General features: G+C 39.6%; 1 protein-coding gene across 5 annotated transcripts; it reads right to left on the reverse strand.

The window, feature by feature from the left end:
• Window positions 1-34078: 34078 nt before the first annotated feature.
• Window positions 34079-112150, reverse strand: ACSL3 (acyl-CoA synthetase long chain family member 3). Of its 5 annotated transcripts, XM_064372947.1 has the most exons (17): window positions 112070-112150; window positions 87664-87721; window positions 77949-78067; window positions 68959-69371; window positions 61925-62102; window positions 60295-60404; window positions 59293-59431; window positions 57068-57218; window positions 55613-55736; window positions 55316-55387; window positions 53845-53984; window positions 51540-51712; window positions 49776-49850; window positions 48044-48235; window positions 46056-46170; window positions 44660-44817; window positions 34079-37253 (listed from the first exon to the last, which is right to left on the reverse strand). In XM_064372947.1, the coding sequence occupies exons 4-17, from the start codon at window positions 69334-69336 to the stop codon at window positions 37096-37098; spliced, it is 2163 nt and encodes a 720-aa protein (XP_064229017.1). In that variant the 5' UTR covers window positions 69337-69371; window positions 77949-78067; window positions 87664-87721; window positions 112070-112150; the 3' UTR covers window positions 34079-37095. The 5 variants fall into 5 exon arrangements, with proteins under 5 accessions (XP_064229017.1, XP_012301651.1, XP_012301652.1 ...); XM_012446228.3 differs by lacking the exon at window positions 77949-78067; XM_012446231.3 differs by lacking the exon at window positions 77949-78067 and having other exon boundaries at window positions 37140-37249.
• Window positions 112151-144179: the final 32029 nt, after the last annotated feature.

The raw sequence follows: 144179 nt of genomic DNA on the forward strand, positions 1-144179 counted from the left end.
GAAGGAATGAAATCAATAGCTCAAAGATATAGCTACACTTCATTATTCATTGTAGCACTGTTCACAATAACCAAGATATAACCACCATAAGTGGTTATATCTTGTCATGAATAAAGAAATTGTGAGATACATAGATGTGTGTGTGTGTGTGTGTGGGTGGGTGTGTGTGTGTATAATTGGATATTATTTAGCCATAAAGAAATAAATCTTGGCATTTGCCACAACTTGGATTAACCTGGAAGACATCGTGCTAAGTGAAATAAGTCAGATGGAGAAAGACAAATACAGTATGATATCCTTTCTATGTGGAATCTACAAAAGTCAAACTCATAGAAACAGAGTAGAAGAGTAGCTTTCAGAGGCTGGGGATGGGGAAAATGGGAAGAGGTTGGTCAAAGGCTGCTCCTTCTAAAGAGTGAACTGAATGTAGACAAGATGGCTGAGCAGTTACTGGTTAAGCTGCCCGGGCACAAATAACTCTGCAAACTTCTCAAATCAAATCACTAAAAAGCAATCACACTATTTTATTACTAACTTGTGCACTGTGACAAATGATATCATCTTGCTTTCAATTTAAGGCCTATAAAATCTTTAGTGATTTGTGGGAGAATTTGGTACACAAGGGAGAAAGCCTAATTCCAAAGACTCAGAGACATAAGAAGGGTAGGAGATGGCTCCCAGGAGCCATTATCCATGCAATACCTTAGGAGTAAAATCTAGATCTTCTTGATGCCACAAGGCCTGCCTTTCTGTGCAGTTTTTCCATTAGCTGCAGTGAGACTTTTGTCTAGTCACTTCCTCTCCCAGGAGCTCCATCTCCTCATTTGTTCAACGTCCAACAAGACATTTTGAGCCCTAAACACTTTCTGGGATCAATAAACTGAGATGGTTTCTAAACTTTCTAAGTATAAAAGAACATATCTTCCTTAACACGAGAAAATTTCCAAAATCCTTCTACATAAATGTCATATTTTTCCTATTGCTTCATTTTTCAAAAATCTATCTAAATGGCAGAAGACAATAGAATCAATAATACATCTAGTATTTCTATATTTACTAATCAGAAGAGCATCTATACAGACCACAAAAGTGGCAATAAATACATCTGCAAGACATGTATTCATGTCATCTAAATGCCTGGTTCACAGACATAGCCACTGGCTCCTCACAAAAATTTAAAGGTCCCAGGAGCACAAGGTCTATTTTTCCTCAAAATAGATAGTACTAGTCTAAGTGTCCAGCTGTTCAACATTAGGGCACTGGACACTGAGATGTGGACATTGTCCCTCCCAGGAAAACAACTTCCCCTAACTTTAAAATACCAATGGACTCAAACGGTCATCCAGCTGGAAACAGTTCTGGCTTTACTTAACCACCAAAGACTCATTGCCTGAGATGGTCTTAAAATTCTCAATTTCCCTTGGAATCCTCAAACCATTATAGTCAGCGGATTTGGTGTTACTTATATTTTTATCTGTAATTTTCCTCTTCCCCCTACTGCAGTTCTCATGCTCATGAGATAATGCTGTCAGTAGGGAGTATCTGAAATCACTTCAAGTAAGAACAAGTTACTGATACACGTGTGAATCTCACAGACATAATGTTCAATGAAAGAAATTAAAGACAAAAGAGTAAATACTGATGGTTCCTTCATATGAAGTCCAAAAGTAAGCAAAACTAACCTATGATAATGGTCAGATTCAAGGCTTCCTTGTGGGGTACTGGCTGAGATGGTCTTGCAGGAGTGTTTCTGGAGGCTGAAAATTCTCTAACCTTGGGTTAGCCGGCAACTACATAGGTGTACATATAAGTAAAAATTCATCACATATATTAAGAATTGTGCACTTTAAGGTAAGTAAGTCATACTTCAATTTTTACATACAAGGGGAAGAACAATGGAAATTAAACTAGGGAAATGGTTAAAAGAAACAGGTGGGTTCAGAGATAGAAGCACAGAATCTGGAAGCAAATCCTGGATGACTTCAGCACGTTAAGATGAGTTGGGGTGGTGAGGTACCCAGCAAAGGAGACTGGGAAAAAGAACTCAGAGAAGGGGGAGGAAATGGTATATGGATGGACAAGGAGACATGAGTAGTTCTCAATGACTGGCAGATGTGAAAATAAGTAATTCAAAATCTAGGCTGTGGGGGCTCCAAATTATTTTGAGTTTTAAAGGAGTATGACTATGGTGCCTGAGTCCTGTGAGAGGCATCTGTAACTGTTGTTTCTCTCATTAGAGATTAGACTTCTTCCTTACCTACATTGTTTTGTGAAATGCTGTAAATGACTAAAGGGAGCCAGGGAAGACCTCTTCTCTCTTCACTGTTGATCTTCATTATAGATTAACTTCCCTCTTACCGTTCTCACACAAAGACTTGATGGTTATCACATTTTCTAAAGACAAATGTTAAATACATTCTTTTAAATTGGAAAGGAAATGAAAACAAGCCCTATGGAAAAGAAAACAAACTATAATGAATTAAATTGTTGTAACTCACCAAGTCCTGTATAGGAAATGTTAATATAATCCTATTAAGCTTCTTTGTTTTCTGCCAATATAAGCAGGAAGGTAACTTTTAATTTTGGAGGACTGGCCCCATTTTTCTGGAGTTTGCGTCTTCTAGATGGTTATTCCCAGCTTTACACTTGAATAAACTCTTAAAAACTGGATTCTGATCCTTTTGATTATTTCATGTTGACACAGAAAAAAAAAGGATGGATACAGGGTGATAGAAAGGAAAGACTTTCCGGTCTCATTAGTGAAAATAACATACACGAAAAAGCCGTATCTTTTCACAAGTTTCAGAAGTATCTGGGTGACTTTAAAACTTGCTAGAGAAGGCCGGGCGCGGTGGCTCAGGCCTGTAATCCTAGCACTTTGGGAGGCTGAGGCAGGTGGATCACGAGGTCAGGAGATCGAGATCATCCTGGCCAACATGGTGAAACACTGTCTCTACTAAAAATACAAAAAAAATTAGCTGGGCGTGGTGGTGCACACCTGTAGTCCCAGCCAAGATCACACCACTGCACTACAGCGTGGGTGACAGTGTGACTCTGTCTCAAAAAAAAAAAAAACTTGCTAGCGAAGCATCAAGTCTCCGTTCAAGAAAACTTTAGTATTATGTCCAGCGACCACTGTCACAATTCAGAGCAAGCTGCAGACCGACCGGAAGGATGTTCTGGACCCTTCAGAAATACCCACCCAATGGCCTGTTTCTGCCTGGAGGGGGAACGTTCACCATCTTTAGCTGGACAGCAGAGTGATCTTCAGGCACCAAGCCAAATGCAGAGAAGAAAGGAACCGAACAAAGCAGAGGCAATACTGCACAACACCTGCAGTTAAGTGGAACAACTTGGGCTTTTTAGCAAACGTTCACTTGTCAGGAAGAATTAGAATCAGGTTGGTTTAGGTTTAATAGTGTATTTACGCCGTGTTGGAGAAGAGTTTTGAAAGCAGGGGCCTTCTGCAATGCACCTGATATGGCTTGTATGAAAATACCATTTTCTTCTCTTAATTTCTATAACACTTTGGTGAAGATCTTTCTTAAGAAATCTCTTGCCGGGCGCGGTGGCTCAAGCCTGTAATCCTAGCACTTTGGGAGGCCGAGGTGGGTGGATCACAAGGTCAAGAGATCGAGACCATCCTGGTCAACATGGTGAAACCCCGTCTCTACTAAAAATACAAAAAATTAGCTGGGCATGGTGGCGCGTGCCTGTAATCCCAGCTACTCAGGAGGCTGAGGCAGGAGATTTGCCTGAACCCAGGAGGCGGAGGTTGCGGTGAGCCGAGATCGCGCCACTGCACTCCAGCCTGGGTAACAAGAGCGAAACTCCCTCTCAAAAAAAAAAAAAAGAAATCTCTTATATTTTTCCTTGTACTGTGCTTATTTTATACACTTTTATTTTCCTCCACATTAGACTGTAAACACTCTGAAGACAGAAAACAGGTCTTTTGGCTAGTCATGGTGGGTGACTCACTCCTGTAATCCCAGCACTTTGGGAGACTAAGGTGAGTGGATTACCAGAGATCAGGAGTTTAAGACCAGCCTGGATACGATTGCAAAACCCTGTTTCTACAAAAATTAGCTGGGCATGGTGGCACATGCCTGTGTTCCCAGTTTTTTGGGTAGCTGAGGTTGGAGGATCATTTGAGCCCAGGAGGTCCAGGCTGTAGTGAGCCATGATTGCGCCACCGCACTCCAGCCTGAGTGACAGAGTAAGACCTTGTCTCAAAAAAAAAAAAAAAAGATGGTATTTTCATCTTGTGTACCCCTACTCCCCTGTGGCTACTCACAGTCGGAGCAGTGCAGCAGGTGTGCCCGGGGCCTGGGCCCCAAGTGCCTAAGCCACTCCTCTGCTGTAAAGAGGGACCCTGAAGGGTGAGGTTCACCCTGCAGGCAGCCAGTTGTACCCAAATGCATTGTCTTTGAGCCAGAGGCATTGCTGCTTCTCTGAAAGAGGTAAAAATAAAGTGTTTAAAATTCAAGAGACATTTCAGAGAAAGAGGGACCAGGTAAAGACACCCCTGTGGCAGTAAACAGCAGACAGTGAAGGATGAAGACAAAGTTTCTGAAGAAAGAGAACAAGGTCACCTTGCCCTCTGGTCTTATTAGTGGAAATAACACTCACAGGAAGGTAACATCTTTGAAGATATTTGGAAGTTTCCTGGGTGATCATGAAATTGCAGGTGGCAGTATGAGGTTTTCAAAATACACAGAGCATGCCCTCTGAGAGAAACTAAATTGGCAATTAGGACATTGCAGGATCATAGAACTTTTCTTCCCTTCTTTAGCTACGAGTCACAAGCTGCCAATTAAGAAAACAGTGACATGTCAGGAGCTTGATATTAACTAATGGGCTAAAGCCCTCAATGGTGATGACTAATAATATTGGTGTGTTCAGGATTTAATCTTTAACTTGATTTCCTGGGGTGATTAGATGATGAACAACAAGACGGGTTATTTTATTCTTCAATACATCCTTATATGGGGATCTGGGTAATGCAGTAAAGTAGAAGGAATACAGAATTGTATCCTCTTGCGTTCTTCCTCCTCCCCCTTCCCAGCAGCACACAGGTAAAGGTCAGCAGTCTTGATGTACGGACAGGTGTTCTTGGTAAGGTATGCAGGAATCCACAGCGGTCAGAATGCATGTGGATCCTATTGTTCTTACCGAGCAACAAATGTGTCAAAAGCTCACACAGGGCAGCATAGCAAAGACGTTTTGAGAACATGAACTCACAGTCAAGCAGACTTTTTTGACTCCTAGCTCTGCTGCCCCTTACAGCCTCAAGCAAGCTTCTTAACCCCTCGGAGCCTCCACTTTACTCATCTGTAAAATGGTGATAATAGTACCCTCCTCATATGATTGTTGAGAAAATTAAATGAGATATTGCATGCCAGGACTTCACATGGTGCCTAGTTCCCGATGAAGTGCTGACTGAAATCAGTTAATATTATCATTATTTTTATTAGCAGCCTGTGAAATGTCTTATAACTTAGCCATCTGTCTTTACAGAGTATAAACCACTTTGCAGTCATTACTTCATCCAAGGAGAGAAGAGATTCCTGTTGATGGAGGAAGATCCCAAATGAGCTGGTCATACATACACATTTCAATCTACATGCTTAGAAGACAACTCTGTGATTGAGGCTACTGAGAATCTGGCAGGGGGCCATTAAGATGGTACAAAGGACCCTCTTTTTAAATCTCATATGTCGTTGTATGATTATGGTTCCAAAGCAAGCCACGATCTTTGAAGAGGGTCTTCCCTTTGTCTTGTTCTTTCCATTGCTAGATTAGAAGGATCTCTTGGATTGGTGCTGGAATGTCACCAGAGTATCAGTGGCCATTCTTTGGGAAACTCTTGGCTTTTCCCATCCCTGCTGCATAGGGCTATCCAGCCCTACTTACCAGGAACATTTTGAAGAGGCCACTAGGAGAAGCGGGCATTTCTTCAAAAGACCTCAAAAGAGGGAAGGCATGATGTCACTAGCACTTCATATGAATGGCAAACACAGTATATATAAACTACTTGCACAAGCGGAGTCTTACTTACTGGTTCTGACCTACGTACCAGGGTCATTGGCCAGGACATCACGGACCAAAGCACAAATAGTGCTGGATGATAGGGTTCACTGCCAAGGCAAAGAGGACGGATGAAAACAGGAAAGGAAAAGTTTGCCACATGCTCAACTCAAGTCTCCTTAGAATAAAAAGTCAAAGATTCATTTTCTCAGCTACATTTTTGCTCAGATCTTACCATCTTCATTTAGCTACCAAATTGTTGACTTAAAAAAATGGGGGGCCAGGCATGGTGGCTGTTGCCTATAATCCCAGCACTTTGGGAGGTCAAGATGGGTGGATCACGAGGTCAGGAGGTCGAGACTATCCTTGGCAACATGATGAAACCCTGTCTCTACCAAAAATACAAAAATTAGCTGGGTGTGGTAGCATGCACTTGTAATCCCAGCTACTTGGAGAGCTGAGGCAGGAGAATCACTTGAATCTGGGAGGTGGAGGCTGCAGTGAGCCAAGATCTCACCATTGCACTCTAGCCTGGGCAACAGAGTGAGACTCTAATTAAAAAAATAATAATAATAATAATGAGGAAGTCAGATTCACAAAGTTACAGAATCTCTTTCTTGTCTAAGACCTGAAGCTCTTTCATTTCTGTTAAAAACTAGGCAAATAATTCCCAAATGGCAATGTGGAGTCCAGGGCTAGTATGTAGCATGTGGGAAACTTCTACAAATTACAGATGCCTTGAGCTTACCCCATGTGGATAGATCCAGAATCTTTAGGGGAGGGTTCCATCCTTTTGAGCATCCCTGATGATTGTGATGAGGGACCAGTCTTAGGAACCCCTGAAACAGGCCATTTTCATGCCCAGATTTACAGGGTCTGCATCTGAATGTCATGTTTATTAATTAATACATTTCCTTATAACTTGCCATCAGGAAGTTTGCCCAGCAAGTTTTAAGAAGATAACATAACGCTAACAGCCAGTTTCTCCTACCCACCCAGGAGTTTCCCTTCTCCTCTGCTGCAAAAGTCCTTCCTGTCTTCCAAAGTCCTAATACTTTCCACTTAAATTGGCCTTTACCTGAGTCATATCTAAACCTCCCCCCTTCAAAGTGAAACTCAGTTTACCCCTTCTAACCATGAATACTTTTTCTGTTGAGATTCTTATGTATGCAATATGAGTGCATCCTCTGGACATATTGGCTAAATGTCCAGAAAAAGAATCGCTTCAATAAGTGCTCAGTAAAACCTCCTAATGAGACCATAAAGTAGATGCTTAAAATAAATTTTTTAAAAACCAAAGTTGTATTTCAATTCTGTGTGTGTGTATGTGCACGCGTGTGTGTGTACGTGACTGTGTGTGTGTTGAAAGGAAGGGAGAGATTTTTAATCAAATTGAAACAAAGCAATAATTTATATTCCAATGATGGAAAAAAACAATCTGGTCTCGTATATGGAACCTGAGGGAAAGACAAGCTTCTCATTTGTAATTTGGAAAGATGCCAGGGGTAGGAGGTGGGAGAGCTGAGAAAGTCAGGGGAGCAGGGTTTTCTTTCTTTTTTAATAACAGTTTTTAAATGGTGTGACGTGTATGGTCATGCCTAAATCCCCCTAAATTATATTTTAGAAAAAAAAATTCATTTAAACTCCAGTCTTCCTTTCTTGGGAAGACAGATGTCATGGAAACCATGCCTGTGCCTAAAGCAAGAGATGGTAAAAGTGATACCGCGATTTCCGTGGATTCAAAAAGTGAAGCTGGTCTCTGTGCAGGGACACGGTCAAGCATCAGGAACTTTTCCCAGGCTGAGCTGCCTTCCCCACTCAGCCCCAGCTACTCTCTGTCAGTACACTACCCAACCTTCAAAGTTCAAGATGTGTCAGCCTCCCCGGGAGCTTCCTCTGCTCTTGGTTAGAATTGAGCTTCCTGTGCTAGAATTTAGCTCTTCACGCCTTGAGTTAGAACAGTAGCTCTCAATTAAAGAAGATGTTTTTCTTCGGAGACTTGTGGCAGTGTCTGGAGACATTTTTGGTTGATGCTATAGGGAGCGGCGTTGCTACTGGTTGTTGCTACTCACTTGGGGTGGCTGACAAAATATTAAAGATATTAACTATTAGGAAAAGACGTAGGTTATAAGTCCAAAAGGTTTTACTGAGGCAGGCTGAAGGCAGCCACCTTTTTAACATTAGCATAGGAAAGAGATAGAGACTGATCAAAGTCCTTACCACACACCCACTTTCTCCACTCTATTTACTCATGTTAATTTCGGGCCGGGTGGCCTCTCCCAGGAAGATCAAAGGGGAATTACGGAACCTAAAGCTTTGACTAGTGGTGAAACCATTCTCTTAACCATGTTAATTATCCACAAGTGTGTTAACTTAGAACCTCTGTTGTAAAAGCTCAAGGGAATAAATGTGTGGATAAACAGGGAGTCTGGGTCAATGGGTTGCACCTCGCCCTCTGAAAGCAGCCGACGGCCATCCCTAGCCCACTTGAAACACTGTAATGGTGTGAGAGTGCATTCACTCATCCCTCGTGGAGTCGGGGTCTGCAGGACAGACTTCCGCAGGTGGTGAGCGACATCTCAACTGGTATCTACAGGGAAGAAGACAAAGATGCTGCTAAGCATCCTATAATGCACAGCCTTCAACAACAAAGGATTATCCAGCCCCACACGTCGGCAGTGCTGACATGGAGACCTCTCCCTCCTCCTCTGTCTTTTACCTCCTTGGCTTCCAGGACACCACATTCTTCAGGTTTGGGTTTTCTTCAACCTCACTGGTCCACCCTCTTCAGTCACCTCTGCTGGCCCCTCCACATGTCCCCAACCTCTAAACATTGGAGCAGATCAATGTTGGGCTTTATCTCTTGTCTACCCATTCTCACTCCAGCCTATGCCTTTAAATATCATCTCCAGACCTGCCACTCCCAGATTTATATCTGACTGGACCCTGCCCCTGAATTCTAGGTTCATAGATCTGAATATCTCCACTTGGACACCTCAAAGGCAACCCACACTCAGCATATCCCAAACTGAGCTCCTGACCTTTCCCCAAAAAACCTGCTCCTCCAGCTTAGTTAATTGCCATTCCATCTGCCCAATGGCTCAGGGAAATAACCTCAAAGTCATCCCTGACCCCTCTCTGCCTCTCAAACATTCATTCAATCTACCATCAACTCTATTGGCTCCAAAGATATTCTAAATCTGACTGCTTCTCTTCACTTCCACTGTCACTCCCTTTGGCCCCAGTCACCACCGTCTGTCACCCAGTCATGGCAGCCATCTCCTAACTGGTCTTTCAGCTCCTGCCTGTAGGCCCTTCTCAATGCAGGAGGCAGAACGATCCCTACAAAATGCAAAGTGTATCATGCCACGCCTCTCTTCAGAACGCTCAGCGGCGTCCAGCAATTCCTAAAGTAAAGTCCAAAGTCCTTATACTATGCTGCAAGGTCTCATGTGATCACTCTGCTTCAAAATCCCCCACGTCTCCCCCATTAGAATCTCTCCAACTCATATCCTGCCCTGCCCCTTCACCTGCCCCAACAGCCGCATCAGCCTCCTGGGTCCTCCCTGCCTCCTCCAGGCACCTCCCAACCCCACGACCATTGCCTTTGCTGTGTCTACTGCCTAGAATGGTCTTCCCCTAAAACACCCGTGGCTCACACCATCAGTCCTTCAGGTCTTACTAAAATGTCAACGTCTCCGAGAGGTCGTTTGATGCCACGCTATTTAAAAGCGAAGCCTGCACCTCCAGCACTCAGCTGTCATATCTCTCCTGTGGTGCTGACCACCATCTGGCACCCTCTTTATTTTTCTGGTGTGAGTTTTTGTCAGATTCAAGCTCTCTAAAGACCAGGACTCTTCCGAATGACTGTCTCCAGAGCATGCAGACAAGCGCTTCCACGGTAAATGCCTGGCGTGATGCACGGCTGAACTCCCCACCCCCGCAGACTTCAAGATTCCCCAGGAACAGGAGGCACCTGTCACCCCACAGCAGCTCGCCCAGGTCTCCTTTCCCGCCTTTCTGGATGACCTCGAGCTCTCTTCCAGGCTAAGCGCTGCACAGGGAGGTTTTGTACACATTTGTCATTTCATTTTGTTTACTGGAACTCAATCGATTTCTAATTGAATTTTCAATCGGAATGCCGAAAATGGCAAAGGCAGCTTCACTGTGGTGAAAGCTGCTTGCTGCTCTCCAAACCTCAATTTACCAGGAGCCTGGCAAAGGCTGCAAATCCCTCTTCAGAGGCGGTGCCATTGGAAGACAGACTGTGAGCAGGGTTTCTGCACCATCTTGTGGACAGCTTGGGAACGACACCTACTGAAACACGTGTATTTCATGTCCGCGTGTGTGTGTGTGTGTGTGTGTAAGAGAGAAAGAGAAATGCTTACTGATGTCTCCTTCCCAGACAGCTGGAGAACACCTACTGAAACACGTCTTCCATGTCCCAGCACTCGCGCGTGTGTGTGTACGCACGCGTGCAAGAGAGAGAAATGCTTATTGGTTGTGTGTGTAAGAGAGAGAGAGAAATGCTTACTGGTTGTGTGTGTGTGTAAGAGAGAGAGAAATGCTTACTGGTTGTGTGTGTAAGAGAGAAAAATGCTTACTGGTTTTGTGTGTGTGTATGTGTGTGTGCAAGAGAGAGAGAGAAATACTTCCTGATGTCTCCTCCCCAGACAGCTTGGGAAACGACACCTACTGAAACACGTCTTCCATGTCCCAGCGCGCGCGTGTGTGTGTGTGTGTGTGTGTGTAAGAGATGTTTACTGATGTCTCCTCCACACACCAAAATGAATACCTCCTCTCCTATCCAATCCTCAATGCCAAAGGCTTCTTGGTTGTGTTTTAAGCTAGTGATTCTCTTTTTCAGAAAAAAACAAAATTCCTCCTCCTGGCCCAGCAAGGAGAGAACTGAAGGCTCCTTGAGGTTTGGCTTCTCCAGAGTGTCTCTCCTTTAGCAGCAGCATCTAGTCCACTCCCTGAATCAGGAAACCGTGCAGGTAAGACAAGTCTTCAGTATCTAAAGGGGCTTCCCTAGGAGGCATGATTTCAGCAGCACCATCCGAGGCTGGCGCACCACCCACTAGCCAAGTGGACCCTCTGTAACATGCCTTTTATTCTACTGTCAGAACTCGGGTTTTAAATGTAAACACTCCTGGGAGAGAAGCACTGACCCAAATGACTGACAGCCAACCTACAGGCAGGAGGTGGAGAATGAGGGCAGAGAAGGGCCGCTAGTTAGTTAGTGGGGAAGGCAGGCCTGGGACAAGAAAGGCCACCTAAGCCTCCAGGTTCCACTTCACAGCCTCCTTACTCCTGAGCTGGCTCCATCGTGAGCCAGCTATCTCTCCCAAGAGGCCCCAGCAGAGCAGGCTCTTCCTCTACAGTTTGATGAGAAAAGTCTCCATGATGGACTTTTTTTTTGGATTTACAGTATTGAAGAGTGACTTTTTCCCTCTAGCTTTAATTGAGATGGAACATTCCAAGGCCAAGAAAAATGTCATGCATTCACTGGTGAGTAAGCTGGACATGATGGGAATGACAGTTACAGGACACAGCCATTTGCCAAAAATGTGACCTCTGGGACTTAAGAACCATGTCACGCTGCTCTGCTTGATGGCTTTTATTTGGATGACCTGAAATCAGAAACTTGGTTTTCAAGAGAAAAATGTCCAGAGTATACTGGGGCATGCGTGGGAGTGAGAGACACGTGCAAGTGTGCACATCCACGTGTTCACAGCCATGGGGAAGGGAGGAAAATCACCCCTTAATGCAAAGAACTCTGGAAATTACAAGAGGAAACAACCTACTTTCCCTATTGAGCAGCAACAAAAAAGAAGCAAGCAATAAGGGATAATAAAATCCCCAAGCTATGTTTTTACATGCAAGGAAAGTAACTCAAGAGGACTGTAACTTTGAAGACGAGTTATGGAATAAGAACCTCTCCACATAGGGTACTTACTATATTTTCTCATCTCTTTCAAATCCTATAGAAGTGCATAGTCAAGACTGAAAATATAAAAGGCCATAAAATGGAGATACAAATGGCTCTCCAGATATTTGAGTTGGTTCTAAGAGAAATCACATTCGTGAGAACAGACAAAACCATGAAACAAACAAACAAAAAAATGGTAGAGCTTAAATGTTCAAGCAAACGCAATTGAAAGATATTAATTGAGGACCTACCAAATGAAAGATACTGGGCCAGCCTGCATAAAACAAAAAATAAAGCATTATTTCCTCCCCATTCTGGATTATAATCTAATTGTGTCTTTTTTAAAAGCCAGTCCCATCAACAGAAAACTATCTTGATTTGAATGGCTCATTAAATAAGTAAGATAGAATGTGGGACTTCCAAATCTAAATGAAAGGCTGTTTAACTCCACCTTTATCTGAGTTCTCCTTAAAATGATAGCAAGAAAATTTAAAAGGATTTAATGCATAACAATAAAGAAAGTAAAAGGTCTGTCACTGAATGAAAATTCAACAATTGACTAGAAGAGAGATGAAAACAGATGCAGTAGATCAGAGGAACCATGGCCTAGAGTCTTCATAGGAGGCAATACGCCCATCTACCCTGCCAGACTTTGATGAGGTCCAGCACTCAGAAACAGAAGGAATGATGAAGGCAGTGAAATGAAGGTGTGGACGTGGGCTGCCCTTTCCCACTGCACTCTCTCAGAACACTAGAAATCAGACGTCTCTCTGGCCTACCCCACCTCACTCCCCACAAAGGGTCCTCCTTGAAATAAATAAATAGCCCCACTGGAAACATCTCCCCATTCTGGCATTTAGGATGCCCCAATCTCCCAGATGCCAAAGCCATCTACCTGACAGAGCCTGTTCACATGTATGACTTTTCATTGCCTCACACTTCAACTTAAATGAACAAGGATGAAGTCTGTGTAGTTATTTCAGAATAGACACACGTTTTTTAAATGACTCCAACCAAAACAAAAATAAGATAGGTTATAGAACTCAAAATAAAATCCTCTAATTAGGAATTGTACCCATGAAGCAAAAATAAGATGCTGTATCAAGAGAAAGAATCAGATACCAAAACAAAGAACTACTGGAAATTTTTAAATGACTACAAACATAGGAAAATTCACTACAAGAGTTGGAGAATAAAATTCAGATGGCATCCAAAAAAAAAAACAGATCTAAAAAACAAGTGATAAAAAAGATAATAGAAAAGATGAGAGACCTAGAAGAACAATCTGTGGATCCTGTATCTGACTAATTGAACTACTACAAAAAGAGAAACAAAAAAAAAAAGAGAGAGAGAGAGAGAGAGGAAGAAATTATCAAAGACATAATACAAGACAGTGGGAAGTGAGAGGTGGGACTGATCACTGAGGATTTATATAGTCATAAAAGTCAGCACAGAGGAGGGAAGTTTTCAGCCCAGCCTTAAAGGATGTGCAGGATTCTGACCAGTGGGAAGAAAGTGAGATCTCCAGGTACAAAGCCCAGCAAGCAAAGAATTCAAACCAGAAAAAGCATAATTTAAGCCCACAGGAACTGCATAGATTCAGATTCAACCACCATTTCCCTAGCATTGGCATCTTCAGACATTGGTCTAAGCCCCTTTAATGCTGTTCCCAATGGAATCCTCACAACCACCTCACAGCTCTCATGTATAGCTCAAGACACTCAGCCTAGGAGAGAGAGGCAGTGTATTCATGGAGTTTCACACAGTGGTTGGTTCTAGAGTAGAATTCACACCTGTGATGACCCCAGGCTCTGAGTAGAATTCACACCTGTGATGACCCCAGGCTCTAAGTCCCTCACTCATAAATCTCACTAGGGATGAGAGTTTTCACAATTAAAAAGAGGATTCTATGACCAGAAAGGTAAGTTGAGGCTAGATTTTCAGGGGCCTAAAATATTAAGTGAAGGAGGGTTTTTTGTTTGTTTGTTTGTTTGTTTTAACACAGTCTTTCTCTGTTGCTCAGACTGGAATGCAGTGGCAAAATCATGGCTCACTGCAGCCTCAACCTCTGAGGCTCAGGCAATCCTTTCACCTTAGCCTCCCATGTGGCTGGGACTGCAAGCATGTGCCACCATGCCTAATTTTTTTTTTTTTTTTTTGTAGAGACAGGGGTCTCAATATGTTGTCAAGGGTCTTGAACTGCTGGGCTTGAGGAATCCTCCCGCCTCAGCCTCCCAAAGTGCTGAGATTACATGAATGAGTCACTACACCAGGCCAGGATTTCTAACTGTATCATTAAAGCAATGAAAAGCCATAGGAGGTTTCTGAAAAAGAAATGACACAGTGAACATGGCATTTGAGGAGGACAAAGCTGACAGCAGTTGGAGCAGTTGGGAAGGAAAATGACCTCTGAAGCTGTGACTATGGCTCCTACACACAGGAGCTGGGTCTGCTTTTGGGAGGTGGCAGTGAAATGAAAGAATAAGAATCCCAGTATGCTTCAGCAGGATGTGGGAAATGCATATGAAGTCTTTAGCTTTGAGCTTTAACTGCAATGCACACCCTGGCAGGGTAAGGGGATGTTGTCTGTGCTTCTCCCCTTGGGTCCCTTTTTACCCTTTTTGTGTCTCCCACCTTGTTTCCTGTGCTTTTTCCAGCACCTGCGGCTCTTCTTCAGAGGCTGGGACTCCTGGGGCAGGTTTGGCCCAGGTGCAGGGAGGAAATGGAAAAGCTCTGCGCTGCCCACCCACTCAGGCCCTTGACCCACAATGAACGGGGACAGGGATATAACAGCCCACTCCCAGACCTTGGCTAGGGCATCTCTTCCCCGCCACATCCCCCTGCAGGATTCAGTGGGAGCTTGGAGAGTGGAGAACAACTCCCAGGCTTGGCCTCCCAGTGCTCTGCTGCTCCTACCATGCTCTCCTGGGGACCTGGGAGCTCATCCTCCACCTGTCACCCACACATTTTCATCTTAAGGTCTGCTTCTGAGGACCCCAGACTGAGACAGGTAGGGCAAAGGTAAGAGCAAGCTTGGACCAAGGGAAGAAGAAGGAATGGGAAGAGATTAGCTGTAGAGGCTGCTATAGTTTGGCTGTGTCCCCACCCAAATCTCATCTTGAATTGTAGCTCCCATAATTCCTTCATGTTGTGGGAGGGACCCCGTGGGAGATAATTGAATCATGAGGATATGTTTCCCCCATACTGTCATCATGGTAGTGAATACGTCTCATGAGATCTGATGGTTTTATAAGGGGTTTCCCCTTTCGCTTGGCTCTCATTATCTCTTGCCTGCCACCATGTAAGATGCACCTTTCACCTTCCACCATGATTGTGAGGCCTTCCCAGCCATGTGGAACTGTGAGTCCATTAAACCTCTTTTTCTTTATAAATTACCCAGTCCCAGTATATCTTTATCAACAGCATGCAAAATGGACTAACTCAGAGGCCTACGTGTGACGTGATGGGGACCCTTCCTGCTTAGGAACCATGGTGCACAGGCACACTGGCCCCGCAGGATGTGCATCTGGCCTTGTAAGCAGCCCCGAGACAAGACTCAAGCTGTTCCCCAAGTCTAGAAATGTTCCTCTGGTCTGCAAGAGATCTTAAGGATGACCCGGGGGCTCCTTTGGGGGTTGGCATTATTGCTCCACAACCTATCTTGCAGAAAAATCCTGTCCTGGAGTTTAGAGAACTGCAAGAAGGAAGGCTCAGCATTCAGAAGGCAGCCACACCTTTGCTCTAAGTGCAGCTTTGTTTATCTCCTTATTCCCCAAAGCCCACTGGAGGAGGAAGGATGCTTCTTTTTTAAAATGTTCTTGTTTCATAGTTTAGAGGAAGAGTGGAGAAACTCACTTTATTTTCTGATCTAATTAAATTAGATACCTCTGAGGCAGATGCAGGGATTACACAGGAAGTCAGTGGAGGTGTCCTGTCACAAAACCAAGCTAGGAGCTCCTGACTCTAAGAAATACACATCATTTTACCCCAGAGTAATTTAGTTTGGTGGCAGATCCTGGAGTTTCTTGATCTGTGAGAAACAACATTCTCATCCCTGGTGAGTTCTTTTTCCAATAAGCCTCCTGAGCTCATCCACTGTTGAGAAGTTACCTCCCACCAGTGAAATTTTATTCAGCTGCTGGCATGGCCTTTGGATAGGCTGTGCCATTTCTTTGTTGATATCTATGTCATATTTTAGCTGGAACAATTTTAATGTCCAAAGAGAAATTTCCATACCTACAGTTTAGTGAAGACAGGGGATGAAAAAGAGCCCATTGTGGCCAAAGTCCTGGAGCATAAAAAGGAAGTAGAATCAGTCTGTATTGATTCGTTTTCGGGTTGCTGATAAAAACATACCGGTGAGCGGGTAGAAAAAGAGGTTTAATTGGACTTAGAGTTCCACGTGACTGGGGAGGCCTCAAAAATCATGGCAGGAGGCAAAAGGCACTTCTTACTTGGCAGGAGCAAGAGAAAAAATAGGAAGAAACAAAAGTAGAAACCCCTGATAAACCCACCAGATCTTGTGAGACTTATTCACAATCATGAGAATAGCATGGGAAAGACCAGCCCCCATGATTCAATTACCTCCCTCTGGGTCCTTCCTACAACACATGCAAATTCTAGGAGACACAATTCGAGTTGAGATTTGAGTGGGGACACAGCCAAACCATGTCATTACACCCCTGGCCCTTCCAAACTTTGTGTTCTCACATTTCAAAACCAATCATGCCTTCCCAACAGTCCCCCTAAGTCTTAACTCATTTTAGCATTAACCCAAAAGTCCACAGTCCAAAGTCTCATCTGATATAAGGCAAGTCCCTTCTGCTTGTAAAATCAAAAGTAAGCTAGCTACTTCCCAGATGCAATGAGCATACAGGTATTGGGTAAATACAGCCATTCCAAATGAAAGAAATTGGCCAAAACAAAGGGCTTACAGGGCATATGTAAGTCTGAAATCCAGCAGGGCAGTCAAATTTTAAAGCTCCAAAATGATCTCCTTTGACTCCAGGTCTCACATCCAGGTCACACTGATTCAAGAAGTGGATTCCCATGGTCTTTGGCAGCCCCACCCCTGTGGCTTTGAAGAATATAGTTTCCCACCTTGCTGCTTTCACAGGCTGGCATTCAGTGCCTGTGGCTTTTCCAGGTACACAGTGCAAGCTGTCGGTGGGTCTGCCATTCTGGGGTCGGGAGGATGGTGGCCCTCTTCTCACAGCTCCTCTAGGCAGTGCCCCAGTAGGGACTCTATGTGGGGCCTCTGACCCCACATTTACCTTCCACACTGTCCTAGCAGAGGCTGTCCATAAGAGCCCCACCCCACAGCAAAGTTTTGCCTGCACATCCAGGCATTTCCATGCCTCTTCTGAAATCTAAGTGGAGGTTCCCAAACCTCAGTTCTTGACTGCTGTGCACCCTCAGGCTTAATACCATGTGGAAGTTGCCAAGGTTTGGGGCTTCCACCCTCTAAAGCCACAGCCTGAGCTGTACATAGGCCCCTTATAGCCATAGCTGCAATGGCTGGAACACAGGGCACCAAGTCCCCAGGCTGCACACAGCACAGGAACCCCGGGCCTGGCCCACAAAACCACTTTTTCCTCCTAGGCCTCCAGGCCTGTGATGGGAGGGGCTGCCTCAAAGGTCTCTGACATGGCCTGGAGATATTTTCCCCATGGTCTTGGGGATTAACATTAGGCTCCTTGCTATTTATGCAAATTTCTATAGTCGGCTTGAGTTTCTCCCCAGAAAAATCTCATTTTCTTTTCTGTCTCATAGTCAGGCTGCAAATTTTCCAAACTTTTACACTCTGCTTCCCTAATAAAACTCAATGCCTTTAACAGTACCCAAGTGACCTCTTTAATGCTTTACTACTTAGCAGCAGATACCCTAAATCATCTTTCTCAAGTTCAAAGTTCCACAAATCTCTAAGTCAGGAGCAAAATGCCACTAGTCTCTGCTGAAATATAATAAGAGTCACCTTTGCTCCAGTTCCCAACAAGTTCCTTATCTCCATCTGAGATCACCCCAACCTGGACCTTATTGTCTATATAGCTATCAATATTTTGGGCAAAGCCATTCAACAAGTCTCTAGGAAGTTCCAAATTTTCCCACATTTTCTTCTTCTGAGCCCTCCAAATTGTTCCAACCTCTGCCTGCTACCCAATTCCAAAGTTGCTTCCACATTTTTAGGTATCTTTTCTGCAACACCCTACTCTGCTGGTACCCATTTACTGTATTAGTCCATTTTCAAGCTGCTAATAAAGACATACCCGAGACTAGGAAGAAAAAGAGGTTTAATTGGAATTACAGTTCCACATGGCTGGGGAGGCCTCGGAATCATGGCGGGAGGTGAAACACACTTCTGACATGCCAGTGGCAAGAGATAAATGAGGAAGAAACAAAAATGGAAACCCCCGATAAATCTATGAGATCTCTTGAGACTTACTCACTATCACAAGAATAGGATGAGAAAGACTGGCCCCTAAGATTCAATTACCTTTCCCTGGGTCCCTCCCACAACAAGTGGGAATTCTGGGAGATACAATTCAAGTTGAGATTTGGGTGGGTGGGGACAGAGACAAACCATGTCACAGTCCAGTGGTAAGATTTGACTAATCATGTAATATATGATAGATATGTCATACAAATAGAAATCAGTTCAATGGTTAAAATTGATTTAGACTAATAATTAAGATTGTTCTAGCCAAAATATGACATAGACATCAACAAAAAAAATAGCACAGCCTATCCAAAGACAACACCAGCAGCAAGGTAGGCAGAGGCTAGATCACATGGAAACTTGGGCACCAAGAAAAAAGGAGACTGAATTCATTTGTAAGAGCCATGAAATGCCACTGAAAAGCTTGTAAAAGAATATGATTAGCACGTGGTCAAGTAATTCCATTGCTAGGTGTATATCCGAGAGAAATGAAAACATATCTACCCTCAAAAATGCTTATATGTGAGGTCAGGCATGGTGGCTCATGCCTGTAATCTCAGCACTTTGGGAGGCTGAGGTGGGAAGATCACTTGATGTCAGGAGTTCGAGGCCATCCTGGCCAATATGGTGAAACCCCGTCTCTACTGAAAATACAAAAGTTAACCAGGCGTGGTAGCACATATCTGTAATCTCAGCTTTTAGGAGGCTGAGGCACGAGAATCGCTTGAACTCCAGAGGCAGAGGTTGCAGTGAGACAAGATTGTGCCATTCCATGCTATCCTAGGCAACAGAACGAGACTCTATCTCAGAAAAAAAAACAAAAACCTCTTATACATGAACCTCTCAGAAGCATTATTCATAACAGCTGAAAAGAAACAGCCCAAATACCCATCAAGTGATTAATGGATAAACAAAATGTGATATATCCATGGAATAAAATATTACTCAGCCAAAAAAAGTGCTAATATTTGTTACAAGATAGATGAACCTTGCAAACATACTAAGTGAAAGAAGCTAGTCACAAAAGACTACGTATTATATGATTATATTTATGTGAAATGTCCAGAATAGGCAAATCCATAGAGAAAGTAGATTTGTGGTTGCCCAGGGCTGGGGGTGTGGAGGAACAGGAGGTGAATGCTAATGAGTACAGGGTTTCTTTTTGGGATGATGGAAATAGTCTTAAAATTAGATTGTGGTGATGTTTGCACAACTCTGTGAATATATTAAAGAGCATAAATTTTATGCTTTAAATGGATGAATTGTGTGGTATGTGAATTATATCTCAGCAAGCTATTTTTTAAGACATGATTAAATTTATGTTTTGGAAAGATCTGCCTGGCAGTCATGTGGGAAAAAATTAGAGGGGAGTAGAAATGAAAGCAGAAAGACCAGTGAAGAGGCTATTTTCACCATTGACGTGGTTGTCGATGACAGAAGGGACTACGGTGGTAGCGGAGGTGGTGGTAGAGGAGAGGGAACCGCTCAAGAGAGACTCAGAAGGTACCAGATACAGGAGTCGGTGCTTGGTAGGTTACGTGCACAAGGGTGGGGGCGGAGTCCAGCATGACTCCCAGGTTCTAGCCAGATGGAGAAGTGCTGCGCTCACCACGTTACAGCAGAGTGTAAGAGGACCGAGCTTGCTTCAGTGGACAGGGTTATTATGAATTTAGCTTGGAGGTGCTTTCGAAACATCTCCAAGCAGAGATGTTTAGCAAACAGAGAAAGTGCTGCAACAGAGATGTGTGGGTACCCTGCATGCTGTAGCAATGAAGCTCTGGGCTTGGGTGAGACTACCTGGGAAGAGAGGACCGAGCCTGAAGAACTCTCTCTGTTTCAATGGCTGGATAGAAGAGGGCAAGCTGAAGAAAGGCCACGAAATGTAGGGGAAAACCAGGGAGGTCACCAGGGAAGACCTGTACTTCAAGAAGCATGGGTCTGTGGCATTGAATGGTGCTGTGAAGTCAAGAAAGACAGAACTAAACTGTGGTCACTGGATTTAGTGACATTGTGTTTTGAGGGCTCTCTGTATGAGCTGCTTCCCTGGAGTGATGGGCCTAGAAGCCAGACTCTCTTGGGCTGGAGAGTGAATAAGATGAGAGGAGGTGGAGATTAGGTGTCTTGGATTTGGTTTTCCAGATTCAGGCTGGGACAAACATTCAAGTGCAAGTGATTGACTCAAATGCCCCCGAGAAAATGCCAGTCAGGGGAGAGAAGGAAGCTAACCACGGTGCAGTCCCAGGAAAGGCCAGCAGAGAGTGGCTTCAGCCAGATTCCCAGATCTCACTGGGGAGTTCAGCTGTTCCAGCCTGAGGCAAGGGAGCATCACTTTCAAGCATTGCACCTTTGTCACCCTGAGTAAATTCTAGGAACTTCTGGAATCTACTGGAATTACCTAGAATATATTCCAGGCCCTTCTGGATCTGTGGAGGGTGGAGGTGGGAGCTGAGTTGTTCTCATAGCCCAAAGGCAGTCCTCATGAAGCCACAGTGCTGAGTGTTAGAAGCAAAACCAAGCTGAAGGGGGGCAGGCACACACACGAAGCAGGGACTCTGAGGTCTGGGTTGACAGCCGACACTGTCTGTTACATCACATAAGAAAACATTGTTTTTAGAACTTTGACTTTGAAGAATAGGAGAAAGACAAAATCGTAGCTGGAGGGGACAAGGGACAGTTTTGATTCAATGAGAACAGCTCACAAATGTTTAAAATCCACATGAAGAGTCAAGTTGAAAGAGAGAGGTAAACTATTCAAGAAATGAAAGGATAATTGATCACAGAAGAGTTGAGAAAGAAGAAAAGAGAACAGGTGCAAAGCACAGATGGAGATGTTGGCCTTCCATTGACAACTTGCAAAGGGCACTTAAATACGGAGCTCATCCAAACCTCACAAAATCATGGGAGACTTTTGTGCTTACTACATGTAGCCCTTTTTTTTTCTACATGAACTATTTCATTTAATTCTGATAACTCAGTGAGGTAAAATATTATCACTTTACAGATGAAGAAACTAAAACTCCGTTAGAATTTTGATTGGCTGCATGTGACTGGAAACTCTAAGAAACAGTAATATAAACAAAGTATGTTTTTTATCTCATGTAAAAATGTCCAGTGGCAGGCAGTCTTGGCTTGCTATGGGGCTCCTTGATAATGAAGGACACAGGCTTTCTGTCTTGCTAATACCTCCATCGTGATGCATGGCTCCCATTCACAAAGTCACCTTGTGGCCCAAAATGGCCTCTAGAGGTCCAGCCATTACATCCTAATTCCAGGTAGCAGCAAAGTGATAAAGAAAAAGGATCTAAAATATCATATAATGACTACACTTATTTCTCTTTTACTAAAATTTTGCCTGATTATCATACCCAGGTAAAGTAACATCTAGAATGCAGTCTTGTAGCTAACCCACTGCTGACTGAAAAAATTTAGGATTCTATTGCCAAGAAGGAGTGAGAAAGTGGGGTAGGAAATCAGCCCTCTGAAACACTGAGTAATTTGTTGAAAGTCATCTGTACTATCTCCACTACTCTTCGACATATTGAAATCTTAGGCAGTACAACTAGATAGGAGAAACAAAGAAGCAGCATACAAATTTGAAAGAAAATGAAACTATAGCTATTTGCACATGTCATGTGTGAATACCTGGAGCATCTTAGAGAATCGATTATAAAACGAGCTCAAAAGATTTAAATAAGACAGCAGGAAAATAAAGCTAATGTACAGAAATCAATAGTCTGCATATACATAAGCCATAATCAATTAGAAAGTTTTATGATAAAGAAAACCCCATTCACAATAGCAACAAAGAAGGTATAGCAATAAACTTAAGAAATGTGCAAAATCTACCTGAGAAAAACTTTAAAACAATTCTAAAAGATAGAAAAGTTGACTTGAACAAATGAGAAACATACTATATTTTTATTTTTTATTATAATTTTTTAAAATCTTTGTGGGTAGTCATTGTAAATATTTATGGGGTACATGAGATGTTTTGATACAGGCGTGCAATGTAAAATAAGCACATCATGGAGAATGGGGCATCCATCTGTCCCCTCAAACATTTATCCTCCGAGTTACAATTCAACTACATTCTTTAAGTTATTTTAAATATATAATTATTATTGACTATAGTCACCCTATTGTGCTACCAAATAGTAGGGCTTATTCATTCTTCCTATATTTTTTTTGGTATCCATTAACCATCCTCACCTCCCCCACCACCCCCACTACCCTTCCCAGCCTCTAATAAACATCCTTCTGCTCTCTATGTCCATTAGTTCAATAGATTTGATTTTTGGATCCTACAAATAAGTGAGAACACACCTTATTTTTAAATAGGAAGAATCACTATCATAATGATATCAGTTATCCTTATTTGATAAATGTAATGCCATTCCAACAAGCAGTTTTATGTAGCTAGAGATATAATACTGAAATTGGTATAGAAAAACAAACATGCAAGAAACATGCATTAAACACTGGAAAAGAAAACATTGAAAACAAAAGTCTACAAGGAAGAACTATCCCTGCCAGACATTGGAACATGCTATAAAGATTCCATAATTAAAACAGTGTGGTACTGGTGCATGAATGGATAAATTAATGAAGTGGAATAGGAAGTCCAGAAATAGACCCAAATACATATGGAAATTCAGCATATAACAAAGCAGCATCTCAAATCACTAGGGCAAAATCGATCTTTTAATAAACAGTACTGGCACATCCAATTAGCAATTTCGATAAAGAGAAAATTAAATCTATACTTTAGACCATATACTGAAATAAATTCAAAATGAATCAGGAATCTAAATCTATTAAAAGGTTCCCACCCCCAGGCTACGCCCATTCTTAGGCCTTCTGACTCTGAATACATTATTGGCTTTCCTGGTTCTCCAGGATGTAGGCGGCACAGTGTAGGATCTCTCAGCCTCCGTAAGTGTGAGCCGGTTCCCATAATCAATCATGTATATCTCCTGTTGGTTCTGTTTCTCTGGAGAACCCTGGTTGGTACCACGACTTTCAGGAGGTGAGTAGTAATGAGGGTTAAAGGGTGGGGTCAGAACAGGGTGAGGGGGTTGGGGAAGGATAATTTCCTGAGTATACCTTTTGGTATAATTATGTTATAGCATATATGTAGAATCATGTTAACATTTCACATATTCAAATAAAAAGGATGGATAGACAGATAGACAATTAAATGAGGAGTAGGAAAATACACAAAATTGAAAGTAAGTAGAAATAAATTAACCTATTTTCAAATAAATAATAGAAATACACTGAAGGAGGTTGAACACTTACTGGAGTAACTTTTGAACTCAGAATTTTGACAGTATATCCTCAAGCTAAAGACAAAAATGAACTGTAAACAAACTTGAATTCTAGTTCATATCTTCACTTTCCACAGTGATATGGTTAGCAATTCTGAACTGACTTTCTGGTGGGGCAAAGTGGCTCACACCTGTAATCCCAGCACTTTGGGAGGCTGAGGCAGGCCGATCGCTTGAGGTCAAGAGTTTGAGGCCCGCCTGGCCAACATAGTAAAACCTTGTCTCTACTGAAAATACAAAAATTAGCCAGGCCTGGTGGCAAGTGCCTGTAATCCCAGTTACCCAGGAGGCTGAGGCAGGAGAATTGCTTAAACTGGGGAGGTGGATGTTGCAAAGAGCCAAGATGGTGCCACTGCACTCCAGCCTGGGTGACAGAGGGAGACTCCATCTCAAAAAAATAAAAAATGAAACAACTTTCTGTGTGCTCTGGGATTGAGCATTTAAGAGACTGTATTCTGATAAGGGGAGCCAGGTTTATAACTGTTAACGAGTGTTACAGATGTGGAAAGAAAAAAGGTTAGCATGAACCTTGTGTTATTGGGTTAGTATCGGAGGTACCAGTTTTAGGATGGATGGATGGATGGACAGACAGAACAAAGCAAAGAAGAAAGGAAGATAGATACGGATAGCAATATAGGGTGTGTATATGTCTGTGTCTGTATGAATACATCGTCCTCTGAGACAGCCTAGAAACAATGACCTCCTCCCTCAATAGGAATGAGTTCATCTAGCACCTAAATCTTAATTGAGTCCTGGCACACAGGGGAAGGTGAACTTATTTATTTACTTATTTTCCTCTTGCCTTATGGGACATGAACAAGACAACTAGAAAAATTTAAATAAAATCTATAAATTAGTAAAGAGTACTATGTCATTGTTTACTAACTGATTTTGGTCATTGTGGTCACATGGCAGCGCATGCCTGTAATCCCAGCTACTCAGGAGGCTGAGGCAGGAGAATCGCTTGAACCTGGGAGGCGGAGGTTACAGTGAGCTGAGATCATGCCACTACACTCCAGCCTGGTGACAGAGCTAGGCTCCATCTCAAAAAAAAAAAAAAAATGGAGAGAATGATAAAGCAAGTATGGTAAAATGTTACCATTTGAAGAATTTGGATGAAGGGCACATGGAAATTCTTATACCATCTTTGCAACTTTCCTGTAAGTCTGAAATTATTTCAAAATATAAAATTATTTTAAAGAAGCCAATGAAAAATATTAGCCCAGGAATTCTGAACGTGGCACAGAATTGTGGCTGGTTATTAGAGCTCAATCTGCATTAAACATCTGTTCAGGGAGACTGGCATCCCTTACAAAAAAGGAACTTACAACGCATAATTACAGTTTCAGGGGGAAAGTTGCCGGACTAACACCCCTTTGCTCATTAAGTTTGATACTTTTCTATTTAAAAAACATGGAAGGAAATTCATTCCAGAAATACTGAAAGCTGTAAATCAGAAAATCATAGGCTAGTTTTCATTACATTTGTGTACACACTCAGATGTGCCTTTTCATAAAATTAGGATAGGATCAGACCACATTTTACACACTTTTATATGCTCTTAGTTTTGGAATATTATCATAAACATTGCTCTTGCTATCAGAAATTTTTAAAGTGGAGAGGGTTGAGTCAGTCATATTCTCCAGTGAATGATACATTTGTGTTTGTTATGTTTTTCTTATCACTCATCAACAGTACTTTTTAACCTTCGTTCCCTTCATCCCATTCTCCTCTTGTTTGTATGTGCTCCTGTAATGCACATGGCTCTGTGCAGTGCATGTATCTTAACACAACTCATGTTGGTCTTAACTTTTTACTCAGCATGTTTGTAAGTTCCCTTTAGTCCATGACTTCTAACTGCTACAGATACTCAAATATTTTTAAATAGGTGATTTTAATGACTGCATAAAACTTCATCATAGGACTACACCATCATTTCCATCTCTTTCCCTGGTGTTGGCAAATAGATTGTTGCTGGTTCTTCTTTGTTCCTTGCTCCTCTCAAGTCGGAAGAAAGACCCGTTTGTGTGTATCTCTGCTGTGTGGCCATGCTAAGTCTGCTTAACATCTCTGAGCCTCAATTTTCCTCGATTCTAGGGTTAAACATGGACTTGTAACACTGATACGTGAAGGACTCAAACAGAAGGTGGAGGGATTACTGTGGACAGAGCACTTGGGGGCAGCAGTCTATATTCTATAAGGCTCAGTTTCAGGAACCCAGTTCCTGGAGTGAGGTTCTCAGTTTATACTACAATCCATAGAAGGCAGATCTGCTTTGACATCTTTGGCAAATAAAAAAAAAAGTGGGCAGAAAGGAGGGATGTAGGGAGCTCAGCATGTTGACCCTGGACTCATCTCCTGGGTTAGGGTGGGAGGGTGCACTTACGCCTCACTAGCAATTTTATAGCAGCTGGACTGACCAGCGAGCCATTCCAGAGACACTGGAAAGATGACAGTGCAGCCTTTTGAGCCAGGAGCAGCACCACCGCGACCATTTCCCCAGTGCAGAGGTGGGCATGGGCATGGAGGTGGGGAGGTGTCTGGGCAAACATAGGCCCAGAGAAGGCAGCCAGAGATAGCTAAGAACATGGCCAGAGGTAGCTAAGGGCATACCCACATGCTTTTGCTCCCCAAGAACCCTCCCTTCAAGGTGAAAGGGACCCAAAGAAAGGCTGGGTGGAAATCCTGTTGGGACTGCGGTGGGTGTCATTCTCCCATAGATGCCCCACAGCAAAAGGCTCTGGGGGAAGTCGCTAGGTGACAGGCTGAAGGTGTCTGAGTTTACCTGAAAGAGCCAGCGTCAGACATTATGAGGAGCTGAGAGAACCAACATCCATTAAAGAAAATGTGCTACATATACACCATGGAATACTATGCAGCCATAAAAAGGAATGAGATCTTGTCCTTTGCAGGGACATGGATGAAGCTGGAAGCCATCATCCTCTGCAAACTGACACAGGAACAGAAAACCAAATACCACATGTTCTCACTCATAAGTGGAAGTTAAACAATGAGAACACATGGACACAGGGAAGGGAACATCAGATACCAGGGCCTGTCAGTGGGGCAAGGAGAGGGAGAGCATCAAAAAAAAGCTAATGCATGCGGGCTTCATACCTAGGTGACGGATAGGTGCAGCAAACCACCATGGCACATGTTTACCTATGCAACAAACCTGTACATCCTGCATTTGCATCCCAGAACTTAAAGTAAAATATATATTTTTTTTAAATGAACCAACATCCAGGCTATTAGCAATGATGTCTCACACCAGCCAGAAATGACACCATGGGAAGAGGGAACAAGGAAAAGCCAGAGGGTCCACAGTGCAAATCCTAACCCCTCCCTGTGAAGTTATTTATAAGTCCAGGGCCAGGGGCCAGGAGGGAGCAAAGGAAGTCCCCAGAATAACCATAAATAGGCATGAGGCATTCCTGTGAGGTGAGAAGCATGTTCTAAAACTGGACCATAATGATGATTGCCCAACTCTATAATTTACTAAAAATCATTGAATTATACACTTTTTAAATGGGTGAATTTTATGGGATGTAAATTATACCTCAATGAAGCCATTTTTAAAAAGAAAAAAATCCTTAGATGGAAAATTTAATCATGAAATGTGGCCTTAATTTTAACATGCAAACCAAACTAGAAATAGCCAGAATTTCTGAAGTCTCAAGAACAGGATAATTATGTTGCCTACTCTAAGCCAAAGTTAACAAAACTCCATTCTAAGAATACAGCAGTCTTTATGTTTGCACATATCCAGGGTGTTCATTTATACGTGGTCCTACACAAAGCAGCTGGCACAGTGCCAGCCAGGCAGGTGGCAAGCCAGCAGCCAAGTGTTGTTTTATTAACGGCTCAGGGCAGACGGTCAGCGCCATTCCTGGAACTAGAGACCGGGTGAGCAGAATACAGTGAGTCTCATGGGTCAACAAGGCACTGGGGTGGGAATGAGGAGTTCGGAGTCAAGAAGCCAAGACCAATAGGGTGGCTCAGGAAGGCCTGGCAGCATTAGTCAAAAGGCTGGAGTCTGGGGGACTGTGCAGTGAGCTTCAGACAGACAAGGTTCCAACCTAGCTGTCACTTACTCTTTTAACTGCTGTAAGCCCCAGCTTCCTCATCTGTAAAACAGCATGAATAAGGACACCCATGTTTTTGTCACTGCCATGTGGATTTATGGTGGTAACATGCATCTTTTACTTGGCAAATTCTGTGTTAACTGTTGTGTTGTTCTGTTTTGTTCTGTTTGGAGACCTGGGTCTTGCTCTGTTGCCTAGGCTGGAATGCAGTGGCATGATCACAGCTCAGTGCAGCCTCAATCTTCTGGGCTCAAGCAATCCTCTCACCTCAGCAGCCCTAGTAGGTGGGACCACAGGTGTGCACCACCACATCTGGCAAATTTTTTTTTTTTTTTTTTTGTGGAGATGGGGGTCTCCCTATGTTGCCCAGGCTGGTCTTGAACTCCTGGGCTGAAGCAATCCTCCTGTCATAGCCTTCCAAAGTACTGAGATGACAGGCATGAGCCCCCATGTCCAACCGTATAATTTTTATTCCAGTACTCACAAGCACAAGGATTGCTAATGCCTCGCAAGGATGGCTTCTCAACAGGTTTTTCCAACAAAAGTGATCATCTTTCTGTATTCTTGGAAACCAAAGAAAAAGCAGGAAGGACTTGGAGGCAGGAAAAAAGAGGATCTCAATTATAAAATTCAAAAAGCAATTCTTGTCCTTTTTTCACATATCTGTAATCAGATCTAATTGTCAGCCTCAACAGCACACACAGATGACTAGTGATCATGGACATCTTGCTATGGTAAGTCTGCGTTCTTCATCCTCTTTACCTGTGAAAACAGTATTGCCAAGGTTTGAGGTGGGGGGCGGGAAGAAAATTGTGTTTTCTACTACTCCAGATTCCCATCACAGTGTATGAGCAAGGCTCTGTGCCTGTGCCACTATCGGGAAGACGGGTAGCTGCAGAGCTGGTGAACGTCAGCTGCATGGTGGACAGCACCGTAGGCTGGTGATTCAAAGAAGGGGAACGGACAGCAGTCATGGACAGCAACATCCGTCACCCACACAGCCCTGCTGCTTCCTGTAAATGCCACAGAGGAGAGATGAGATACATAAACACAAAGCTGCCTTCAGATTTTACATCAACTTCCTGCCCATTTTTATTTTACTCATTATTAGCAATTCCTGGGAAAGGAAGAACAAAACCATTTCTCAAATGACTCAAAAGGCATATGAAATTATTGTTTATTAGCAGGAAGGGAAGGGAAGAAGGAAGGAGGCAAATAAAAAAAAGGAGACACAATAAAAAATAATAATAAAACCTAACACAGGGCTGGGCATGGTGGTTCACGCCTGCAATCCAAGCACTTTAGGAGGCAGGAAGATCACTCGAGGCTAGGAGTTTGAAATCAGCCTGGGCAACATAGTGAGACTCTTTCTCTACAAATAATTAATTAATTAATAAGCCAGACGTGGCGGTGCACGCAGGAGGATGGCTGGAGCCATGATCACGCCACAGCACTGCAGCCTGGGTGACAAAGCAAGACCCTACTTCAAAAAAAAAAGGGAACAAAGAAAACTAACACAGGGTCTACAAAGGCTCAGAGGGACGGGGTCTGCTGGGCCACACTCCACAACATGTTTCCCCTTCTTTCCTGCATTTTAGCTAAATTAGTGATTAACGGCTAATTGATGAAAAGGCTAACTTGGTCTAAAATTGGATTACTGGATTACATCGATGATTGCCCAACTCAACTCTTTTTATGGTATGTAAACTGTACCTCAATAAAGCTATTTTTAAAAAGAAAAAAAATCATCCTTAGATGGAAAATTTAAGCATGAAATGTGGCCTTCATTTTAATATGCAAACCAAACTAGAAATAGCCAGAATGACTGAAGTCTCAAGAACAGGATAATTATGCTGCTGTCCCAGGGACGGGACCTGCCTGTGTCACGTGATACACCATCTTTCCCCTTGTTTCCTGCCTTTTAGCTAATTGATGATCAAAGGCTAATTGATGAAAATGATACTATAGCCAACTTTACTCTGAATCTCTTAGAAGAAAGTCATATGACACTAGACTTGGAGGAGACAAAGAATCACTAAAACACCCATTTCTCGGAAATTTAAATTTACCTGAGACGTCAGGAGACATATGTGTACGCGCACACACACACACACACACACACGCCACACTCAAAACCAGATAACAATTGGATGTTTACAAAACTGCTAAGGTTTGATCTACCTAGCCATTCCTCTGTTAGAAGGCTGTCCTGTAGATGAGCTTCCACCTAAGCACAAAAATGTGAGTAAAGGCTTTGTGTTGTCACACTGATTCTAAAGGTAAAAATTGGAATAACATAAGTACCCAACAATGAGAGAATGGTTTACATTATGATACATCCATTCTGTGGAATACTGCATCACAATTAACAAAGTTATTTATGAATCAGGTCCCACGTACTGACACAGGAACATGTCCAACATATGCTCACAATAAAAAAGGCAAGTTATAGAATCTAGACCAGGATCTAATTGCAGTCTGTATTAGTGTGCTAGGGCTGCCTTAGCAAAATCACAGATTGGGTGGCTAGAAGGGTGAGATCAAGGTATCAGCAGGGCTGGTATCTTTTGAGACCTCTCTCTCTGACTTGGCATCCCACGTTCTTTGCTCTGTGGAGGTCTGTGTCCTAATCTCCTTTTGTAAGGACTCTAGTCATATTGGATGACGGGCCACACTAAGGATCTCATGTTAACTTAATCACCTTTTTCAAAGGCCCTATCTCCAAATTTACTCACATTCTTTGGTACTAGAGATCAGGACTTCAACACATAAATGTGGGAGGAGAGACAAAATTTAATTCATTATATGGTCTCTAAAAACCCTGTGTGTATAGGGAGGATTCCCATTTTCAGTCTGTATCTCTAAATTACTAGAAATTTTAAAATGAGCATAAATTCATGTTATGTTAAGTAAGCAAACCTTTCAAAAACTAGTAATGGAATTTTTTACACCTGTTTGTCTGACATTCCAAATAAGTTTTAAAGAGAAAAATATTACACTAGCAGGAAGCCTCGAGCCTGGTCTGTAAAGGACGTCTGGTGCAATCATCCATAGGTCTCAGCACTGGCCCTGATGAGGGATCACAGGGTCAACACTGACACCAGATCCAGAACCAGAATCAGCAAATGAAACAACCAAAAAGGCAAAGAACTGGGCAACTTTCACGGGAAAGATAGAAGAAAAGCATCTTTCTGAATTTTCCTTTTCTTATGGAAGCTGTTTTTAAAAATTAGAAAATTATCTCCTTCTCTTAAATGGATGATCTACAGAAAAATATACCATATGATATTGTATTAGTCCATTTTTATGCTGCTGAGAAAGACATATCCTAGACTGTGTAATTTATTAAAAAAAAAAAAAAAAAAAAAAAACAGGTTTAATGGACTCACAGTTCCACGTGGCTGGGGAGGCCTCACAATCACAGCATAAGGCAAATGGCACGTTTTACATGGTGGCAGGCAAGAGAGAATGAGAGCCAAGTAAAAGGGGAAACCCCTTATAAAATCCTCAGATCTTGTGAGACTTACTATCACAAGAACAATATGGAGGAAACAGCCCCCATGATTCAATTATCTCCCACCAGGCCCCTCCCACAACACATGGGAATTATGGAAGATACAATTCAAGGTGAAATTTGGGTGGGGACACAACCAAACCATATCGGATATTGATACGGATAAAGTTTTACATTTAACAGGAGGAGGGGAAGGGGCATAGCAAATCTAACGGACAAACAAGAAGAAAATCTTTTTGAAAAGAGCTATTTAGGGCCAAGATGCCACAGAATTCGGTTGTAAAAAATTTCAAATTGAGTCATGACGCAGTAAATAAGAGAAAAAAATCAGATTAAGAACATGAAAATAAAGATATGCAGAACACGGGCAGAATTACCACAAAATAATGCACATACAGAAAACAGGCACAGATATCCATATATCATGTTATAAAGATGGAACAAACAGAACAAGATTGACAAACAAGGGTATTGTTGAAGGGAGTTTTCAAAAAATATATAAATATGAATGGGATTAGAAAATAAAAGGGTTTACTGGAACACTTGAGAGAGTCTCAAATATTTTTCTTAACAATTGGTAATTTTGCTAAGATAAAAAAAGTTTTAAAATTTATGGTCCATATTTTAAGCTAGGCTTCTTTACACAAGCTTGACTTTTTTAGTAGTTCGTAAAGCCAATGTAAAAAATTTTGAAAGTATGAAGAGAAAAATGTCAATTACAATTTTTGGCCAATGTTAGCACATTTCCTTCTAGACTTTTCTCTATGAAATATACACACAACACACACACCTACACACAGTATGACGTAAAGTGCTTACCACATTTTGATTCCTACTTTCTTCCCCCCCCCATGTAATTCATAGTATGAAACTATCCTCACAAAATAAAAAGCTGTATAAACATTCTTCTTGCTTCTATGATCAAGTGGATGGTGTATAATATTTAACTGATATTTTAGTGCACTTAAATTGTTTCCAATTGATGGACTGCTATAAACAACTTCACAATGAAGGTCTTCCTGGAAGAAATCTCAATCTGCATCTATTGAGTATTTTCTAAGGACAGATTTCTAGATGTGGAATTAGTGGGCAAACTGTAGGAACTTTCTTCAGCCTCTGGCGCATCTCACTTTCCTACATGAGGTGAGCTGCTGACCTGCTGAACAGGGTTAAAACAGATCTCTGGTGGCTTTTACCACAGCTACCAAATGGCCATCTTTTCTTACATTTGTGCTAATGTCTAAAGGAATTCTCAGAGTTCTTGCCCCAGTGCTCTTAAGACATTCAAACCAAGAGAGGACTGGAGTGAGGATGGTGTTGGCGCGAAGGCTGAGCAGAGCTATTATGCAGGGCAGACGGAGCATCTAGCAGAGTAAGAGATGGTGCCCTGGCCATTCATGAAGTCCTTGAATGGGGCGAGTGACCCACAGTGGAGCTGGGAGTTTTGGGGGCAACAAACTGCTGGGTTGTTGGAGCTGGATGTTTTGTATGTGAGTGCCTTCCCACACAACCCCATTCCTTTCCCACCAGGCCTGATGCCCCATTTTTCCAGGTCTCCATTAAAAGAATTCGAACTTGTGAGTCTTCAACATCCTCCTCTTCCCAGATTCCAGACTAGGGCCTTCTGAGCGATGACAGCGCCCAGAATAGGGCCATGGGGTTGACAAAGTGTCAGGGATAGGCAGGGCATTGGAGCTGTAGGCTTTTATACATAAACATTTTTATGTATAAAAGGTTGGGGCATCAAATTAACTGGACAACATAGTGATAGGTTTTTCATTTCTATTTTGAGGAAAAATGTGGAATCTTGCCCTTATCACAGAACAAATCTTGGACAGCTATGTTCTTCTGACAGCTATGATCTTTTTTCTTGGGAGCTGGGGTGGGGAAGGCACACACACCCTTTCTTATGAACCCCCGTCTTTTGCCGCTTGCTTATACCTTTTGTATTCTTCATATGACTACAGTCATTAAGAAAAACTGAAGTGAATGATCTACTTCTACATGTTTCATGGTAAAGTACAAATTCTTTACAAAGAAATATTGATAGATAAATGCCACATAAACAAACACTCTGGAGTCCTCAATGATTTATTTCAGAACATAAAGGGGTCCTGAAACCAAAAAGATTGAGAACTACTGCCTAAATCAACATGTGAAAACTCATACAGGTAAGAAACCCTATGAACATTGATAAAGTTCTAAAGTATTGATAAAGTATCTAAAGTCTAAAGAATGCTCCTCCCTTATTTAACATGTGAGTTCATACAAGTTAAAAAAAAAAAAAAAAAAAAACCTATGAATATAAAGAAAGGGGGAAAATCTTTAGCAATACGGCATTGTTAGTAACCAGCAAAGAATAGCGGAGGAACTCCGCAAATAGAATTCTTCCCTTGTAGCTTGCCTTGATGAAACACGGAAGAACTCACTGAGAAGAACCCTACAAAGGCAGATGGTGTGGGAAAACCTGTAGCTATAGCTCTTCACCCTCTCTCTCAACATGAGAGGATTCATTCCAGAGACCAAAACTCTAAGTGAGCTAATATGGAAAAACTTCCAGCATCAAAACATTCGTATGAGAGAGAAACCTTGTTTCTATAAAATCCATGCATAAAAAGTCGCTCTTTTATAGAATAACAAAAAACCCACACAGAACCACCTTTCTTCACAAGTATTTCAGAAATATCAAAGTTTTCACTGTTATGGAAAGAGCTTTTCTTAAAAAAACAAAACCAAAAGAAAAAAACACCCAATATATTAAGAGCTTTAATATCAGAAACTTTAATTTTTATGTATCTTTATTCTTCAAACTTCATGTCAAATTACAAATAAATAGTCCATACCATGTAGCTCTCTTTATGATATACATGTCTTCAGGCAGAAAACAGCAACAACCAAGAATACATCGGAAATGAACTCACAGTAAATAACCAATTTTAAGTAGAGAAAGGATATATCACATTTCAGTGTGGTCCAATATGTACACTGTTTAAAAGTAGATTCCCCTGTAAAACACCACAGATGTACATAATTCTTAGGGAAAAAAAGGAGCCCACACATCGGAAATTTTTAAAAATTTTTTCAAATTTTTTAAAGTTGTATCACAGGGACTAGTTGTTTAAAAACGGTAACATCATGAGTATTTTAGCAGCAAACAGAAAAGTTATTCCAGGTTAACCTATTTTTAAACGTTGCTGAAAAACTTACAAGCTTTAGAGAACATTATAAATATCTAATCAATTCCACTACTGAAAAGCAGAGTAGTATTTAGAAAGTAGATACTACTTACTTTCAGGTTTGTTCTTTGTCAGCAAAAACTTTTTAATGAAGTTTCTGCTAAGAAGCATGTCAGTGGAGGAGGGGTGGAAGAAAAATGGACGTGGCCCCCAGTCTGTGCTGTAAGCTGCTAAACTCACTGGAACATGAAATGTTTACGAATTCTTCATACAGCTTAGTTTATTCCCAGTAAACAATAGTTCTTGAGAACCATTCTTTTAGATCCATATCCTACTGTCAGATATTTGTATTAGATTTAGCAATTTGAAATTCCTTATTTCCTTCTGAAAGATCTCCTGGTTAAACCAGCATTCCTTATATGAGTCATAATAATTAGGTGGTTTCTTCATTCAACACTTTTTTTTTTCTTGAAAGGGTAATTTTAGACTATTAATTTTTAAGTCACTAAAGATGGTTTTGCTTATAGAGCAATCTGTTTAAAAGGGGACTCTATTTAATTTCATGTTCTACTGTGGCATTTGACACCTGGCATCTGACATTTTAGGACTGAAAGGAATTATAAACTTCATTATGAGAAAACAAAAGGAGCTAGATAGAGTTTAAGCCTGCCTCATCAGACGGTTCCATTAGTGATCAGCTACATATTCATCTGACGCTATTTCAAGTCACAATCAGTATCTCTCCTTTGAAGCATTAACACTTTTTTCCTAAATATGATCTTTTTTTAAAATCATCTGCAAACGATTATTCTAAAGACAAGGCATCAGAAACAAATTCTCTCCACCCACCCAGATTTAATTTTCAGATCACAGCATCCTCATATAAAAGTTCCATTTACTTTAATATTTTTACTTCTTCTTGGCAGTTATCCCAAACATTATTAATATTTAACTATGAAAAAAGCATTCGAAACATAATACAAATATACAAGAATACAAGAAAAGTTGAAAACAAAACAAACACTGTACTGCAGTGTCTCCACATACGATGTTTGTGATGTGACTGCACACACACACACGGCCTGGCTGCTCCTGAGACTCCCCTTATTTTACACAGACCTATGCTCTTATCTTTTCTTTTTGCCTTTTGTTGCCTACAGTAACTGAAAATCAAGAAAATAACTAGTCTGACATAGCAAATGTGTTGCCTATGATTTAAGTCCTGATGTGAGCACATCCTAGTTGGTGCACTATTACTCTTGATAATCCAGAAATAACAATAGACAAGCAGTATATATGAAAAGACTTACTATGTAGCACACAAGCAATGTTTCTGAATCACAAATAACTCCAACACTGACATCAAAACCTATAAATTAATTTTAATTCAGGTGGTTATAAAGTTAATTAAATTCTCATGTATCTTAGTGAGAATGCTATTATCAAATGCATTCTAAATTATTTCATTTTCTAGTGTAGAAAGATTATAGTAGAAAGGATAAGATGCTTTTTAATTTTTAAATAAGCTACCACTGACTCTCTCACACACATATACACGCGCATCAGTGCAAACCATGAAAAAATACTAATTTTAAAATGAGATATATTATGAAATATCTAGACTAAAAGTAGGAGCGTTTGGGATAATTTTCCATGACTAATGTGTTTATAAATATAGACAACTCAATGTACATATAGTCAATGAAATATTCAAAGAATAACTTTATATACTCTTTGTTTTTTAAATTCTATCCTCTCTTTCAGAATTGCTTCCATTTAAGTTTGGATATGTTCCTAGATTCAACAGCTAAACAGAAGACACTGAACATTTTGATAGTAAGCTACTAAAGACTAATTACCAACTGGTGCTACACGTGCTGTGTTATCTCACTATTAAACCATAACCCTCTCTTGCTATTTTGTTTCATGCATCACCAACCAAACTTCATTTTTTCTAATAAAAAAATAAATATATAAAGAAGACACTGACAGGCATATATGACAGGCATATATTCACAAGATTTCAATTTCTTAAAACATAAGTACGGGTATATTTATTTCTCTCAGATGCATACAAGACAATAATTACACAGCAACAAATCTTTTGTTCAACAATGATTTGATTCATAAGCATTTGAAATTTACATAATTTCATAACAATACCCTTGTCTTTTTAAATAGAGTAAAAAAGTCCCCCAAATAACCAATTCTTATATTTCCTGTTTATCCCTCTATACATCCAAACTTTAAAAAGTTACAAACTGAACACTATACAGAACATATAAATCATGTTTAAAAACTTGAGGTTTTAAAATCACTGCTTCCCCAATATGATTCAGAAAAATTCTCATACTGACAAGTACAGTCATAGTTGGTAAAGTAAGTTGGTGGCGGGGAAAATGAAAGAAGAGACAGACACAAGTTTGCTGTCTTAATGTTTTACTAATCCTGTCAGTTAAAACTGGTGACGTCATGAGAAGTAACAGTTTAGGTTGAATATGAAGAATGGAGTTTGCCTCGCAGCTTGAGACATGCATTTCAAGTATTTTCCTATTTGATCTGAGCTCACTGTAGCAAACTGATGCCAGAAGAGAATAATTATTTTCTTCCATACATTCGCTCGATGTCCGCCTGGTAATGTGTTTTAAGCTCTTTGCGTTTCAGCTTGAAGGCATCTGTCACCAGACCGGTTTCAGGGGTCCACGGTTCAGGGCTCAAACGAATTTTTACTGGAATTTCAAACTTTTCCAGACTTGCTAAGATAATTTTTAAAAAAGAAAGAAAAGGTATTTAGGTTCTTAGCAAATAGTGTTAACTTCCTTACTTTCTGAGTACTCATCAAAATGGACAACCAAGTGGCTCATGAATGTCACTTCTAAATAATCTATTCCTCAAAATACTAACATAAGTAAAACAATAAACTATTTAACAAGTCCCCATCAACAGGAGAATAAGTTAAATAAAATATGATATAGCAACAAAATAGAATATAACTCTGTCACCAAAACAAGTTAGAGCCAGGCATGGTGGCTCATACCTGTAATTCCAGTAACTCTGAAGGCTCAGGCAGGAGGATGGCTTGAGGTCAGGAGTTCAAGGCCAGCCTGGGCAACATAGTGAGACCTTGTCTTGAAAATAAATAACTTAAAAAAATTTTTTAATAGAAATAAAAAAATATGAGCTTAGTGGCATAAGCTTATAGCACCACTTACTCAGGAGGCTGAGGTGGGAGGATCACTTGAGCCCAGGAGTTCTGAAGATGCAGTAAGCTATATCGTGCTATACACTCCATCCTGGGCAACAGAGAGAGACCCCATCTCATTAAAAAAAAAAAAAAAATTAGATTTATGCGGGTATCTAACAGGGTATCCAATATAGTCATGCATCTCTTAATGACAGGGATAAGTTCTGAGAAATGCATCACGTGGCAGTTTTGCCATGATGGGAGCATCACAGTGTATCTTACACAAATGTAGATACAGCCTACTATACATCTAGCCTGCATTATATAGCCTATTGCTCCTAGGCTACAAACCTGCACAGTATGTTACTGTACTGAATACCATGGGTAATTGTAACACAGTGGTAAGTGTGTATTTAAACATATCTAAACACAGAAAAGGAAGTAAAAATATGATAGTAATCTTATATGACTACTGTCATAAATGCAGTCCTTCACTGACTGAAACTCCATTATGCGCTGCATAAATGTAAACTGTCGGATTAAAAAAAAAAAAAAAAAAAAAGACAAGTTGCAGCACAGGCTGCATAAACTTATATGCAGCTAGACGTGTAGAAGGATACATACCAAGCTATAAACTGCACACGTCTAGAGCCTGGTATCCAGGAGAAAGGAAACAGGGAAATTCAGCATTTCCTTTATACCTATTTGTTTTCCTTGAATTTATTATACAGAGCACATTTACTTCAGAAATTAAAAAATAATAAAGTTTAAGACAATTATGTCACTGAACCAGGATATTCCCTACAAGCTGTGTGGAGACAGAATGTTTGCTCACTACTGTGTCCTAACATACTGCCTGACATTCAGGAGATTCACGAGAGTAGCAAATGGAGGGAGGGAGGAAGGAAAGAAAGGAAAGCATTTAAAGGAGATTAAAGGGCAGATGTAGTTTTGAAAAACCATATGTCGTCAGTAGGACTAAATTTTACTTTTCTAAGCATTCATTCAACAAATATTTAAAAAACCATTACTATGTATAAAGTGCTTTACTAAACATTCTTTTAGAAATATAAAAAACAAGTTTCTCAAGTGGCATGCAATCTAACAAAAGGAAATGGGTAAACAGCTAGCCATATGATACACAAAAGAAATGTGTTAAGGAATGATGTCAGCAAGATGACAAAATAGGAAAACGCAGTCTCTCCTTCCCCTATAGAAACATGGATTTAACAACAACATATGGGCCTACCTATTGCCTGTGTAAAAAACTCAGAAAGCAATTAAGAGGTTCCTGCCCTCTGGGACAGCAGGAAACCAACCGCATCAAAGGCTGGTAGAAAAATGCAAGGCATTTTGTCAGAGACCCTCCTCTCAGCACAGTAGAAAGTAATAGGGAAGAAACCCCAACTACTGACTTCTCCCTAGGAAAGTCAAGCAGCAGTACATACATCCAATATTCTGACTTCTGGGGTACAAGGAACTGGCTTCTGTCGTTCCTGAATCTAAATAACAGGAACAGGGAACCAGGTTGAGAGCTGTCAAAAACAAAGATTAACTTGCACCAGAGGCTGCAGTATCACAGACGGACACTAGGTAGAGCTCCAGTACCATGGCTCACTACAGCACCAGTGAAGCCACAGTATCATAGACACCACAGGGACCTCCTGAGTAGAAACCAGCAAACCTCTTCAATTAGATTGTACCCCACAAACCCAGAGAGGACATAGCCTCAGAAAAGGCTTAAGATGGCTGGTTCTAGAATCTTTAGTAGGCCTGACTGGACAAAGTCTTCTCAATACAAAAGCAGACTGCAAGACAGAGAAAGGTAGCTGATTTTTCTAATGCTGTCAACTCAACAAAAATAAAAATATACAAAGAAACAGAAAACATAGACTACCAAAACATCAAATTAAATCTCCAGAAATAAAGCCCTGATAGACATGGAGATATATGAACTACCAAAGAATTCAAAATAACTATCATAAGGATGCTCAATGAATTACAAGAGAGTACAGATAGACACCTGAACAAAACCAAGAAAGCAATCCATGAACAAATATAAGTGAAATAAAATATTTTTTTATGAAGAACCAAATAGAAATTCTGGAACTAAATACAATAAATAAATTGAAAAATTCACTAAAAGATCAACAGCGACTTGACAAGGTAGAAAAAAGAATCTATGAACTCAAAAGACAGGACTTCTGAAATTACTAAGACAGAGGAGCAAAAAGTAAAAGCGAAGAGAAATGAAGAGAACCTAAGGAACACATGGGACACCATCAAGTAGAAAAATGTTCATTACAGGAGTTCAGAAGGAAAAGAGAGAATGGAACAAAAAGCTTATCTGAAGAAATCACGGCCAAAACCTTCCTATATCTGAGAAGAGAAATGGAGTATAAATTCAAGCTCAAAACGCTCCACTAAGAAGAGAACTACACCAAAACACACTTGTCATCAAGCTGTCAAAAGTCACAAAAATTCTTGAAAGCATCAAGAAAAAAAAGACTCATCACATAGAAGGAACCTCTCATTGAACTATCATTTATCAGCAGAAAGCTGGCAGGTTAGAAAGGAGTACTATTCAAAATACTGAAAGAAAAAAAAAATTGTCAATCAAGAATACTGTAACCTAAACCTGTCCTTCAAAAATAAAGGAAAAATTAAGACTCCTTGATAAACAAAAGTAGAGGGAGTGTATCACCACTAGACCTGCCCCACAAAAAATAATGAAAGGAGTCCTTCAAGTTAAAGCAAAAGGAAAACAAATAGTAACGGTTAACACAAAACCATAAGAAATTACAAGACTCCTTGGTAAAGGTAAATACACAGACAAATATAGAATTCTAAAGTAATCTGATATAGATGCATAAGTCACATTTAAATCTGGTATAGAATTTATAAAACAAAGACAAAAAGTAATTATGAATCTGTATCAATGACTACACAATAAGAAAGAGGTCTTTTTTGAGGGAGGAGCGAAGACAAAAAGGAGTCAAGTTTTTAGATGAGATGGAAGATTAAGTTGTTATCAGACTAAAATAGATTGTTATAATTTTAAAATGTTTTATGTAACTGCATTGACAACCACAAAGAAAATATCTATAGAACATACACAAAGATAAAAGACAAGGGAATCAAAGAATGTAATTACCAAAAAAAAAAAATCAACAAAACAAAAGGTAGCAAGAGAGGAAAAGCTGTAAGATATACAGAAAATAGTTCACAAAATGGAAATAGGTATGAAAAGTCTTTCATATCAGTAATTACCTGAAATGTAAATGCTGATTAAATATCAAATTAAAAGATACAGTGACCAACTGAATATAAAACTAGACCCAAGTATATGCTGTCTACAAGAAACACATTTTAGATCTAAGGACATGAATAACCTAAAGTGAAGGATAGAAATGGATGTTCCATGCAAATAAGAACATAAAGGGATGGCCATACTTAAATAAAATAGACTTTAAGACAAAAGATAAAGAAGGACATCAATTATCACGATAAAAGAGTCAGTTCTCCAGGATGATATAACAATTATAAATACACACTCAACTTGAGAGTTTCTAAATATATGAAGCAAACACTGACATAACTAGGGGGAGAAATGGAAAGCAATACAATAATAGTAGGAGACTTCAATACCCCACTTTCACTTATGAGATCAGAAGATCAATAAGAAAATAGATTATATGTAGAAAACACTAAAGACACATGCCTTTATAACTAACAAAGATGCCAGCAAAGTTGCAGGATAAAAAAATCAACATGAAAAATCAGCTGCTTATCTATACACTAATAATGACTGTTCTGAAAAAGAAATTAAGAAAACAATACCATTTAATGTAGCATCAAAAACGGATCAAATACTTAGGAATAAACTAACCAAGGAGGTGAAAGACTTGTACACTACAAACTACAAAATGTTGCTAAAAGAAATTTTAAAAGACACAAATAAATGCAAACATGTCCTGTATTAGTGAATTGGAAGACTCAATATCATTAAAATATCCATACAATCCAAAGCAATACACAGATTCAATAAAATCCTTATCAAAATTCCCATAGCATTTTTGCAGAAAGAGAAAAAAAAAAATCCTAAAATTCACACAGAAACTCAAGGGACCCCAAATAGTCAAAAAAAAATTTAAAAAGTAGAACAAAGTAGGAGGCCTCATCTTTCTGATTTCAAAACATACTACACTAAATAATAGTGATCGAGACTGTGTGGTACTGCCATAAAGACAGACTGACTAATGGAACAGAACAGAGAGCTCCGAAACAAATCCTTGCATATATATATGACCAAATAATTTTTGACAAGGGTGTCAAGACTATATAATGGGGAAAAAACAGCCTCTTCAACCAATGGTGTTGGGAAAACTGGATACCTGCATGCAAAAGAATGAAACTGGACCCTTATATCATATACAAAAATTAACTCAAAATGGATTAAAGACCTAAAACTATAAATGACTACAAAGAAACATATAGAAGAACTCACAACATAACATTTTAGATATGACACTAAAAGCACAGACAACAAAAGCAGAAAATCCAAATGTGACTACACAAAACTTAAAAATTTCTGTGCAACAAAGGAAACAATCAAGAGTGAAGAGACAACCTACAGAATAGGAGACAATACCTTCAAATCATGTATTTCATAAGGAGTTAATGTCCTGACACGGTTTGGCTCTGGGTCCCCACGCAAATCTCATCTCAAATTATAATCCCCATAATCCCCACATGTCAAGGGCAGGACTTGATGGGAGGTGACTGGATCATGGGTGTGGTTTCCCCACGTTGTTCTCGTGATGGTAAGCGGGATCTCACAATATCTGATGGTTTTATAAGGGGCTCTTCCCCCTTCGCTTGTTTGCTCTCTCTCTTGCTGCCATATAAGATGAGTCTGTGCTTCTCTCTCTCCCCTTCTGCCAGAACTGCAAGTTTTCTGAGGCCTCCTTGACCCATGCAGAACTGTGTCAATTAAACCTCTTTCGTTTATAAATTAGTCTCAAGTATGTCTTTATAGCAGTGTGGGAACATGCTCAGAATTTATAAGAAACTTGTAAAACTTAACTATGGGTGTGGTGGTGGGGGGAATCCTGATTTAAAAATGGGCAAAGGACTTTGTGAACAGACAATTTTCTGAAGAAGATATATAAATGGCCAACAAATATATATAAGATGCCCAACATAAAGAGAAATGCAAATCAAAACCACAATGAGATATCACTTCACATCTGTTAGAATGGATATTAGGAAAAAAAAAAGTGTAACAAATGTTGGTGAGGATGTGGAGAAATGGAAACCCTTGGACACTGTTTGTGGGAATATAAATCAACAGTCATTATGGAACACAGTATGGAGTTTCCTCAGAAAATTAAATATAGTAGTAATAATTACCAAAGGATCTTAACAATTTCATTTCTGGGTATACATACAAAATAATTCAAAGCAGAATCTCACAGCCATATCTATGTTCATCACAGCATTATTCACAGTACCCAAGAGGCAGAAGCAACCCACATGTCCAAAGATAGATGAATGGGTAAAGAAAATGTGCAATATTCATACAATGGAATATTATGTACCCTAAAAAAGAAAAATCCTATCACACGGTACAATATGAATAAACCTTGAAGATATGCTATGCTAAATAAGCCAGTCACAAAACAATACTGTATGATTCCACATGTATGAAGTACCTCAAGTAGTCAAAATTTTAGAAACAGAAAGTAAAAAGGTGGCAGGAAAGGGGAGAGGAAGAAAGGGAATTAGTGTAATGGGTATAGTATTTTAGTTTTGCAACATGAAAAAGTTCTAAAGATCAGCTGCACAATAATGTAAATACAATTAACACTACTGAATTATACACCTAAAACGTTAAGACAGTAAATTGAATAAGATTTTTACTACAATAAAAGAAATAAATATGCAAAACTAAAGACATAAAGTGCCTTGGGAGTAAAAAAAGATGCATTAACTTTAACTTGTAAAAGTAAACACAGAAATAATACACAAGGTTTGAGTCTTCAAAGATTAAACGTATTTCAGGAGTGGTTTCCAAAGGAATATACACTATGAGCAAAATCACTAAGCAATGTACCACAGGGGTGACTTTAAAGAATCTGACATTACTGAAATGTGAAGAGACTAAAAAGTAAGTGGTGGTGCCTGGAATGGTAATACATGCCTGTTGTCCCACCCAGGTACTTAGGAGGCTAAGCTGGGAGGCTCACTGGAGCCCAGGAGTTCAAGACCAGCTTGTGAGACTGCATCTCAACAACAAAACAACACCAACAACTTCTTTTTTAAAATTAGTCCTAGCTATTTGGGGGGCTGAGGAAGAAGAATCGCTTGAGCCTGGGAGTTCAAGGCTGCAGTAAGCTATGATTGTGCTACTGCATTCCATTCTGGGCAACAGAAGAGACCCTGTCGCTTAAAAATAATAATAATAAAATAAAAATAAAATTAATGCTTATTTTGTGCTTGATACAACAACTCAAAAGACACAGATGTTTTTATTAAACCAACAATACTAAACTAGTCTTGGGCACCCCCTACCCCACAAAAATGGTTATGGGACTATTAGTACAACCAATTACCAGTACTCTAACATTGTATAAAGTTTCAAAAGAAGTTCTAGCCTGATCACTACAGGCTAGTGCAGCCAGGAAACTGAGCAAGGCCTTGAAGAGCAACAGCTGAGATAAGAGAAAGGATCAACCCAGAAAGCAAAGATTGCAGAGACAAGAACATTTAAGATACATGTAACTCAGTTTGGTGGGAGTGGATACTTTGTGAAGCAGGGCTTGAATGGGGAACTAATAAGTTTACTCTTCCATATACTAATGGTAAAAATGGTTTCTAAGCAGGAAGTGATGAACGCTAAACCTTATAACAGGTTGAATGCATATAGGTACTCTCTTCCCATCTCAGTTCTTAGTATCAGTTTAACAGAATACTCACCTGAAATAGCAGCTTCGGAAAGCACTTTAAGTACCTCATTTTCCATTTCACAACTGTTACACAGCTCCTCCCAAGTCCCTTTAAGTCCTTTCTTTCGAGCTAGTTCAGTTAGTTCCTTTTGATTTGGCACAACAAATCCAATGACATAAGAATGATAACTGAAATACAGAAAGGACAACTTAGATAAGGAACCAAATGGTATACTGTGTTAACTGTAGTTATTATTACAGTGACAGCTAGTAAATAACTTCACTATTTTTTAAAATGCATGTGCCATACTTGGCACTGGCATACCCATTTCACACAACTGCCAAGTTTTACTGTTTGATTCAAAGTATATTCCAATGCTTTGGCAGAGTTCATTGCTAAATAAACCTCAATCTGACATTTCATGATAAATTTCAACTACGAAAAACTGTTTATGAATAGTGCCATGTACACATTTTAAAAGAAAATTACAAATATTAAAAAATTCATCTTTAAACACTGACTATCAGTATTTCATGGCACAGGTTTTAAAAAACTAAATATAACATAAAAACTAAACAATTCAGCAATGAATCAAAATGATGTGAATGTATTCATTTTTTCTTTTGTTATCATGAGAATTTGTATTGATAGAGGAAATCTGACTATGCACAATGAAGGCAGATACTTTTTTGAAGACCACAAAACAGTAACATCAGGAAGGGGATACTTCTGGTTACTATCACATAAATAAATCCAGAACTGTAACACCACTAAAGAAAATACTAGTTAAAGATCAGAATCATTTATAAATAAATGTGATTCATTTCTAACTTGAGCTGTACTCCCAACATCTGTTTCTAACTTAGTTTTTCTGGTAACAGATTTTATTTTCCCATAATAATTATGCAACTGTTGTAGACAGGTTTCCAGCTGCCTCTTCGTCATCATAAGCTGGGGATGCTGTGTGTTAGGCTGTACAGCTTATAGTAGGAACCCCGAGACCTGTGTGGAGTGCTGAGCAGGCTCGGTGTAGAGCAGGGAGTAAGTACTAAGCAGCACACTGCTCACTGCCACTTCTTTACTCCCCATTTCTCTGGAGTAGTTCTGTGGAGCTTCCCATGCCGAGGGACAGGTAGGTAGGTGTACCAAGGCAGCAGGAAGGAAGATTTTATTTTCTTCACTTCCCTACATGGGACACTGCAGTGAGATGTAAAGCAGAAAAAAGGGACAGAGAGAGAGAGAGAGAGATCAGGGGAAGCCTTGCAAGGAAAGAGTCAGCTAATGGCTGTAATGAGGAGGCCATTCCCACAGGTAATAGATAAGAAGAGTTCCTGGAACAATTTTACAAAGAAGGTCCATACAGGTAGAAAATGTCTATAGACAGTAAATGTTTTAAGTAAAAGTAGCGTGAATTCCACTTTCTTACCTGTTTGCATACGCACAAATGTTATCTACTAGTGGAAGATTCTTCAAAGCTGCCTCTACTTTCCCAAGGGAAACATATTCTCCTGCTTGTAGTTTTACAAGGTCCTTTTTACGATCTGTGCAAAACAAAGAAAGGTAGAGAGGAGGAAACACTGAATAATATTAACATTTAATACATATATAAATACTGGCCATTCTCTAAGTAATTTGCTATCCAATTATTTAAAACTTTGCAAAATTAAGCAATAATGGTTACACTGAAATTAAAAGCACATGTTAAAATTAAGTCCTAATTTTTATACTGTTAAATACATGCTTTTAAAAGAAAAACAGGCTGGGTGGAGTGGCTCCCATCTGTAATCCCAGCACTTTGGGGGGTTGAGGAGGGCAGATAATGAGGTTAGGAATTCAAGACCAGCCTGGCCAACATGGTGAAAGACCATCTCTACTAATAATACAAAATTTGCTGGGCATGGTGGTGCACGCCTGTAATCCCAGCTACTCAGGAGGCTGAGGCAGAAGAATTGCTTGAAACCGGGAGGCAGAGGCTGCAGTAAGCTGAGATCATGCCACTGCATGCCAGCCTGAATAAGACTACATCGAAAGAAAAGAGAGAAGACAGAAGAGAAAAGAGAAGAGAAGAGGGACAATTAACTTCTACTTTATGAACCCCATTAGCAGGGCTTCAAGTATGTTCTTCCGAACAGGTTTATTCCTGGTATCCATTAGTACCAGGCAGGTGAAGAAGATATTCAATGCCAACTGCAAGCTCACAACCTAACTGGAGACAAGCATAATGCAAAAACCTATTACTTTAGTACACTGGTACTATAACGGTAGTGCTAAGTGAAGGTTCTCCAACCTGGGGATTGGAAAAAATTCTTGCAAGTGAGGCCTGAGCTGAGGGTGGGTTGGTTGGTTGGTTGGCTGGGTGGTTTTGAGACAAAGTCTCACTCTGTTGCCCATACTGGAGTGCTGTGGCACAATCACGGCCTCCTGGGCTTCTGTGATAGTCCTACCTCAGCCTCCCAAGTAGCTGGAATTACCAGCATGAGTCACTATGTTCAGCTGCTTGAGCTGAGTCCTAAGGGAAGAGTGAGAGGTAGTTGGGGAACAGTACTGGCAAAAGCCAGGAAAACATCAGCTCTAATTTCAGCTGCACCAAGGAGGAGGAGGGAAACAACTAACGATGAAGGCAAAGAACTGAACAATGTTAACAGAGGCACCCTCAACTGAGCTTCCAGGAGACATTAAATGGTTGTGGCCGGTTAAGATCCTTGTTTAGCAATTACAGGGTGGTAGTGAGAGGGTGTGTTTTAGGGGGGTAAGCATGGCAACAGAGAAGAAATTCTTGGGAGAGGATGGCAGAAGGTGCAGGCCTGACCAATGATCAGGCAAGAGACAACAAGAGAAGAGTATGATTCTGAGGCATAGCTCATAAAATAAACTAGTGGGATATAAAATAGGTATGAGAAGTTGACTGAAGAGAACAATCTTGAATCTCCTCCCAGGTTTCTAGTTAGCATGACAGGTAAAGAAATGCCATTGACTTTAAAAAAAAAAAAAGAACCTAAAAAGAGAAGCAGAATAAGGTATTTTTCACCCCATATGGGTCACAGTACTTAAGCTGCCTGGTTTTCTTTTGTTCTCCTGATTAAAGCAAGGGTGTAGTTCAGACTGTGACAGCTCTAAATGTCAAAGAATTTACAGAAATGAGTATTCCCTACACAGGAAGGAAAGAACGACTGAGGGTTGCCTAATAGTAATTAAAAATACCACTGCTACTGAACCATCTTCAAGAACTCATAACATGTCAGGCCTCATAAATTCCACAGTCCATAATATTCTATATTCCAGGAATGATGCTATAGCTCAAACTAACATTACATAAACATTTACATTATTAAACACTTCTCTAAATATATTGTACTTCTTGTATGAAACCATTTCAGAAACATTCATTTTCAAAAAAAAAATTAGATGACTTACCAATAATTTTTAAGCATCCATCAGGATCAAACTCTCCAATATCCCCAGTACAGAGCCACCTCTGTCCATTTTCATCTTCAAAGAAATCAGCTTTTGTTTTTGCTTCATTTTTGTAGTATCCCATTGTCACATTTTGGCCCCCAATAAGAATTTCACCTCTGGGGTGTGGTTTATCAGTATTAAAGTATCCACCTAATAAAATAATAATTGAGTTTATTTTGAGTTGAGTTAAACACAACACATGAAAATCTGAAATCATTAGTTCCTAAATAGGGACATTTTATTTTAATCCAATTAGAATCTCCCAAAGGAAAAAAGGCAGACACTATGAATGAACAAAGTTTATCAATTTAACACTAGGCACAAAATCTCAGTTGCTAAACCATAAGCATTTATGTTTTCAAACTTCTAAGTACAACAGAGACAAACTATCTGAAAGATTCTGCAAGGTCTTAAATATCATACTGATAAACTGATAGAAGTATTAAGTCATGCAACCCTAATAGAACAATCCCTATATAAGATTGAGTTACTGCCGGGCGTGGTGGCTCATGTCTGTAATCCCAGCACTTTGGGAGGCTGAGGAGTGTGGATCACCTGAGATCAGGAGTTCGAGACCAGCCTGGCCAGCATGGTGAAACCCAGTCTTCACTAAAATAAAAAATTATCTGGATGTGGTGGCAGGTGCCTGTAATCCTAGCTACTCAAGAGGCTAAGACAGGATAATCGCTAGAACCTGGGAGGCAGAGGCTGCATCGAGCTGACACCATAACACTCCACTCCAGCCTGGACAACAAGAGTGAAACTTCCTCTCAAAAAAAAAAAAAAAAAAAAAAAAAAAAAAGATTGAGTTACTACATATTAAGATTTATTCTTTTTTTTTGAGACGGAGTTTCGCTCTTGTTACCCAGGCTGGAGTGCAATGGCGCGATCTCGGCTCACTGCAACCTCCACCTCCTGGGTTCAGGCAATTCTCCTGCCTCAACCTCCCGAGTAGCTGCATGTGCCACCACACCCAGCTAATTTTTGTATTTTTAGTAGAGACGGAGTTTCACCATGTTGGCCAGACTGGTCTCGAACTCCTGACCTGGTGATCCACCCGCCTTGGCCTCCCAAAGTGCTAGGATTACAGGTGTGAGCCACCACGCCCAGCCAGAATTTTTATCTTTACTTGGTGTAGAGGAAAGGTGCATCCCAATAAAACACAGATAATTTGTATATTTTAACAGGATCAAATAAATTTTTTAAGTGACCATTTTATTCTAAATGACATAAGCTACAGATTTTTATGGAATTACAGTGAAAATTTCCTTCTGATAATACCAGGTTGAAGCCCTTAGAAAAAAGGAAAGAAAAAAAAAATAATATAAAAATCCCACAATTTCATAAAATACATTTTATAATTTTACTTCTGCAAGATAAAGTTAGGATCACTCCTAATTTATTATTCACTTACTAGTACATTTCTCAAATTTTTGCCACATTTCTACTTGCATCTATATAATAAGTAAAATAAAAACAATTATAGTTCTTCAGAAACATCTTTGACAAAACAAAATAAAGACATTCACATAGTTCGAGATAAAATACGTCTATTACAAAGGGTAACAATGAGCATTTATGGGTGTTTACATTCTAAAGGAAGAAAGTGAAGCACTAATTTTAAAGTGATTCTAATTTTAAAGTTTAATGCTTTAAAAATTAATGCTCAGTGGTTAAAATAGTTTATTACCTTCCTCCCAGTTTTTTAATTTGATTTCACAGCAAACTAATGGTGCTCCCACTCTGCCAGTATTGTAGTCCCATACTAGAAATTAAATGAAAAAAAAAAAAAAGTATTTGAAAACAGTAGTTAATAAATTGCTTCATTTTTCTAAATTACCAAAAACGATGATTTATCCCAAAGCTGAGATATTCCCAGAGAATCCTTAAAAGCAGAAATCACATATTGGTGAACCACAGGCTGTGAGGCCTGCATAGTTGTATTTTTTGGCCTACATGGGTTTTTTGTTTGTTTGTTTGTTTTTAAATTAGTTATTGCCATTCTTAAAAATCAGAAAATTTTACATGTACGTATAGAATCGCCAGCAACAATAGGCCCACATTTCAGGTATAGCAAGAACTGACGGACTCTGTTAGACAGGGCATGCCTACTCCTGTTGCCCCAGAATCAATCCTTACCCATTACACTGTCTTACATCAGAGCTCACTTGACTCATTTAAATAGGTACCTGCCGGGTTCATGAGTCTGTAGTCCCTGTCTTAAAGGATGATGAACGTAATGGTTTACATCTATTCACTTTCTTATTAGGACTCATAGATGTGCAGTACAAAACACCTCTCTAATCTTTTCCCATGTAATTATCACCATTTCAGAGTGAGACCTCTGCAGGCTTCCATCAGCTTATGCTATCACACCTTATTTAAAATTAATACAGTAATAGCTCAAGAGCCAGGCTGAAGAATAAAACTGGTAGCTTTCAAGGATGTAAGGAAAGAACCCTCCACTATTATGAATTACTATTGCATTATGTTTCCTCTTCGAAGATCAAATATCAGAAATGAAAGGCTGATATTTAACACTTAAAAGACTTTTATTTACAACATAATCTGTTACTGATTAATCATTCCATTTGAATCTTAAAAACAGAAGAAATTAAGGATCCTCAGAAGAAAGAAACCCTGCATGCATGTATTTAAGATTGCTTATTTCCTACAAAACATGACTGACTTAGAAGTAGCTTTCAAAAATATATAAAACACAAAGAATATTCAAAAACTGAAAAATGAAGTAATGCATGAAAATGCTACACAGAGGCACTCAAAATAAATAGGGAAAAATCAGTTATGAGGTTTCGTATCTATCAGTATATAGCAAATACAAAGTAGAAGCATAACTTTACCTCGTACTGGAAAGCAAAATAACTTTCTCCCATAAATGGGACACGTGAGGCCCTACACAGTTCATCTCAGAACTGCTAATTAGGTGGTAGATCCCATTCTCAACCACATCCCTGTGATAAACTCTGGTAATAGTAGTCCCCAGACCTGAACCTAATTCCTCTCTAACACTCACAGAAATCCTCCTAACATTTCTGAACCTGAGCCTTAATATACTTACCTACACAACTAAACAAAAACATCTTATTTTTTCTACATAAAAAGAAATTTAATAACTGATGTGAGAAAATAAATGTACACAAAACAGTCAATGTTTGTTACTAAAGTTTCTTTCCAGAATGCTAAGTGGTTTTTAATATTACATATCATAATTTGATATAAAAACTTCTCTAAGTGAATTATTGAGTCTAGATGCACCTAATGCATTCTAAAAATTGGTATCAGTATTATCAATTCCAAGTAGTACCTGGAATTTACCATTATTCTGCCTCACAAACACCTTTCTACTCTTCTCCTATATATTTGCAGAAAACATCCCAACACCCCAAAAACTGCCTGGCATCACACCCCAGTCTCTGACCATGGAGAACACTACCTTCTGTAATTGTTCCAGCCCCAGCAGATTCAGTGAGTCCATATCCCTGACCAACAGGACAGCAGAAACAGATGTTCATGAATCGCTGTGTGGTTGCAGAAAGTGGAGCGCCACCACACAACAGGAGACGAATATTTCCCCCTAGCAAGCTTCGAACTTTCCGGAAAACAAAGCTAAAGAAAAAAATTAGAGAACCACAGGATTTTAAAACTGAATGAGATTTTCCAAATCACTTAAACTAATTCCCCAGTTTTGATATGAGAGATTTTGCGATTAAGTTACTTATCCAAAGTCACAAAGCCAATTTGGAGATTCTCTTGAGCCTCAAATAATTTTGTGAAGTTTAACAAGGTCAAAAATTTATAATTTCCTCCTAAGAGCTTTTCAATAATATTTGAATTGTCAGGTTTAGTTTTGTATAGTGACAGGAAAACCTTTGCTTATGGCCAGTTTTATTCATTATTTACATAACATATGTATCATTATATACTATATTAATACTGAACAATCCTATCATCTTTATAAAATATATTAAAATCAAATTAATTTTTGCTTTAATTTGTTTTATTAGAAATGTGTATTATTTGCACATGACAATGTTTCAAAGTTTCACTAATTCAAGCTTTGAAATGTTTATTGTGAAAAATAATCTAGTAAATTATCTGTGAGGTATTAAAAAAAAGAAGCAAGCTAAACATCTAATTGATGTTTCTGAAAATACACTAATGAAAAGACTGCTTTGATCAAAAAGGAGAGGTAGTACTTAAAAAAACAAAACAAACAACCTTTAAAAAAAGGTAAAGACTACATGGCAACCATTTTTTTAAAAATGGTATTAACAGACTTTTCAAATCAGCTTTTACAGTTATCCCTTGGCATCCAGTCCTCTGGATACCAAACTCCTCAGATGCGTAAGTCCCTTACATAAAATTGGATAGTATGGCATAGTATTCGCATGAAGCTTACACACAGCCTCCAAAATATTTTAAATCTCTAGATTACTTATAATATCTAATATAATATAAATTCTATGTAAATAGTTGTTATACTGTATTGTCTTTTTCATTGTTGTTATACTTTATAACAACAATGTTATATTTTATTGTTTTTTCCCCAGAATATTTTTGATCTATGGTTGGTTGAATCTAAAGATGTGGAACCTGTGGAAACAGACAGTCAACTTTATAGCTCACTAAAGAAATAACTAACATAAGGCAGGATTACATTAGTTATCCAATTTACAAAGCTCTAAATTATGTGAAGCATCTGAAAACTACATATTAATATTCCCATAAAAATACTTCGAATGTCATATATTTCCATTTTCTAACTTCTAAACTATTTTATGATAAACTCATAAATCTATGTACTCTATTAATGCTATAAAAATACAAGTTGGAATAAAACCAATCATTTAACACTTTAAACACAAACATTTAATTATATTCATATTGAAATAAATATAAAAGCAAAAAAGAAACTACTTCTCAAAATAATTAAAACTACCTAAGTGTTCACAGAAAATATAAACACACAAATAGCAAAATCTTAAATGAAAACAAGCTTTTAATGACATTGAAGGCTTTTTAAAACTGCCCATATTGTTATACAGGCTGTTTTGTTTGTTTTTTAAAGAGACAGAATCTCACTCTCACTCAGGGTGGAGTGGTTACTGCTCACAGGCCCAAACGATCCTCCTCCCACTGGGAGCCCAAACGATCCTTCCACTTCAGTCGTAAAGTAGCTGAGATTACAGGTATGTAACACCATGCCCAACTAAGCAGAGAGGGAGTCTTGCTATGTTACCCAGGCTGGTCTTGAACTCCTGGCCTCAAGCAATCCTCCCATGTCAGGATGGATGTTTTCATTTTTATTTTTTGAGACAAAAGTCTTGCTCTGTCACCCAGGCTGGAGTGCAGTGGTGTGATCTCGTCTCACTGCAACTTCCGCCTCCTGGGTTCAAGTGATTCTCCTGCCTCAGCCTCCCTAACAGCTGAGACTATAGGTGCATGCCACCAAGCCCGGCTGCATTTTGTATTTTTAGTAGAGATGGGGTTTTGCCACGTTGGCCAGGCTGGTCTCTAATTCCTGACCTCAGGTGATCTCCTGCCTCAGCCTCCCAAATGCTGGGATTACAGGCGTGAGCCACTGCACCCAGCCAGGATGGAATTTTTTAAAAGAGTTCCCTTGACTCTATGAACTAAATGTATTTCTTATAACTATCTCAATTAATTGGGCTATTAATGTGAACTAAATGGTTAAATTATCAAGAAGAGAAAGAGGGAGGTAGAGAGTCTTTATTTACCTATTGCACAGTGGAGTACTACGTCCTTTTGAAATCTGTTCCATTTTGTAATTATAGGCCAGAATAAATAGATTGCGTTGAAAACTACTCATTTCATTCACTTTATTCATGACATTTTTGTATATCCGATCCATGATTTCCTAAATGTATAAAAATGAGTTTAACATAGTTAATGATGATAACAGCTGCCTTACATATTCAAATCTTAGCAACAGGTTAATATTTCTAGCAATATTAAGGAATTTTAAAAGATGTATTCTTCAACTGTGGATGTGCTTCAGTAAGAAGAAAAAAATTTTTTTGAATTTTTCAAAAAGATGTATCCTATCAAGATCAAATTTTGAAACAGAACCACAATTAGTTTAAAAATAAAGTTTCTACAAAAATAATTTTTAAATGCAGAAATAGACTGAGATACTCATACAAATTGTAAGAAAAAAGAAATAAAAGCCTTAGTGCTTTTATTAATAATTATTATTTATTATTAACTATTAATAATTCTTTATATTTCTTTGCTTATCTTACTGATTCTGAACTAAAACCTACTCACAAAATAAATGAACCACCTGAAATGATTTTAAAAATTTCCTAACTTTATCATATAAAAATATATAGTACCACATTCTTTGCTCACAAAAGGACCACAGGCTATTTGTCTCAATATTGCAGCAGGAAGTTTTCTTTGTCTGCACTGCATTTTGGTTGCTAGGTCCATTAATGTGAAGTATACTTTAATGACTTAAAATAATGTTTCCTCCATAATTTTAAATTATGTCATTTTTAAGTGAACTAAGGATTTAAGTAGGATACTAGTTAAGAAACTATAATTATAGAAACTACAAAACTACTGATTTATTTATATTTCACTTTGAAATAACTATGTAATTATTCTTGACATAAGCATTTAGGTATCCAACAATAATTCCATCATTTCCAAACAAACTCAGACTATGTAATGAAGAGCCAGAAAACCACTGCTGTCCCAGTTCCCTTGTCTTATTCCCAGGCCTCTGTATTATATCAGCCCCTCTTGAGTCATTCAAAGTTGCACCAGCTTCTCTGTCGCTTTGTTTGGTGTTCAGGCCAGACTTCCCTGAGGACTCAGGAGGTAACTATACAACTTGCTCAGGAGGAGGTAATCTCACACTTTCCCTCCTGTCGCTCAAGACCCTTCAAGTAACAGTGAATTCACAAACAGGTATCATGAAAATAATTTTTATTTTAACAAGAAGGTATTTAGGAAAAGGAGCTGATAATTTCATATAGAAGCTGAAACTGAGTGCTTAGTAAATAAGAAAAAAGCTAAAGCAAGACTGAAGAAATCCTGTAGTGCCTACGGCAAAACCCATAATCAATAAGGAATAAATCCTACATAAACTACCTTGTCAACAACATATTTTCACTAGCACTAATGCTTTGTGGTGGATGATACTTCTTTAATACAAAATATTAAATAAGAGTCACGGCTTACCGGAACTGCTGCCATTAGCGTTGGTTTCAACATGGATGTATCCCCTTTGCTTCCTTTTTTAATTTTTGAAGACTATAAAATAGAGAGGAAAAAGTGATCCATATAAAGTGATCCTTATTTTTAAAACTGAATGGTATTCTTAGATCAAAAAGCATATTAGAAGTTATTTTACTGCACTTAAGAGGCTAAAGCTCATTTTAAAATGAACCATCATTCTTATACTGTCATACTGACTAAAAAAAGTATTAAAGCTAATTATAATTTTTTAGTATTTCAAGTTGCAGACATTTAACTGACCTGATCTGCTAAAGTCTGTGGTGAAGAGTAGCCAATGCGGCATCCATGAGAAAGACAGACGAGCTCAGCACTTAATTCTAGAACATGGGCCAAAGGCAAATATCCAATGTAGACATCATCCTCTCTAAAAGAAAAAGGAGACAATAGAAACAAAGGTCAGGTTCTGTCTCTGCCAAAAGTGCCCTACAACAGGAGCAAGCTTGAAGGCACATGGAAGGGCCCCAGGGCATTCATTTGCTGGTCAAGTGTGTGTGTGTTTGTGAGAGAGAGAGAGAGAGAGAGAGAGAGAGACAGAGAGAGAGAGAGAGAGACAGAGACGAACAGACGCTGGGGTTGTCAGGGAAAAAGAATTACAGCTCAACCTAAAAGTGAGGAGGCGGAAGGAAGGAGTGCTGTTTCCAGTCCTACTTAAAAGCACACCATCAGGAAGGCGTGTCATTTCCAGTCCTACTTAAAAGCACTCAGGAATTATAAGCACTGCTGAAGCAAAGTACTGAGGCAGAATACACAGCGGCTTAAACAAATAATAATATAGGGTTCTTCTGAAGAACAGAAAAAATCATCCAAGGAGGAAATGGTCTTTACATCTAGTGGGTTGTCAAACAGAAGAGGAGAACGAACAACTGCCTGCCAGAAATTTTACAGATGAGATGCTTGTTCTGGGAATTGGATTATATAATGAATTAGATAGTAATATATAGAAAATGTGTGTGTATATATGTGTATATGCTTCAAGAGCTTCCCCCACACCCAAAATGTAGAAGGCAACTGAGGCAAACCTGTAAGAAAATTGCTGCATTTAATTTTTTCAGAAATGTATGCATACATAAGAGAAATTCCTCCATCCCCAAGTTCAATCCCATAGCAATCGCATGTGTGTGCATGCATGCTTGTAATTTCTGTGCCTAAAACCATTAAAAATATCCAATCACTGTACCCTACTGGTCACAAGAATACTGACTGCATCTCTGGCAATGTTTGCTTGACAGTCCCTCAAACTTCCATCTGGTTTTCTCCATCAGTCTCTTTCCTGCTCTACTCTAACTTTCGCTGCTACCACTAGAATTTGTATTAATAAGAAAAATCAGAGGCTGAATACTGAAGCTCAACAAATACTTACTGGAAAGATTAAGTTAGCTGTTCATCTGAATTGTATTTAGATATAAAAACAACTACAGAGGCAATAATACAGGCTGATTAACATAATTTAAAGGATTTACAACTATAAAAAGTTAACTTCTGTATTTTTAAAACATAAATATCTATATATTGTAAACCTCACTATAACTATTTTGCCATTAATTTTAATGCCCTTTTTTATTTTTTACAGAAATGCCTATTATAAACAGACTCTGAAGGACTAATTTAATGATATATTAATAAAATGACACAAATGCTAACATTATTAACAGTCCTAAATACTTAACTACTCGATGTTACTTTACAGTGACATACCCCAGTTCTGGAATCCTTTCTGCCATCCCAGTTATACCAGCAATGATGTTACTATGCGAGATCATGACTCCCTTTGGAAGTCCTGTGGATCCACTTGTGTACATGATTACTGCAATATCTGAAGGCAACGGTTTGCTATGAGGTTGGCTTTCTGCAGTGAAGAGAAAACACAAACACATACACTTTTATGAGTTCAGCTGTTTCAGCAATTTCTTTCCATAATCAATTCAATCAAATAAACAGCCCTATCAAATTAATTTAACTCAATTCAACAAATATTAATTACACTGAGATCAACAAAATAGATCAAGTCCCTGAATGAAAGGAAGATCTGTTCTATTGGGATATACAAACAGATTAACCTATGAAGAAAACTGAAGCAAGACAAGGTGAGAAGGATGACGAGATGCTATTTGGATGGAAAAGTCTGGGAAAACATCTCTGTAGAGTTGTTACTTTAGCAAAGGCCTGAATAAAGTAAGGAAGGGAGCCATGAAAACCCTGGAACTGGGAGAAGAGTGTTCTAATTAGAAGGAAAGAAGGAAATGCAAAGTCCCAAAGGTGGGAATGGGCTCAGTACATTCAAAAGACCAGCAAGGAGTGTACTGGAACAGAGTCAGCAAGAGGAAGAGTGGCAGGAAATGATGGTAAAGTGGCTACTGGAGACCACAGATAGGACTTCAAAGGCCATGGGAAGAACTCTGGACTTCGTTCTGGGTGTAAAACAATGTTGTTTTGAACAGGAGTGTGTTCTTATATCACTTTGGCTGCTGTGTGGCTAACTTTAGAAAGGGAAAAAAGGAATCAGGGAGACAAGATTATCCCAGTAATTCAACTAAGAAATAAGGGTAGCTTGGTCTACAGTATCTAGGGTTTGTTAAAAACCACTCACTCCTTCACAGTGGTGAAAACTTGGTTACACTCAGAGTCCTGCATTAAAAGACAATGTGAACCATTTGAAATCAGAAGACTCCAAGCCTAAGGACAACAGCCAACAAGCTATAGAGATGGCACAGCAGAAGAACAAAGAAAAATAGATCATGGTTGGCATCGTTGGTCTGTCCGAAATACTCCCAGAACTACTCTACATGTGGACTTCTAAATGAGTGTGAAAAAATTATTTAAACGTATTCCCAATAGAATACGCTGCCTCTCCTGTCAGTCAAGATATAATGTTTAAATAATGTTTACACTTGGAAGTTCTTTACTTCCAAATCAGCCCTTCACTCCCTTCAACCCACAGCATCCTAGCACCCTTCTCCAACACCTCTACTCCTTGGAAGCGACAATCCTGTGTCATCTGACCTCTGAATGCAGCCCTGATCCTGCTCACAACTCACCAAGATCCCCTTTCCCTCGGCTTCCAGGAAACACACACACTACTAGGTATGTTCTTCTTTCCTCTCTCACTAGTCCTTGGTAACCTTTGAAGCCACCACTCCCTGTGGGTGACCTCACCCCCTATTCCCACAGCTATAATTAAAACCTGAGTTTTGGAACCTTCTAGCTTCCAAATCTCTTAAGTCCAAACATAACTCGAATGCTAGACTTGTACACACCACTGTCCACAACATATCTGCATCTAAATGTGCCACCACCACTAAAATTCAGGGTGCCTAAAATTTGAGCTGAGTGAATGCTTATATCTAATTAATTACTATGTTTCCAACTACAGAAGAAACAAAGTCCCAGCATCCCAGCAGCTTTTCCAATATCTCTAAACACTAGTATACTAGCTAACATTTTCTGACACTATTTTGAGAGTAGGAACTTCTGGAGTCACCTTGCCTAGGTGTGCTAGTCAGAGGATAAGGCTGTCACCTCAGGAAAGGGACGAATTGGAGCAGGGAATAAAAGGAGGCCTCCAGATTTAGCCATTCTATTAATACCACTCACAGGTAATTCACATAGGATAAGTTTAATGGCATTATTTATAAACTTTAACCCATCCAAAACTATCATAAAAAGGAAATAAAAAATTGAATGTAAAATATTTTAAATTTCAAACTACTACTTTTAAAACATTTAATAATTAATGTTGATATTTTTCCTTAAAACTTTCTTTCAGGACTAGATAAAGTATATGTAGAGGGATCTGCTTTCCCAGCTGAGGGTAGAAAACTGATATGTGATTTGAGCTAACCTCAGGAGCAAACCTCTAGCATAATTCTGGAGAATGTGGCCGCCAGAAAGCACAGGTAAGGAATGAGAAAAGTGGAACATACCCATGCTGGCCTTGGCTCCCAGGGCCTGCACTGCAGCCATAGTATGCACAATGACGCCCTTGGGGAACTCGGACCAGGTTGGTGGCTTGCCATCAACAGTGATGATGTGCCGCAGGCGTGGGACCAAAGAAACTATGTCCTAGAAATACACCAACATTCATCATGTTCATTATTTTTCAAGCAATTTGGTGAATAATTCAGAACATAAGTAGTTTACCATATTCAGTGAATTGTTAAGTACTTTCTTGCCTCAAAAAAAGTAAGAAGAAAGGGTACACTGACATAATATCACTTTTTACAGATGGGTAAGTATTAGTCTGAATTTAAATTATTATTTTACAGCATTAGATTCACTGTGTATACCCCTGGTCTTTGGTAAAACCCTGATCAAGAAGGGTACTGCCTTACAAAATGGGCATGTAAACACAGGCTGCCTGAACTGTAGAGGAACCAGAAGCCCCTCATATTTTCAAGAGACTACATAAAAATATAGAGAGAGAAGGAGAAGAAAATTTACATGTAAACTTGTTCAAACAGAAAAGAATAGCCCAGATATTTCTGGGAGCTGTCTAGAGACCAAAGAAATCTCTTTTTACTGTAATTTTATTAAAAGTCTCCCTTTTTAACTTCCAAAAAATTCTGAAAACTTGTAATTACTTAGTGATTCCGAAGTAAATTAAAAATTACTAGTTTAAAATATAACCCTTCAAAATTACAAATTTACTAAAAGTAGACTAGAAAATAGATGAACACAATAAAAGAAGTAATAGTCGTAATTCCTTCAATTTAGACAGAGGCATATTAACAACTTATAAACCTGGATACTTATACATGAATATATACAAAATCTACTTTTTATTTTCTAAAGAAAAAATAAAGTATGATATTCATAAAAGTCCACAGAGATTAAAAAGTCATTAAAGAAATAAGTATCAATAATAGGGCTCATGACACTGAAAATTCTAAAGTGTCAGACAGTTAGAAAGTAACTAGAGTCCTCACCTTCAACTTTGTTTGTAAGAGTTCTTTACTAGTAATGATGTTGGTCACCTCCGTTTCATTTAATCCATGAACAATGGCTGGACCTCCTAGCGTAGCATATAATGTAACAACTAAAAGAAAAAGAAGCAGCGAGTCAAATATTCAAACATTTAATTACAAATGTAAAGTCTCTGAAAGTGGAGATGAATCTTAATAAAGCATTCAGAGCCCTGAACTGTTAAATTCATAGTCTATAAGTGTCATGTTTTTAAAAGTTATCTTACCATACTAATCAACATTATACCTACTCACCCTCCCCTAAATACCCCAAGATTTCCAATTTTTAAAGATGGAGATATTTTAATTTTTATTTTATTTCACCTTATAGATGTTACTCTGGGACTACCACATCATAAAGGAATTACAACTGACTTCTAAAACTTCAAAATCTTAATTGGTGACCACTTAGTTCTATAATGTGAAAAAGAACACATACAAATAAGGTGACACACTGAATGTCAGATTTTTTTTTTTTTTTTTTTTTTTTTGAGACGAAGTTTCGCTCTTGTTACCCAGGCTGGAGTGCAATGGCGCGATCTTAGCTCACCGCAACCTCCGCCTCCTGGGTTCAGGCAATTCTCCTGCCTCAGCCTCCCGAGTAGCTGGGATTACAGGCACGTGCCACCATGCCCAGCTAATTTTTTGTATTTTTAATAGAGACGGGGCTTCACCATGTTGACCAGGATGGTCTCGATCTCTTGACCTCGTGATCCACCCGCCTTGGCCTCCCAAAGTGCTGGGATTACAGGCGTGAGCCACCGCACCCGGCCCTGAATGTCAGATTTATGGTGAACGTCAAGAAAAGAGCACAAACAAGTGGCAGTACCGCTTATTCTCAAGCAAAATGTCTAAGCATTCTCAAAAATGCTGAAATCATATAACATGAATAATATAGATCTTTATTTCCTTTCTGCCTAACTAAAAAAAGATACACAAAATGACTTTGAAAATAATTCTTTTAAAGCTCCTCAAAAGAAACAATGTAAATCTAAACCTGTGGAAACAAAAATGGAATACTTGTTTAAAAGAAAAAGTGGGGAAATTTACAGCAAGAAATCTGGTGAAAGTGTATGGTTTCACCCGAAGGATGAGACTAAACATCCACAAATTACTGTTACATTTTGGCACCAAGACCTCTGAACTTATGCTTCCAGAACTATCTCACAGACTGAGCCACCACGCTTACCACTCAAATAACTACAATACAAAAACTCTCTATTGTCTACCCTAGCACCTTGAAATTCACCATGTTTCACTACGGAAGTGCCTCAGAGGTCAACTGTTGTTACTGATAGAGGTGATATAACAAAATGACAGTAACTTCTAAAGAGGATTCCTGAGAAATGGTAGTGGAACAATGGTCCCTAAGTGTAGGTCTAGTTCTCAAGACCCTGAAAGTCTCACTATTAAGAGGTTCAAGCCTCACTGCAACATTGATTGGTATAAACCACAAATTCCAAGTCATAGCAGAGTTCTCCACTAACTGGACACTCGGTGAAAATTAACATCAGAATTTTAACCTCTTCAGAGTAAAGTATTTCAATAAATATCTGTAAGTCCATTCTTCCAGAAGTTAAGAAAGTCTACATACGCTGAAAATTATACATAAAACACGCCTGTGCAGCAATCATCCACTCAGCCCTGGTCTCACAGAAGATGGCGATGTTGGTCTTTGGTTTCTGACCCAATTTCTGTAAGCCACTTCCAAAATTAAAGGCTCGAACGAAGACATCTTCATAGGATAGCCAATTATAATGTCCAAGAATAACCTGTTTAAAAAAAAAACAAAAACAAGTACATTTTAATGTAATCAAAATAATAATTTACAGAAAGAAACCAGAATACTGTCCAAATGTTATGATGAACCAGGAAGTTATCTTTGCATAAAACTGTTTTTTAATAAAAAGCTAGAAATTGAGTTTTAGTGAAAAATCTATTTTAAAAATTAGCTATTCTGTGACATCGTCTATAACAACTCAAATCTTATGCTAAACCTTTCGATGTAACTCAGGGAATTTTTGGCTTTATCTTTGATTTTCAGAAATATTGAGAGTTTGATGGGATCCTAAAGGTCAACCTTCCTGGCCAAATAGTCATATACTAATAATCTACTTATAAATTTCATCTATTTAAATGAATTAGGTGCTAACTTAATACTGAGCCTATTACCAAGTATGAGAGATGCCAAAATTTTAATTTCTATTTAGGAATTCCTAAATGTCAGTATCAGATATAATATGATTCACAGAAACTTCCCCTTTCCAAGATAACAGAAATATTTATGATTGTTGAACTTGAACTGCCGTATCAAACTCTGGATAACAAAGTAAACAAGTGTCTGTTTACACAACCAGGTGGACTAGTTATATTATTCGAAGTCCCTCTGTTCAAGCTTTGAATGCTTACTGGTACTACCAGGCTTCTTTCAATATTTTAACTGTTTATCATAAGTGCAGGTAATATCAAGTATGCATTAGTAAAAATGCCCTTTTAAAGCTCTTTAACATATTGTCTTTAGAAATTTTCCTCAACTTAGATAGAAATTTTCCTCAACTTAGACAAAACCATAAATCCCTAATTATACATAGATTGCATAAAAAGTTCCTCCCTCTGCAAAAATACATAGGTAATTAATTCCCAAAGAAGGCTATGTCAGTAATATACATCTCAAACACCTTAAAATCATCTGACCATATTCATTTTATAATGTAAACAACACTGAAGAGATTTCTGGAAATAAGAGGTTGGATGAAGATAAAAATGGAAAGGATAAATGCTGCCACCTAGTGTCCTATTCAAATATGCATTTAAGAAATAAATTCTTATTCTGATGGATAAAGCAACTGCATTTAAGATAACACTTATTTCATTTACTGGTCCCAAACTCTCACCTTGCTCTTCACCCCCATGAAATGCTCAGCACAGGGAGCTCCAATGACTTCAAAAGGAGCTCTGTGGGGGTGAGAAGATAGATGAGAACTTGGCCAAAATGTGCAGGAACTGGATTACAATTATTAAGAATTTTACACTCTAAAAATTAAGAATGAGCTACCTTCCAGATTCTAGAATGTAAATGACAGGCTTTATAAATTTCAAAGAATATATGTGTTCTGAAAAGGTGTTTGACATACAATTCAAATATATAAACTTATGCAATGATGCCACCATGTGGCAAAGAAATCAAATGAGTGTAAGATTTCCACGTATATAAAAAATAAAATATAAAACAAAATCTGAATCTCATGATTTTAATTATTTAAACCACTGAATCATCTAATAATATTCTTTTTCATAAATATTTCATTTAGAGGACCCTACTGACTCTATAATTTTATCTGATTTGTGCTGGAAAAGTTTCTAATCCTAACTTTGCCCCTATGGTTGGTTAGCCCAAGACAAGATTCAAGTAAGTATTACTTGCCAACATCATTGAACACTGCGACAGAACAGCTAACCTTATTAAATCCAGGACCTCTGCACCCTGAAGCAATCCTATTATAAGTCCCTGGTCTATTAGTTTTCTCACCCTCTGAAATAGGCCTGAAACCTCTTCTCTATTCAAATACCCTCCTCTGACCAGGTGCACTGGCTCACACCTGCAATCTCAACACTTTGGGAGGCTGAGACAGGAGACTCATTGGAAGCCAGGAGTTTGAGACCAGCCTGGGCAATACAGCAAGACCCCATCTCTTTTTTTTTTTTTAAAGTAAGAATTAGCCAGGCATGCAGTGCACGCTTATTGCCCCAGCTACTCGGGAGGCTGAAGCAAAAGGATTGCCTGACCCTGAGAACTCAAGGCTGCAGAGAACTCAAAGCTGCAGAGGGAGTGGGAGCGGGAGCGGGAGCGGGAGCGAGAGCGGGAACGGGAGCAAAAAATATTTTCCACCCTTCCTTCTTTACTTACAGGAGATAATCCTGTCTCATACTGAAAACCTCTTTAAGCACTAGTTTAAGCACTAGGACTTGTTTTACTTTCATTATTTAGAAATATTTCAAAATTATACATGTTCCTGTCCTCTTCAATAAAGTATACCTGGCTTCATTTAACCTTTCTCTCTGCAACTGAAGATCATTATGAAAAAATTATTCTGAGGGGAGCCACAGAGTGAAAATACTCAAGTGATCTGGATGGTTGTAATAATCAAGATAATGATAATGAGGGTAACTAACCTTTACTCGTGCTTACTACATGCTAAGGACACCACAAGTGTTAACTTAGTAAGCTCTTACCATAACTATAAAAAAACTGTTACTATTATTATCCCTATTTTACACATGAAAATACAGAGACATTGAGTAAATATAACTTGTTAAAAATCATGTAACTAATAAGTGATGGGACTAGAACATGAACCCAGGCAAACTCATTCCAGAGATAAACCACAAAATCACAATGCTTCTACAGTGCATGTAGAAAGAAGTCAGGGTCTTATTAAGCAGGTTAGTAAGGTGGCCTGATAAACAATTGTGAAAAATCATTTTTATACTATGTGTGAGTGAATTATAGTTGGGGGCAAGTGTGGAAGCAAGGAGGAAGCCTGTTAAAAAAGAGGGGGCGGTAAGAGATATAAATCAGACACTCCTGATTTTTTGGCTTGAACAATCTGATGTGCAGTAGTGCTTTTAATAAATAGGATGAAAGGAGAGGGACAGTTTGGAAGGAAAAACTAACAGAAGAGTAATATAATAACCAACCTACAAATCCCAGCCAAGAGACTGACTATAATTTGTTATATACAGCAGGATGCAAATGTCCTAATAAATCAGAAATACATATTATACATATATACAAACAGGGTAAAAAATGTGACTGGAGTAAGAAATAACACAAAAGACAGCATTAAGAAAGAGGAAAAGAAAAAGTCAACTTAGATATAAATGAGTGTTTCTATTATCTTTTTGGATCAGTTTAGAAGGAATGTCATAGTGAAGTCTTCTCTAAGCACCATTATTACATAATCTCTCATTCTCTTATTTTTGTAAAATATCTAAGAAAAAATTAAGTGTTTCTGATAGTTCACCGAGTATCTGAGTTGGCCTTGTACTCTTTTCTGTTTCTATTTTTAGTCTCTGCAACTTTGTTCTATTTCGGGTATACATGTATTTTAAAGTTGTTCTGAAATCATTTCACTGTTCATTTCAAGAAGACATTAGTGCAATGCATTTACTGCTGGGAACACTGGAATCTGGTGATGGTGACACAGGTTCCAGCTCTTAACTCTGTTACAGTTTTATAAAACCTTATGAAACTTTAAAGGATCCTGAAAAGGCCTGCCAAGCCAGGAGTGCCTTTTGTTTTTCTGTCCCCTCAGGAAAAATCTGTTTGTAGTGAAGCTGGTGGCTACTCTATCTTGGGCCTACTGAGAGCAGGATCGTCGCCACTGCCTTTTCTTCCACTCATCCTCCCCTCAGGACTTCAAAATAGACTATTAGGATAAGATGGAAACAAAGCTTCAAAGTTCATTAATTTGAAATAAGACTTGTGCATCTTTCCTTCAACCTATCAGATACAATATTCTGGGGTTAATCCTCAAAAAATATTTTAAATATTGCTACATCATTTATTTTCTTTTCCAGTTGAAGATTATCTTCAAATATGGAAACTATTTAATGAAGATACAATTTATCAAAATAAGTTTGACTTCCCTCCTAAGCTTGATCAGCTAGCAGGCACTAATGGCAGAAAAGCACACAGCTTAAACCACCAGTTGTGAAAGCTCCCCTTTTCAACATCTTAGGCAGATGTTGCACTGACACACGCAATGGGTGTAAGAAGAAAACAAGAAAGGGGAAAACAAAAAAGAGCCTAGCATGTTTAACATGCAGCTGAGATACCCACTCTGCAGTCTACAGATCAGCTGCAACACAGAATGAACAGAAACTAAGGCCTCAGCTAACCAGCGATACTGTACCCTTTCTTCTTGAGTATGGCCAAGAGAAAATACTTCATTTATTATATGCAAAACCTAAAAATTATTCTATTTTCCTAATGAACCTAAAGAAAAATATAACATGTTCCCATGTCAGAGTCTAGCCATAGCCTTCTGAACAAAGTTTGATGAACCAAAATTGCTAATTTCATAGCAAATGCTACTAGGCAGATCTTCTGACATACAGAAATTCAAAATCTCCTGTACTAACTAGATAAAACTTCACAGTAATGAAGTAGAGACAGAAAAACTTGCTAAAAAAAACAGTGTCTCACCTTCTAACAAATATTTCATGCTTTGTTGAGTAATCAATGAATACAAAGGCACTATGGTCAGGACAGGCAGGAAAGAGCCATGTACACTTACACACGCACTTTCAGGGAACAACTATTTTATTTTGTCCTAATTTTATTTGGATTTTATTTTGTCCTACTTTATAGCTCTAGGATTTTATTTTGTCCTAATTATACTGATACATGAATTAAGAAGAAATCCATATTCAACACGTAAGCATTTTTTCTTTTTACATAATTGAAAACTAGTTTGCTGCTATACCTACTGAATGACAATTGTAAGACAATACTAGTCACATAAAATGAATAAAATATGTGTAGAATACTGGAGGGAAAAGTAAGCTTCCTGAAAAAAAGACTTCTGTATATATGATTAGACTAAAAGAAAATCTAACGTTTGAATTCAAAGAGATATCAAAGACAAAAATGAATCTATAAGCAGAAAGATAGAAAAGTGGAAAACTTTTGCACATAAAAATGTTCTGTTTTCAGTATCTTTTCATAACTACCAGATTTTACAAACACAGACTCAAGAAGAGTGTACCATAAAAAGCAGTGCTAAGTATGACAAAAGCCAACTTCATTACGATAAAGTGTTTTGCAAATTACAATCCATAGGCTAGAGAAGAAAAATTTAACATGCTTAACTCATTATTTTAATTTCTAGAAATATGCTATTAACTTCAGCTGGATCTTAAGTGGAAAAGAAATCAGTTTTTTCTAAGTCTGCAAAAGAAATAGGGAATATGTTTTAAAAGTAAAGTGACCATTTAACTATCCAAACTAGGGCACTTCTGAGACCATAAGGGGGCACTATTCACAGCAACAAGTATAAATCAGGACTGTTTCAGAAAAAACAAGATATACAACTACTCTATTTAAAGGTGAGGAAATTTACAGATTCTGTTGTTGAGTTAAAATAATTTTAGTTTTTAGGAATTACTGATATCAACTTGTTTGGCATCTCCTTTACGTTTGGAAGAAAATGATGTATGAAATTTGTGTAAGTGGCATAATTAATGGGACATAGAGCAGAGGTTAAGCAACAACCCTCTGGCCCTCCAGCAAAAGAGGTGCTCTGGGTTTTGCATTCCATAGTTGCAGTTATTTGGACTCTCCTTCGAGATCTGACGATTTCCTTGTAACTGACAGAAAAAAAGGCAGTTGGGGATCAAGATAGCTGGAAATGGTTAAAAGATATTAAACCTATTACCTAACCAAATTATCAACCAACCACAGATCACTGTACCCCCCTAAAAAATATCTTCAATTTTTAACCTACTAGAATTTCAAGAACTGCTTATAAGAAAGTCACATATCCAAGTTCATAAACAGCATGTTCATGCCGTTTCTACACTACTAGTGAAGCATTATTCCATGATCTAATTTTCTTCATTGAATTTCCTACTATAATTTTCCTCACTGAATTCTCAAGATAAGAGTAATGTAGTAATAAAAGCTAGAGCATTTACATTAAATGCCACAAACTGTTGTTCCAAGCACATTGCAGATACGCACACACACACTCAATCCTCACAAGAAGCCTGAAAACTGTGATTATTGAAGTGATTATTGAAGAGAGGAGGGTCTGAATTCTGGAGTCAGAAGGCCTGGATTCCAATTCCAGCTTCACTAGCTGTAGCATCCTTGGGGAAAGTTACCTAAACTATCTGTGTCTCAGTGCTATCATCTGTAAAGTGAAGATAATAATAACTAACTCATAGGGTGACTGTGAGTCTTACAATGATACATGTAAAGATCTTAGAACAGCTTGGCTCTTGAGTATCAGTAATGATCATTATCATCATATTACAGATAAAGAAACTGAGGCAAATTTGTTAAACTACTTTTCCGGGGTCAGAAAGCTAGTAAGTGACAAAGGCACGATTCAGACCTATAGTCTGGGTCTGGAGTCCAGGCTCTTAATCACTGTTACACTGACTCCAAAGACATCTTGCCCATTGCTTCAAACCAACAACGTCAGGTTTCTCTGTATTTCTGAAAAGAAATGTTTTAAGAACCATGCAATTGCCACAACCAAAGTACAAAGACAGGAAGCACTCACTGCAACCCACATCTGTGACATTTAACACTGCAGGTCCCACCCCAAAACCTGGAGCCATTTCCAGCCCCCAGCTGCTCTAGAGACAGGGAGTATGGTTTCATACCCAAAACTGCCCTAGATATTCCAACCAGTGGGTCTCAATGCCCTTCCGAAAACTCAGAACATATCAGTGCTGGTAAGTAGAGAAATAGATCAGAGGAGAGTCTAGCCCCCTTCCTACACTCTTTCTCCTTCAACAGCAAATTCTAATGGAGGCAGGCTGTGCTGCTCCTTTACTTCATTTCTGATAGAATATTTTATTCAGAAAGAATTCAAAGGCAATGAAAGATCACCTTACCTTTTTAAAAATTTTTCCATTTGGTTGTAATTCATCTTCCTCATTTAAAACTTCACGAGTTCCCAAGAGTCTTTTGTTCTTAAATTTGTTTTTTGCATACGTAAAAACTTTATCTAGAGTATCACATCCAGGGTATAATACTGAAGCCAAACCATCCAAACTATTAACAGATCTGTATGCAGAATCAGGTTTTGAATTTACTGGTTTTGCTTTAATTTGGTTTGATTTTTCTTGTCTTGACTCAGCGAAAAAATAAAATGGAATGTATGTTAAAATAGTATAAAGTGATATTAGAAAATGTATAAAATATAAAAGAATAGGGTTGATGGTATGTTTCAGCTTCATGGTAGATGGTTTTGAAGACACGTGGTTATTCATCTCAAAAAGTAGAATTAACAGACTTCAGCAAGACTCTAGAAGGAAGAAAAAGAAAGGCGTTAGTTTAAAATCATTTTAGAATAACTTTAAAAAACATTACATCGGCAAATGAAGATTTTTTTTTTCTACCAGGCAGCAGCTACTATACTGGTCCCTACAACGTCTTGATATTTCTAAGAGACTCATTTGTACAATAGCTATTAACAACAGAATTACAAGTTTCCACATCAGACTGTGAACAGGTAGCCATTCCAACCAAAACCTCAAGTATCCACAAACATTTCCCAGTAGTAAAAAGGGAGCAAGTCAGAAAAGGGGTTGGGGGGAGACCAAAAATTTAGCCATTTCCTGTGCTTTAGCATCTCACTGCATTAGGGATGGCAAGTACTTTACAAATATGACACATTCATCCTATCTCGCAGCCCCAGCAGTCATCTGCCAAACAATCACTGCATTCCTTCCCTGTGAGCCACATTTGCATTCTAGTCAGCAACAAGCAACTGGAGTTAGCAAACACAAAAAAATCCATTTTCCACAATGGCTCTAGATCCAGGGAATTTGGTTTTTGCCATAAAGGTCATGGGGAGACATTAAAGCTTTCTGTACAGGAAAATAGTAAAATGAAAACAAATGGTCTTGCTACATCCAGAACATCAGAGTTGCAAAGAATAAATGTATCTTAACAACCCAGGAGAAAGATGCTATCCAACTAAGTACTCTCTTTAAAATTTAATTTTGCATATTTGTTTTTGAATTAAAAATAATATAATAGCCAGACATAGTGGCTCATGCCTGTGATCCCAGCACTTTGAGAGGCCAAGGCAGGAGGATTGCTTCAGTCCAGGAGCTCAAGACCAGCCTGGGCAACATGGTGAAACCTTGTCTCTACAAAAGAGAGAAAAATGAGCCGGGTGTGGTGGTGCACACTTGTGGTGCACACTTGTAGTCCCAGCTACTCAGCAGACTGAGGTGGGAAGATCACCTCAGTCAGGGGAAATCGAGATTGCAATGAGCTGTGATCATGCCACTGCACTCCAGCTTGGGCAACAAAGCAAGACTCTGTCTCAAAAAGTAAAATAAAATAACATAAGCCAGGCACAGTGGCACATGAGGCTGAGGCAGAAGGACTATTTGAGCCCTTACCACCCCTGAACAATCCTTTTCAAAATCTCAGCTAGGACCTAGCAAGATGGCAGAAGCTGAAGATCAAGTCACAGCTACCTCCCTTAACTGCTGCTGGCAGCAAAGGACTCATGGAGGTCTCCCCAAAACAGCCACTCAAGACCCTCCTTATTCCACTGCAGTTTCCCTGGGGACAGAGGATTCTTTGGCAACATCAAGAAAAAAACTGACATCCTACTAAAGGCTGTGGGAGACGTTCCTATTAGGAAAACAAAGAAGTAGGCAACAGAGTGAACTGGAACCATCCAAAGACTCCTTGACTTCATCAAAAAAGTTCCTTAAACTTGCAGCCTCAGTTGTTTATTTATGTGAATCAGGCTTTTGCTCTTTCCTTGGACCAGGAAATTTGGAACCTTCTATGAGTGTTTCGGGAGTGATGGTAAACTAGTTCTACATTACTGCAAATCTCAAGCATGGGAATGAACCACAGAAAAAAACAACTTGCTACTTAAAATGAATTTTCACAGAGGAAATAACTCTAAAAAGTTTTGATGATTGCAGCAAGAGACTTAATAGATATGACCTATTCAGTATGCGTCTACTATGACCTATGTTTATGCCTAAGAAAACATCCATAGCATAAATGAACTCACAAAAATGTGATTTTTATGACTATATAAATCATCATAAAAGACTGACATAAGCGTATACCCACCATTCCCATCCATTACTATTATTATTGCCGCAGATCTGCCTCCAAGGTTGAAATGGAGACTAAGACTATATAGACTTCATTACCAGTTCTCAAAATGACCAGAATTGTTTTAATGGTAAAAGCTTATTAAAGGGCTTTTTTTTTTAACCTATTCAGGGAACTTCAGTTTGTTTGGGATATGGGAGGTTTACACTTACACCTATTGTGTTACCTTCTTGTAAAATAGTCACATTGACCTGCTGAATGAATACCTTAAATAGTCCAGTAGAGGGCAGCGCCACTGGCAAGAAAGGGTTTTACATCTTTGCCTCGTAGTAATAGGAGAAAAGACTATTTTTGTTAATTTTTAGCTAATATCTAGCCAGGAGAGCTGGCCAGGAGAGCAAGCATGTGGGGCAAACTGGAAGGCTATTTTAGAGAATATACATAGTTTAATTATTTTGTTGGGATACAGAAAAAATATTATAAATTCTGGACAAATGACTCACATGACTCTTTTCAGTCCTACCATTTAATAATTCTTGAGTTCCAATCACGTAACTATGGTGTTGTTCTGTCACTTATTTATGTAGTATCAAAAGCACTCGATAATCCCAGCAACATCTGTGAGTGTTTCACAATGCATTTTCCAACTTGAAAGCATGGGGGCTCACACCTCTAATCCCAGGACTTTGGGAGGACAGGGAAAATAGATCACTTGAGCTCAGGAGTTCAAGACCGGCCAGGGAAACATGACAAAACCCTGTCTCTACAAAAACTAAAAAAATTAGCCAGGTATGGTGGCACACACCTGTAGTCACAGCTACTCAAGAGGCTGAAGTGGGAGGATGGCTTGAGCCCAGGAGGCGAAAATTACAGCGAGTTGAGATCATGCACTCCAGCCTGGGCAACAAAGCCAGACCTTATCTAAAAATGAAAAAAAAAAAAAGAAAAGATAAGATAAAATCAGCCTTCGATTTTACGTGTATTTCATGCCATGACTAAAACAGTACCATTTTTACTGATGCTGTTAGGCTGGTAATTTCCTAAAGTATGATTTAACTTTTATTTTCTTCTGTGTTATATCTGTAATACCATATTGATAGAGGCTGGAGGCAGACAAATGCCTAGGCAGATAGGGAAGGGTCCACAGTGAAACTTCACCTTCAAGCCTGAAACAACCTGAAGGCTGAAAGACCGGACTGCTGTTCCAGGATGAAACCCGTGACCCAGAGGGAGAAAGTCTGCCCCAGTGTGCCCACCGGGGTGGAGCCACCAGGAATTTGTGCCTTATGCAGGGGAGGAGTCTGGACTCTTCAGCTCCTGTGAGGTGGTCCTGGTATTCAATTTGTGAGATGGAAACCTGCTTGCAGGAGGACCCCTCTCTTTGCTGAGAGCTTTCCTTTTACTTAATAAATTCCACCCTCCTCAACCTTCAATGTGTTCACATGCCTAATTTTTTTTCTGGTCATGAGACAAGAACCTGGACTTAGCTGAATTAAGGAACAAAATCCTGCATATTTTTTAAAAAGCATTACAATAAATTGAATGGCATGTACAAACAAGATCTAAGTATGTACTAGAATTCCAAGCATTTATTTTCAAAGGTAATGGTGTGAATGATGTGATTTTATTGAAGGATTTGAACTGTATTTTAATCCCTTAAATGCCAGACTGCAATTTACAGCTACAGGGATCTGCCATACATTAGCATTAGGGGATGCTAAGTAACAACTAACTTTATAGTGATGAAATCACTGTCTAGTTCTTATTTTCTACCCAAACCGGTGAATTTTTGAGTCCCCTTACACCAATGTCCTCACGTAATTAATACAGCTAACAGCACTAGAATAATACTGACAAGTTGAATTATGTAACATTATCTAATAAGAAATAACATTATCTTATATTGAAAGCTGGAAAGTGTATCAAGTTAAATAGGTTAGATATGAAAAAGCCTTGTTATCTAATTTTGTCCACTTTATTTACTTAAGTATTATTTATTTAAAGGCATGTATTTAACAAGTAGCAAAAATATGTTAAATATGGGTATTGTGTTTATCACTGAGGTTTCAGATGACAGAATATTTGCTACCTCAATAATACTTGAGTTTGAATTTGTAGCATCAACTTAATTATTCTTTTTGACTTAAATAACTAGTTCATTAAATCTAAGGTTAGCTTAAGAAGAATCTCAGCTGTATAAAAGCTGGCTTTTATGGAGAAATAAGTAAGCTGATTTTAAAATTCACATAGATATTAAAAGTACCCAGAACAGTCAAACAATCTTGAAAAAAGAATGAACTTGGGTGACTTACATGTCTTAATTTTAAAATTTGGTACAAAGCAACAGTAATTAAGACAGTCTGGTACTGGCAAAAGGACAGACATATAGATCAATGGCGCCAATAAGAGTCCAGAAATAAATCCTTATATTATGGACAACTGAATTTCAACAGGGTAGTGAGAGAATTTAATGGGGAAAGAATGGTCTTTTCAACAAATGGTACTGAAATAACTAACAAGTAGAAGAAAGAAGTTGTAACCCTTCCTTACATCATACAAAAAGTTAACTCAAATGGATCATACACCTAAAGATAAGTATTAAACAGCAAGTGTAAATGGTGCTTCAAGAAGTGTATCGTAAAAGACAGAGGCTAGTTCTAGCATTTTCTGTGACATCTTCTTGGACCAAACGGCAATTTTTTTGTGAACTTAAAAGGCTAAGGACAAGTGAGGATGGGGTAGGGGAGTGGGAGTAGGGATGGAGCTTTAGAAGTGATGGCACCGCACAGGCTGACCAAGCATCAAAATGAGTACATGTTCAAGAAACAAAAAGCAAACCAGGAGAGCAGGGAGGGGGGGAGACAAAGTTGAACTGTCATGCCCTTTGAAAAGAGCTTAGTTTGCATTCTAATGTATACAAATACAGGTTTAGGAAATAACCATAAGTAGAAGACAATGTGAAGGCAGCAGGAACTAGAGGCAAAGAAAGTAGATTAAAAACAGTGAAAATATTTCTTTACCCTTCTCAAACAAGAGGCTAAGGTGGTGTGACACAGGGCCAGCAGCTTCCGAAGGTGGTAAAGGTTGCAGTTGTTGCCCTAGTCCTTCCCGATAACTAATTCTGTCTCTGAATACAAAACAGCATTGAGTCATGAATTAGAGCTGCAACAATACAAGGAGAGAAAATGATATTGGCGCCTTCCACCAAGGGAGAAATACAAGAAGTGAAATAGGTGGTCAGTGGTTGGATGGCCAGTAGAAAGAAAATAAACAGTTTTGAAAATACAGGTTTAAGGTTCCTGGTGAGTCATCCAAATATACACAAACTGTGAAACTTAACAGAGGCCAGAGCTAGAAGCACACATTTTGGAGCCATAAAGAGAAGGATGACAATGTCCAAACAGAACACACAGGAAATCTACAAGATCAAGTTCAATGACAGAAAACTTTGAAAAGAAACCAATCCACAGGGCAGAGAAGAGGGGAGGACCACTGAGGAAAGCAATAAAGGAGAAACTGGAGAAGACAGTGTTGCAAAAGCCAAGGGAGGGGAGAGCCCCAGAGCAAGTCTTCAAGGGTGTCAACTGCAGCCCAGTGATACCAGCCACATTCAATTAAGCCTTTTAATTTTTCTAAAGTGTTCTAGATAAATTAAGTAAAGTAACAAATTTGGACAACTGCATCTTATTTGCTAGGGAGCTATAAAAAAAATCTTGAGAACTAGTCATACTTTATGTTGCTACACCTTAGAATGAGTATTATTGTCAGAGGTGTTCGAACCAGAGAGACTCCATCTTGAGTGAGGGATAGGAAAATGAGGCTGGGCTACAATTTCAGAAAATTAGGCATTCCTAGCTTCCAGGTATTTACAGTTAAGGGAACAAATTAATATTTTAAAAACAAACCCAGACTTGGGAGTGTCCAGCTATACCAATATCTGGAGAACAAAGGCATTCCTAATTTTGCTTTAAAGATAATATTGATTCTTGCAAAATACAGTAATTAAGAAAAGTATTTCTTTCTCACAAACCCTTGTAGCAGACCGCATCTCTCCGTATATACAGGTGCTGTACCTAGGGTGGGCGCATTCCTCCTCTTACTGTCAGGAACGTCCTACTCTGTCTATGATTAACTGTTCTTTCACCACTTTATGTTCTTAATAAACTTCCTTTTACTGTGCACTATGGACTCGCTCTGAATTCTTTCTTGCGCGAGATCCAAGAACCCTCCCTTGCACTCTAGGTCGGGACCCCTGCCCTGTAACATTATCTTTCAACAGTAAACTTGAACAGCTAAATCTGTCAGTCTTTTCTTCCATAGCTTCTAGGTTTCCAACCTAGTTTTAAAAGGCCTCAGCTATCCAAAGGTTAAACTATTGGTCTCCTGCATTTTTTCTAGTGTTTGACTAATTTTTATATCTAGATCTTTAAGTCAACAAAGTTTATTTTTCTATATTGCATAAGGGTGAAAGCTAAATTCTTTCCTCTCAGATGAACTGCCTAAACCATTTTTAAATAAGCCACTCTTATCCCAAATAAACAAAATGTCCTCTTCATTAATAATTTCTCATTCACACTTGGATGTGTTTCTAAACACCATTCTGCTCCTGCCATGTATATGGTACTGCTTTGCTAATACCCTTTCATACCAAATATAAATTTACAGCCACGTTTCTTAAATGTGGCTCATGGGTCAATCATATCAGAATTATCTCAGAGATTATTTAAAATAAAGATTCCTCAGATATGCCTCCCTATCTTCCTTACTGCTCCAATACCTAAAAACTGAAAACTCTTAGAGCAGATTCATTTTTAAACTGCAACCATGTAGGGTTTTTGTACACTAATGCTTAAGAACTACTGCTTTAAATATCTGGTAAGACCTTCACTATCCATATTTTTCAAAATTCTCTTGTCGATTCTTATATTTATTCTCCTATATAAATCCTGAGGATTTACCATTTCTGTATGGTGAAACATAACTTTAAAAGAATCAAAAGGAAAACAAGTGTCATGGAAAAAATGCTGACAAAATATACAAAGAGCTCCTGTAAATTAAAATAAAGTCAAGCAACACAAGGAAAATGGGCAGAGAGTATGAACAGAGAAGCCAGAAAAAGAGGAAATAAAAGAGGAAGCCTGGGAATTAAACATGAGATTTGACAATGTGAAGGTTTCCATTGACCTCAAACTTGAAAAGAGCTTAAGTATTAGGAACCTAAGTTCAACTGAAGAGGGTTCAAGAAAGGATAGAAAGAGAGTAAGTAGAAAGAGCTCTAAAGAACAGAGTAATGATCACAGGCCAGGACAAAAGAGATTCTTTTGTTTTAAACATAAATAGTAGAGCTTGTCTGCAGACTGATGGCTATATCCAGCAGAGGAAAGAAAAGTATTATGCAGAAGAGAGCCACACCCTGGAGGAGGAGAGAGGGTGGAGGGAACGGGGACACAGATGTATGGGTGGATAGAAGTAGTAACAGAAGCTTGTAGAAGATTTTCTTCTGGGTGCTTCTATTTTCTCAGAGTAATAAGAAGCAAAATCATTGGATGGAAGGGAAGCAGAAAGGAAGGTATCAGAAAATTAAGGAGAAAGAAAGTATAAAATAGTCATCTAGAAGAGTGGGAGAATGAATGGTCACGGAAGAGGAGTAGCAAAGGCAGACTGGAGTATGAAATAGTAAGACCACAGAATTAAGACAATGAAATCACTAAGAATCATGACAGAGTAGTGTCAGGGTCACAGGAAGACATATTCAACTATTTCAGGATTTGGGGATGGGTAGTTAACTGTAACTAGTAGTAGTACAGTCTGAAGATAAAACAGGGGACAAACACAAACTTGGAGGACTTGCCAATATTGTTTCAGTGACAAAAAGCAAAAACAGAAAATGATCTAAAGATTCGTTAATCAAAGAATATCTGAAAAACATGTATACCAATTGAACAGACTATTATGCGGCTATTAAAAACAAGCTATATGTGCATGCATTGACCTAGAAAAACTTCTATGATACCTTGCCAACTGAGAAGAATGTATTCTATACACGGGTATGCCTAACTTTATGCATGACTATAGGAAAAGATATAGGCAAGTCAAGGTTTTTAAGAAATTATCCCTAAATATTCAAATGCAGGTCAAAGTCCATTCATCTTTCACTATGAAGAATTTAACAACTCCCAACTTCACTAAACTCTCAAAAATGTTAATTAAAATAACAAGACAAATTAAGTTTAACAGCATTAAAAGAAAATGACTTACTACTACTTATACAATGAAAGATGAGCAAACAAAATCTTGAAATATAAAACTGTGTGATAAACAGCTGGGTTCAAACACTTGAAATGTGTTTTTAAAATGTTCTATGCAATGTCAGTTGCATTATGTCAAAGAGTTATTTACATCTTATATTTTAATTAGCAGTTGTTTTACATCATAATGATCAAGTATAAGGAAGATCTCTTCCCTCTATTATTTGAGAGGAAGAACACAGGTGACTTGGAAAGAGTGGAGGAAGAGGAGGCCAGACAGGATTTTGTGTCATCCAAATCTCGTGTTATGAACCAACTGGATGTAAAGTAATGGGCTTAATAACCACCTAGGAAATCACTTTCAAATGATAGACTTCAAAGGGTATGAAGTGGATGTTAAAATAAAATTTTATGTTAAAAATTGCTACTAAGGAATATTATTAATGTCATAGTCAAATGCTCTGTATCAACTCCCCATTTTTCAAAATAAAAATTGTCACAAATGCTCATATGAAAGCCTCCTGCCAGGAGTAGTAGCTCACGTCTGTAGTCCCAGATACAAAGGAGGCTGAGGTGAGAGGATCTCCTGAGGCCAGAGGTTGAGGCTGTGGTGTGCCGTGATCACAACAAAGCACTCCAGCCTGAACGACAGAGCAAGACCCTGTGAAAAGACAAAGACAGAAAGAAGCCCTGTGAGAAAGAACAACCCTGTGAGAAGAAAAGGGGATGGGAAGGGATTGGGAGGGGAGAGAAGAAAAGGGAAGGAAAAGGAGGGGGAAAGGGAGAAGGGGAGGAGAGAAAAGAATAGAAAAGAGAAGAGAGAAGAAAAAGAAAAAAGAAGAAAAGAGAGAAGGAAGAAAAGCTTCCATCAGAGATGATGTGGTTTTGTAAGAGAAAAACAGGGAAAAAGTAGGTTGCCACAGGGATCACTTTCAAATTAATGTATCAAATGGTTCTACCTGCTTAGATCTGCGGTTTCAAGAATCTCTTAGGTGCAGGAGAGATACAACATGGTACCTCAACTCAAAATTGGCAGAACTGTGAAATTAACCTCCACAAAGCTGGTGGACTAAAGAAAGAAAATGGGAGTCACCCTCAGAACCTAAGACATGTACAATGTCTACAGGAGGGAAGAAGTCAACAATGCTATTATATTCATTCTCTACTAATACAGCAAGCAGACATTATGCATCCCCTCCACGTCCACCACCATCATGAAAAGGGACCTAAAAGCTCAACTTGCAGAGCAGGGAAGGAGCCCCAACACTTAGCAATGTTCCCACCAAGTCAAAGGCAGCAGAGGATGAGAACAGGGAAAGAGAGGACAGAAGAGGAGAAAATACTGCAGATGGGGCATCTTGATATGCCACAATTTACTTCTCGGTTAATCCTGCCCACCACTTAATCTGATTTCCTCCTCTGTATTTTTCTTTCAGCCTACACACCCAAACAGGCACCAATACTATACAACTGTTCATATCTGCAAATAACAATAATAATATGGCTTAGCATTTTATCTCTAATGAAGTATAAATGAGTGGCTTGCACAGTGCTGGACATCAAGGAATCTGTATTTGCTAGCACGAAATGTGCTGGAATTTTTCACCAAGATTGCAATAAAAGGGAAACAATTCTGAGTGCAGGCAAATAATCACAGTGAAGGGAACTTTTTATTTCATCTCATTTAATTCTCACAAAACCCAATTTCAAATAGACTGTGCCCAAAGGCACTTAACAGCTAGGAGGTAAAGTAGGATTTTAACCTACATGTCTCTCCAAGGCACGTCCAAACTTTTTAATGCCCCCACACTCTCTTAATAAACTCTATGGTTAATACCTTATTGTTGGGGGAGGGGGGAAAGTGTCCTTTAATACACTACTTTTGAGATTCTCCTTTCCACAAAAGTGACAGTCATACACATTCTACAGAGACTGAAAAAGTCCCAGATGAATGACGCAAATCATGTGTTACAAAATAGGAAACCAGGGTCAAAAGGGCAGAAACAACTATTTCCTACCCGAATTAGTCTCTCAGAGTTGTAATGGAAAGTGCAACCAGTGACTATTATTTACTAACACGAAAGAGTTTCTTTAGAGGGGCACCCTGGTTCTCATGAACATGTTCACTTCTCAGGCATTCAAGGCTAAAAGCATAATAAAAATACACAGCTAGCTCAAGAGAATGGTTTCAAAACATTCACTTACTATATATCCTGCTGCCTCCCTCCCCAAAAAAAAGTAGACCTGAAAGTAGGAAAGTTGTTTTAAATTCTTACAAATATCGACACACAGACTAACTCACTATGTAATACGGTGGTTCTTACTGTATTTAGTAAAAAGAAAGAATTCTTCCTTTCCAAATCCCCAAAAACTAACACAATCTTTCAACAACTTCAAAGATCTCAACTATGACCACATAGTTTGAACGTATGACGTCACAATGACTACAGGCTGAAATCAAGATCATTAATCCATACAAGTAAGTACCTCTTTAAAACAAAAACAAAATTGTCAAAAATATTCTGGACAGGAAATCAATTAAAAGCATTATTAGAAGATTCAGTCATATTACTATCTGGATTAGATAAACTTCCAATTTACAACTAGGAAGTTTTATGAGGAAATAATATAATTTGGTATTTTCTTTTTAAGAAAACTATTAAGCCTGTATTTATTTTAACCTCAGAAAATGAAATTTTGGCATAAAAGCTATATATTGAAAAGGAGGAATAGAGGAACATTTATTATAGCAAGTCTTTCCCATGAATATATTTAAATTAAAAAGCAGTTGAACAAAGCCAACTTTTTAAGTTTCAGTTATCCAGTGTAATTTTAAAACTGTTTCAGTCCTATTATTATGATAGCGGAAATAAGAGTAGTGCTATTGAGCACTCTCCTTAAACTGTAAATACAGTCCTCTCGATTTCCCCAAAACTGATCAAGACCCATTATTTCTTTAAAAAACTGCTTCTATTCTCTCTTCTAGATAAGAATGAATTGAAAACAGAAATCAGACAAAGGAATATACATCTTTTTCAGTTTGACACACCACAGGGATATTAAAAGCATATACACACATGCATACGTGCATAAACACATACACTAGACCAGACTGAGCTCTACTGTAATTACTATGAGACCTTGAGCAGGTCACTAAACCTTAATTTGCTCACCATTAATATTGATGCAGTTCAACTCAAGACTATACTCTACTGATGCCTAGGGCTCACAAAATTGATTCAGGAGTACTGACAGCCCTCAAACTATGAAGATTTAAATGACCTGAGCAACTTATCTTTTCTATCTTCTATACACAGTAATAATCTCCCTTTTGTGGGGAATGTAAGAAACAAGTTCAGATTACCTCCATGGTAAATAAGTGAATAGATACAAGAAGAGATTGGGGAAAACTTTTCATTCCTTTCCTTTTTTTTTTAAGGGATAGGGTCTCACTACATTGCCCAGACTGTGCTCAATCTCCAGAGCTCAAGTCATACTCCCACCACAGCCTCCTGAGTAGCTGGGACTACAGGCACACCACCATGCCCAGCTTCCTTTTCGTTTTTGAATCACATTAACATACTACATTAACAACAACAAACACTTTTTTTTTTTTTTAGATGGAGTCTCACTTTGTCACCAGGCTGGAATGTAGTGGTGTGATCTCAGCTAACTGCAACCACCACCCCCGGGTTCAAGCAAGTCTCCTGCCTCAGCCTCCCGAGTAGCTGGGACTACAGGCATGCACCACCACGCCCGGCTAATTTTTGTATTTTTAGTAGAGACGGGGTTTCACCATGTTGGCCAGGATGGTCTCAAAACAAACACTTTTTAACATACAGTCTAAAGATAACATAATGTGGATGGTCTGAGAAAATGTGCTGGTTTTTGACAGACTGATTCAACAAAGATGGGACAGGCTGAGATCCGGGTTCAGTGTTCAGCCAAGTCAAGGAAAACTAACTGCTTCAAACCACCCCCACCCTCTCTGTTCCCCAGCCTCCACACCCCAACCACTGATCCCCTCTCGCCAAAACACAAACACCAGTTTTACTGAATTGGGCACAATCTGGTTTTGTATATTCATTCTGACCTGTTGCATCTCTGTCCACACAGCTGAAAGAACAAAAATCAAGAACCCCAGAGAAAAGGAAACTGTAAGATGGTGCTTCCTTAAGTAGATAAATGTGTGAAGACTAAGGTCCGCATGCAAAAGCAGCAAAGTGGACTTTTTACATACTGAAATGTCCCTTTACGCCTACTTAGGGTTGCCAGATTTAACAACCTTAAATTCAATTTTAACTGAATGCCTTGTATTTTATACGGTAACCCCATCCCCAGTCGACCACAAACAGTTACAATTAATCAGGATGATTAAATACCCTAGTTTGCCTGGGACTACAGAGTGTCTCAGGACACAAAATTTGCAGTACTGAAAACCAGGCAATTCCCAGGCAAACCAGGAAGAGCTGGTTACCCTACAACTAATCGTTTCATGGAGTAAGTAAACTAACTACAGTCTTGGCTTTACCACTAGTTAAGTTTGATCTTCTTATATGAAAATAAGCTTTTTGTACCTCATCTCCCAATATATGTCATCATTTATCTAATGTACAACATTAAAGTAAGGATAAAATGTGACATAAAGAGCTTTCGAAAAACGCTAAGGTGTTATAAAAGCTAGTTATCAGTAGATATGGTTTGGGTACAAAGCTCTGTTTAATGTAGAGTTTCCAAGTAGAAAGGTACTTGTTTTTATTTGTATCGGGGTGTCCAATCTTTTGGCTTCCCTAGGCCACACTGGAAGAAGAAGAATTGTCTTGGGCCACACATAAAATACACTAATACTAACAATAGCTGATGAGCTCAAAAAAAAAAAAAAATTACCAAAAAAACACGTTTAAGAAAGTTTACGGATTTGTGTTGGGCTGGGCTGCCACATTCAAAGGGCAGGTTGAACAAGCTTGCTTTATATGATCTACTAAAGGTGCTATTATTTATAATACTGAGTACTAGTTTCATTATATATAAAAATATTCAAAAATATTCAATAAACTCACCCCTTTTAGAATTTAACAATAAGCTCTGGGTTTGATGCTGGTTTCCCATTTAATCATCATGTAACATAGGACAAGTCCCTTAACATCCTTAAGCTTCAGATTCTACTGTAAAACTGAGGTGACAATACATACCTTACAAAAATAAAATACATGTGTTAATAATACTATAAAATTCTGCTGACTATACAAACCTATGTATACATACAAGTTGAGCATCCCAAATCTGAAAATCCAAAATCTGAAATGCTCCAAACTCTGAAACTTTTTGAGGGTCAACATGATGTTCAAAGGAAATACTCACAGGAGCACTTAGGATTTGCAATTTTCAGATCTGAGATGCTCAACTGGTAAGTATATGCAAATATTCCCAAATCCAAACTGCAAAACACTTCTGGTCCAAGCATTTCAGACAAGAAATACTCAATCTGCACCAGTATTTCTCTGTATCATTACTTTTTCTACCCTGCTGATTCTAAAGATACAAAAGTCCATTCAACCTTAATCTTAAGAACAGCTTAAGCCATGGAGCCTGAGTAAGTTTGACACTGTTCAGCCACTTACTAAATGTCACTTTAGGTAAACTACATTTCTAAGCCTCACACTGTAAAAGGTGAAGAATATCTGCATTATAAGGTTATCATGAGGATTAAACAGTACATGTAAAGTATATAAGGGCATGCCTCATAAGCAATATTCAAATCTCAGCTGTTGTTTTCATCATTACTGATATATGTTTACTAGATTTAAGGTTTTAAGGTTAGAAGAGGCTGAGATCATATGTTCATCCATCAAGTCCCTTATAACATAAAATAATTGTAAGCAAAAAAAGTAATAATAATTCTTAGCACATCTTGTATTTGGAATTGATACTGTTCCATTTAGCATCCCCAGCTAGCTAGTCAGTTTCGGAGATCTCTCTCCATGAGCTTCAGAGAGATGATTACAAATTTATTTTTGTTTAAGATAATACATTAAGAATACTTGTTCCTGTGTCCAGTACTTCATGCTGTTTCTGTTATAACCAAAATAAGTAAGTTTTCTCCATGCAGAAGTATAACTTCTTATATTAGAATTTTGCTCAACCTTGATTCATTAGAGGGGAACAAAGAGGAATGAAATGTTTTGTCACCATGATATTATACTAATGAAAGGGCAGAGAAACTAGACCCTAGAAGCCCCAGTCACTAGCATTATTTTAATAATATTTATCAGTATAGGTTAAAACTGGCCAAGAATTAAATGCCTTGACTATATTAAGACACTACTAAATAGGATTCTTTACTCTTTTAGTACTACTCCTATTTCTTCCAGCCATTTCCTACAAAATGATTAATGAGAAAGCCAGCTATACAAATATTTCAGGCAAACATGAAATATTAGATTACCTAATGACATCGACCTGGCTCATCGATATTTGAGGATCTTAATAATTCCAACTCAATCCAGCTACATACTACATTTAGCATGACATAAACTTGTACCAAGGAGAGTGAACAGACAGCCTAATTTTTAAGTGAAAGTTATGTTCATTGGATTAACAAATTCACTTTTAAATATACCTCTTTTTGGCCAGGCGCAATGGCTCATGCCTGTAATTCCAGCACTTTGGAAGGCCAAATGGGGCAGATCACTTGAGGCCAGGAGTACAAGACCAGCCTGGCCAACATGGTGAAACCCCATCTCTACTAAAATACAAAAATTAGACAGGTGTGGTGGTACACGCCTGTAATCCCAGCTACTCGGGAGGCTGAGGCACAAGAATCACCTGAGCCTGAGAGGCAAAGGTTACAGCGAGCTGAGATTGCACCACTGTACCTCAGCCTGGGCAACAGGGCAAGACTCTGTCTCAAAAATTAATAAATAAACAAACCTCTCTTTCCCCCAGGGTGAAATAAAAAAGAAAACTCAAAGGCCAGAGGAAAAACATAACAGTTCCAAACATACAAAAAAAGTTAGCAACAGTAAATATAATGAACAAAGTATTCATATTTGAGAGAAGACAGCTCTTCTGGTTATGTTTAAGCTTTGAGTATGTAAAAGAATTAAAGTTTCTAAAGACTTTCAAGATGATTTTAAAATGCTTATTCCATTTATAAGAGCTACAATAGCTTAGAAAAATTTTATAAACTAAGTCTACCCAGAATATATTTTCTTTAATTTAAATGATTTATAGATAATTCAGTAAGATTACTTAGATGTTTCCTTTTCTCTTCCTCCATTTCCCTTCTGACCCTCAAAAGCCCAGTTTCTTATCTGTATTTTGCATGGACCAGCTAAAAAAACAAATTTAAGAAAAGGCAAATGACATATAATTAGAACTTATGCGTATGTTGTGGAAATATACAGAATAAATTACCTGCATCACAACTAACATATCACCTTCATTTGTACTGTGTAAATGTTAAGTAGCTAAAAATAAGGTTTAAATATGCAATTACTTCCTTTAGTCAATAGTCTTGTGTTGTATTCAAATATTATTCACTTTTGTATCTTTAAATTCTTTAAATAAAGTATTTTCTTCTTCCTACAAATTCCCAATTATTTTACCACTAAAAAAGCTTTTCCTGAAGATCAACAGTTGTCTTCCCTCTCATCACCTCCATTCTCTGGTGTGTCATTTCCTGGCCTCTGCAGCTGTTCTGCAAGTGCTCAAAAACCAGATTACATTTAAAAAGCGGAAGACGGCAGGGCACAGTGACTCACGCCTGTAATCCCAGCACTCTGGGAAACTGAGACAGATGGATCACTTGAGGTTTGGAGTTCGAGACCAGCCTGATCAACATGGAGAAACCTCATCTCTACTAAAAATACAAAATTAGCCGGGCGTGGTGGTGCATGCCTGTAATCCCAGCTACTCGGGAGGCTGAGGCAGAAGAATTGCTTGAACCTGGGAGGTGGTGGTTGCGGTGAGCCAAGATCAGGCCATTGCACTCCAGCCTGCCTGGGCAATAAGAGTGAAACTCCACCTCAAAAAAAAAAAAAAAACAGAAGACACAGCAAAAAGGAAATCTACCTTAAGCAGCTATGAGAAATATTTGGCCCAACTCTTAAAAAACATTTTCCTCTTAAATCAAGGGAGTAGTAAACTTTCTGCTGTCTCCATCTCCTTCCCTACTTCTCATCTAGGTCGCTTTCACATACAAATCAGAATTTGCTTCCCTAGATTTTTTTAAAAGTTTAAAATATTTCAATCCAACAACTGCAGAAATGACACATATAAATGTGAATTAACTTCCATTTTTACATTATCTCCTAAATCACAGGACTTCTGAGCATGAGCAATTTCCAGATGTGAAAGGACTGAGTTCTAAGTTTCAGGATTCAAGACACTGGGTTTCCTAAGTAGTTCATGACATTTCCTTTACTTCATCACAGCTAACCTATATAACATGATTATGAGTCTTGTTCCCCTTTTTAGGCAAAATTATGACAAAGTTACCTTTGTCACTGTACCATAGTGCTTCCTCCCCTGTGCCGCCCTCCCAAATCAGTTTCCAACATCCTTTTCCCTCCTCAAATGTCCAAGTACTCTAATGAGCACAAGTAAATGCACTAAAGCTCCAAAACCACTTCTTCATCTACCCAAACCTAGCTGATTCTCTATAAAGGCAACAGTAATTACAGTCATTTCTATAAATGTCTTCCTATTTAAAATCTATCATTTAATATCCCATAATTATCTGCAATTTCAATTTTACTGTAAATCTACTAAACTCCTTTGATGCATTCTTAGCTAAGAATTCGAAGTCTGGGGTTCCCATAACCCATTAACTACTAAAAGAAATCTGAAGAGGAGTACCGTGTTACAATGGGTTTAATTAGTCACTTCAAAAGCTCTCTTGACTGGGCTCGTGGGCATGGTGGCTCATGCCTATAATCCCAGCACTGTGGGAGGCCGAGGCGAGCAGATCACCTGAAGTCAAAAGTTCGAGACCAGCCTGGCCAACACGGTGAAACCCAGTCTCTACTAAAAATATAAAAAATTAGCTGGGCATGGTGGCAAACACCTATAATCCCAGCTACTCAGGAGGCTGAGGCAGGAGAAGAGCTTGAACTCAGGAGGCAGAGGTTGTAGTGAGCCGAGACTGTACCACTGCACTCCAGCCTAGGCCACAGAGTGAGACTCTGTCTCACAAAAAGGAAAAAAAAAAATGCTTAATTTGATCATGTATATCCCTCAGAGACTCAGGCACAGACATGTCTAAAACAAAGTGTACAATTCAAGTGAATAAAGTATATTCCTTTGTCCATCACACCTACTTCATTAAAAGGTGGCAATCTTGGACATGCAAAGGGTCTGGAAAGACACACTCCATGAAAATAACGGATATCCCTACTAAAAGAACCAGGGTAACAGAGAAGTTTCCTGTTTACTTAGATGCTCCTACACTGCTTACAGTTTTTAATAATAAACGTATTACTTGTGTGATTTCTTTTTAAAATCAGTTAGAAATGTCAAGATTAGTAAATTCAACTTATGTGAAAAAGACTTTGAAATGAGATTCTGAAAAAGAAGATATCAACCATCATGATTCTAATGGATAAAACGCTTACTGCCTTTATGTCATCAAAGCACTTTACCAACATAGACTATTCCTTACAGCAGTCCTACTCAATTTTATGTTCATTTCATCAAATGCTAAAAACCTTCAGGTCACTTTGATCCTTCAATTTTTGCCCAAAAATTTCATAAACCTAATTCACTTCAGATGCCACAGAAATAAAATTTTGCTATATTTCTTATATCTCATGACAACTGTAGTAACCACACAGAACCTTCTATAGGTTGACAAAAAGCCCCTGAAACTACAATCTCTACTAAAATGTCCAGTTAGAAATTTACGGTAACATTAATACAAATTTTAAATGACTATCACTTATTGAAATGGTAGTAAGTCTAATTCATGCTAAACTATGCAAAATAAAGAGGCTACTGAGTTCAAATCCCTTGCAGATACTTGGTGAAATTCAAGTTAAGGAAAAGAAGCTGGACAATATTGCTTAATAACATAATTTAATGTCCTAATGGATTTATATGGAATTAAAGTAATTATGAAACTATCTTCTGTAACTTTCATAATTCTACAATCATAAAATGAGAATTACAATTTTTTTGGTCAGTTTAGACGTAATTGGTTTTAACTTAATAGATTTTATACCAAATAAATCTATTGTAATAAAAAATTAAATATTTTACCAGTTGACAACGGTAGGAGGTACCGGGTGCTTTGAAGATATGTGCTCTCTGTCAAAACCTGTCAAAACAAACATAAAAAAGACAAGCATTACTACTCGTAGTCCGGTTAATCAGAGCCAAATGCCAACTTTTTCCTGGAGATATTTTACTTCTAAACCTCACATGAAAAAATCTGGTGAGTTTTTCTGGAAACACCAATCTATCACACTAGCAAATGACATTTTATTATGTAACATTTCTTCAAAAACATATAGTATACACACTACACACCTGTAAGAATGGCCAAAACCCAAAACACTAACGCCACCAAATGCTTGCAAGGATATGGAGCAACTCTCACTCATTGCTGGTGGGAATGCAAAATGGTACAGCCACTATGGAAGTTTGACAGTGTCATGTAAAACTCAACATACTCCTAATAAATGATCCAGCAACCATAGTGCTCACTGTTTACCCAAAAGAGCTGAAAACGTCTACAAAAAAACCTGCCCATGAATGTTCACAGCAGCTTGATTCATAACTGCCAAAAGTTGAAAGCAATCGACATACCCTTCAATAAAGTAATGGATAAATAAACTGTGGTACATCCAGACAATGGAAAATGAGTCAGTGATAAAAAGAAATGAGCTATCAAGCCATGACAAGGCACAAGATATGGAGGAAACTTAAACACATATTACAAAGTAAAAGAAGATAATCTGAAAATGCTATTTACTGTATGATTCCAACTATATGACATTTTGGAAAAGGCAAAACTATGGAGATGGTAAAAGGATCCATGGTTGCCAGAGATTAGGAGACAGAGAGGGATGAACAGGGCAGAGTACAAAGGACTTTTAGGGCAGTAAAGCTATTCTATATGTACTATAATGGTAGATACACATCATCATACATTTGTTAAAACCTACAGAAGGTATAATACCAAGAGTGAGCCCTAATGTAAACTATGGACTTTGGGTGATAATGATGTATCAATGTAGGTTTATCAATTATAACCAATGCAGCACTCTGGGGAGGTAGGGAGATGCTGATAAAGAGGGTAGCTATGCCTGTTTAGGGGAAAGGGTATATGAGAAATCTCTGTACCTTCCTCTTAATTTTGTTGTATACCTAAAACTGCTCTAAAAAATAAAATCTACTTTAAAAAATAAGGTATTTCCAAAAGTCAAAAAGCATACTATAAAGGCTGAGTTCATTTACTCATGATGATGATAAACAGTAATAATTAAGATGTATACATGGTGATGTTAATATATTGTTTATAAAAACTTTTAAATTTTATTTCAATGATTTTCTCTATCATCTGTGAAGCAAGTAGTTAGTAGTCATTATATAGTCATATTTAAGAATATATAAACAAGTAGAGCTAAAAGCTAAGTTTTTGAATCATTTAATTCAACATACCACTGCCTCATTAACTTTTAATTCATTACCAATTTTTGTAAAAAAGGACAGACCCTGCAGCCATAAAAAAGAATGAGTTCATGTCCTTTGCAGGGACATGGATGAAACTGGAAGCCACCATTCTCAGCAAACTAACACGGGAACAGAAAACCAAACACCACACGTTCTCACTCATAAGTGGGAGTTGAACAATGAGAACAAACGGACACAGGGAGGTAAACATCACACACCAGGGCCTGTCAGGGGGTGAGGGCAAGGGGAGGGAGAACTTTAGGACAAATACCTAATGCATGTGGGACCTAAAACCTAGATGATGGGTTGAAAGGTGTAGCAAACCAACTGGCACATGTCTGTCTATGTGACAAACCTGTACATTCTGCACATGTAACCCAGAACTTAAAGTAAAATAATAAATAAATAAAAATTTAAAAAGAAAGCCAGGCACAGTGGCTCACTCCTGTAATCCCAGCACTTTGGGAGGCCGAGGTGGGTGGATCACCTGAGGTCAGGAGTTCAAGACGACCAGCCTGACCAATATAGTGAAACCCCATCTCTATTATAATTACAAAAATTAGCTGGATGTGGTGGCGTGTGCCTGTAGTCCCAGCTACTCTGGAGGCTGAGGCAGGAGAATTGCTTGAACCCCGGAAGCAGAGGTTACAGTGAGCCGAGATCGCGCCACTGCACTCTAGCCTGGGCAACAGAGCGAGACTACATCTCCCAAAAACAAACAAACAAACAAACAAACAAACAAAGGCAGATCTTAAACTCAAATACATCTGGGTTCAAAATCCCTGCTGTTTCTTATTAGCTATGACTCTAGACAAGGTCATTCATCTATTCATCCAGCGGGGAAATAACTTAGAAATCGCCTTATTATTAATAATTCATTGTGCCAGTTTCCTCATATGTAAATGAGAACAGTACCATAAATAAATAATTCATATCCATATTTTTAGCATTTCTATAAATAAAAAAGAGCAATAAGAGAAAGCAGACTATGCATATTAACAGAAAATTCCACATTGTTTATTAACTATTAAAAATGGTCAACCTCATTAATTATCAAGAAAATGCAAATTAAAACAGTATCATTTCCCCCATTAAAATTTTTAAATGAAAAAAAAAAAATTTGCAAGTGTTGGCAAGGACACAGGAAACAAGATAGCTCTTGGCAGTCTTAGGGAAGTGCAGCCAGTTTGGAGAGCAATTTGGCAGCATCTAGCAGAAGCTGAAAATGTAGACTCCTATGACCCAGCAATCCCTTTTGAGAAATATGCCCTGGAGAAACTCTGGCACAGGTGCATACTTACTTTACCCTGCTTTGTTTTGTTAGTTAAATGGCCCAAGGTGACAAGTCCTACTAGGTATTTAATTGGCCCTCAATAAATGTTAATTTCTTCAACAAATATTTATTAAATGCCTTAGTCACTCCAGACCTGACACTTTGCATTCTGAGAATGACACCATTAATACTGAAAAAAAAAATCCCAGTCAGTGGAAGGGCCTGACAAATCACTTTAACATGGCAAACTAAGAAAACTGCAACAAATGCATTAGGAAAACAGACAAACGCAGCCTTTTTTCTAGAATGGGGACAATAAGGTCAAGGAAATCACTATAAACTGAGTTGATGCATGTATTTTTGTTCAAGGAGACAATAACTGCAGGCAGTAATATCAGTTATGTAAAAGCAAAGGGAAGTATACAAGAAAAGAGAAATTTCAGAAGACTCTAAATAGTTGTAGTAAGCTGAATAAAGGACCTCAAGGGTATCTGGTCCTAATCCCTAGAGTCTGCAAATGTGACCTTATTTGGAAAAAAGACCCTAGATTACCCAGTGGTCCCTAAATGCCCTCACAAATGTCCTTATAAATAGAGAGGCAGAAGGAGATTTGACACACACAAAGGAGACGGTGATGTGACAATGAAGCAGAGAGATTTGAAGACGCCGGTCTGAAAGATTGGACTGATACAAGGACTTGAAGATATTGGTCTGAAAGATTGGACTGATAAGAGGGAACGCCAGAAGCCACTAGAAGCTGAAAGAGGCAAGAAACAGGTTCTTCCCTGGGGCCTTCAAAGCTCTGCTTTAATTTCAGCCCGGCAACACCAACTATTAACATTAACAGAATAAATTTCTGTTGTTTTAAGTCACTCAGTCTGTGGTGACTTGTTACAGCAGTGCTAAAACACAAATGTCTCACTGTTGCTGTGAATGTACGCTGCACTGAGTGGTTGAAACATTATCCAGGTCTCTTAAACGTCTTGTAACTTTTATTAGCAGGGGGATGACATACTCGGATCTCTGTTTAATAATATTAAACCTGGTGCTAATGTTGAGAATTTATTTGTGGAAAAAGAAACTAGAAACAGTAAAAACATTTCAAAATTCAAAATCCAGACAGAAGATAAAGTTCTTAATCACCAGATATTCGTGAAAAACCATCACTATCAATGAAAGAGAAAAAACATCAGAGAAAAGGTACCTGGGTGGAAATAGACAATGCAGGAAATGTGGGAAATCTGTAAATACGTCTATGTAATATTCTCAAAGGCGTAAGAGAGGCTATTACCATCTATGAAACAAGAATGGGATGCTATATATTAATAGAAGGAATAAAAATAAGCAAAAGCTCTTTGAAATAAATAGCAGCTGAAATTAAAGAGTCAATACAAGTGTCAGAAAATGAGGTTGAGACTCTTTCCCAGATAAAGAAAAAGGGGGTGGAATATAGAAAATTTGATTCTCATTTAAAAAAAAAAAGTGTTAAATTAATCCAAGAGATTCAAGTTCCACTACAAAGAGTTCCAGAAATAAAAAGAAACGAGAATAAAGAGGCAGAAATTCCTGAAGCATTCTGCAATATTATATCCCAGAGCTGATGGATACTAGTCTTCAGTTTGAAAGAGCTGGGCAGATGAATGAGGGAAAAAAATAACTGACTTCTAGACACAGCTATGTAAATTCTCAAAGTGGAGAGTATAAGAATATCCTAAAATCCTCCTAAAAAAACAGGGAGCAGGCCACTGCAGGGTCCAGCCCAGCAGGGTCTAGTGAGTGTTCTTTTGTGTGCAGAGACAACAGATCGCAGGAAAGAAAAACGCAAGACACAGAGATAAGAGAAGAATTCAGCTGGGCCCAGGGGACCACTACTTCCAAGGCATGGAGTCCAGTGGTGGCCAGGAATACCTAGAGGCACTGATATTTATTCTATACAAGGCAGGGGTGCAGGGCCAGGAGAGTGACTCATCTGACATGATTGGCAGGGTCAAGGAAATCACATACTTAAAATATAGGGGGCCATGCTGGTACAGCACAGGGGGCCCCTCCCTATCAGGTAGCAGGCACATACATCAGTATCTTTCTATGTATGCACTTATTGAAAGATCAAAGGCTTTTAGGATTCCTCTTATTCTTATTTCTCACAACTTCTAAGAACTTAAAAAGAGCATCAGGTGGGAAAGTGGAACATGAAAGTCGACAAGGATGGTGACCATTGGAGCACAACACCATGGCACTTAAGCCCCTGGATGTCTGCGGGCTGGCCTGGCTAATGTCAGGCCTTCCTCAAGAGGAAAAGCAGTGTTCTCTGAACTCCCCCAGTGAAAGGGAAACTCCCCTTCACGGCCTACTAAGTAACGGGCTCCTTCCCAGGTGCTGGCACTACCACAAGGCTCTTACTCTCGCCTCCTGATCACTTCTCACAATGTCCCTTCAGATCCTACTTATATTTCCACCTGATTATGTCCATACTATAAGACTAAAATGATTCTATGCTATAATACTAAAGCAAAGATTAATGAAGAATCATGATTTAATAAGATTGATTATATGTGATTGTTTCTACATCTATTTGGTGTCATTGCTATAACTAAGTAATAAGTAAATATATTTGTTATCATTGCTGTATCTAAGTAATATATTTGGTATCACTGCTGTACCTAAGTAATCAGTAAATATATTTGGTATCATTGCTATATCTAATTAATCAGTTATTTACTATGCTGGGACAGATTGTGCCTTCAGTCTCTTGACTTGGCACCTGGGCAACTTTCTTCCCAAAGGCCACCTACAAATAAGGTGATCCTATAAATGATCAACAAACAAGGATACGTTTCAAAGTAAAAGGAGGTACTATTAAAAAGAGTGCTTTGGAGGTATTCAAGACAAATCAGGATATATGGTCACCCATCCTCTAAGGCAGGAATCCCCAACCCCCAGGCCACAGACTGGACAGGAAGTGAGCAGCAGCAGGTGAGCAAGCTACTGCCTCCTGTCAGAACAGTAGCTGCATTAGATTTTCACAGAAGCAGGAACTGCGCCTGCAAGGGTTCTAGGCTGTACGCTCCTTATGAGAATCTAATGCCTGATGATCTGAGGTGGAGCAGTTTTATTTCAAAACTATCCCCCTGCCTCCCCAACTCCCATCTATGGAAAAATTATCTTCCACAAAACTGAGTCCCTGGTGCCAAAAAGGTTGGAGACCAAGTGTTATAAAGGAATATCGACATCAGATGTCTCAGAAACACAGGAAGGTAGGCAGCTATGAACAATGCCTTAAAGTTTTGAGAGAGGCTGCACACTATGGCTCACGCCTGTAATCCCAACACTTTGGGAGGCCAAGACAGGCAGATCATGAGGTCAGGAGATCAAGACCATCTTGGCTAAGATGGTGAAACCCTGTCTCTACTAAAAATACAAAAATCAGCTGGGCGTGGTGACACGTGTCTGTAATCCCAGCTACTCCAGAGGCTGAGGCAGGAAAATCAACTGAACTCAGGAGGCGCAAATTGCAGTGAGCTAAGATCAGTGAGCCACTGCACTCCAGCCTGGCAACAGAACAAGACTGCATCTTTAAAATAAAAAAAAAACAAAAAACAGTTTTGAGGGAAAGTTTTAACCTAGAATTCTACTCTCAGCTAATTTTCCGATCAATTGCAAGTAAAATAAAGAAATTTTCAGACTTGTAAAAACTTAGAAAATTTACATTCCACAAATACATTTTGCTAAGAAATTACTTTAAAAAGTCCTCAACCATGTGCATATATTCCTTTAAGTTTTAAAACAGTTTTTTAAGACAAAATGATCTGAAATTTTGTAACCCAGTTTACAAGAGCTAATATAATGCTGATTCCAAACCCTGGCTTACCATGTAGGATAATCTCTTTAATGAGTATGAGGAAAAACTCCTAAAATGTCAGCACATCTAATCCAGCTGAGTTAAAAGAATGATTTACCATAACCGAGCATGGTTTGTTTACTCTGAGTGCAAAGACCCTTCACCCATTAGAATTCTTCATTACTACCATTCTCTATATTTAACAGGCTAAGTAGGAAGGGAAAGGTGTGAGCATCACAATATATCTTAAGTATCTAGGAAAAGTGAGGCCAGGCATGGTGGCTCATACCTGTAATCCCAGCACTTTTGGAAGGCTGAGGTGGGTAGACCACCTGAGGTCAGGAGTTCGTGACCAGCCTGGCCAACATGGTGAAACCCTGTCTCTACTAAAAATACAAAATTAGCTGGGCATGGTGGCACATGCCTGTAATCCGAGCAACTTTGGAGGCTAAGGCAGGAGAATCACTTGAACTCAGGAAGTGGAGGTTGCAGTGAACCAAGATCACACCATTGCACTCCAGGCTGGGCAACAAGAGCGAAACTGCATCTCAGGGTGGGTGGGGGGTGTGGGGGTGAATATCAACTATTAATTTTTAAAGGAACATCTTATTCATAAACAAAACCACTTAACCTTAAAACCAGTGTATTTATTAGAAATCAACATTAAACACCACACTGAAAAGCAACTTCCATCCAAGTAACGAACAACAAGGCCAACTATGATCATAATTACTGTACATCAAGAAGGCTCTAATTCTATGCTGTCCAATGCGGACACTAGCCACAAGTGCCACTGAGCACTTGAAACGTGGCTAGTCCAAACTGAGATGCGCTCTAAGTGTAAAATACACATGGGATTCCAAAGACCTAGTAGTAAAAAAAGAACGTAAATCAGTTCATTCATAAATTTTATATTGAATATATATACTGAAATAAGATTTTGGATAAATTACATTAAATAAAATGTATTAAAATCAATTGCCTACCAGAAATTTAAAACCACATATATGGCTCAATTTATGGCTCTCAATGCATTTCTTCTGAATAACACTGCATTTCAGCCAATGCAATAAAAAAAATGAGCAGTATGAATACTGAAAAAGAAAAGATAGAATCATCATTGTGTGCACATAAGTGGCTATCTGACAAGAAAATCTGAAGGAATCATTTGAAAAATATCCAATCAGAGGGAAAATTCACAAAGATAACTGGATACCAGGTAAATAATAAAAACTGATAGTTTTCTTATATACTATTAATCACCAGTTAGAAATTGAAATGGAAATATAGTCACAATAGCAAAAGCAACTTTAAAATACCTCATGCAATATAACAGTCATATTTACATATGTGTGTCTGTGTGTGTAAAATGATACTGATAGACACCAAAAACTCTAAATATATGAAAAGACAGACTTGTTCCTGGGTAGAAAGGATAAATGTAATTCTGCCAAAATTAACCCATAAACCAAATGCAATCCCAACTGCAATCCTACTAGGATTTGTCTTACATGTTTGTTTTGTATGGTTATGTGATATATTAACTCTAACATTTATGTGGAAGAAGAAATTTTTTGAGAAACAGCATATTTAATGCATATTTGCCCTATCAAAACAAACACTAATTGTTTTAATACAGAATTTTAAAACCAGAAATAGTCATAGGACTTTTGTATATGGCAACTGTGACATTTCAGATCAGTGGGTAAAAAATTATCCAGTAAGTTGCACAGCATCAAAGAAAAATTGTAACTGAGGTACCAGCTGAATTAAGTTCTGGAAAGATGAGAAGCAGATCTCCGAAGCAAACAACCAGCCTTGTAATACCTCTCTTCCACAGCTCCCATATTCCATTAAAAAAAAAAAAAGGTTTATTATTGGTCTTTATTCTGATTCTAAAATAGTCTCCAATGATGTTAACCCACAGTCCACATTGCCTGGCCTGCGACTGTTGGGGAGGGAAGCATTGGCTCTGTTTCACATACCTGATTCCATTCTGTTCCCATCTCCAACCCTGCAGACTATGGCAAATGTGGGCATCCACAGATATTCAGCAGACTACAACCAATGAGGCCTGTATCAAAAATATAAATGCGTTGGTCCAATCATATTCTTCTCTCCAAAACTTGGAATGGGGTATGGAATTGGAGAGACAGAAGCAGCTAAGAGGGCTGTCAAAATAAACTCATCCTTCAAGATTCAGGATGAGTATCTGTGCCCACAGACAGAGCCAAATCAATGCCTCCAGGTTCTGATTCCTCCTCCACTCCTACCTAATGCAGAGGCATGAATGAGCACAGAGTGAGTAATCACAAGTAGCCTGAGATCACTGGATGACAGGAAATATGGGGGGAGTTAGCAAAGAAAATGCTGTAAATAGGATGAGATAGGTTTTCAAGGAAAGCATTTAACTAAATCTGCTTTTCATTTTTTAATTTTTTTTTTTTGAGACAGTGTCCCTCTCTGTCCCCCAAGCTGGAGTACAGTGGCACCATCTCGGCTCACTACAACCTCTGCCTCCTGGGTTCCAGCAATTCTCCAGCCTCAGCCTTCCAAATAGCTGGGATTACAGGCACCTGTCATCATGTCCGGCTAATTTTGTATTTTCTGTAGAGATGGGGTTTCACCACGTTGGTCTGGTCTCGTACTCCTGACCTTAGGTGACCCACCCCACCTCAGCCTCCCAAAATGCTGAGATTACAGGTGTGAGTCACTGCACCTGGTCCTAAATTTGTTTTTTTTAGAATGATCACTTGGGTCAACACAGAAAATAAACCAGAAGGGATTCCAGGTGTGTGGCTATTGCAACAGCCCAAGTAATGAAGTGCAAAATTTAAGGCAGCAGACTCAGAAGAAATAGAATCAACTGTGGAGGCTTCTCTGAGGGAAAACAGCAGGACCTGTCAGGTAGGATGTATAGAGTAAGGGCTCTGAAAATTAGCGTCTACATTTCCAGAATGAAAGAATGGTGGCATGTGATGAGGAATACAAAAAGAAGAGACACAAATATGAGTGCGTGAATATAGGCCTGGATGTTAAGTTAGTGGGAAAGACCAGAAGAGAGACTCAGTATATTGTTAGAAATACAGGGCTGGGGCTCCAAACAGCTGAAGATGCAGATATCACAGTCCCCACTGACTCTATTCATAAAACACAGAATTCCTCAAAAACAGTATATTCAGTTGCAGGATAAAGCATTAAGGGCAGATGCCAGAAGAACCAACAAGAAAGGCAGAGGAACAGGAAACAGTGCCCTAGAAGCCAAAAACAAACACAAAGGTTGATGAGGGTGTTGTCAGGAGTGTCAACAAGGCTGCAGAGAAGGCGACAAGCAGCAATGACATTAAAGTACAGCAAGCAGTTGGCCTGGCCTAAAACAATCCATCACGTTCCTGCCTTCATAATCACATAAATTTTTAAAATTATATTAGCATATATTACTCAACCAGCTAGTCATTCAAGTACATATTTATCAACAGAAAGTCTATTCTTCGGGAATTCCTGATCTCCCATTAATAAGTATATACTGGTTATTTTGATGTGAGATTGTTGGCCTTCCAAAAATTTTGTGGTAACATGTTCAAATCTTTCAACTCAATTTAATAAATGCTTACTCAGTATCTCAGGTCCATTACTGTCGTAGGTGGCAGGGATGCAGAGACTGATTCATTCATTCATTCAACAAATGTGAGTGTCTCCTACATGCTGGGCACTGGGTGTGCAGCAATGTATAAAACACAATATCTTTCTTTCTAGTGGAAGAATAAATTAAACCTACTCTCCCTGAAGGAGCTCAAAAGAAACACATTATGTTCTTGACTTATCTAAGAAAGACAGCAAATATAATTATTTCATAAAGCTATTTGAAATTAATAACAAGAAACAAAAACTGTAATCACCTATAGTTAACATGCCTGAACTCTGGCATCATATAATATAAATAAACTTTATTAACTTAAACATACAGACATACAGTCAGCTCCCAATTACCTATGGGTTAATTATCCATGTATCAAGGGCAATTCCCAGATAGTGACTCACAATTCTGGGTAGTGTCCCATCTAAATTTCTAGCATGTAATCCTCTAACACATGATGAAGTATAAGAATATTCAGGCATTACATACGCCAGTTTTACCCTATGTACACCATTCTCCCCAGAAGCATCAATGCAAAACACAAAAACTGTTACATGCCTACAGAATCCTTCTAGAACTAAGTATTTATAAAGGTATAAGTGTATCTAATAAAAACAACAACTGCCAATATAGATGTTTCTCACCAGAAAAGTAAATCTACGAATGTGCTATGCTTTTCATTTTCAATATAGAAATTCAGATTTACATAAACAGGCCCTGCATATTCACTGACTCTGCCCTCATAGAACTTCCCATTTGGGCAGTCATGTGCTTCACCTCTTCATTAGAAGGAAAATCACAAAACTAACGTCTAAAAAACACCCTCTAAACAATCTAAGTACATAACTATCCCTTAAGTACAAAACTCCAAAACTACTCTTTATATATATATATATTTTTTTTTTAATTGCATTTTAGGTTTGGGGGTACATGTGAAGAACATGCAAGATTGTTGCCTACTCCATCAACTCTTTCACTATAATCCTTTGACCCATCCAGACCTTCAATCCCCTTGATCTCTCCACCGCCTATCTCAATCTATCAGGCCTCCTCTGGCCTGATCTCTATCATTAATTGTATAAAACACCCTTTCAGTTCCCCAAGCATTCCCCATGTGTATTCTTGTCCCATGACTTTATACTTTTATGTCCCCTGGGTCCCATCTCCAATCCCCTCCTGACTAACTCAGAAAAACTATGCTCTATCCAGAAGTAAAGGAATATAGATTTTGACTGAACTCTCTCCATCTATTTTTACCTCCATCCTTTTTCTCCCCTCTTCCATCAAGGCTGGGTTAGATGTCCTTCCTCTGAGCTTCCAAAACACTTTAGGCATACCATTATCATAAGTTATTACAACTGCATTTTAACTTTACTTTTCTGTCTCCCTACAATAGACTGTGAGCTTCTTAAAGCAAGGACTGTTTTTTTTTTCTCTGCTTTCCTAGAATCTAGCAGAGTATGTGATACATAGCAGGTATGCATAAATGTATATTTTTATAAATACTATTTTATATTCTATAATTTAAATAGGCATAAAGAAAATATTTAAGAAAATATTTTAAAGCCATAAAGTAAATATTTAAAGCCATAACAGCCAGGTATGGTGGCTCACAACTGTAATCCCAGGCTGGTCTCAAACTCTTGGGCTCAAGTGATCTTCCCTTCTCAGCTTCCCAAAGTGCTGGGATTATAGGCGTGAGCCACTGCACCTGGCCAAGAAATTTTTTTTAATTACATAAAATAGTATTAGTATGAAACACCTTTCTTCTGGTTTTCAATATATACATGCAATTACAAGGCCAGGCATGGTGGCTCATGCCTGTAACTCCAGCACTTTGGGAGGCCATGGCAGGCACATCATTTGAGGTCAGGAGTTTGAGACCAGCCTGGCCAACATGGTAAAACCCTACCTCTACTAAAAATACAAAAAATGAACTGAGCATGGTGGTGCACACCTGTAATCCCAGCTACTCAGGAGGCTGAGGAATGAGAATCGCCTGAACCTGGGAGGTGGAGGTTGCAGTGAGCCAAGACTGTCACTGCACTCCAGCCTGGGTGATAAGAGTGAGACTCCATCTCAAAAAATAAAAATAAAAATAAAAAAATACATGCAAGTACAGGTGCAATGCAAGACACACTCAAACTAAAGGGCATAGAAATAAGTACAACCTCTCTAGAAAGCAATTTTGCAATTTTTAGTAAAAGCCTTTAAATTTTTCATACCTTTTTAACCAAACAATTCCACCTCTGTGAATATTTAATGAAGAAAAATAAATTTACTTGAGAATTTCTATTTGCTATTTATAATGGGGGTAATAGAAACATGCAACTCTCTTTCATGTAATAATTGTGAAATGATAAAATACATTATATACATGTAGTAGATTATTATACAACTACTAAAAATATTTTCAAAAACATTCAATAACAGGGGAACTGCTCATGATAAGATAAATGAGAAGTAGGTTAAATATTAAATACATACAATATATTTCCACCTTTGTTAACATACACACAAATAGGTATCAGGATTGAAAGCACCTCAGCACTGGCTCTATCTAGAATGTAGAACTAACGCTTTTATGTATTCTCCAAATTTTCTCATCAAACATACATTCTTAGAAGAAAACTTTAAAGCAAATATATAAATTCATTATATATAATTTCTACAAATTTAGGTAGCAACAATATTGACATGCCTGAAACACTAGGTCAATTTATGATCTTTTAAACAAGAAACTGAATGGTAAACTTAGAGAAGACACTAAAAATATTTCTTTTCAAAACATACATTATGAAATATTATCCAATCTAGCTGAAAAGTTTCCCATTGGCCTTAATAGGAGAACAACACCAAAACTGACACACTATAGGATCAGGTATATTGTTATATATATTTATAGATGCTTTAATACTGCTGAAGATAATTTTGGTAAATTGTAACATTCCTAATCATATAATTCAAACCATAAAAAGGTAACTGTTTCTGAATTTTGTAATAATAGAATTTAAACTTTTTGTAGTAACTGAGGACCAAAGACGCGTACTGACTTGACATAGATATTGCTAACTAGTTGGCACGGTGGAGTCTCCAAGTTCCCTAATCTTCCCAGTCTACTCTCAATAGATGGCTTGTAAGAGACGGCTTTATTTTTATTCCTGTCTTATGCATGCTGTGGCCCATTTACTTTTGCACCCAGCTTCATCTCAGAAGACCTCTGCACAAACTCCTGCCCCTCCGGCCTTTCTGTGAATTTTCCCCAAAGCCAAGTCTCCACCCCACCCCACACTGCTTCAAGTCTCTGCCTAGAAAGCAGTGCAGTCGCCCCACTGTCACACCGCCATCCCCGTTCCCCTAGATCAGCTGGATGCCACTTCCCCAGAGAAGCCTCTCAAGACAGCCTACTCCGGTTCCCCACCCTTGGCACCCTATAACTTTGCCTTCACAAGACCTACTGCAGTTGTAATTAAATAATTCCTTATAACTGCTTAATGTTCTTCTTCCCACTCTATGTACCATGGAAGGTCCATATTTGTCTTATTCATCACTATTCTTGGTGTCCACTAGCAATGTGCCTGGCAGGAGCATCCATCACATGAATGGACGAACAGACAGATGAATGACAGATGCTAATTATAATAATTTATTTAAATTTTCCTAAGATCGTTTTATTTTCTTTCTATAAAAAATATGCCATTGTCAGCTGGGCGTAGCGGCTCACACCTGTAATCTCAGCACTTTGGGAGGCCAAGGTAGGTGGACACCTGAGGTCAGGAGTTCAAGACCAGCCTGGCCAATATGGTGAAACCCCATATCTACTAAAAATACGAAAAATCAGCTGGGTGTGGTAGTATGCCTGAAATCCCAGCTACTTGGGAGGCTAAAGCAGGAGAATCATTTGAACCCAGGAGGCAGAAGTTACAGTGAGCCAAGATTATGCCACTGGAGCAAAACTCCATCAGAAAAAAAAAAAAAAAAGGGTAATCGTCTTAGTACTATATTACCTATTTTATAACCTTCGGCACACCTATATTCTAAATTATGAAACTTTCCCTGTTGAGCATTTGCCCTACTTAAGTTTTTCCTTGGAATTATATACCTTTTTTATGGTGACTATTATGTTCACCAAAAACAAGGGGTTGAGGGAATGCCACAAGAGCAGCAATGCCACAGATAAAGCCAAGAAGCAAAAAAAAAAAAAAAATCCACATCTGTTGTCCCAAAGGAATAAGATTCCTATCATTAGGAAACTAATTCAAGCCTTAAAAATGAACAGACTGAGAATAGGCTGTTAGTAACCCCACAACCCCTCACCCACCAGACCTGCTCTCCCACCCCATCTAGGCCACCAACTCCCTTGTGGCTTCTCTTGCCCCCTGAAAGCCTAGTCCCAAGGAGCAACGTTTCTGTGACAACCATGTCCTTCCTGGAGGACTCCTGAGCACTCGCTGTCCTAGAGCTCTAAAACACGACAGCTCTTTGCAGATTCACTGCATTTTCTTCACTCCTACCCACAAGGCTGCCAGCTGGAGAGTTTCACAGCCGGGACCAATGCCACACATTTGCAGGACCCAGCCTTGGCTGAGGCCTGCCTAGACAATGCCTACTGGCCCCTAGTGATAAGCACTTTATGCATCCTTCACTGACTTCTCACCTCACTCTACAAACATCTAAGTCCAGAACTTTGTTCACTCTCCTCCACTCCCTGATCTAACCATCGCCTTGATGACCCCTCATCTGGCTTTCTTTGAGTAGAGCCCAGCTATACCGCTTCGCATTTGACTCCTGTCACTTGGCAGAATTCAACTGTATCCGTAACTACCCCTCTATCTCTAGTCCCCTCTCCCTCCTCCATCAATGCATCCTGCATCCACGTTGCCAGTGTGACACTGCCACTCCCTTATTTCACATCAATCCTCTCTTCAAGAGTCTCAATTCCCTCCTTACCGTCCAAAAGAAAATATAAAGGAAGGAATTAAAAAAAAAAAAAACAATTCCAAACTCCTCTGCCAAGCACTTAGGGCTCTCCACAACTTGAAGTCAGTTCACTTTTCAACTCTCACCTTCCAACTCTCTACTTCACACACTACATCACAAATCAATTCCATCCACCTCTCTGCCTCCCTTACCTGTCCTCTCTGCCTTTGCTCACTTTGCCCACTTTGCCCTGTTAGTTCTACCTGGATGTCCTTTATTCTTCTGCATACATCCTAAGTCTAGTTATTTCTTTGCCTCTAAATTGATTAGGTATTCTTTGAGATCCAAACCTCCACTGGCCCCAACCCTAGCCTGAACTTTATCCATCCACTGGCCCCTAAGGGGCCATTTTCTTTTGTAATTATTTGTGCTTTTAATTTTTTGTAATTATTTGTTCTTTTGTAATTATTTGTGTAATTAAATATAGTGCTAATTTTCTTTTGTAATTATTTGTTAACCTATTGTATATCTCAATATAGAATGCCCATAAGCTCTAACATCAGAGAAACCGTCTGCCTCATCTGTCACTCTATCTATTTACTGCCCACTGCCTCTGAGATGGTTTACCTGAGAATCTTGTTTATTGAGATGTCAAAAGAGGAAAAGACTTATGCAAATATCCCAGTGAATTCCATGTAGTAAACACATAAATGAACACATGGAGAAATGCACAAAGCTAACTGATAAATCATCAAAGACACCTAAGAAATAAATATGGCAAAGGTAACAAAAATCCTGAGACAAGTAAAAGAAAGAGGGTGAAACGGAGGTAAAAGAAAAGAACAGAAATAAAGAAGCAGATCCCTCTTCATCCCCCAAAAGCAAGAAAAGATTACAGACAAAAAAAAAAAGAAGTCCAGACAGACTAAATGGCACAGACAATGCCACATCACCAGTCTCAACAGCAGGGTTACAAACAACTCAGTCAAGACGTTCAATGCTCCTCCTGCAACAACTCAGAGCCCACTCAATTCTCTTCATTTGCTAGCTGCTAGCTCTCCCTACCTATTCCTAGAAGCTTTAATTCATTCAACAACTATTTTCTGAGTTGAATCAATACATAAATGAGGTTATGCTAGGTCTTGCTTCTGCCCTCCCACGGGATGTGATTTATCCTCACAGCTTCCTTAGTCCTCCTAAGCAGTTGATGGATTAGTTTTATTTGTCAATCCTGTTCTTCCAAACTCCACTGCTCCTGGACATCCTATGTGAATACCTTCCTCACAACTCTTTCTTCAAACCTAACGTCAGTCTCATTTTGCTCAGCTGACCTTTCCCTGGCTACTTTGACAAAGCATGACCTCTCTGGCCTCTATACTGCTCATTTAACTTTTACAGTATCTCCTCGGTAACCTCATATGGCCTAAAAACTCTTGTCCTTACAGAATTATTATTTCCTAGTACCCTTTAAATAATGTGTATCTTTATTAACATAATAGGTTCACTCACACACTGAATTCAGAGTGTCTTGTTACCATTTACCAAAAAACTACTTGTGAAGGGCAGAGAAGGGACAAAGAGGAAGAAAGGAAGAATACACATGGGGGAAAAAATTACAAGAGACGACAAGGAAGCCAGATAGATGAGGGAAGCAACTAACATAAGTCTTGATAACCTTGTGAGGTAAAAATTGAAATATTTATGTTACAGAAATTGAAATGGAAAGCTGAGAAAGGCTAAGTCACTAGCTCAAATTTACCTATCCAGCTTTACATACATGGATGCCAATGGTTCCTTCTCAACTGAACACAAGGTTGATGATATAGGGTAATATACTTAGAAACACCAGCTGAATCATTATCAGGGTCATATTACAAAAGATATTTAAAACTAACAAGAGTAGACCCTTGTTAATTATTTGAGAATTTCACCATCGCAACCCACTTTCAAAATGCTTTATACATATTTCAAAAATAATTGAAACAGGATAAAAACGAAATTTTTTTTTCCTGAAATGGAGTCTCCCTCTGTTGCTCAGGCTGGAGTGCAATGATGTGATCTCAGCTCACTGAGACATCTGCCTCCTGGGTTCAAGAGATTCTACTGCCTCAGCCTCTCAAGTAGCTGGGATTACAGGCACCCACTACCACAACCAGCTAATTTGTATTTTTAGTAGAGAAGGGATTTCGCCATATTGGCCAGGCTGGACTCAAACTCCTGACCTCAGGTGATCCGCCCACCTCAGCCTCCCAAAGTGCTGGGATTACAGGCATGAGCCGCAGCGCCTGGCCAAATCCTAAATTATTGATGTTAAAATATAACAAAATCTAGTTAATGTCCCTCAACTTACAGTTTGCTACTGTTTACAATATCTCTTCCCAATCTCCTCTAACAAATAGTTATAACACATCAGACATTTCCTTGAGGCATAGATGTGTGAAAATAATGCTGCAAAAGAGAAGGTAACAACACAAACTGAGTAGACTTAGAAAATACTGCATACTCTAACAATAAATAAAACTAATAAAAATAGTTAATATGTGTTGAATAATCTATGCCAGACACCTCATTTGAATCTCACAACAATCTATGGGTAGATTTCTATTATTATTTCTATTTTGCAGATGAAGAAATTTAGACATAGAAATTAAATATGCTGCCCAAAGACACACAGCTAAAAAGTAGAGCCAGGATTTAAATCCAAGCAATCTTAACTCTGAGCCTATGGTCCTACCCACTAAACTGCAATGAAAAAAAGTACACTACATTTAGAGGAAAACATTTAAAGGAAACAAACACTGAAATACAGAATTAGCTAAATCAAAGGTACATTAACACAGAAACATTTCCCAAGAGAAAGAGTACATGTGAATTATCCCCACATTCATGCATGGCATCAGAAGTAAAATAATATATATCTGTAAAATATCTACTAAGATATTTCTATATTTTAAGATATTTTTATTATTTAAAAAAAGTAAAGGAAGTTAACTTAAATAAAGGTTACTAAAATGAGTCTTAGAGGAAAAGTGCCCATTATAGTTTTATACTGTAAGGATAATGGACAAAGAAATGTACCTTAGGTCAAATAATGAAAAGATTATAGGATAGCAGAGACAAGAATGAAAAGAACAAAGAAAAAGGAGCACAGGTTAACTACAGCGTCAAAAATTAAAATTGACAAAGATTTGTGTTTAATAATATTTATGGTAATAATGTTTGTAGTAACAAAAAAATGGAAACAGCCTAAAAGTCTATCAACAGAGCAAAGGGGAAATAAATGTGGTATAGACCTAAAATGTAGTAACATGTTGCAGTAAAAATAAACAACATAAATCGACATGAACCCACACTGATGAACTGAGTTGAAACTCAATTCATGAAACCACACTGATAAGTGATTTTGAGTAAAAAAAAAAACCGTATGTTGAACAAGAATATATATAGTACCATCTATATAAACTTTAAGAATATACAAAACAATACTATATACTGTCTAAGGAAACACATATGTGTAATAAAACTGTAGAATAATACACAGGAATAATAAACATCAAATTCAGAGCAGTAGTTAACAGTAAGATCTGGGAGAAAGGAATGGGTTTAAGTGGATTATATTTTATGAAATACTTTTCAAACATACAGAAAACGTGTCTATATTTTAGTCAAAAGACAGAAGAAAATGGAATTAGCAGATTATGGGATCCCAAATTCCTTTATATTCCAATCTAAAAAGTCAATGATAACAACTCCTGTGAAGAAAGGTTAAAGGGGAAAGTATCCTGAAGCACTTCGTTTAAGTCCAAAAAGAAAATTTTAGGCCAGGCATGGTGGCTTACGCTTATAATCCCAGCACTTTGGGAGGCCAAGATAGGTGGATCACGAGGTCCGGAGTTCGAGACCAGCCTGACCAACATGGTGAAACCCATCTCTACTAAAAATACAAAAAATAGCCGGGCATGGTGATGGGCACCTGTAATCCCAGCTACTCAGGAGGCTGAGGCAGAAGAATCACTTGAACCCAGAAGGCAGAGGTTGCAGTGTGCTGAGATCCTGCTACTGCACTCCAGCCTGAGCAACAGAGCAAGACTTTGTCTCAAAAAAAAAAAAAAAAAAACTAGTTAAGTTCTATTTCCTTATGATTTCCCCCTGTATTTAAAAAATAAAAACTAAAAACTTGAGTTTTATTTGGGGCAGCAACGTTGTGTGATTAAAATACACATAAAATTGACCCTAAATGTCATCATAGCTCCTTTCCCTATACACTCATGCCTTCGGAGGTTAATATGAACTTCGAGTTAACTGTCACTCCAGAGAAGAGATGCAGCGCCCAGGTTAAGAACATGGACTCTGGAACCAAACTGCCTGGCATGAAATCCAGCACACACTTAGCACACATTTGCACAAGTCACTTAAGTTCCTCTGTGCTTCAGTTTCCTCATCTGCAAAAATAAGAATGATAAAAGAACCTATTTCATAAGGCTGAGATGAAAATTAGAACAGCACCTGGCCACAGTTTACTATAAAGGTATCAGCTATTATCCTTATTCCAAAGACCATTCATTTAGAAAAAGAAAAACTAGGCTTTGTATCCAAAGAATATAATTAAGTTCAGTTACTTTCTGCATCCAACAGGGGACTAAAGGTTGACCATGACAGGACAGGGGGAAATGTGCAGTTTTTCATGGCTTGAGCAATCAATGTTAGGATAGTAAGATAAGCAATTTTTTCCAAACAATATTCGTTGATAGTGTTATAACATCTATACACAAACACACACACATACACACACATACACACACACAGGGGGTCCAAAATTAAGGTAAAATATTCTATTTCCTGGCTCCCTGTTGACCTAGCAAAACTCCAGTTCATCTTGGAAAACCTAGTTCAGCTATCATCTCCACTAAGAAGTCTCCCCTTTTCCTTCCCTACTCTGGGCCTGCTCTGCACTTTTTCTGTATTTCCCAGCAGCTTCCACTGCTGCACTGATTATACCATGCTGTAATATATCTGCTCATATGCTTCTTCTGTTATACCACACTGTAATTTGTTCATATACCTCCTTCCTGTGAACTATGAGCTCCTTAAGAGCAGGAACTCGCTCAATCATTTTCAAATTCTGAGTAACTTGCAAAACAGACACTAAATAAATACATGAAGGAGTGAATGAATCCTTAATAACAAATACCTTCACAAACAAGGAGAAACCGGTGGCGACTTATCCAAAAGGTTGGTTATTTAAGTATCTTCAATTCTAAACAAAAATTAGCAGATCAACTGAAACCACTGAATCATCCAATTCTTTATCCTTCAAAATGGTAAACATCAAAAGTATGTATGTAAACGTATTCCGATAACAGAAGCTAAATTTTAAATAAAAAGAAGTATTAAGGCACTTGTGATGTCAGGAAAACAGACACAGTCTGAAAGCATTTTTCTAATGAAACCAAAAATAAACATGTAAGGCAGGCATCATCACAGGATTTAACATTTACGTCTCCTTTTTCAGAAAATAAATAAACCGTCATCAGAAGTCAGATGAAAACATATACTCTATTGAGGTGGATGAAATTAAGACTGAGCCACATTTTAATACAAACATATGATGCTCTTGTGGCAAAGTTTTCTCAAAGACTATGCCATGAGTCAACTAAAATTAGGCTAATTTTTAGAAATTTAACAGTTCTTGGTAATTTTTTGGAATTTGCTTAGGGCTCCATACGTTACAGGCCTGTCTTCTGTTACTATGGAAGAGGTGTCCCTCCTCCCAGTGGGTCTCACTTGTGCTTTGGATCCCATCCCACCCCCATCCTTTCAGGAACTCTGCACAAACCCTTTTCTAGTCTATAGTCAACCACTCCCTCTCCACTGAGCCTTCCCGTTGGCATTTAAAGATGCTGAAATCAAAACCAAAACTACTGGAAACAGTTTCCTATACTCGCTGTCTCCATTTTCCTCGCCTCCCACTGCTCCCCAACCCACCACTACCTGCAGATCAGCATCTCTTTCAAAGGTCACCAGTGACTTCCATGACCTTCACCTTGCTAAATCCAATGGATGGTTCTCAATTCTTCTCCCATAGGAGCATTCCACAGTACTGACTCATCGACCTTGGGGAACATCAGCTTCTGGCCACTCTTCTCTCCTTTCCAAGCTCAACCTCCTCTGCCCAGCTCCATCCCAGGCCTCCTTCTGTTCTTACTCTACAGCCTCCCCGTAGGCAGTCTCACCCATGCCTGTGGTTTCAGCTCTTGACTCTACATGGAGGGCTTCAAAATGGTAAATGGCCACCCCAATCCTGAGCACTAAGACAGTACCTCAATGGAGGCCTCAAGGCAGCTCCAACTGAACACTTCCAAAACTGAAGTCATGCTCTTTCCATATCCAGAACCTAGTTCTCTACCAGTAAGCTCCAGCTCAGTGAATAGCACACAAACCCCTTCAGTTGCACAGGTCTGAAATCTAGTAATCACTTGTCACCTCTTTCTCCCACTCCATACACTATTTAGCACCATATCCTGACAATTTTATACCTCCATTTTCTCAATATTTGTTTATCATATATTGCTCTTAAGAGGATCAAATGAGCCAACATAGGCTAATACTTTGAAAAATTAAAAAAAAAAAAAACTTAAATTTGAGTATTAGTTTTTATTAATTGAAATCTCTTTGAAAGCAGGAACTTTGGCAAGTTCATCTTTTTATTTATTCCACATGGTACCCCTAGGACGATGTTTTGCATGCAGATGGCCATTAAGTAAATATATTGCAATGTATTATTTATATTGGCTTCATACATATTCAACGGAGACATTTATATATTTTTAACAATCTATAGTTCCCAATCCAGCCATCAAAAACTGATCTCCTAAGAGATGAGACTTTTAAGTTAAATGACCCTGTGAAGTATAAACTACAATGGATACTTTTGATAATTATGATGCTGCTTATTTTAAAAGCCTATCACCCTTGGTCTAGCTTTCCTAAAAAAAAATCGAAATTCCATATGCAAGCCCAAATCTCACATAAAAGAGTCTTACTCCCCCTTACAGTTCATCTTCAGTGGGAGAAAGTATTAGAGGACTATTTAAGTACCCTGAAGGCAGACAGAATGACAACCTGAAAAGGTTGCCTATCTTACTTTCTTATCTTGCAGTGTGAGCTGGGATGACACTCTGTGTAGGAAGGACACTGAAATGAAAAGAATTATTGTTGCTCACAAGTTCCCAAACTCTTGCGTTATGTACATAATTGCAGGCTCAGATTTCAAAACCGTCCTCTAGTAAAATCTCACATCAATTCAAAAATTGCTCCCTAGACTAGATTTCCATCTGCAACATAATCTTGCTCATAATCCTCATTCACACAATACTTTTCCTTCATCATCCCTATCAAACTTGCAACTACCTATTCATTTGTATGATCATTTGCTTCTTATTTTTCCCTCTATTCACGAATGTATTCCCAGCACCTAATAAGGTGCCTGACATAGAACAGAAATTAAATGGCTCTAGGTGAGGCAATTAATTGACTGAGGAATGAAACAGTCACTTAAATGAAACCAAACAGCAGGGAAGCACATAAGCAAATGAAACAGATCTTGAGGCTTTAAGACCTGACCCTCACCCCAAACCAGACAGAGGATGATTTTCCCCTCACAAGTTGTGCATCCTTCTTTTCTCCCATTCTTCCTTTCTGTTCTTCAAGGAGAGTATTTCAGACTTTCAGAATATTAAAGCTTTAAGTCACAGAGTCTAAACATCTTACAAATTCAGTAACTGAGATCCAAAGATATGAGGTGACTTATCACCCTGACCCTTAGATCCAATGGACCACTCTGCCCCTACACCCAATATCATCCTACAAAACCAGTACTTTTTACAGAAAAGAGAAACCAGGAAAAGTCTGAAGAGAAAACACATGCGAGAATTACAACAGAAGCTTTACTCATCCCCGAGTGTGAGAAGTGCACCGAAAAATGCCAGAAAACAAAACAGTCTGTGCAACAGATTCCCATGTCACACCACCTCTCCCCCAATAATAACCTTCTAATACACTTTCAGGAGCACCCTTAACTCTCAGAACTAATTTGAGGAAACAAAATAGGTTGATTATCATGAAAGAAGGTATCAAACTATGGCTCTCCTGACCACCCAGACTAAAATCCACTGTGGAAACTATTCAGCCAGCCACCAAGGAGAGGCAGCAAAATACAGTGGTTAGATTTACGAGCTCCAGATTTACACAGGCCTGTCTGAATCCCAGCTTCTTACTAGCTGAGATCTGAGGCAAGTTAATACGTCCTATCTGCAGTTTCTCCCGCTGTAAAATGGGACTAACCCCCACCCCGGAGGGCTGTTAACAGTGTAAAGACACTGTACATAAAGCTCTCCGAACAGTGCGTGGCATGTAATAAATGCTCAATAAATATTAGCTATTTGTCGTTCTTTTCAGCTATAATTTCTATCACAAAGCCTATTGCCTCTCTAGCTTCCATGCAATTTTAAAGACATTCCTCCAGCCTTTTCATTTTCGAGGGGCCTTATATACAACAGCTTAGAGCACATGTTCTAGTATCAGACCACCTGGGCAAACCATTTAAAAATCTGTGCCTCGGGCTCCTCATCTGTAAAACGAGCCTGATAACACCTACCCCACAGGATGGCTGGTAGTGAGCACTCCCTGAGTTACCCATCCTATCACCAGTGTGTAATTAAAAGGCACTTGGAGAAAAGTAAACCTGCAACTCTCAACCCCGAACATCAGTCTCAAACCCAGTCCCATCACCACAATAGTGTCCAGAAGCAATCGCCAAGGTCGAAGCACCTCACACACCCAATTTCTTCTCACCCTACGCAGCAACAGCCCCTCCCGCCCTGCCAAGCAAGGGTTTTCCGAAATCGCAGGGCTGAGTCTCCTCCCACGGACACCGCACCGCTGGGGCCGCGGCAGAGCCCCCGCTAATTCAAGTGGCCTGTCCCCTACCCCGCCCCACTGCGCTGGGAGGCAAGCAGTGCATCCTCCCACCCTGGTCAGCGCCGCCCCACGCTGCTCGGGCTGCAGCTCCCGGCTCGCGTGGGCCCTGAGCCGAGGCCCCACGTCAGTCGCTTCCCAGACCCCAGCGGGCCGCCTCCCACCCTGCGCGCTGCTGCTCCTGGCACCGCGGGCCGCCCTCGCGCTCACCCAGCAGCCAGGTGCGGCGCCGACGTCGGGGTCCCGGATCCCGAGGCCAGGGCGCCCCTCCGGCCCAGCCGAACCGCACGCGGAGGCCGCGCCGCCAACTGGATCCCACCGCTCCCACAACGGGCGCCGCACTCACCGCGACACCGGGGTCCGGGTTCCTGCGGCCTCGGGCCCACGCAGGCCTGGATGAGCCCCAGAGCGTTCACGCCCCGCGCCGCCGCCCGTGGACCCTGGCGCAGCCGTCGGGGCCGCACTGCGAGAGGACAAACGTCTGAGACCCCGTCTGCCGCCTTCTCGTCCCGGCCCCGGCCGCGACAACAACGGCTGCGTCGCACACCGGCGCCGGCAGAGTAGCGTCTGTTGAGCGGAACCGCCTGGGACGCGCACTCCCGGCCGGCACTCGTTGCATATGCAGAGAGGCCGCCGCCCATTGGCCCGCGGGCGGTGGCGCGTGCGGGGCTGGGCCTATCGAATTCGGGCCAGGGAGCTTGGCGCTGGCGGCCCGGGGCGGGGCGAGGTTACTACGGGTCATTTTGCGGAGCAGCCGCCGACCGGACCTGGCTGCAGCCTGCGCCCGGCGCGGGCGGGAGCGGGAACGGGAACCCGGTCCGCGGAGAGGAACGGACTGCGGGTAGGAGCGGGGAGCGGGGAGCGGGGAGCGGGGATATGCGGCAGCTACGTGAGAGGAAAGGCCAGCCCAGTAGGGTCTGCAGGAGCTCCGTCCCTCCAGGAAAAAACACCTCCCGCCCTCCCCCAAAAAAATTACAGACGCACAATTATTGCTGTAATGTATAAATTTCAATGTAAATTATGAAATGATATACATATTCTTTTTCGTTTTTAACTGGATTAGTTATCCTGTTCTTGCACAAATTGCTGTCAAATCCTGCCAAATAAAATGACTTTTGGAAATGCCCGGGGGAAGAAGAGATTCAAAAACTCAAAGCTTATCCATTATCATTTACCTTGTTTTGACCTCACTTAACCTAGCATATAACCCGTTTTCCCCTAAATGCACTCACCATGCAAATTTGCTATTTCTTTTCAAAAAATGAAGTTTACTCCAAATTAGTGTTTTTGAACGTTCTTAGCAATCCACAGTCTTTCTGTATTTTAAGGAGTTTGCCATTGTATCTCATTTTAGACACTACCCAAGAAAAAGAAATCATCCAGTTCAAGTAAACTGCCTCCCCACAGGCAAACAAAACACGCACCCACACTCACGCGTGCACACACATCCCCAAACACGAATGACTACATGTACTATAAGAAAGAAGACTTTCATTAACCCAGTAATAGTAGGATTGGCCTCTTTTTTTAACCCAAAGTATTGTTTGGTTTGCCTGTGAACTGTTCCTTAACTAGGTGAAAGGTTGGCTTCCTGAGCCAGCCTCAAGCTAAAGCTGGGGCTCATTTCCCAAGAGAATCTCAAAATCAGGAAGCTGCCAGAACTTGAACTAGGTGGAGCGATGATGCACCAAGCAAATAGAGCTCACTGACCGTGGGCCAATTGAGTACCTAAAGGGATGGATACCTGACTCAGGCAACCTGTTCTCCCACTACAAAATATGGCAGTTCAGTTGCTCATTAATCTATAGAAATGTTATCAAAGGATACACCCTGAAGATAGGTGAAATACAGAATGGCTTATCTGAGAAGACATTCGCTGCTCTGCAGAGAGAAGCAGGCTTTAAAAGTGGTACTTCCACAACCACGAAAAACCTCTAGAAAATACTGGTTTTCTTCCAAGAGAAGAAAACTAATATTGAACCTTTTTATCTATTCATAAACCTAAGACAATACTAGAATACCAACAATATCTTTCTTCATTATCTCTATATTATGGATATGAACTTATATTTAAAAGAAAAGAGTCCTGGGAATTAAAATTCTAAATTCTTATTTGCTGTTTAACGCTTAAGCTAAGCAGAAATATAGACAGATACTTCAGAGATATTGTGAGCTTCGTTTCAGACCACTGCCACTTAAAGGGAGTATCAAAATTAAGTGAGTCACATGAATTGTTTGGTTTCCCAGTAAATATAAAAGTTATGTTTATACTATAAAGCTTGCAATAGCATTATATTTAACAAAACAATGTATGTATCTTAATTTTAAAATACTTTATTGCTAAAACAAATGCTAGCGATCATCTGAGTCTTCAGGAAGTTGTAATGTTTTTGCTGGAGGAGGATCTCGCCTTGGGGTTGATGGCTGCTAACTGATCAGGGTGATGGTTGCTGAAGGTAGGGATGGCTGTGGCAATTTCTTAAAATAGACAACAATGAAATGTGCACATGGGTTGATTCTTCCTTTCACAATTTCTCTGTAGCATGCAGTGCTGCTTGATAGCATTTTACCCAAGGTAAAACTTCTTTTAAAATTGGAGTCAATCCTCTCAAACCTTGCCCTGCTTTATCCACTAAGTTTATGTAATATTCTAAATCTATTCTTGTCATTTTAGCAATGTTCACAGTATCTACACCAGAAGGAGATTCCACCTCAAAAGACCACTTTGTTTATCCAGATGAAGCAACTCTTCATCCGTTCAGCTTTTATTATGAGATTGCAGCAATTCAGACACGTCTTCAGGCTCCACTTCTAATTCTGTCTTGGTAGTTCTAACATATCTGCAGGTATTCTTTCCACTGAAGTCTCAAACCCCTCAAAGTAAACCATGAGGGTTGGAATCCGCTTCTTCCAAACTTCTGTCATATCAGTATTTTGACCTCCTCCCTTGAATTATGAATGTCCTTACTGGGATCTAGAATGGTGAATCGTTTCAAGAAAGTTTTCGATTTACTTTGCCCAGATCTATCAGAGGAATCACTGTGGCAGCCATAGCCTTATGAAATTTCTTAAATAATGACTTGAAAATCGAAACTACTCCTTGATCCTTGGGCTGCAGAATGAATGTTGTGCTAGCAGGCATGAAAACCACATTAATTTCCTTGTACAGCTTCATCAGAGTTCTTGGGTGACCAGGTGGCTTGTCAATAGCAGAAATATGTTGAAAGTAATCATATATTCTGAACAATACTCCCAAAAATACACTTAAACTATTCAATAAACGCTGAAAACAGATGAGTTGTCATCTAGGCTTTGTTATTTCATTTACAGAGCACAAGCAGAGTAAATTTAGCGTAATTCTTAAGGGCCCTAGGATTTTCAGAATGGCAAATAATCATTGGCTTCAACTTAAAATCACCAGCTGCAGTAGCACCTAACGAGAGTCAGCCTGTCCTTCGAAGCTTTGAACTCATGCGGTGACTTCTCCTCTCTACCTGTGAGAGTCTTAGATGACATCTCCTTGCAATGTAAGATTGTTTTGTCTACCTTGAAAATCCTTTGTTCAGTGTAGCCACCTTCTTCACCCATCCTAGCTAGATCTCCCAGATAACTTGCTGCAGGTTCTGCATCGGCACTTGCTGCTTCATCTTGCATTCCTTTTATGTTATGGAGACGGCTTCTTTTCTTAAACCTCATGAATCAAACTCTGCTAGCATCAAACTTTTCTTTTGCAGTTTCTTCATTTCTTTCAGCCTTCATCGAGTCCGAGAGAGCTACACCTTGCTCTGGAATAAACTTTGGTTTAAGAAAATGGTATGGCTGGTTTGGTCTTATATCCAGACCACTAAAAGTGTCTCCGTATCATCATTAAGGCTATTTAGCTTTCTTTTGTGTTCACTAGAGTAGCGCTTTTAATTTTGCTCAAGAAACGTTCCTTTGCATTCGCATCTCGCCTAATGGCTTGGCACGAGATGCCTAGCTTTCAGCCTGTCTGGGCTTTTGAACATGCTTTCCTCACTAGGCTTAATCATTTCATTTCTAGCTTTTAATTTAAAGTGAGAGATGTGCGACTCTTCCTTTCACTTGAACACTTAGAGGCCATTGTAGGGTTATCAACTGGCCTAATTTCAGTATCCTTGTGTCTCAGGGGATAGAGAGGACCAAGGAGAAGGAGAGACTGGGGACCAGGATTGGGGAGGGGAGGTCATTAGAGGAATCAGAACACACATGTTCACTAATGAAGTTCACCCTCTCATATGGGGACATTTCAGGTCAGGGTGTCACAAAACAACTACAATAGTAACACCAAAGATCACTGATCACAGATCATCATAACAGATATTTAAAAAATGAAAAAGTTGCAAGGATTACCAAAATCTGACACAGAAACACAAAGTGAGCTGATGCTGTCAGAACAATGGTGCCCACAGACTTACTCAATGCAGGGTTGCCACAAACCTCCTGATATGGTTTGGCTGGGCCCCACCGAAATCTCATCTGAATTGTAGCTCCCATAATCCCCACATGTCATGGGAGGGACCTGGTGGGAGGTAATTGAATCACGGGGTAGGTTTTTCCCACGCTGTTCTTGTATTAGTGAATAAGTCTCATGAGATCTGATGGTTTTATAAAGGGGACTTTCCCTGCATCCAGTCTCTTGCCTGCTTCCACGTAAGACAGGCCTTTGCTCCTCCTTCGCCTTTCACCATGATCGTGAGGCCTCCCCAGCCATGTGGAACTGTGACTCCATTAAACCTCTTTTTCTTTGTAAATTACCCAGTCTCTAGTATGTCTTCATTAGCAATGTGAGAACAGACTAATACACCTCCAATCTGTAAAAACCACAACAAAGTGCAATAAAACCAGGTATGACTGTAGTATTTCTACTCTCTACGTTTTTTTATTTTAAAAAACTGTACAATTTTCTCTTGAAAAGTTTTCAATATATTTTTATTGACAGCTTTTGAGAGTTATCAAATTTGGCTATATTTTCCTTCTTTTTATAAAAATTCAATTCAGAAATTATTATTTCCAACTGAATGAAAACATCTATAGGAGTACAGCAGTCCCTTTTATAGTTTTGTTATTTCTCCAAATAACAGGGACATTGAGAAGAGATATCTTCGTAATTCTCATGAATACCTAATGATGTTTCATGTGAAAGACGGCAGAAATAGTCTGTGACTATATAATAAAATACTATGAGCACTTTCCATAATCATTATACTACAATACCAAGATCAGCTGATGTTTAAAATTTTAACAGAAATCTTTTAGTTCTTTCGCTTCTGGTGAATTTTGGGAGCAGAGAGCAGGAGTTAAGGTGGCGTATGATACTGTATGTTTGAGTTAAGATGTCTGACTTCGAGAAGCAGAACATTCAACAAAAAACAATTTTTAAAATGACTTTTATTGCCTGGGTGCCGAGGCTCATGCTTGAAGTCCCAACACTTTGGGATGCTGAGGTGGGAAATTTGAGGCTAGGAGTTAAAGACCACCCTGGGCATCACAGAGACCCCATCTTTTAAAAAAACACAAAAATCAGTCAGGCATGGTGGCGCACGCCTATAATGCCAACTACTTAAGAGGCTGAGGCAGGAGGATCGCTTGAGACCAGGAGTTCAAGACTGCAGTGAGCGATGATCATGCCAGTGCACTTCAGCCTGGGTGATAGAGCAAGATCCTGTCTAAAAAAAAAACTTGTTATGTCACATAAAAAGAACTAAAGAGGCAGGGCAAGTCCAAGGTGGGATCAGGACTCTGCATGTCGTTGAGGACCTGGGCGAAATTCCCTATCTTTCACTCTGTCATTCTCAGAATATTGGTTTCAGCCTTAAACTGTCCAGTCACAGTCACAGACGGCAGCCACAGTTTCAAGTATCACGTGAACACACAACAGCATCTGGCCAAATATCACATGAAGACACAACAACATCTGACCAAAGAATAAGGACATGTTCCCTAAATGTCACTTTTTTTTTTTTTTAGACAGAGTCTTGCTCTGTTGCCCAGGCTTGAGTGCAATGGCGCCATCTTGTCTCACTGCACCCTTTGCCTCCTGGGTTCAAGCCATTCCCCTGCCTCAGCCTCCTGAGTATCTGGGACTATAGGCACGTGCCACCATGCTCGGCTAAGTTTTTGTATTGTAGTAGACACGTAGAGACGGGGTTTCACCATATTGGCCAGGATGGTCTCAATCTCGTGACCTCATAATCCATCCGCCTCGGCCTCCCAAAGTGCTGGGATTACAGGCGTGAGCCACTGCATCCGGCCAAATGCCACTTTTTATTAAGAAGGAAATCCTTTCTCAGAAGGCTCACAACAGACCACTCCACAAATCTCATTGACAGGCACTGGGTCACACATCCGTATCTTATCTGTAAAGGAGGCTGGGAAATGTTAGAGAGGCATTTTGAGCTTCTGGAATGGAAAGGAGGCACTATCAGCACAAAGGAAGCCATGCGGGGGATAAATGTGAAAAAGCCTAACTAGCAACATCTGCCATGAATATCACCTGAAATTACCCATTTTGGACTAAAAGTGGATAAGCAATAAAACTATCTGTTATTTCACTTAACAAAATGTCCAGAAACGCAGTTCCAGGGCTGCTTTTTTTTTGTTTTTTGTTTTGAGACAGGATTTATTCCCGTCTCCGAGGCTGAAGTGCCGTGGCACAGTCTTGGCTCAATGCAACCTCCGCCTTCCAGGCTCAAGCAATTCTCCTGCCTCAGCCTCCCAAGTAGCTGGGACTACAGGCATACACCACCATGCCCAGCTAATTTTTGTATTTTTTGTAGAAAGGGGGTTTGGCCATGGTGGCCAGGCTGGTCTTGAACTCCTGACCTCAGTTGATCTGCTCACTTCAGCCTCCCAAAGTGCTACGATTACAGGTATGATCCACCATGCCCAGCCCCAGGGCTGCTTTAAAGGATCAACAAGTGTCATCAAAGACCCAGCTCCTCCTGTCTCTTTGCTCACTGTACCATTCTCAGTCTCCATGTTGTCTCTCTCTTCATGGTGATAAGGTGGCTACCACTGCTCCAAGTGTTACCTTACACAGCACGTCCAAAGCCAGAAGAGAAAAGCAGTTTCTCCTTACATCAGTATAAGTTGATTGAACAGCTGCATCTTTCCAAGATGCACTCAACTCATTTCCCCTAAACCAATCACCAGCAAATGAAATTACCCTGATAAATCTAGCTCAGTCATAGAGCATCTACTAGGGTTTAGGGAGGGTATTCTAGCTACTGGGGACACAGTAATATTTGACCTTTGGTTCAAAGTACTTTACATGCCACATTTTGAAGGACAAGGCCCCACTCCAATAGAATATCATCCTCTAGCTGGCTCCTTTGCTGGGTTTTTAACAGGACTCTGAGGGTTCCATAGGGTGGCACTTCTCAGAGATGAAGCCCTTGGTAGGACCCATAGGTCCCATTGTCACATGCTCATTGCTGTTCTTCTACCATAAAGTGGGCCCTCAGTCCCAGACAGGACTCTATGATGGCAAGTCAGACATTTTGTGAGCCCTCGAATTGCGGTACTGGCAAGGCTCAGTGGGCAGGAAAAGCAAACTCACACCGAGGTTATCGATTCATCTTAGAAAGGACAAATCACTGGCTTACGCACTGGTAGAGGCACTGAGGTTGGAGATTCATGGGTGTCGTTAGCACATCCTGGACATGGGAATGTTAAGGGGATGTGTGCAGCACACCCAAAACCTTTGCTACAAGTGGGCAATCAACAGTGATTGCTTGGCTGGGCACAGTGGCTTACACCTATAATCACAGCACTTTGGGAGGCCGAGGCAGGTGGATCATTTGAGATCAGGAGTTCGAGACCAGCCTGGCCAATATGGAGAAACCCTGTCTCTACTAAAAATACAAAAATTAGCTGGGTGTGGTGGTGCATGCCTGTAATCCCAGTTACTCAGAGGTTGAGGCAGGAGTATCGCTTGAACCTGGGAGGGGGAGGTTGCAATGAGCCGAGATTGAGTCACTGCACTCCAGCCTGGGCAACAGAGCAAGACTCTGTCTCAAAAATAATAAAAAATAAAAATAAAAAACAGTGGCTGCCATTTTTCTTTATGTTAAAAAAACTGGAATATATTTCAAGGAATTTTCCAGTGACTGAATTTCAAAGAAAGAATCAGGAGAAGAATTCTAAGAGTTTCTGTGGCCAAACATCACTCTATCTTTCTGGGAAGTCCTTCTTTTCAGGCTCTGAGCTTCAGGAGGGAGGCTCGTGGTTGATCATGGGTCAAGACATCACACTAGGATACCCTAATCCCCTCCAGAATTTATAAAGATCTCTAGGGATCGAGATTCTTCTCCAGCCTTCGATGATACCAGATTTTGTCAACACTATCAATAAGCAATTTATTCAACCTAAGGTAATTTGATTCTGTTCTACTTTAATGATTAAAAACTAACTAGCCTTCTTTAATAACTCTTCACATGCATGAAATACTTTGTCTTATTTTTCTTTTCCAAGCTAGACAAAACTTTTCTCTAACTTTTATTTTAGATTCACGTTCAGGTTTGTTACAAGGGTATATTGTATAATGCTGAGCTTTGGGATATAATTGCACCTGTCACCCAGGTAATGAGCACAGTATCCAACAGATAATTTGTCAACCCTTGCTCTCTCCCTCGTGTTTCCTATAATCCTCAGTGTCTATTGTTCCCTTCTTTATGTCCATTTTTAGTTTTTTGAGAAATCTCCAAACTGCTTTACACAGTGGCTGAACTAATTTACATTCCCACCAACAGTATGAAAGCTTTCCCTTTTCTCTGCAGCCCTGCCAGCATCTGTTATTTTTTAATGTTGTAGTAGCCACTCTGACTGATATGAGACGGTATTTCATTGTGGTTTTGATTCACATTTCTCTAATGATTGGTGATGAAGAGCATTTTTTCATATGCTTGTTGGCTGCTTGAATGGCTTTTTTTGAGAAGTGTCTGTTCATGTACTTTGCCCACTTATTAATGGGATTGTTTGTCTTTTCCTTGTAATTTTTTTTCAAAGTTCCTTACAGACTCTGAACATTAGACCTTCGTTGGATGCATGGTTTGCAAGTACTCCCATTCTGTAGGTTGTCTGTTTACTCTTGGTAGTTTCTTTTACTGTGCAGATGTTTTTTGGCTTAATTAGATCCCACTTGTCTATTTTTGTTTTTGTTGCAAAACATATTTTGATTGGATGCAAAAAAATTTTGATTGGAGGAGTTAGCCATAAATTATTTGCCAAGACTGATGTCCAAAATGATATTTCCTAGATTTTCTTCTAGGATTTGCATAGTTTGAGGTCTTAATTTAAGTTGTTGATTTATCTTGAGTTATTTTTTGCCTATGGTGATAAGTAGGGGCCCAGTTTCATTTTTCTACATATAGATAGCCAGTTATCCCCACACCATTTATTGACTAGGGAGTTCTTTTCCCATTGTTTATTTTTGTCGATTTTGTCAAAGATCAGATGATTATAGATGTGCGACTTTATTTTTAGGTTCTCTATTTATTCTGTTCCTTTGGTCTATGTGTCTATTTTTGTATCAGTATCATGATGATTTTGTTACTGGAGCCTTGTAGTATAATTTGAAGTTGGGTAAAGTGATGCTTTCAACCTTCTTGGTTTTCCTTAGGATTCTTTTAGCTATTTGGGCTCCTTTTTGGTTCCACATGAATTTTAGACTAGTTTTTTATAATTCTGTGAAAAATGACATTGGTAGTTTGATAGTAATAGCGTTAAATCTGTAGATAGCTTTGGGCAGTATGGTCGTTTTAACAATATTGATTCTTCCAATTCGTGGGCACAGAATGTTTTTCCATTCGTTTGTAGACAAATCTTTTTTTAAAAAAGTCTTTCCAAAATGTCCTATTTTCTTTCCCATTGATTATTTTTAGTGCACTTTTCCCCTCTTCATTTGGAGAATAAAACAAATACTTAGATTTTAACCAAGGACCTGGCAATTGTAAAATATATTGAAAGGGTCTATTCCCAGCCCTTATACATCAGAATTTCATCAAAATATCCTAAAATGCATTTGCTTTTAAAAGTAGCAATGCATACTTCTTTATTCCTGTTTCATTTTGATTGATAATATTTCCCAGTTCAAGAAGTAGACATTTATGAGCTACACACTCTTATGTGTGGAAAAGTCTCTTTGAATCTATTGTTGGGCTTGTTTGATTGCTGTTCTATGTATGAGTCTCTGCATATACAATCTTTTATTCTAGACTTACTAAAACTTCCCTGCAATTTATCAGTTTATTTGGACCTTCTTTCTATTTTATAAGCATGTATGTAAAGAACCCTGAATTCAGGCAGTTTCTAAAATGATATTTTCTCTCCAAAATAGCTGTTTCTCTATTATTTATTAAGATCTTTTATAATATAGACTTTATATATTTGATTAAAAGGAGAAAACCAAGATCATTAAAATTACATTTGGTTGTATGTAACTAAGAATGCAAAATAATAGTAGCTAAAATATATAAGGATTTTTTTTTTTTGAGATGGAATCTCACTCTGTCACCCAGGCTGGAGTGCAATGGCACAATCTCGGCTCACTGTAACCTCCACCTCCCGAGTTCAAGTGATTCTCCTGCCTCAGTCTCCTAAGTAGCTGGGACTACAGGCGCACACCACCACGACCAGCTAATTTTTTGTATTTTTAGTAGAGACAGGGTTTCACTGTGTTAGCCAGGATGGTCTCAATCTCCTGACTTTGTGATCTGTCTGCCTCAACCTCCCAAAGTTCTCGGATTACAGGCGTGAGCCACCGGCCCCAGCGTATAAGGATTTTTATTTCACATAAAAGGAATCTGGAACTTAGTAATCCAGGGCCAGTATGGATACTCCATGAAATCATCAGGGACCCAACCCAAGATGCTTCTCTCTTTTTGTTCTTCCAGTCTCTGTGTGTGACTTACCAGTGTCTGATGCCTATATCTGAAGTCATAAAATAGCTGCTGGAGCTTTAGCCATCATGTCTGTGCTCCAGGCATCAGGAAGAAAGAAGAAAATAATGCAAAAGGGATGCAGTTCCCAGTAATTCCTTCAAAGAGATTTTCTTTCTTTCAACACAACACCTCATCTTACATCACATTGACCTGAATGTCACCACATACTAAGGAAGCTGGAACATACAGTCTCTTAGAAGTACACACACAATGGCATCTTAAATAAAATTAGCGTTCTGTTATGAACAATGAAGGGGAGAAGAGTTACCAGGTAAGCAACCAACAGTCTCTGCCCTCTAAAGATAAGGTAGCTGAAGAAAGGCACAATATGTTGGGTGCTGAAAAAACTACTTCCCGGAACCCGATGATAGTCCAAGTTCTTCTTTAGGACCAGTGAAAATTTTGTTTCTCCCTTTAATTTAGAAGTTTGTGACAATACAGAGCAGTTTTTTTTTACATGTTTCTAATAAAGACTTTATAATGTGAAATACACAAATAGTCCCTGACTGTTCTCTTCTCCAAAATAATTCGTGTCAATTTCTTTCTAAGTTCCTTAGTGAACTTGCTTCTCTTTTCTCTGAAACTGCTGTGGCTTCTCTATATCAATGAAAATATTTGAAAGCCAAACCTGGATTCAGTGTTCTAATTAATTGAACATCATTTTAAGGAAATGTAAGTGCCACCAGACAACAAGTACTATGCTAAACACACTGTAGATATTGAACCGAAGAGGTCCTGACCCTTAAGCATTTTATGTTCTAAGATAAAATCACTACTATAAATATACAAAAATAGTAAACAATATTATTTTAAAAGATAATTACAGAATCAAAGTGCTCTTCAGACATTTAAAAAGGATAACTGGGAAAAAGGAATAGAGACCATTTTGGATGGGGAGGTCAGTAAAGACAACTCTGAGAGATGACATTTAAGCTCCAATGAGGAAGTAGCTGATATGTATAGTGTGAGGAAGATTCCTCCAGCTTCCAGGAGCCTCTCCCAGAGATTAGGAACATCTGATTGTCTGTCTTTCTTTTCTTTTTCTTTCTTTCTTTCTCTTTTTTTTCCTCTCTCTCTCGCTCTCCCTTCCTTCCTTCCTTCTTTCTTTTGTTCTTTCTTTTTTTTAGACAGAGTCTCTCTCTCTCACCTAGGCTGGAGTGCAATGGCATGATCTTGGCTCACTGCAACCTCTGCCTCCCAGGTTGAAGCAATTCTCCCGCCTCAGCCTCCTAAGTAGCTGGAATTACAGGTGCCCATCACTATACTGGGTAATTTTTTTTTTGTATTTCTAGTAGCGACAAGGTTTCGCCATGTTGGCCATGCTGGTCTTGAACTCCTGACCTCAGGTGATCCACCTGTCTCAGCTTCCCAAAGTGCTGAGATTACAGGTATGAGCCATCACACCCGGCCAGGAACATATTTTTGTATCATGTGAAACAGCCTGACATTTTTAGGAATCCTGCCCTATTTGCAGAATCCATAGATGTAACAAGGAATACAGTCTCATCATCTACAGGTCCATTAGATCTTGCTTTGTCATTGAAGGCATTGAACTCAAATATCAAGTGGTCCGTGTGGCTCCCCTGCAAAATCACTCATCACATTCTCTGTGTTTTGTTTATATTATTGGTTCGGTATCATGTTGTCAGTTATTAGCTATATAATCAGTTACCTATTGGTTAGGTATCATGTTATCAGTTATTAGCTAGGCTATCAGTTACCTATTGGTTAGTTAGGTCTTACATTACAAGGAAGAGGAAATGCAAATTAGACTTGCTTAGGCAAATGGAATTTATTGGCTTACAAAATTGAACAGCCCTGGAGTATATCTGCCTTCTGGGAAAATTGAGACTGGGCTCAAAAATGTCAGAAAGAGCAGTTTTGCCTCTCTGTTCCACAGGTCAGTTTCCTCGATGTTGGTGTTTGCTCCAGCCTGACATCCCCATGGCAGCAAGATGGCTAGAGGCTCCTTCAGACTCCTATCTCACTGGAAATTCAGAGTCTCTTCCCAGAAATCTTATTTCTCTTGAGATATTATGTGTCCCTCTTCACTCAATCTTGTTGTCTGTTCCAGCCTGACTCACTTGCTTCACCACTGGATTCTAGGGTGGAGTTCAGCCATCCACACCCCAAAACAGAGCGGGAGGCAGGTGTGAATCAGAGTACAGTTATTAGTAGAAAGGTGAAGTGGAACAAAACATCAGATGGCACCTCTTTGAGCTTAGCGCTTCTCGGGCTGTATCACTGTCAGTTGTGTGTATTTCCTTCTGTAACATGATGATAAGGTGTCTGAGAACAAGGAGCACATCACTGTCACTTCTGTATCCCTAAGGTCCATCCAATGTGCTGATTGGTACAATACCTCCCCCAATACACACTTGTTGAATTCAGCTATGAAAACTGTGCATACACGCACATGTTTAGAGGGGTACATACACCAATGTTGGCTAAACATATAATCTCTCACAAGACATCAAACTGTTTCTTAAAAGTTTAACTGAAAACTATTCTTATGCTACATATACTTCAGTGATTTCTTCTGTGATATTTTCAGTTTATTATTCTTTCTATAATGGATTTATTCCTATGTGTTTTTCTTATTGATATTTCAGAGGGATCTTTTTTTTGTTTGTTTTGAGACAGGGTCTCACTCTATCACCCAAGCTGGAGTACAGTGGTGTCATCTTAGCTCACTGCAGCCTCTGCCTCCTGTGTTCAAGCAATTCTTCTTGTGCCTCAGCCTCCCAGGTAGCTGGGATCACAGGCATGCACTACCACGCGCAGCTAATTTTTGCATCTTTAGTAGAGATGGGTTTTTGCCATGTTGGCCAGGCTGGTCTCAAACACCTGGCCTCAAGTGATCTGCCTGCCTCAGCCTCCCAAAGTGCTGTGATTACAGACATGAGCCACCACAGCTGGCTCTTAATCACATATTTCAATTCACATTTAATCTTCGTAAGTCTTCTTATATCTAGTATTTTGGACAACTCAAGATATCCAAAATATTATCATTTCAACTTGTAATCAATATAAAAAATTATTAGTGAGTTTTTGGGAGTACACCTTTAAATCTCATGTTTATTTTACATTTACAACACATCTCAATTTGGACTAGCCACCTTTCAAGTGCTCAATAGCCACGTATGGCTAGGGGCTACTGTATTGATCAGCTCAGCTCCGGACTGTAAGATGCATGAAAACAAGAAAGCATGTCTGTTTCACTCACCACTGTATCCCAGCACCTAGCGCAGTGCCTGATGTGTAACAGGCACTTGATGTGTGTTTGTTGAATTAATACATTCGAGGGGAAGGAACAGAGAAGTCGTTTTAATTTTTCTCTTTTGCTATTTCAGATCTTGCCTATTGAAAAGCTTTATCGACTGGGTGCGGTGGCTCACACCTGTAATCCTAGGATTTTGGGAGGCCAAGGCGAGCAGATTACTTGAAGTCAGGAGTTCGAGACCAGCCTGGCCAATATGATAAAACCCATCTCCACCAAAAATACAAAAATTAGCCAGTTCTGGTGGCAAGTGCCTGTAATCCCAGCTACCCAGGAGGCTGAGGCAGGAGAATCGCTTGAACCTGGGAGGCGGAGGTTGCAATGAGCCGAGATGGCGCCACTGCACTCCCGCCTGGGTGACAGATTAAAACTCAGTCTCAAAAAAAAAAAAAGAAAAGCTTTTTATCATTTATATTTTTCTTACTCTTATAAGGACAGTTTCCAGTCCAGAATTTTTTTTTTTTTTTGAGACGGAGTCTTGCTCTGTCGCCCAAGCTGGAGTGCAATGGCACGATCCCAGCTCACTGCAACCTCTGCCTTCCTGGTTTAAGGGATTGTCCTGCATCAGCTTTCTGAGTAGCTGGGATTGCAGGTGCCCACCATCATGCCTGGCTAATTTTTGTATTTTTAGTAGAGATGGGGTTACATACACCATGTTGGCCAGGCTGGTCTTGAACTCCTGACCTCAGGTGGTGATCTACCAATCTCAGCCTCCCAAAGTGCTGGGATTACAGGTGTGAGCCACCGCGCCGAGCTCAGTCTAGAAATTTTTAAAGAAGCAACACCATGCTATCACAACCAATGTTTTAAAAATAAACTCCTTGTAAAGGTTATTAGTATGCATCTTACTAGTAATTTATTCTTATTTTTATTGAATCTCTAATGATCTTGGGTAACATTTCTAGGACCCATACACAAATATAAACACATTATGTATGTTTTATATTTTATCTGTTTTACATATTTTCTGTACAATCTTTAAAACACAACACTCTGGCATTCATTATGTCATCATAGTTTGCTTAAGAACATATTTCTCAAACTTGCATAAATAATGGAAGTATCAAAGCATTAACTAAAAGTCTACTGAGAGTACCTATGTACCTCACCTAGGTATAAAACAGCTTTACTTAAAATTTGGGAGGCCAGGAGCTGTAGCTCGCATCTGTAATCCCAGCACTTTGGGAGGCCAAGGTGGGCAGATCACTTCAGGTCAGGAGTTCAAGACCAGCCTGGCCAACATGTTGAAACCCCATCTCTACTAAAAATACTAAAGTTAGCCAGGCATGCTGGCACGTACCTGTAATCCCAGCTGCTTGGGAAGCTGAGGCAGGAGAATTGCTTGAACCTGGGAGGCAGAGGTTGCAGTGAACTGAGATCTGTGCCATTGCACTCCAGCCTGGGCAAAGAAGTGAGACTCGGTCTCAAAAAGGATTGCAGACTCTCAGACCCAGATCTACTGAGTTATGCCCAGATCTACTGAATCAGAATCTGCATTTTAACAAGAGCTTAGCCAAATGATTGATGCGCACATTAAGGTTTGAGAAGCACTGACTCAATATTATTGTCAGTTCCTTTTACCACTAAATGAGGATATATTTGCCTCTTACTTTAGAGCCAGGCACAGAGAGAAGAAAATGATTGGCCCAGAGGACAGACACAGGAGCTCTGATGTCTAGTGCCTTGGCATGCTGAACAGGGACCTCATGGAGCTTTCTGCACATAGATGAAGGAAAGGCTGGGGAAGAGCGGTGGGAAGACAGACCTGATGTTTATCCTGGTTGTTTGCTACTCATTCAAAATGCAGGAGATCCTGCCAGCCCCTGAGCATCTGGGCTAAGCAAAAAAAAAAAAAAAAAAAAAATTTAGCCGTTTTAAAGAACCAACTTTAGAGGCTGAGGCAGGCACATCACTTGAGGTCAGGAGTTTGAAACCAGCCTGGCTAATATGGTGAAACCTCGTCTCTACTAAAAATACAAAAATTAGCCAGGCATGGTGGTGCACGCCTGTAATCCCAGCTACCAGGGAGGCTGAGGATTGAGCCTGGGAGGCGGAGGTTGCGGTGAGCTGAAATTGCACCACTACATACCAGCCTGGGCGACACAGCGAGACTCTGTCTCAAAAAAAAAAAAAAAGACAAAAACCAAAAAACCAGGTTTATTCCAAAATGGCACCTAACCTTGAAGACAACTTTCCCTACTCCCACCCTGTCATGGAACTAAACTGAGCGATGACAATGAGTATGCAACAAAGTCAGAATATGCTTCCCAGCCTCATTTTATATCAGTGATATTAATTTAAGAAAATCAAAGCAATTCATCACACATTCATTTTAACTACAAAATCACAAATTCTCATCTATCCACTTCTGAATCAGCTACTTTTAGCGAGTACAGAAAGAAAACCACCAAATTAACAATTATTGAGAATTTGTTGGTTTTGATGAGATACCTCAACATAGCCCTCCCTGTTATTACTATTAAAGCAGCTCTAAAAAATAATAATTTCCCTCAATATGTTAGGATACATTTATCAGGAGTAATGAGGTGACAAACACACTCTCCTAGGAAATAAAGAACTTGGTACATAAAATTTCAAAACTCTATACAATCACAACAAAATTCTAGCTATTTGATCATTTACAAAAGATTCTCTTCAGCATGGACCTCTGGTTGTATTGTCTGCCTAGCAACCCCCTCCTACTTTTTATATTAAAAGCTATCTCTTCCCTTTGGAAAATAGCCCTTCCCAATTCTGTATGTTTCTGGTGAAACTGCAGGTCATCAGACCTCATCCCCACTAGCCATAGAAGCGAGTACAGAACATAACCTGCCAATCAAAACATCCCCCTCCCCTTACCACAGGTATTGGTTCAAAGGGTGGTCAGGTGGTCCAGGGAAGACCAATTAGAGTTCATCCCTGGCATTTTTCATCTGTATCCTAAGAGACTGATTTGGAATATTCAAGCTTACTGAATATTAAGTTTACTGAATTCATATCTACTCTCTCTCAGAAGCCATCTGGCCAATACCCGGAGAGTGGAGCCCAGCAAAGAGATGGGATGTGGATCCCCAATTCTAGCAGTGCTTGAGGTCAACAACCCCCGACCCCATTCTTTCTCATAACATGATTCAGCACACTATGTGGAAGTGTATGTGTGTGCTTGCATTTGCTTAAGCTAGTTTGAGGTCATTCATAACTCAAACTTCCTGATATATACAAACAGGAAAATGAAGGATGTTAAAAGGAAATTCATTGACACTTAGAAAGGTAGACTTGTTACTATTGTGAAATTGCAGTTATGTCTTTACTGAACAAACATTTAGCAAGACATTATGCTAGTTCCTCTATGTGTTTTGCAGATACTCTACCATCCTGTTTCTGTAAAGCAGGAATCATATTTCTAGGGCTTCCTTTTCTTCTTGCACTAGGTCATGCAAGCTCATGTTTCTGAGTGAATACAGCAAAAGAGAAACATAAAGCAGTGTTTTCTTTTAGACAGATCATCTGACTGAATTTCTCCTTTTCTGCCTTGGTTGACTTGGTGGAGAGTATAAAGTTGCATACACTATTCTCAAAATCAAAATGCAAGGATGGGAAAATCGTACTCATTTATTGTCTTTTTATTTTACCTCCTGGAATTAGTAGAAGTACTCATTTATTGAATCAGTGTTATATATATATATATATATATATATTTTAATCTGACAACTACCCCAGGAAGCATTTCCCTGTTTTATAGAAGAAAACACTGAGACCTGTGAGGTACCTTCTTGAGATCTTGTAACTAGTGAGTGGTATAACCTGGAGATACACCCTGGCTTGTCTAACTTTCTATAGCCCATCATTTTCTCCCTGGCACTACATTACTTTCCAGAAAAATGGGCATTATAGTCACTCATCCTGATTATGCACACATATATGTGTGTATAGATATATTTTTCTAAGACAAAGTCTTCTTCTGTCACCCAGAGTGGAGTGCAGTGGTGCCAACTCAGCTCACTGCAACCTCCAGCTCCCAGATTTAAGCAATTCTCCCGCCTCAGCCTCCTGAGTAGCTGGGATTGCAGGTGCCCACCATCGTGCCTGAATAATTTCCATATTTTTAGTAGAAACGTGTTTTCACATCTCGGCCAGGCTGGTCTCAAACTCCTGACCTCAGGTGATCCACCAGCCTCAGCCTCCCAAAGTGCTGGGCTCATACTCATGAGCCACTGTGCCCAGCTCAGTCTAGAAATTTTTAATGAAGCAAGACCATGCCATCACAACCAATGTTTTAAAAATAAACTCCTTTTAAAGATTACTAGTATGCATCTTGATAGTAATTTATTCTTGTTTTTATTGAATCTCTATCTATCTTGAGGAACATTTCTAGGACCCATACACAAATATAAACACATTGTATATATTTTATATTTTACCTGTTTTTTTTTCAATTATTTTTTTCCTATTTTATCGGTTGTATATATTTTCTATGTAATCTTTAAAATACAACACTCTTGTATTCATTATGTTATCATACTTTGCTTATGTTATACGTTGCTTAAGAGCATATTTCTAATAAAAAAAAAGAGGAGGAAGAGGAAGAATATAAGAAGGAAGTGGAGCATGAGGAAGAGGAAATGTCTGCCAGATTAAAAAGAGAACCCAAAACAAGAACAATTCTTCAAAGATTTAATTTATGAAATGACCACATAGGGAGGAAAAAGATATTTACCTTGATTTATCTGAAAAAAGGAACACTAACCATTGTGGTAAAAAAAAGAAAGAAAAAAACCTTGAATTTTAATAGCAATTAATAATATAAACAATTAGAGTTTCATTACTGCCACTAACCCAGCCTTCCTCCCAGGCTCGAGATTTGACAAGTGGTCTGGAAAAACTGAAAAGTCGGTGAGCTTTGCTTTTGACATGGCCCTGCTGAGTGCCTCCACCCATACAAATGTTCAGCACCCCACCGGTCCCAGCCCAGCTCTCCCTATTTAGGCCTGGGTACAATTCCTAGTGCCTTTCCACCCTTTAAAGCTTGCCCATCCTGTATGTCATTACCTAAAGGCATATTCTCTGTTTTTCATAGCTTAATCTTTTAATCTTATGACATGGACTTGAAAAAGTTTCTAAAATATATTGTTGCATTGCATATATGAAATAAAAGTACATATTAGGTTGGTGCAAACATCAATTACTTTTGCATCAACACGATAGGAAAAGAACTAGAAAAGTATGTCATGTAACAAATGCCTAGGCCAAGTGAGGTGGCTCACGCCTGTAATCTCAGCATCTTGGGAAGCCAAGGTGGGTGGATCACAAGGTCAGGAGTTCAAGAACAGCCTGGCCAAGACAGTGAAAACACCGTCTCTACTAAAAAAAAAATATATATATATATATATGTATTATATATATATATGTATTATATATATATATATATATATATATATTTTATATATATATTAGCTGGGCCTGGTGGCACATGCTTGCAATCCCAGCTACTTGGGAGGCTGAGGCAGGAGAATCACTTGAACCTGGGAGGCAGAGGCTGGGGTGAGCTGAGATCGCGCCACTGCATTCCAGCCTCAGATTAAGAAAAAAAAAACTGATTGAACAAATATCTAAGGCATTCAAGGCTTTAAACCTAGATGAAGAGTTGATAGGTGCAGCAAACCACCGTGGCACGTGTATAACTATGTCACAAACCTGCACGTTCTGCACATGTATCCCAGAACTTAAAGTAAAACTAAAAAATAATAAATAAATAAATAAATGTATGCCATCATGTGAAGAGGAGGAAATGGTGATGGTGAACTGAGACTGTGAAATGAGGGTAGATTTTTACCTTGTATTCCATGTATTTCTGTATTTTTTAGTCTTTTAAATGAAGCATATGTTCATACATTACCTATATAATTCTTTTGAATTAGTGAAAGTCCATACAAGAAAAATTATATATAGGTTATCCTCCCCTTCCCGAGAAACTTTTTAAGAGCAGCCTTTTAGAGAGGATTTCTAAATGCATAGAAGGAATTTAAAAGAGGGGACAGCTTCAGATATCTCTGGGGTTGGATGATGGAGTAAGACAGGAAGTGTTTTTCATGGCTGGGACTTTTTAATTCAACTTTACTCTTGCTATATATGTGGGCAGAACCTACATAATCACAGTCACTGTCACCTGCACAGCCACCATGTGACGCAAACCTCTGCATTCCCATATGTGCCTACACTGAGTTACAAGGTTTTAAAGGCTACTAGCTGTATGCAGGGTGACCTCTGGAAGGGAATGGTCAAGTAAAAGTCAGGGGACATTCTGCTTTATCTGTAATATTTCAATTGCTATAAGAATGTATTCATGTTTTGCTTAGTAATTAAAAACAAATGTAAAACAAAATAAATTTGGGAAACCTTTCTCTTTTTTGGAATATGTGAATGGAATGGGGAGTAGGTATGCTCCATATAAGTGGATCACAGTTCAAGTAGTTTGAGACTACCACACCCTTCCTGTACTACATGCCCAGAGAGTCACTGGGTGAGATGATTTGGATGGAAGGAAGCACATCCTTGTCACATGATCACAGGACATCTGTATTCACATTTTTTCTACAGATGTGTTGGCTATTCTGATTTCTATAATAATAAACACTCTTTTGATGGCAAGTGACAGAGACCCAAACTGAAATTTCCTTATTCAAAAAGGGGAATTTGTCTGGGAGCGGTGGCTCATGCCTGTAATCCCAACATTTTTGGAGGCCAAGGCAGGTGGATCACCTGAGGCCAGGAGTTCAAGACCAGCCTGGTCAACATGGCGAAAAACCCTGTCTCTACTAAAAATACAAAAAATCAGCTGTGCATGATGGTGGGTACCTGTAATCCCAGCTACTTGAGAGGCTGAGGAAGGAGAATTGCTTGAACCGGGGAGGTAGAGGGTGCAGTGAGCAGAGATTGTACCATTATTGTACTCCAGCCTGTGTGACAGCAAACAGGCTTGGTGTCTTGCAAAGTTGGATTAGGTACTCAAAACATTACCAGCAGCAAGGTGTTTTCCTGCCTCTCAGGACCTCTTTCTTTTTCTTAAGGCCTCATCCTCAAGTATTCTTCCATATGGAGGCAAAAATGGCAACTAGTCACCATAGGCTTATAATTCTACCTTCTATTTCCACCAAAAACCCCCCTGGAAAAAGAAAATTTCTCTCTAGATAGCTCCAGAGGGCCAGGAGCGGTGGCTCATGCCTGTAATTCCAACACTTTGGGAGGCCGAGGCAGACAGATCATGATGTCAAGAGATTGAGACCAGCCTGGCCAACACGGTGAAACCCCATCTTTACTAAAAATACAAAAATTAGCCAGGCATGGTGGTACGTGCCTATAATCCCAGCTACTTGGGAGGCTGAGGCAGGAGAACCGCTTGAACCCAGGAGGTGGAGGTTACAGTGAGTCGAGATGGTGCCACTACACACCAGCCTGGCAACAGAGCAAGACTCTGTCTTGAAAAAATAAATAAATAAAAATAAAATAGATAGCTCCAGAGAATGTCCTAGTGTTTAGCATCATTGGTCTGGCTTGTGTCATGTGCCTGTCTCTCAACCAACTGCTGAGGCAAAGGGAATGGAATGTTATAATTAGACAGACCAAGGACCTGTACTTATCAATGGAGTGAAAGCCTGGAATCAGCCCCACCTGAATCACAGGGGCTGGTTTGGTATCTCTAAGGCATATTCAGGTACCATTACTAAAAGAAAGGCAAAGTATCACTGGGAGGCAAAAGCAAGGGATGTCCACCAGCTTCCGTGGTGAGTAGCCACACTGAATAATCCAGGCTCATTGTCATGCCTGCCCTTTTTATATCTCCAGTGCCTGTCTAACAAACTCTGACTTTCAGGTCTCGATCTATTAGTCTTTTCTCTTCAACCCTGGCGTCTCAAGGAGCCCTTAGAACATTACTGTTGTTGCTAAAAGAGGTTGTCTATCAGCTCCTCGTGATTTGGACTGAGATGGAATAATTTTCTTGGTTTTGTTTTTTATTTTGAGATGGAGTTTCACTCTTGTTGCCCAGGCTGGAGTGCAGTGACGCCATCTTTGCTCATCTTGGCTCACCGCAACCTCTGCCTCCTGGGTTCAAGCAGTTCTCCTGCCTCAGCCTCCTGAGTAGCTGGGATTACAGACATGCGCCACCATTCCTAGTTAATGGTTTTGTATTGTTTAGTAGAGACGGGGTTTCTCCATGTTGGTCAGGCTGGTCTCAAACTCCCAACCTCAGGTGATCCACCTGCCTCAGCCTCCCAAAGTGTTAGGATTACAGGCGAGAGCCACCACACTCGACAGGCATGGAATAATTTTCTAAGCAGGGAGCATTGATTCAACATGTCTTTTTGTCCCCTCCTATGTATCAAACATCTACTTGATGCAGTTCCCATCTATAATTAGCCCAGTGAAGACACTATACAAGAAAATCCATATGAAGACAATGTGATAAGGAGTAAGTAGAGTTCTGCACAGGCTCATAAGGGAGGGTTACAAAGAACAGGCTTCCAGATCAGCTCAACTGTCAGAACATGCCTCTAAGAACTGATGTTTGAGCTAAGTCCCTGCGGACACATAAAAGCTGGGCAGAGAGGTAGAGGACAAGGGAGTGGGTGAACACTCCAAGTAGAAAGAACATTTTGTGTAGAAGCACATAGGCAAGATGGGCCGTGGCATATTTTTAGAATTACAAGTAGGCCAGGATGACTACAGCTCAAGTTGTGTGTGGGAAAGTGGCCCAAGAACATGTGACAAAGAACATGAATAAACTTGTCAGCCATGTCAAGCCTGGATGTTTGAAATTTACCTTGTCAACAGGCATTAGTCACTTTTAGGTAGAAGAAAAGCATGACCAAATGTAATCTTGTTTGTTTGTTTAAGCATTCCTTAGAGAAGAAATTGCAGAAGATGAAGACTGGAGATAGAGAGACAAACACAGTCTCCTGTAGTGATCTGGGTAAGTTTTGATAAGGAGGAATTAAACAAAGCACAGTGAAGGTGGAGAAGAGGGACTGAATTAGCAATGAACAGGAAATAGTATTGACAGGACAGGAAGAGGAAGTAGGATGCAGGAAGAGAACAGAGAGGAGGAAAGGGGGATTCTAGGAGGGGTTCCCAGGTTTCTGACTTGAGTGACTGGTTGGTTGATAGTTGCTGTTTTTTGAGACAGAGTTTTGCTCTGTCACCCAGGCTGGAGTGCAGTGGCATGATCTCAGCTCACTGCAATCTCACCTCCCAGGTTCAAGTGATTCTCCGGCTTCAGCCTCCTAAGTAGCTGGGATTACAGGCATGCACCAGCACACCTGGCTAATTTTTTTGTATTTTTAGTAGAAATGGTTTTTTGCCATGTTGGCCAGGCTGGTCTCGAACTCCTGACCTTGGGATCTGCCCATATCAGCCTCCCAAAGTCCTAGGATTATAGACTTGAATCACTGCTCCTGGCCTGGTTGATAATAGAAACTCAGGTTTCAGAAAGAGATGATGACTATGTTTGGGCACATCCAGTTGGAAATGTGTGATGAATAGATGAATCCAAATTCAAGGGAGCCGCCAGGCTAGAGATGTAGATGTCCTCAGGCCAATGTAGCTGAAGCCATGTTTGTGGATGGGATCGGTCAACGGAGAGTGTACAATATGAAGAGAAGTTGGAAGGACAGAACCCTGGGCATCACCAACATGTAAAAATCCAGTGAATAAAGAGAAGTCAGAAAGGAGACGAAAATGAAGGGACCGGACATGGAAGAGTGCAAAGAGGATGTCCACCTCCCCAGGCAGAACAGATGCTGTTCTTCTTCTTTCTTTATTTTATTTTATATTTATTTATTTTGAGACAGAGTCTCACTCTGTCGCCCAGGCTGGAGTGCAGTGGCATGATCTTGGCTCACTACAGCCTCCATCTCCCGGGTTCAAGTGATTCTCCTGCTTCAGCCTCCAGAGTAGCAGGGATTACAGGTATGTGCCATCATGCCTGGCTAATTTTTGTATTTTTAGTAGAGACAGGGTTTCACCAAGTTGGCCAGGCTGGTCTTGAACTTCAGACCTCAAATGATCAGCCTGCCTAGGCTTCCCAAAGTGCTGGGATTACAGGGGTGAGCCACCATGCCCAGCCTTCTTCTTACTTAAAAAATAATTATAATAGGCTGGGTGCGGTGGCTCATACCTGTAATCCCAGCACTTTGGGAGACCGAGGCAGGAGGATCACCTAAGGTTGGGAGTTCCAGACCAGCTTGACCAACATGGAGAAACCCCGTCTCTACTAAAAATACAAACTTAGCCAGGCGTAGTGGCACATGCCTGTAATTCCTGCTACTTGGGAGGCTGAGGCAGGATAATCAGTTGAACCCAGGAGGCAGAGGTTGCAGTGAGCCAAGATTGTACCACTGCACTCCAGCCTAGGCAACAAGAGCAAAACTCCATCTCAACAACAACAATAACAACAAAATTATAATAATTATTTTTCTGGAAGATAGAGTCTTACTCTGTTGCCCAGGCTAATTGCAAAGGCAAAATTATAGCTCACTGCAGCCTCAAACTCCTGGGCTCAAGCAATTCTCCTGCCTCAGCCTCATGAGCCACTGAGCCCGGCTAATTTTTTGTTTGTTTGTTTGAAACAGTGTCTTTCTCTTTTGCCCAAGCTGGGGTGCAGTGGTGCTATCATGGCTCACTGCAGCCTTGACCTCTCGAACTACTGAGCTCAAGCAGTCCTCCCACCTTGGCCTCCAAAACTGCTAGGATTATAGGCATGAACCACTGTGCCTGGCTAACTTTTTATCTTTTATTTTTTGTAGAGGCAGGGTCCCATGTTTCCCAGGCTAGTCTTGAACTCCTAAGCTCAAGCAACCTGTCTACCTTGGCCTTCCAAAATGCAGGTAGACATGAGCTACTGCACCTGGCCAGATTTACATCTTTATAGTCATTTGCAATTCTCTTGAAAATACTGCCTCCGGCCGGGCGCAGTGGCTGAAGCCTGTAATCCCAGCACCTTTGGAGGCCCAGGTGGGCAGATCACTTGAGCCCAGGAGTTCAAGACCACCTCGGACAACATGGTGAAACCCTGGCTCTACTAAAAATACAAAAATTAACTAGGTGTGGTGACGTGTGCCTGTAATCCAAGCTACTCGGGAGGCTGAGGCAAGAGAATCGCTTGAACCTAGGAGGCAGAGGTTGCAATGAGAAGAGATTGTACCACTGCATTCCCATCCTGGGCAACAGAGTGAGATCCCTCTTTTTTTCCTGTCTCAAAATAAAAAAATAAAAGAAAGAAAGAAAGAAAAGAAAATCTACCTCCTTCTGCTCCAGCCTCTCTCTACTAAAGCTCTCTCTGCTAAATTGCCATTCTGGAATGACAATGAGAAAAGGCATTGTAATAGCATGCAGAGGCTGCAGCTCCAACGGAATGGCTAACCTTGATACCCTTACATAGCTCTACTTTTTGCAGCTCTCCTATGTTGTTAGGAGGTGATTTTTGCTCATGCCGGATCTTGGCTGTCTTCCTGATAACTGAGGTTATAACATACATGAAGCATTACAGCAGCACTTTCAAGACAAACTTTATGTTTACAAAGAATCAACGGGACTCCTTGAGAAAACTCTGTTCCATTTCCCCTCAGGATCAGGAAATTCTCCATATGGAGCTCCGAGCATTCTTCTTCCCCACTAACCTGGATCTGCTACACACCTATATGATTGGGCTATCGGTAGATCATACACAGAGAAATTCATGTACTGACCACTTAGTGTTAGGGAAAGATGGACTCAAGCACAATCCTGGCTCAGTGAGTAGAGACTTGGCCATGAGCCCTTCGCTGAATCTTATTTCTCTCAGTTGTCACGTGGAGACAATAATCCTTACCTCGTGGCACGTGTGAAGATGAAATGAGATCATCATTGTGACTAGTTTGGAGAGTGTCTGGTTTCATGTGAAAAGAACAAAATGATTATGTAATCAGCCTTTTCAAAATTTGATTGTGGTAAAATGTGTATTTGTCATTTTTTTAAATGGCAATCATTGGCATTAATTACATGCAGTGTTGTACTACTATTAACATTACAACTATCTATTTTCTAAACTTTTCCACCACTGCAAAAGAAACTCTGTACCCATTAAACAATTAACCCCCATTCACCCCCAACCCAGCCCCTGGTAACATCTAATATGCTTTTGGTCTCTTAGTTCATTTCCTATTCTAGATATTTTATATAAGTGAAAGCATGCATGTTTGTCCTTTTGTATCTGGTTTATTTCATTTCATGCTTTCAAGGTTTATTCAGGTTGCAGTGTGTATCAAAACATCATTCCTTTTCCTATGGCTGAATAATGTACCTTTGCATGCCTCTACCACATTTTGGTTATCCATTCATTTGTCGATGAGCACTTGGATTGTTTCCATCTTTTGGCAGTTGTGAAATGCTGCAGCGAACGGTGGCACACGAGTATCTGCATTAGTCTTTGGTTTCATTTCATTTCTTTCTTTTTGAGACAAGGTCTCACTCTGTCACCCAGGCTGGAGTGCCATGGTGTGATCACAGCTCACTGAGATCACTGCAGTCTCAGCCTCCCAGGCTCAATTGATCCTCCCACCTCATCCTCCCGAGCAGATGGGACTACAGGTACGTGCCCCTGTGCCCGGCTAATTTTTGTATTTTTGTGGAGATGGGGTTGTGTCATGTTGCCCAGGCTGATCTCGAACTCCTGAGCTCAAGTGATCCTCCTGCCTCAGCCTCCCAAAGTGCTGGGATTACAGGCATGAGGCACTACACCCCACCGGGTTTCATTTCTTTGTGGTATATATCTAAAAGTAGAAATGCTATGTCGACCATATAGTAATTCTATGTTAAACATTTTGAGGAACACCAAATTGTGTTCCACTGCACTGTACCAGTTACATTTCCACCAGCAATGTACGAGGGTTCCAATGTCTCCACATTCTCACCAATACTTGCTATTTTTTAATTTTTTGATTATAGACATCCTAGTGAAGTGATATCTCATGGTTTAATCAGCCTCGAGTTATCACTGACAAAGCAAGAAAAATGTTCAGATAATCAAGTCTAATCAACAGTCCAAAGACCAGCTGTGTTTAGTTTTGTAATGTTTAGATATGATTTTAAAGTGTCTGTACCACATAAACCAAGGATGATTATCTGGTTTAAAAAATACATTTAAAATAATAAAGCCCTGCCAGGCGCGGTGGTTCACACCTGTAATTCCAGTACTTTGGGAGGCTGAGGTGGGTGGATCACAAGGTCGAGAGTTTGAGACCAGCCTGGCCAATGTGATGAAACCCTGTCTCTATCAAAAATACAAAAACTAGCCAGCCGTGGTGGTGGGCGCCTGTAATCCCAGCTCCTCTGGAGGCTGAGGCAGGAGAATCGCTTGAACCCGGGAGGCGGAGGTTGCAGTGAGCCGAGATTGAGCCACTGCACTCCAGCCTGGGCGACAGAGCGAGACTCTGTCTCAAAAAAATAAAATAAAAAAATAAAGTCCTGTGTGCCTACCTGGCTCAAAAGGAGCTGGAGGCTGGTCCCTGGTTGGGTGACTCGTTGAGCCTGACCAATGCTACTAATTAATATACAATGTCCCCAGATTGACCCACAATGGCTTGTCAGGAGAGGCTGGGTGCTGACTCCGTTAAGGCTGTCATCTTTCTAGTTTTACTGCTTCCTCATAAGTAAAGATAATTAATTGTTTTGTTTCAGGAGACTTAATGGCCTTGGTCATTGGGAGTCAATAAGAGAAAATGACAGCAGTATTTATAATGAACACTGGTGGACAGAAGTGATGCTGAACTTGAATCTCTAAGAGCCATACGAATTACAAGGATCAGACTACCCACCATTGGACCATGAGCATTTGTTGGCAAAGAGCCAGTGGGTCTTAGGTGACACTCTTGAATTTATAAGCACCTAGAAAGAAAGGATCTTATCTATATTAGTGCATTGAATACTCAAAAGGTCTCCTAGTAGGTATTATTCATGTTCTTATTTTACATACGAGAAAACAGGCTTGAAGAAACAAAGTAGGCTGGGTGCGATGGCTCACGCCTGTAATCCCAGCACTTTGGGAGGGCGAGCTGGGTGGATCACCTGAGACTGGGAGTTCGAGACCAGCCTGATCAACATGGAGAAAGCCCATCTCTACTAAAATTACAAAATTAGCCGGGCATGGTGGTGCATGCCTGTAATCCCAGCTACTCGGGAGGCTGAGGCATGGGAATCGCTGGAACCTGGGAGGTGGAGGTTGCGCTGAGCTGAGATCGCACCGGTTGCACTCTAGCCTGGGCAACAAGAGTAAAACTTTGTCTCAGAAAGAAAGAAACAAACAAACAAAGTAACTTAACCAAGTGATCAAACCAGGATCAGGATCAAGTCTGTTCAACTCCTGAGCTACCTTCATGGAAGATGACGGTACGGATACGAAATGGAAGGCTGAACAGGGAAGGTCTTGTCAGAGTAGGCTTCCATGTTTCCTGGGGCTGCTGTAGTAAAGTAACACCAGCTGGTGGAGGCTACAAGTTTGAAATCAAGGTGACAGCAGGGTTGGCTCCTTTTGAGGAATATAAGGGAGAATCTGTTTCCCATCCTCTCTCCCAGCTTCCGGTACCCTCGGGGGTTTCTTGGCTTGTGGATGGTGACTCTGTGTCCAAATTCCTCTATTTTATAAGGACACCAGTGATACTGGATTAGGGCTCACACTAATGACATCATTTTAACCCGATTACCTCTGTAAAAACCGTATCCCCCAATAAGGTCACATTCTGAGGTACAAGGGATTATGACTCCAACATATATTTTGGGAGGGGAGGCAGAACAAAGCCCACCCCTAAGAGTGACTTTTTCTTTTTTTTTGAGACAGAGTCTTGCTCTGTTGCCCGAGCTGGAGTGCAGTGGTGCGATCTCGGCTCACTGCAATCTCTGCCTCCAGGGTTCAAACAATTCTGCTTCAGCCTCCCGAGTGGCTGAGACTACAGGTGCGTGCCACCATACCCAACTAATTTTTCGTATTTTTTTTAGTAGAGACTGGGTTTCACCATGTTGGCCAGGGCGGTCTCGAACTCCTGGCCTCAAGTGATGTGCCTGCCTCAGCCTCCCAAAGTGCTGGGATTATAAGTGTGAGCCACCACGCCCAGCCCCAAACTTGGCTTAACATTGACTTGTTCATATCGTCAGGTGGGCTTGCATCCCTCTCGTCACATAAATTCATAAGGTCTGAAGGGCCCTAGAATGAACTCTAAATTCAGAAAAAAAAGAATGTATAAGCTTTTAGCTGGAAGCCTTCTCTATATTCCCTAAGCTACTTGAAAATCCTGCCATACACTCTAGGATATCTGTTATTACAATCTTTTCAAATTCTGAAGAAGTCTTAAGAAGTTTTGTTCACAGTGCCTGTGGGCCTCCTTAACTCTTAGCATTGGTTCAAAAGGAAGGTCTTCTTTATTTTCAAATTGCTTCGAAGTTTATTTTTGAAATCAAGTTTCCATTTCCTACAGAATTCACAAAGTTTGGCGCATCTGGAAAAGAATGTTTAAGGCATTGGAAATGTATTTTGGAACACAGACGTTCATTTACAAAAAGCAAGTTGATGTATGAATTTTTTTCTTAAGAAAATAGGACTATTGGCCAGGCACGGTGGCTCCTGCCTATAATCCCAGCACTTTGGGAGGCTGAGGCGGGTGGATCACCTGAAGTCAAACATTCAAGACTAGCCTGGCCAACATGGTGAAACCCCATCTCTACTAAAAACACGAAATTTTCCAGGCATGGTGGTGCATGTCCGTAATTGCAGCTAATGGGAAGCTGAGGCAGGAGAATCACCTGAACCCAGGAGGCGGAGGTTGCAGTGAGCCAATATTGCACCATTGCACTCCAGCCTGGGCAACAAGAGTGAAACTACGTCTCAAAAAAAAAAAAAAAAAAAAAATAGGACTAGCTGGTACCATAATTTTTACAAATTTTTGTTTGTTTTTTGAGACAATGCTAGATCGCTGACTTTTAACCTGAAGATCTCTGGGCAGAGATTAGGGTGAGGATTTAGAGAATGAATGGTGGAGACTTAAAGTGGAAGAGTGTAGACTTACAGGTGTCACGCTTCCCAGATTCCTACTCTCTCCTTCAGGGATGAACGATTTCTTTCCTCAGCTGCTGGGAATGTTGGCAGCCAGCAGCTCTCAGCTGCCAGCCCTCTTTAGGAATTGCCTAGGATGAGTCAACCTGCTACGCCCATGGTCACCATCTCTTTCCAGAGCAGCCCACATCCAAAGACTGGTCTACCAGGAGCTCATCAAGGCCGAGCTTTTTGCCCCAGGATGGAACAACTCTGAAGAGCCATCCAGCTTCAGGGCTCTCTGTGGAATGAGACCTTTTGCTCCTGTGTGGCAGCCCATCTGATATGGTCTGGAGCCATGTTTTTAACATGCTGTACAGGTTTGTAGCCTAGCAGCAATAGGTTATATCATATATCTTGTGCACTGATGTACAGTAGGCTATACCATCTAGGTATTTTGAAGTACATGCTAATGATGTCTGCATAACTATAAAATCACCTAATGATGCATTTCTCAGAGCTTATCCCTATCATTAAATGATGGATGATTCTGTGTGTGTGTGTGTGTGTGTGTGTGTGTGTGTGTGTGTGTCTACAAAAACCCTAAAGGGTACCCAATGGCAATAACCCACACTAAAGCATGAAGAGGAAGAGTGGTCTAGGAAAACCTGAGGGCTAGGATCTAAAAGAAAAAGCCATGGCCGGGCGTGATATCTCACACCTGTATTCCCAGCACTTTGGGAGACCAAGGCAGGTGCATCACCTGAGATCAGGAGTTCAAGACCAGCTTGGCCAGCATGACAAAACCCCGTTTCTACTAAAACTATAAAAATTAGTTGGGTATGGTGGTGGGTGCCTGTAATCCCAGCTACTCGGAAGGCTGAGGTGGGAAGGATTGCTTGAACCTGGGAGGTGGAGGTTGCAGTGAGCCGACATCTCCAGCTTGGGTAACAGAGTGAGATTCTGTCTCAAAAAAAGAAAAGAAAAGAAAAGAAAAGAAAAAGCCTATTGTCTAAAATGGGGAAAGATTAGCAAAGCAACAAGTGCCAGAAAATACTGTTTAATGGTTCAGAGTCAGGATAAGCCAACAGAGGAACCTGACACTGCATTCATAATTCAGCTCAAGTAAGATCTTGACATTTGTTCACAGTTTTAAGAGGCTGTCTTGTACTTGAACTAGTTGTTTGACTCTAGTGAACAGGACAAATTGATGAAGCTGGACAAGCCCAGGCTGTGAGAAAAGGTGAGGATTCACAGACATGGTTTTGAGGAAGAAGGGGCTTTATTTTTATCCTAAGTGATGACAGCTAAACCTAAACAGGGGCAATGACCAGGAGGAAGACTGCTGTGTGTGCTGGGATAGGTTTGGATGGGAGCGTCTGTCTTAAGGGAGCAGTCTGCTCCTCCTGGATAGATTCTTTCTTCCTTTTCTTTTTTATTAATTTCCAAATAGGTACATATCCTATCTTCTTTTATCATTGACTTAGTTTGGGTCTCTGCAAAAGCAGAGCCAGAATTAGAGTGCAGATAGTTTATTTACTTTTTTATTTTATTTTATTTGGAGACGGAGTCTTGCTCTGTCACCCAGCTGGAGTGCAGTGACTTGATCTCGGCTCACTACAACCTCTGCCTCCCAGTTTCAAGCAATTCGATTCTTCTGCCTCAGCCTCCTGAATAGCTGGGATAACAGGCACATGCCACCACACCCAGCGAATTTTTGTATTTTTAGTAGAGACAGGGTTTCACATGTTGGTCAGGCTGTTCTCGAACTCCTGACCTCATGATCCTCCTGCCTCAGCCTCCCAAAGTGCTGGGATTACAGGCGTGAGCCACTGCGCATGACTTATCTGTCACTTCTATGGACAGAGGGTTTTGGTTCTACTGGACCCTCCTGAAAAGTGCTCACAGTGGCTCCCAGAATTGTCCATCCAAAGGACAGGAGCTTGGAGCACTTGACCACTGGCACCTCTTCCTCATTGCCTGAGGGTCGCCCTGGCCAGCACGATTTCCCCACAATTCCAGGCTGTGCTTGCAGGTTAAGTGGGCGGCTTTCCACAGCTTGGGGGAGGGCTCCAGGTTTGAAGATGGAACAACACAGGACACCTGCTTGAGGCCCAGGGAATTATACACCTCAGCTGTGGCTGAAATTAGAGGCAATAGA

This window comes from Aotus nancymaae, unplaced genomic scaffold, assembly GCF_030222135.1.
Source record: "Aotus nancymaae isolate 86718 unplaced genomic scaffold, 86718_ANA_hifiasm-v0.15.2.pri h1tg000008l, whole genome shotgun sequence".
In the NCBI taxonomy this organism is placed as follows: domain Eukaryota; kingdom Metazoa; phylum Chordata; class Mammalia; order Primates; family Aotidae; genus Aotus; species Aotus nancymaae.

Excerpts from the sequence above, each read along its gene's own strand:
- ACSL3 (XM_012446228.3), bottom strand. The coding sequence starts at position 69,336 with ATGAATAACCACGTGTCTTCAAAACCATCTACCATGAAGCTGAAACAT. Across the intron at positions 59,432-60,294 it reads TCTTACAAACAAAGTTGAAG|GACATAGTTTCTTTGGTCCC; the intron begins GTGAGGACTCTA and ends GTGTATTTCTAG. Across the intron at positions 51,713-53,844 it reads AGTACTCCACTGTGCAATAG|CTTTGTTTTCCGGAAAGTTC; the intron begins GTAAATAAAGAC and ends TTTTTTCTTTAG.